Genomic DNA, 117944 nt, shown 5'->3' with positions numbered 1-117944 from the left:
ATAAAATGAAATAGAGTAAGACAGCAAGTAAGTGAACAAAAATATAAAAGAGACAAGGAATGTAAGTTCAAATATAGTATTACCCATTTGGAAATATTTGAACAGAATTTTTTCTAACATGATAGTGGGTGACCTATGATTATAGGTAACCCCATAATCTAATTTAATTTGATACCAGTACAGTATTGAGAAGTATACTGGAAATATATTCACGTCTCATTGTACCAGGGCGGGCCCAACAAAGAAATCACAAAAATTTTGAAAAAAAATGTATTTATTTTTCAACATAATCTCTTTGAAGCTCTATTCACTTTTTCCGGCGACATTCAATAAGTTCGATACCGTTTTTGTAATAAGAACATAGCCATTAACTGCCGACATCAGTTCTTCTAGTTGAAAAATCTTTGACGACTGATCCATCTTTCCAAGTTTGGGAACAGAAAATAATCCGAGGGGGCTAAATCTGGCGAATATGGTGCATGAGACAGCAATTCAAACTTTAATTCGTTCATTTTGTTCATTGGATTTGTGAGTTGGTGCATTGTCTTTGACGAAACAGCATTTTTTTCTTAGCCAGTGCGTCTGTTTTTGGTTGATTTGACTCAAACGTTGCAGTAAGTTCGCATAATACTCGCCGTTGGTAGTTTTAACTCTTTTTAGGATAGTCAATGAAAATTATCCCATGCGCATCCCAAAATATTGGTACCATGACCTTGCCTGCAGGTGAAACAGTCCTCGACTTCTATGGAGCCGATTCTGCCTTTTGATTCCACTGTTTTGATTGTTCTTTTGTCTTGTGTGTAAAGTGATGGACCCATGTTTCATCTATGGTTATGAAACGACGAAAGAATTCTGCTTTCTTGCTGTGAAACTTCGCTAAATACTCAATTGAAACATCTTCACGACACTGTTTTTGCTCGAGTGTGAGCAAACGCGGCACCCATCTTGCACACAGCTTTCTCATGTCCAAATTTTCAGATAATTTACGAAGCACTGCACTTTTTGAAATGCCTACTGAGCCTGCCAGCTCCCGCATTTTCAGTAGACAATCATTCAGTACCGCTTTGTGGATTTTCTTCACCGTTTCTGGAGTCGTTACCTCGTTTGGTCGACCACTGCGATGCTCGTCTTGGCAGCTCGTTACGGCCTCGTTTAAATTCTCCTAACCAGTATTTTACTGTTGTAAACGAACTAGCAGATTCACCAGAGTAGAATCCAGTTCAGATTTCATATTGGATTGGTGAGGCCTTTCAAATAAAGTATTGTACCACATAACAGTGACCAATTTTCTCCATTTTCACAAATTCTCCGAAAATGTTCACTATGGATGGCTGCCAAAAAATACTAAACAACGAAGCGTCTTCAAACTTGAAACATATGCTTTATAAATTGTGTACTTTCTAATACAGTATTATTTTTCAAACAACTACCGCCATCTCTAGGTCTGGCTGGGTACTTCTGGAACCACCCCCGTAACATAGCAACTACAAACAAATATGCTATCTGTTTGAGTACGTTGGTTGTAACATTTAAACATTTAACTAGAATTTAGGTTCTTGAAAACTTTATGTTGATATCGGTATATACAGGGTATAACATAAGTACGATCACCTCCAGCGTTGTTGAGGAGGTGTACCGTTTTTACTTGGAAAAGGTGTGGGAATTAGGTTTTTTCATAGTACCAAAAGTTTACTGTCAAAAAAGTTGGAACACTTGTAAGGTCTATTGTAATCATATTGAAAAGTTTTTGAGACATCCTGAGGTAACTAAACGATTCTTCTATTCAAGGAACTGACTCGGTTATGACTCAATTGGAAACCTGTGACCATCACAAAGCATCAATGAATAAAATCAAATCATGTTAAGAACTGTCCGACAAAATTAGGTTCTAAAGGTGCGTTTACACTTGAGCACGCCCGAACTGATTCACCGCGAATCAGCGTGCGTTCCCCGTTGCACCAATGTTTAGATCATAAACATTGGTGCATAACAATGAATGCAGCAGCTTGGTTTCCTTTGTTCAAAGGAGTACTGAAAAGATGGACCTGGTGTGTTAGTGGTTAGATTGGTGTTCTGTGAAGATGGAGCTAGTGTGCTAGAAGTTGCGTAGGTGTAATGTGGAAATGGTCGAAGGTTATTTAGTGTGGTGGTATTTGTGGAAAAGTTATAAGCAAGACGAACGTTATAACCCATGTCGGCTCTAAATAGCACAGTGTTCATCTCGTGCTCTCCGCTTCTCTTTGTTTTGCATGTCTTACGTCGGAACGAGCCCAGTAAACTTTTCATTTCTTTTTAACTTCTTCAACAGCCAACTGTGGCAGATTCACATTGGGCAGTATCGTTTTTCGACGCCATATTGGCAAGAACACGACGCGCTTATTTACCACCTCACAAACTGGTTCAAAGTGAGCGTTCGCCGGAATATTAATCCCTCCGAAGTGCCGAAAGCCGATGAATCGCGCGCGCGGGTACTCCCGCACGAAACCCACAGTGTGAGCATACGCTCACACCAGTTTACATTTGAGCATACCCGGTGGATCAGTTAGTGCGTGCTCTAGTCTAAACGCACCTTAAGGCCCAGTTAGCTTTCATTGAACTTCAGAAAGTATCACGTCCGTCACGTCCTAACCTCAATAACATTTATGAATGAAATAACATTGATATTTTCTCAGGAGCGTTGTATAAAAATGACAAATACAATTTAACGCTTTCGTAGTTTCCGAACTTTAATCTTTTATGATGCATTATAATTACCCGCCTGCAATCATTAAATTATGTAATATAATGAAACAGACCCACCGAGGCGATCAAACTATTTGAAATTATAAAAACTCTAGCATACTTACTGACCCCGTTTAATTGAGAATGCATCGGTGATTTTACGCAATAATATATATTATGAAAGCATATTTGAACCGAATGATTGTTTATTGACATGAATAAAGCATTTTGAAGAAGGAAATAATTTAAATATCTTTCAAATAACTATGATTTGAAAGTACCAAAGGGAAAAATAGATTAGTCACATCGAATAACATTTAAATGCATTAGATACTTATTTGAAGTCGACGATTTCGTCCATTATACTTTTTAAAGGCCTGTTCAATTTCCGAAAATATTCATTGAAAATTCCATACAGTGAACAAAGATTGTCGTTATTTTATCTACTCAAACTCAACTGAACCTAATCGGTACTTTTTGTTGGTACTTAATGGTCTAGACAGTCTAGACAATCTTTAAGTACGTTCCTAAGAAATGATTATCTTACCATTTGGGTGAAAATTTTCGAATAATTCAATTTTGATGCAAATAACGGTCCTTATGAGTTTCAATAGCCGATTCATTCCAGATATATCAATCTTTGAAAATACAAATTACCCGAAGAGTTATTACTACAATAAATGTTGAACGAAAGTAATTTTTTGTGGAGGAAAATAAGTTTTTTATCCACCTTTTTTGGATATTTTCACCTTCCACAGTCTGAAAAATATGAAAATTATAATGCAGAACTTTATACAGGTGTATCTGTATCTGATAGAGCAGGGAGGGTGAGTGTAAGCCCACAGCGCTTAGGCCACATGTGGCCTAAGTTGTGCTTCTAGGTCATCGTCCATCCTGTCCTTTCCAGGAAGGTGGACAGGTTACTGGGAGACATCTCCTTTATATCGGCAGGTGTAGGCCTCCGGGAACTCGCACAGGACATGCCTGACAGTCTCATCTTCCTGTTCACACATCCTGCATAGCCCCATATTATGGAGGTGTTTCCTTAGTTGACAGTGGCCAGTCAGAAATCCTACTGTTAGGCGTACATTTTTCCTGGACATTGCCAGATATTTCTTCGGCACCAGGTTCCCAGGGTTGCCCAAGGTGATCTTGGCAAGATTACATCCTTTGATTCCATCCCATCTCTTTAAGGATTGAACATGGGTGTAAGTTGAATCAGGTTCAAATCTCCTACTGGTGTAACATTTGACTAGCTCCGCAATTGTCGAAGTCATCAGGCCGTAGGTGCCACTGGGTCCTAAAATTCTTAGTCCAGCTGGTTCTTTGGCTAAAGAGTCAGCAATGCGATTACCTTTACTCCTGTCGTGCCATTTAACCCACCTCAGGATAATGTTATTATCTACCGAGGCTTTGGCTAAATCTTGGTGACACTCTAATACCAGTCCTGAGGTTATACGTTGTCTGTTCAAGGCTAAAAGGGATTGTGTGAGTCAGTGCAGATTGTTATGTTTTTGCCAGAAATTCCTTTCCTGGTTATTTCTTTTGTGGCGATTGAGATACCAGCCAGTTCTGTTTGGACCACGCTGGTATTTCTTCCCATTTCCCACTTAATTCTTAGGCTTAGTGATCTGGAGTACACTCCACACCCTGAGCTTTCCTTGGTTTTTGAGCCGTCTTCATAAATCCGTATTGCATCTGTATTATCTGACTCTATTGTAGGGTTTATTAAACACAAACCTGGGTTCAATTGCATCGTTTGTTGCCTGCAGCAGAGGTTGCGCAGTAAGCGCTTCCCGCCATAGGCCCAGCCTTAATTGACCCATTCCTACTTCGAGGTTTACACCAGCCTTGCGCAATCGTACCATGGCCATTAATGCAACCTTCTTAACGTACATATCCAGAGGCGTCAGACCCGTGATTAATTCCATTGCCGCGGTTGGTGTTATTCTCATGGCTCCTGTGATGTTTAAACAAGCCAGTCGCTGTATTTGATATAATTTTTGGATGCCTGTTGCTTGTAGAACTTTCGGTCCCCATGCAATGTCTCCATACGTTAACACAGGTGCAGTGTAGATCCAGGTGACCACACGGGGTGAAAGACCCCATGCGCGTCCCACTGTCCTCCGACATTGCTCGTAAGCCACGTATGCTCTTTTTGCTCTACTCTGTAGATGAGAGTTCCATGTTAGCTTCCTGTCGAAGATAGTACCAAGGTATTTTACCTCTAGAAGTTTAGTTTGCTTTTGAAGATTTCGGGAGGTTTTAAGCCGTTAAACTTCTTTTCCTGGTGAAAAGGACCATCTCAGTCTTCTTAGGATTGATCGACACTGAGTGTTCCTTAACCCATGTTTCTATTAATTTGAGCCCATTCTGCACTCTATCGCACAGTGTGTTTACAAATTTGCCGGTCTGCAAGATAACTATGTCATCTGCGTATGCAATTGTGTAGAATCCATTTTTGTTAAGGTGATTAATTAGAGTATCCAGAACTGTGTTCCAGAGAAGGGGTGATAAGACCCCTCCCTGTGGACATCCCCTCATGACCAGTCCTTTCACTGTAATGTCTTCTACAATTATACTTATTGCTCTACTAGAGAGCATCTTGAGTATCCATTCTCCTACTACCAGGGGTACATTCCTGGAGTGTAGTTGCTGAGTAATTGTTGGAAAGGTTGTTTTATCAAACGCTCCCTCGATATCTATGAATATACCCAGGGTACTTTTTGTTGGTACTTAATGGTCTAGAAGTCTAGACAAATCCAATTTTGATGCAAATAACGGTCCTTATGAGTTTCAATAGCCGATTCATTCCTGATATATCAATCTTTGAAAATACAAATTACCCAAAGAGTTATTACTACAATAAATGTTGAACGAAAGTAATTTTTTGTGGAGGAAAATAAGTTTTTTACCGACCTTTTTTTGGATATTTCCACCTTCCACAATCTGAAAAATATGAAAATTATAATGCAGAACTTTATACAGGTGTAGAAGGGGCAAACTTTTTAGTTGATCCCAATAAGTTACTGCGTAACATCAAAGTATTTTTTACAAAAAAAAGTTCTATGTATCAGTAACTCGTATTCAATACTTCTGTCTATCAAAAAATAGCTAAGAAATGATACAATGCTTATCTTTACTTCAAGAGGAAGATCAGTTTGATCTTCCTCTTGAAGTTGATCACTTGGTGATTGAAACACGTGTCGATGTGTTAAAATAACGGTTTAGTGTTGGGGAAAAAACTCCAGTGATATTCAAAGCCAATTTAGAACAAAAAATTGCATTTTTTTTCTTAGGTCCGTGACTTTTCGGTCCTAGTGTTACATCGCGAATTGGTAAGTCACAAAAATGATTATAGCTTGATGTCGACCACAGAGTACAATAACGTAGTTTCAAATCCCGACATATTTGCAAATTCGATATTGTCCCAATTACGGATTCTAGAAGTTTACAAAATCAGCAGAATACTCCCGCTGGATTCAACATCAAAATTGGATACAAAGATCGATGAAGACAGTGCTGATGTTGACCAGACACACTTATAGACATAGCGGCTGAAATCAAACATCATGTATTTGCTATACATGGTTAATCTCATGATAACATATGTTTCTTTAGTTTGGTGACCACCAAATATTAGGCAAATAAGCAATCGCTATTAAAAAACTAGACAGGGTGCATATAATTGCTGGTTTGGAAATGAGAGGGTCCCATGTTTGAAGATACGTCCTTTACATTCAAGAAGAAAGGGATACAAGGGATCAGGCAAAACAGAAATTACGAAATATAGAGGAAAGAACATTCAACATTTCCAACACAAACTTCAAGTTAAAAACCGTAGAAGGTGGGTGATAAACAGTCATCTCGAGTTCGGCAAAAACATCTGGTATACAGACTTTTTGAAAAAACTGAACATGGGAGGGAAACTGGAGTATAGCAGGAGCATATCAGTAGTCTTTATAGTAGCCACCTACACTTCTGGAAGGTAGCATTGATTTGAAACAATGAAATGAGAATCATTCATATTACAGCAGGCAACCAGGCTGCACTGGGGGCATTGATGAATGACATCAAGACTGGTTTGGTAATACTGCGAAGAAATAATGGAACTGCCGCATAGAAATATATCAATACCATACTAGGGGTCAGGATATTCAGGAATCACAGGCAACGATAAAACTGGTAATAGGGGAGCCTAAGCGGGGATTTCGTGATTTACTAAAGCGCGGCAGATTAATATACAGGGGGATACCTTGTACCCGATTAGGTACCTCAAGTACCTGCACTGGGGGCATTGATGAATGACATCGAGACTGGTTTGGTAATACTGCGAAGAAATGATGGAACTGCCGCACAGAAATATATCAATTGCATACTAGGGGTCAGGATATTCAGGAATCACAGGCAACGATAAAACTGGTAATAGGGGAGCCTAAGCGGGGATTTCGTGATTTACTAAAGCGCGGCAGATTAATATACAGGGGGATACATTGTACCCGGTTAAGTACCTCAACCAAATATGAGCCACATATATAAGGCCGCCTGTGAGGGATAAAGGATCAGATTAGTAAAAAAAAATTGATCATCAGAAATTCTCGAGCGCGTCAGATTAAGGTAGGGTGAGTTAATTACCTGCTAAAAAGTGTATATTCCAGTAATTTGAGAGTGACGTAAAGAAAGGGGAGGGCAGCAAAGTTGTAAAAAAATAACGTCATTTCGACATTCTCGAGCGTAGCTAATGTTTTTTTTATTTTGAAGAAAATATTTCAAGGATAACGAAAAATATATATTCTGAGGATTTCCGCAAGCCGAAATAACAAAAATTTGTCGATACAGTTTAATGCGTGCAGCTGTGTGATACCTATATTTCCCTCTCCGAGTTTCTATTCCTCTATTCTCTATTCACTTTTTCTCTATCTACTACTCTCTCACTCCGTCCCCACTCTGAATTCTGTTGCCATGACGCCATCACAGCTGATCATAGAGACTCGTTCGTGATGAAGATGATGATTAATTAATCAATTAATTGATGAATGTAGCCGTTACAAATAAAAGTGGTAAAAATCATAGACAGTTTAATTTCTCTTTTCTTCATTAATTAATCAATTGATTTTAAAAAATTGAATTTTTTTGAGCATTTTAAAAAAATTATTTTCTTATAAATACAAGTATTCTACTTAAAAAACATACACTTATTTATTTGCATGCTATTTCCTGAGCTTTTCAATTAATTAAGTTCAATGAATTGAAAAAAAAAATTAAAAAATATTGTTTTTGTCAGATTAAACGAATGCCTCTAGATAATCGTCAGATTATGAGACATCACATAAAGATGAACCATATATATCTTAATCTGACGCGCTTGAGTATTTCAAAATGGCGAATTTTTTTTGCACATTATAATAATGGCCGCGAGTTTGCGTCAGATCGAAATCGTCAGATTTTATTGAATGAGAGGTTTTTTTTGTTGCACTCAACACCCCTTTAGAAAATCTGACGCGCTCGATTAAATTTTTTTTCTTCTCACTTTTAACCCTTACGTACAACCACCCACATCATGCAAATGATCAGATTAACATACTAACATTATTAAAAATACGTAGGACATTGATGCTATCAATATCTGACGCGCTCGAGCATGTCCATGCAACAGTATTTTTTTACATATTTGAAAATCTATAGCCGCTTCCCCCGCCGATGAAAAGGTATATATTATATAACATTTTTTTCTTCTTATCATCTAAGCTTTGCAACCTAATGTGTCTCAATGACGCTCGAGTAAATCCCCATTTTGCATTGTGGGCTATCCTGCTATGGTCAGTGTGACAGGACGGATCATGTATTGTTTATATGGGGATACTTCCAGATGTAAGCATCCCAAAATTAATGGTGCGGGACCAGATCAGGAAATCGGTTACTGAGGAAGGAATATAAAGAACACTTGGTAATATTTAGGAAATCTTTAAAGGCATCATCTGAGAATGGAATGGAATAACTGCTGCTTCAACAAAGCAAATCTTCGATTCGGATCGGCTCAAAATAATTAAAGGCTAGTCACTAGATAGACACTGTAGTTTCAGAGGACACTCGAATAAAATAGGACTCTGAAACGAAGACCTTAGCTGCAGACAGTGCTCCAAAGGGATATAGAACTCGAATGTGAATGTGTGACACTACATTGCAAGAGGCAAGCAATTGTTGATTGCTGGACTCGGTGTCATGCAAAGATGATTAAAAAAACGCAACTTTCAGTGTTTTCCGAAGACTTGGAAGAAATGGACGAGTCGGACAGCTCCTAAGTAACGATACACTATTTCTCGATGGAGCTAAGCCACAACTATGTAAGAAAAGCTGGATCTCTTGTTCATCTTTGGTAATGAACATCAAAACGATAGTCTTCTCCAGCTTAGATCACGGTTTGTAATATTTGTAAGGTATTTTGTTTCATTTTTAGAAATCTGCTAAGCTCTCCAAGCAGCGAATATATGGCTTTGAAAAGCTGAAGAACTCTCTAAAGATCGATCTCAGTGGATTATAAAATTAGGAACAATTGCAGCAGGATCAATTTCTGCTGTTTGTTGTAATCCAAACTAAAGTAGATATATATGTCCGAACTATTTTTATACCGAATACAACTTCTGACCTTCAGCTATCTATGGGTGTCAAATAGGATTCATCCGTTCCTTGGCGATAGGGAGTCAAAATTTGGATGACTCAACTAATTAACGATGCTAACTTATATCATTAAGTTTCTACATTTGAAACGTATATGAAAGAGAAACGTGGAAGCAGTTTTTTTTTCCATTTTCAGGACCTTTCTTGTGTCTAATGAAGCGTACTTTGTGATCGGATATGCATTTCACGATGAGAGTTTTCTCCATCGTCGGTGGGCGGTTTGTCACGAAATCCTTTTACGGACCTTTTTAACGGTCGGTAAGCACGAGCTTCGAAAGTAACCGTCATCAGCGAATTCCTAATCGAATGGCGGACGAGAGAATGTGGTCAAGTCGTGACTCGATGTCGAGATAACTTTGCTCATTCTTGCCTAGTATTTATATTCAGAAGACATTGACTCATTTTCGGCTCGGCCTAGTTACAGAATGGCATTGTTTTGCGTGGAATTAATGGTAAGATCATGAACTTATTTGAAGTGCCAGTTGGAATTCAAAAAGTGCCAGGACTAGCCGTGGCGTGGTATAATAGTACAGTTGGATTAGTTGCAAACCCGGAAATCTGAAATGAAATAAATATAGTTTAAAAACTAAAAAAAACACGGTTTTAAAGAACATCGAACTAAAAAGTTGAAAATATTTTTTTTTAATTTTAAAACAATGACGAACCAAAAATACTAGTATTAGTATTTTTCGTTATATTAGTATTACAAATAAGACAGCAGGCACGCGTGTTAATAGAAAAAAATACTTTTTTCAAATAAAGAAATACATGTAAAGTGAGTTCGAATTATATGAAGGAGGTTGCGTACAGTGCCATCTGCCCGCGAATAGATCAAGCAATAATGTCGATAATTCTGTCAAATACAAATCCCGAGCATTCAAACAGAAATAAATATGAAATGAAGGAGAGTTATGAACAAACGAACGACTGCCGCAGACAGATAGGGACAGAAAGTTTTCTGTAAATATTGCGTGAACTGTTCTATGTATAAAATGTATTATACAGGGTGTCGTTATGTTTTAGTTTCCAAAGCATATTCGGAAAACTGTGAGCGATATTTCCCCTAGTGTCGATGTTGCGAACTAGAAACAGGTACATTGTGTATCTTGGTAGTTATTAAGAAGTAATTGATTATTCAAGTGAATGGGCGAGATTAATCAAAATGAATCTGAGCGATTCAGAGGAATTGAAACCATCAGTACAAGTCCCTCAATGTGACTTGTGGACAACAACAATTCTGTTGAAAATTAGGAAAATTTTCTTCACTATTTCAGCCATTTTATATTGTTGGAAAAACGCCACGAACCGGTTTCCGTTTACACAAAACTGCAATTCCTACTTCAACCTTACTCACCTGAAATTCTATCAATTAATTGCCAACAAGGTAAAGTTATTTTGGTATAAAAGGACCAAATTCAAAAATCAAAGTGAAGTACGAAAAAATGAATACAAATCAACGTAAAACATCGGAAATAAAGTTTCAGAAATTCAAATTAGTTTCAAAAAATCGGAAGAGCTTGTTTCATTCCTGCGAAAAATTAAAAGCACCGTTGAAAATCCACATAGCTCGAAAAATATATTCACGAAGAAAAAATACAATAAAAAAGTTGAGCTTTCTTAAAAGAGAGGCTCTAACAAACTGGTTTGCAGATATAATTGTGTTTTGTGTTTTGCAATTTCGCCACCGTGGCGCAGGTATTTAATTGAATTTTCGATAGTAGCCTATACACGGTGATGCAAAACTGAAGCATTTTTGCACAATATTGAATATATACTTCTGAATTCACGCATTATGTATATCTTCCTTTCTTCCTTACGCCTAATAATAACAATCAAGCCGCCAAAACTGCCCACTAATCAAGATGATCGTATGTACACTGTGTATGTAAGTTGGGTACTCGGGATTTGATGAAGTGGTCGAAGGCCGTTTTTCCCTGGTCCTGATTGGTGAAGGTTCTACCGGTGAAAAGTTATCAAAGTTCTTGGTTGTTGGTAGCTGGCGAGAGCTCTGGGGAGTATGGTGGGTGAGGTAGAACTTCGACGCTTAACTTGTTTAATTTAAGGACAGTGACACGTGCAGACGGGCGTTGTCATGGAGCAGGATCAGACCTCTTCTGTTGGACGCAACTTTCGTTACATTTTGTCGATGATATGGCTCGGCTGCAGAAAGTTATGCTGGAGCCGCTGACCACCATACAGTAATGGTCTTTTGTCGGTGTGTTTTCGTCTTAGAAGTGCTTAGGTGACTCATCAGTGTTCAACCACTGTTCTGAACGTCTTCTGTTGTCGTAGATGACCCACTTTTCATCACACGTGACGATCCATAAAGGTGTCGTTTTCGTTGCGGAAAAACAAAGAAAATCAGACTTTGAGACTTGACATTTTCTGTCGATTGTTCAAATCGTGATTTACCCACTTTTTGTGTTGCTTGACCTTACCAATACGTTTTAAAATCGCATGGGAACTGACGACCAGCTCTTCCGCCATACCAGGCACCGTTTGTGATGGGTCAGTTTCTACCAGGTTCCTCAAATCCTCGTTCTGGTTTCGTTGTAGGTCGACCACTCAGGGGCTCATCTTAGTGGCTTTATCCGGAACGAAATTTCACAAACCAACGTCGAATAGACTATCATTGCCAAAGGCCTTCAATTTGAATTCATAGAGAAAAATTGGCCGTAGATTGCTTAACGATATTATATAGTAATAAGCTGAAAAGAGACAAATTAAAATTCGGAAAAAATGAATAGCATCAATGTATAGAGTACAAAACTCTATATCGACCAGTAGACACCACGACACAGTAGAATACATATTTATTGAGATATGGAGCTCAAAAAAACGCATTGAAACGCACTGGTAAAAAAATTTCCACCGGTACCGGTGGCAATTTAATTACCGCCCATATTAGCGAGAAATTACTTTCTTGTGTGATCTCACATTCCATGCGGAATATTATTTTGTAATTCTACCTCGAAGACAAGTGTGGACTTTTCAGTGTAATTTTTCATTTTGAGTGTACTTTTGTGTTGAAATAAAACTTTATAGGGTAAATTTGCGATATAAATTTATATCGAGATATTACACTCTTCACAGAATTTTACAGTAGAATTTTACACTTTTATATAATTTCACAGTGGAATTCTATAGTCTGATAAAATTTCACATTGTAATTTTTCATTTACGGGTTATATTACCTTGGGATATTCCGTTGTAAGAAGGTCCGTATTCAGAGTAGTTTTGAATACACTAAATATACCTATATATACCTCAATCGGATGTTGACTCTTGACTCTTAAGTGACCATTTTTCCTCATAATTTAGATAATTGAATGCACAAGACATATTACACATTGATAAAATATGTATATACAAAATAAGTTCATATACATTCTTGAAATTAAATTCTACAAAACATTTTTTTTTTCATTTTCAAAAAAGTCAAATAACAGTACAAAATAAAAAAACCATTCTTCAAATTAAAACATTTTTTTCTTGCTCATGGTGGTATTATCCTGAAAAAAAAAAACTACTACTAGTTTGAATTCAATATTAATATTTCTCAAAAATTTTTGATACATATTCAACCGTTTAAATAAAAAATTAGATTTTTCCAAATGTTTTCCAACATTTTCTGAAATATAGCAAATATAGCTATAATGATATGGTATGAAGTGGTGATGAAATGTTTTGTTCACCTCTTCAACAGAAACAAAAATGTCCTAAAGTGTTTCTCGATTCCTTCAATTTTGAGTTCCAACTTGCCTCCCATCGCAAAAATGTTTTCAAGTTCAATAATAAGAATCACAAATCCTCAAATTCATCCAAAATTATGAGAGATACGAATAAAACGTTCATATATTTTTTAGGTGAATAAAATTACGATTTAACATTGTCCGATATTTGCAATCACCAATACGAAACTTTATTCCTCATCGAAATTCATTTTTAAAATGGATCGTGCATACGGCGTCACTGATGAGTCACGCCACTGCTATCGAGTATATCTCTTTTTCTCAATACCATTCAGTAATTATCACAAACATTTTCAAATATATGTTCTGTAATTATTTGAAAATCAGTTAAAATATGTTGTTCTATTCCATATAGTATGAAATAATTCGCGATGTGAGGTTAGGATATACTTGTAATAAAAAAAACACTCTATAATGCATAACGAGAAAACTCAATGAATTCATCTGTTTATTGGACTAGTTATTGAAATTTTACAAGGAATGTACTCACCTTCTTTATTTATTTTCACCAACAACAAAAATATTCTAATGCACACGTCAGACAAACCGATGCGCATCTGTAGACAAGAATGAACAATACAATAACCGCTCACAAATACAAGCGTAATTTTACATTCGATAAAGAGATGGCGAAAATTTACATTTCACTAAGAGGGAATACCCATCGTCCAGTAAGTAATTCTCTTCACATGAAATAATACGTTATGATTTCACACATATATTAGATGAATATTTAATTCTCAATGAAAAGTACATTGCCTACTGAAATTACGCTCGGGGATGTGAATTATTCAATAGAGAGAGTATATTTTCAATAAAACTGAAGTAATTTTCTTCGTTCGAAATGAAAATTCCGAGGTAGATTTCAATCATTTTTCCCGGTGCGGACAAACCTTTGGAAACAACCTAATATCATGGTCTATTATTACTGATAGTTGATTAATTTTATTTTATCGTGTAATCAATCTACTTTCTTATGAAATTCTTCGAATTTACACATGACGTTAGTATTGCGGCAAAACTTTTTTACTTCAATAAGGAAGAACACAAACGCCATACGGCTGACGCCAGACGGAGAGACATTTCTGAATTACTTCCTGCTTATGTTACATCTTTCGTCTGACAGTGTCCGAGAATTGGATTCTCCGTTCTTCGTATTATTTTTGAAGAGCTCCAAGAAATGTTTAACGATGGCGTAATTAAAGAAGTCAAGCAGTAACACTTGGTGTTCCTTCTTGACGTTTTGTTTATACATAAATACACATGTAGAATATGTAATACGAGGGTGATCTGAAAAGTTTTGAACCCCAACATGAAGACAGCAGCACTCGTAAATAAAAACTAGTGAATTTCGTTTTTTATCTGTTGACAGTTACTCACCGAAGTTTCAGTCATTTTGGACGCACAGTTGTTATGTAACAGTCGTTTGAGTGGGTTGATGTCAGTGTTTTTATGAAAATGGACAAAATCGAGCATCAAGTTGTCATTAAATATTTGTTTTTGAAAGGCAATACGCCTACGCAAATCAAAGATAAGTTGGATTCTGTGTATGAGGATTCTGCACCCTCATTTACTTCACTGAAATTTTGAGCAGCTAAATTAAAATGTGGCCGTAAGAGTTAAGGAGATGATGAACGTTCGGGACGTCCAAAATCTGTAACAACCGTAGTTCACCAATGGGTGCTAGACGACCGCCGAATCAAAGTGAGAGAGAGAGCAAAGGTTATTAACATGTCAAAATAACGAGTTCGTCACATATTAAATCAACATTTAGGCATGAGATAGTTGTTCGCGCGTTGGGTGCCGAGTTTGCTCACGTTAGGTCAAAAACATGTTCAAATGAACATTTTCCTTCACCGCAATCCGCAAGGGTTTATTTTGGCTCACACCTATTCACACTCGACCAAATAAACCCAGTTTCTTAACGAAGCCGATTAGTTTGTATGGTGAGTGGTATTTCAGGTCAGATGGTAAGAGTACGGCTCTGCCGAACTCTAAAAAACCTGATTCTATCCCCAGCGGGGCAGGCACAAAGTATATGCTCTGCTGTTTCATCGTTAATGAGGTAGTCGGATAGTCGAAGTGCAAGATTCCCACCCTGATACCCGCGACAACCTTCCCATATGAGGGTTTTTGTACGTCAGCTACACCTGACGATGCCTTAGATTTAACCGTGCAGGACTTCTTCGCTTCTGATTTTGGTGTATCACCACTTGAGCGCAAACGTTTGCTAGCCTGCTCATGGGGGGTTTGTTCCTCCACCTGAGACAGACTCTGCCTACGCCGCTTAAGAATTTGGTGTTAGGCGGTTTCATAAGGTACCCCGCTCTTAAGGAGACGACTCAGTTGTTTTCTGGCTGCACCACCAAACTTTTTTTTAGGTTCAGCTATTGGATCAAGAGTTGGAGAGTTGAGAACCTCTCGCTCCTGATCTGAATTTACAGGGAGGTCAGTTGGAGTCATAAGCTCGACATCCATCTCCTCTGTAGACTCAGCGTCAGAAATAATTTTTAAGTTTACTCTGTCCCTAAAAGTCCCACGAGTAGATAGGGAAAGAAGGTCAATCACGGCAGAGCCCCGCATCACCGTGACAAGGCGATGCTACGACGAGAGGGCACCCGATATCTGGAAGGTTCCGTAGATACAGCTGATAGGCTCAGTGTATATCCTCTCGACACGGATATACACAACTTAGGATTAAGCCATCGTTGGGATGCCATTCAGTTAGGGAATAACAAAACCACAAGTGATTCTGTCATTTCCGGGGCTACGTGGAAGCAGGCATCTGATGGCTCAACCCCCACATCTCAAACCAATGCAGCGTGCAGCAAGCCAAAAACAGCATGCACAGTCGATGGTCATCGTCGTTTTAATCAGGCTGGAGCCTTGCTCCCTTACCCTTTGGGCTGGTAGCATTCACAGTGGTTCAGGCAGTCAAATATGAACAAGGACAGCCAACACGCCGTGTTAACTAGTAACAGCCCCATCTAGTGAACAAAGCCCCAAGTAGGAAAGGAACATCTCATGTATACATAGTCTGATACAAATAAAAATACGTTTGAATACTCTATCGAGAATAGATACATATATGAAAAAATAAGCCTGTAATAGGATTTTTTCTGGCCCATATAATTTTTTTCACACAGGCGTTATGATTTTTTTCGGCTCTACGTAGGTTGAATTTAATGGTACATACTCTAGGACTGCCGTAACGAACAATACGTTGCTAGCCTCATTACTTGATTTACGCCATTAAAAATACAGAGTGATCTAATAAACATGTTACATGCCTCATGGGTTTCGAAATGACCCCGTACGGTTCGTAATAACTTTTTCGCGATACTTTTTTATTTTTCTTCGCATGATGATGAAACTGGCGTTCCACACTAATGGTCCACTTGGATTGTTTAGATATCCAGAGTTACGCTACTGAGCGGCGACAGAGGTTCTTTGGGAGTCCGTAATACGACCTCTCGAATACTGATCCACCTGTATGGTTGTATGTATGTGCTTATTGACCGCGAAGGCAATGAACTGCATGATTGTTTATGGCACATCTGACACTGGTCGCGGCCGGTTTTCACGGGGAATATGCATTCGACTCTTTTTATTCGAGATTGGAATGTGTTCATATTATGTTCCGAGAATATTCAGTAGATAGATATAGAGAACATCAGGGATTTCAAGTTGTTCAAAACTTTAAAAATTCCAATGGAAGAATGGCGATCATGTAGTAGTAGTGCTAACATTACAAACCTTCAGTATCCAAGGAGTCTTTCAAAACTCTACGATACTCCTTCCGCTATTTTGAATTTCAATATGATTTTTTTTCGTGTGATCGAAATAACGTTTCATGTTTGACATGCAAGATATTTCTACGTAAATAAATCCATCAGAAAGTCTGGTTTCATAAATCGGACTCAACTTCAAACAATTGTTGATTCTTGTATTGTTTCCTAGAGCCAATAACAATATTTTTTCGAACTTCCAAACATATTCTTCCAACACACCTACTTTATACTCTATGCTGGGTGCCAGAACATTTAGGAGTCTATGAGAATCATAAAGAATAATTTATTTATTTATTTGATCCATACAAACTCATTAGTTTTATTACATGGATTCTCATTATTGAAATTATAGATAATGTGAATGTAACTTGGAAAATATATGTTTTATTTACATAAATACTATCGGAAGTGTTGGGTTATAGATTCAGGTAGATTCGCTTTCAGATCAAGATCTTCAGATGATGTGGTGCTGCAGGTTTTTTCTGCAGCTGAAAAAGCAAATGCGCCACTGGAATCAATAAAGTCGCCTCAGTATATTATTCAATATTGTGTTATAAAATTATTTGTAATGTGGTAAACACCAATCAATACCTGTTATTTCATTAAATTCATTAGCTAACATCATGTTTGCGAGAGGTGCTCTAGTTGTAGATATTGACATAGAAATATTAAACATAGTTGTATGTCGAGTAAGTCGCGAAGGAACATGAAACGGAATCAAGCCTAGGATTTTCAGGGGAATCAATACGATTCTTGATTATTTTATATATGAATATTAGGGATGACAAATTGCGTCTTCGATCTAATGATAATATTTTGAATTCGTTTCTCAATCGAGAATTTCGTATTGAATTGTAATCAGGCCATTCATGACCCTTTTAAAGTGAAGATATCGAAAAAATTAGTTTTGAACCTTTTCGATTTCTTTCAAAGAAGTTTTGTATAGTGAGAAAATATACCTAGGAACTCACACGGGAAACGCTCACAAATGGACCGTACTTGAAAATTATCGAAGAACTCTTTTAGAACAGAGCAGAAACCAGTTCAGAATGATTACAGAGGACACCTCATCACACCTGAACGAAATAGAGATGTGTAATAAAGACCGCTGTGGTTCTCAAAGCCAACATACACCTGCTATAGGGTTTTCTCAAGTCGCATACACATGCGACTAAAAAACTCTACGTGAAAAAGTCTTACGTGGTTACGATATCGGTGGCCAGTTTACTTCACCTCCACGTAAGACCACCATGCTCCCAAATCGTTCCTGCAGGATATCCAATGTAGCATGAACTGCGTGCCATGTAGCGCCGTCATGTTGAAACCACATGTCATTGGTATCCAGATCATCCAACACAGGTCAAAAGACCTATAGCACTTATAGTGCTCACCGTTGACAGTGGTGACCTGGCCAACGTCGTTCTCAAATAAATATGGACCAATGACGCCGCCTGCCCAAAATCCACACCAAACAGTGACTTTTTCGGGATGCATTGGACGCTTTTGGATCTCATGTGGATTGATATCGTTCCGAATTCGATGGGCCTCATTAGGACCAGTTGTCAACTGCTCCTATGGTCATTTACTATCAGTTCCTGAGTCACGACGCAAAATTCCTCAAGTTGTGGTCTGCGAAAGGCAGAACACCCATTTTGATAAAACAATTTTATTATTTGCACGTGTTGTTTAATGATCTATCCGTCCATGACGATTTGGCAAAACAAACTGAATAGTTGACAATTAATTTGACAGATGTAGCTTCAATTGTTATAAATTGTCAAAGTTTGAAAGTCTCTGTTGGAAAACCCTATACTTGTCATGCTTTACTCGAATGTCAGGAATTGGATAACAAGAGGCAAGCAATTTAAGGAACTGGAACTAGAACTAGGTAGGTAGGTAGGTCTAAAGTGAGTGGGTTTATTCGACCCTTCACCGCAACACCTATTCACACTCGGCCTAATAAACCCAGCTTCTTAACGAAGCCGATTAGTTTGTATGGTAACAGGTCAGATGGTAAGAGTACGGCTCTGCCAAACTCTAAGAAACTGATTCTGTCCCCAGCGGGGCTGGCACAAAGTATATGTTCTGCTGTTTCAATATTTTCCATACAGAGGCGACACACACTGTCTTCCGACAGTCCAAGTCTCTGCATATCATGATTCAAATGACAGTGACCTGTAAGAAGGTCTGTTAGACATCGTAGTTCATCCCTACTGTAGTCCAACAACTGTTTGGTATCAAGCTTCGAAGGGTGAATAAACGCCTTGGAGTGAGCCAATCCTGGAAAATTTCTGCCAGAAGTCCATAAATTTTCTTGCCATCCAGATGTTGAGCCTGGGTTCAATGTTTGTTTGGCAAAGTCTAAAGCGATGTCAATGACAGGTTCTGGTCCGAGGGTCCTGCTGCTTGCAGGACCCTCCTTTGCAACGGAGTCAGCAGCTTCATTAACTTCCAGGCCAGTATGGCCAGGAATCCAGACCAGAGACAATCTGTTTAGTTTTCATATCGAGGAGAGTCGTTTTTGGCAATTTGCTACCAATTTAGACGTTGCTCGGTAGGAACCAAGAGTTACCAACGCCGCTTGACTGTCCGAGAATATTTTTATTGACTTGTGTATGAGGTTGGATTCTTCCAATCTCTCCGCACACAATTCAATTAGCATAAATTTCCGCTTGAAATACAGTCGCATAGGTTCCTAGGCAGGTAAATATCTCTGTCCTGGGTCTGCGACTAAAAACCCCTGCACCAGAACCGGAAGGTGTTGTTGATCCATCTGTGAACCAACAACTGTCTGCTCTTGATATTTCCTTCTCCCGGAGGATCCAGTCCTCTCTACTCGAGAATAGTACATTATAAGGCAGTTCGTAGTTGACAGTTGGAGGCACAAAGTCAGAGGTTATTTCCAGAATGCTGTGATTTCCAGTGTCAACCAACAGTCTGTTGCACTCTGCATTAAATTGATTTGTGCAATTGACAATGTGCACAAGTCTGTATGCAGTCCATCTAGCCTTTCTCTCCAGAAAAATGTGGAGAGGAGGTAGATCTAGAATGACCTCCATGGCCGCTAACGGTGTGGTACCGATGGCACCACTGATAGTCAGACAAGCCTGTCTCTGTAAATTAGAGAGCTTCGCTTGAGCCGTTTTCTGTAAAGCCTTCGGCCACCAGGCGATTGCACCATAAGTAATCATTGGTCTGACAATCATCACATAAATCCAATGGATTTGTTTGGGACCTAGACCCAAGTTTTACCACAAATCCTTCGACATGTCCACAGAGTCAGTCTGGCTTTGTGTAAAACTTTTTTCAAGTGAGAGTTTCAGGTGAGTCTTTTATCAAGGATAATGCGAAGATATTTCACCTCCGTTCCAAATGGAATGACCTCACCATTGAGGGAAAGTGGCGTTAGCTCGTCCAATTTTCTCCTCTTGATGAACTGGGTTAACACTGTTTTGCTGGGGTTGACAGACATCTGCTCGATCAAGCACCAACTGTGAACAACGTCCAACGTGCTTTGGAGGATATTACAAGCTACTCTTCCCGATGTGGACTTTGCCAGGATGACAAGGTCATCTGCATAAGCTTGCAGATCAACTTTTCTTCTGTCGAGGGCGTCAAGCAGACTATCCCAGCCCCCACCTTGAGAGCAGCCCCTGGTGACCCTGAACCTAATGGCCTCGCCATGAAGAGTCGTAGTTGCAGCTCTGTTTAACCAGCATGACATAGATCCAGCCAGTTATGGTCGATTCTATACCCTTCCTAGCCAGAGAAAATCCTATAGATTCATGTAGTGCATTGTCAAATGCTCCTTCGATATCAAGAAATACAGCAACCGGAAATTAACTAGAACTAAGTTCAAACATCAAAGAACTTGCAACTTCAGAGCAAACAACATTTTCCTATCATCGGATTTTGGAACAATAATAGCTGTTTTCAAAATGCATAAATGTCTTTCGTGTTCTGCAATATATATGTTTTATGCAGGTTTTTCTCTCAATCAAGACTTGGGATCTTGTGTACAAAGTATCATTTCTTCGATTCACTTCGTCTCTTTCAAAGATTTACGATGATATTCCTCATGATATTCTAATGGTTATTGAATTATCTAATGAATGATACACTTTGTGAATGAGTGTCAGTAAATTCGCAAGTAAACACCACTAAATCAGGACAATCATTCTTGCGTGTACTTAACATTCATTAAACATTTTTTTTTAGAAATTCGAAAGGATAGTCGTAATCAGACACTATCTGGCGATAGAGGCGATAGATACGGAGTGATTGCTCCTCGGGCGGTCGTTGAACTGTTTTTTATTAACGCATCATTACGCATGTGATATTTTACTACGATTGAATGGTACAAACGTATTTCCGTTATGCGATATCAAGTGCTACGAGGTTGTTACGGAATTGAAAATATTGATTTCTTGTTTCTCTATTTTTTCAGAAGGAAAATATATATGAATGCCTGCTAAAATTATATAAAAAGTATCGCAACTGAAGATTTCAACTACTTCTGGGAATGAAAGGTTTTTGGCTTTCTACTCTCTAAATAATGTGGGAAATTAGATTATGCATATAGAATTGAATTATGTATAGAACATACTTTCTGATACAAACGGGATGAAAAATCCCACCTGTTACGACTACTTCTTATGAATACTGATTTATTCGAAAAATCATTTTATCCCATTCAGTTTGTACTCCAAACTTTCCTTATGGAACTGAATCAGATATCATTCATAGTATTCCTAAACAATGTAATATGATATGAAGAAGTTGCCACATGAAATTTCACCTACATACATGAAACACTATCTTCCTCAATGGTGGAAGTTTCGGAATAATAAACTGGTTCTATAACCCCATCAGCACCGGTATGGATAACAAGATGACGGACTTCAAGGTTTCGTAATACGACTAATACCTATTTTGAAAACACCCATTCCTACATAATTAACACACTCTACTTTATATTAGACTTTGCTTTTGTTGAATTTAACTTTGTTTTTCCTCATATTATAAATAATTTTTTGGATGATTCAAAATAGACATCCACTCCTTGTAAACCGACTGACAGTTAGGGCCGTACTTGCCTAGTCGCCCCATTTTTAACAATGCGTTCAACATATAAGTAATACTTTGAAATGCCTATTTGTGCAAGAAGTTTTCATTTAAAGGATTTTAGGATCTGCAGCAATCCCCCTTGCAATTCTAATTTAGTCTTAAATCTTGTAGACTCCAGGTTACTGATGATAACAATATCGAATGACATATTTCTCAATATGAATTATGACATTGTCAAAAACATGTGACACTTCAGATGTAATAATCACAAAAATACAGTGTGTAACAACGAAAACTTAACAGAGCCGTTTTTTAATATAAAAAGTAAGATTTTTAAAAAAACCTCGGACACGTCGATTTCTAATTGAAGGGGGACACCTTTCAGAATAATCAGATTTTTTGTAGTACGCACCCCCTCGGAGGGGGTGCGTACTACATGCACTCTTATTTAGATAGGGAAAGTAGATCGAGTGGCATCTTGTTTTAAAGGTCTTTCGAATACATTTACATCTTTGTTAAAAGAACATTTTTGTAACGATTAGTTTTCGAGATAATTTGAATAATTTGAGATACTTTAAAATTTTTATTGAGTTCAACTCTTTTTAAAATAAATCAAATTGTTTTTAAGATACAATTTACGTTCAGAACTTTCATAAAAAAAGAAATTTTTGCTTTTTATGACAACCTCCTAATACGTGTCCATTTGATTTCGTAAAAAGAATTATTTGTTTATTACGAGGAGATTTTGACGTGGATATTTTATGCTTCTGATAAAAAAGTGAATCATACTAAAAACTTACCTACACAACGAATACAACCTGCTGATTTCCTTGAATGCTGATGACTCAGAAAAGTTTACAAAACTGTTTTAGGGTTAATAAATCCCAATAATTGTTTTTAAAGCACACACAAAGAAAGTAACACCTAATAAGGGTAACTCACATAAGAAATTCAGAGTAAATGTTCAAAATGTGTTCCATTTTGCTCCATGCAACATTAAACATTTTGTTCGAATTTTGCTCTTACATTATTCAACATCTCAGGAGTTATAGCTCGGCATTCATCAATAATTCTACGACGTAATTCATCCAAATTGGCTGGCTGTGTAGCATACACTTTAGACTTTAAATATCCCCACAAAACGTAGTCCAGTGGTGTTAAATCTGGTGATCGTGCTGGCCATTCCATTGGACCTCTTCTGCCAATCCATTATTCTTCAAAATGATTATTCAAAAAATTTCGAACCTGCTGGGCATAATGGGGTGGTGCACCGTCTTGAAAATGGATAAATTCATCTTGCCATCTTGGATCCTGTTCAATTATTTCAAGGTTGTATTGCCTCTTCGAGAAGTTGTAAATAAGAATCACCGGTTAAATTTCCATCAATGAAAAATGGACCTATAATATATGATTGCCTAATATTCCGGCCCAGACATTCAACTTTTGGGGGTGTATGTATTTCTGCGTATTGTCTTGGGTTTTCGTCCGACCAATAAAGGCAATTGTGACGGTTCACGCAACCATTTAAAAACAATTAGCTTTCGTCCGAAAAACAGATGTTATAAAGCAGCTCGGGATTTTGCATTAATCTCTCACTCATGCCCTCACAAAACTCCTGTCTGGTCAAAATCATCCTCATTGAGTTCATGAACAAGTTTAATTTTGTAAGGATGTGAGGATGCGCTCATATGGCTTATTCCGGCCATTGCTGACAAACCTCTGGTACTTAACCTGGGATTGGCGGTGACTTGACCAATCACTCCAATCGCATTATCGTCATTCACTACCTTTCTCTGAACATTTTTTTTTCTTATTTAAAACCGAACCTGTCTCCCTGAATTTTGTGACCAAATCCAGAACGTGATTTCTGCTTAGGTGTTTAGCAGGGTTTTGCTGCTAAATAAAATTGATATTCTATTAGCATTTTGGTCGTTGCCAAAAAATAAAGCAATAACTGAAACCCTTTCAGCAGTAGTGTAAGGCATTTTTAAATAAATAATACACGACCCGTTTAAACAAAACAATCGAACGATGTAGTAATGAAAACTGGAAGAAGAGGAGTGAGTATTGATTTTAAAAAAGGGATTTTATTTAACAAAAAACTGATAAGAATAACTGCTCGATTTTTTTTTTATTTAGACATACAAGTTACCGAGTAGTCTGTCTAATGTATTATCAACTTCAAATTATCTCGAAAACTAATCGTTACAAAAATTTTCTTTTAACAAAGTTGTAAAGGTATTCGAAAGACCTTTGAAACAAGGTGCCACTCGACCTACTTTCCCTATCTAAATAAGGGTCGTCGGACGCACAAGTCTGAGGGGGTGCGTACTACAAAAAATCTGATTAGTCTGAAAGGTGTCCCCCTTTAATTAGAAATCGACGTGTCCGAGCTTTTTTAAAAATCTTACTTTTTATATTCAAAAACGGCTCTGTTAAGTTTTCGTTGTTACACACCGTATAATAATAACGTTTATTTCCTATAATTATAAATACATTGAAGAGATCCAGCGTAGCTAAACGTCAAAATAAACGAGAAAGATCAAAAACGTTTTCAGGAATTTTTCTATGAGTAGATATACATATTTCGTCCAATTCACGTTTCATAAAAAGCTCTTTTTCCTACAATATGACGGAAAAGCAAGTATTATGAAAGAATAAAAATTATTACATACATAATATTATGTTATATATTAATAATAATAATAATATGTATTCAAGGATAAGCCAATGCATGGAGTCTTCTTCAGTAACATTGGAGACTTTGGCTTATCAAAGCGCCTGACGTTCGCTTTTCTCAGGTCGAGTGGGTTGAAGTCGGAAACTGAGGGGTTCATCGTGGCTTGCCAGGATGGTGTCTTCAACACCTTAGTCTACCGCAGTCGCGTGATGGGTATAGAGGTTCCTGACACAAGGTGCAGGGCCTGCCGCGAGGCGCCCGAGACCCTAATGCACTTGCTATCAGCATGTCCAGCATATGCGGTCTCAGTCTATATCCATCGTCATAACGCGGCTCTAAGAGTGCTATATTACCAGCTACGACACTATTACGGTATTGACGAGACACCGGTGTTGCCCTACGCTCCGGGGAATATTGAATCCGTTGTGGGGAACGAGAAGTGATGAACTTATTGGAACTATTCGTTCCCCACCCTCAGGCTCATACAAGCTAATAAGCCTGATGTAGTCCTTCTCGACCACCAGAGCAAAACGATATTTGTCTTGGAGTTTTCAACCCCTGGCGAGACGAATATAGATAGATAGATAGATATATTTATTTGATCATGTTATGTATAAAATACATTTATGACAAGTCAGACAAATCTATAAAATAAAATAAACAGTAAACATTTGTAACAAGTGTACAGGGTATATTAACATATTAAAATCAAGTGTGGAGGTTCGGCGAGCATCTTCCTTGCGTCAAAAGTGTGTCTACGCACATCTTCTAAATATTCTGAAGTGGAATAAAAACAGTTTTTTTTAAATATTTTTTTTATAACTTTTTCAAAACAAAACATATTCTTATTTTTAATATTGGCAGGAAGTGCATTATACAATTTAAAATCGTAGGAGTTTTTTGTGATTTCATCAGCCTGAAACGTTGGGGTCTAATAAAATTGCTGTTACGTGTATCATGATCGTATAAACTGGATTGCTTGGGAAACAAGGGGGCTCTTTCGTGAATATCTAATAAGCTTGAGTAAACATACAAAGAAGGCACCGACATAATTTCATGAGTAATGAATGATTCACGGCAAGAATCCCTAAAACCGATTCCAGCAAGAATTCTCCGAGCTTTTTTCTGTAATATAAAAATGCATTGGGCATCACTAGAATTTCCCCAAAGTAGAATATCGTAAGAAATGTGAGACTGTATGAGCGAGCAAAATACTATTTTCAGCATGGAGAAATTTGTTATTGGTTTCAGCTGTCTAAGTAAAAATAAGGCACTCGATAGCTTACTTTTCAAACTTGAAATGTGGCTTGACCAATTCAGCCTATTGTTCAGAGTAAAACCCAATAATTTGACACACTGGAATTCAGGTAATGGCAGAGCCATAGAAACAATCATGTTTTGTGATTTTTCCTTATTCATCGTGAGTTTGTTGACACTGAACCAGTGCTCCGCTTTTTCTTGTATTTCCATAGACTTATCAACAGAGCTGAATAATTCATAGAAGAGTATATGGCTTCATATAGTTGTAAAAACCATTGATGTACATAACGAACAAAAACGGGCCCAAAACCGATCCCTGCGGTACACCTAGGTCAATCGGCCTCAGCTTAGAAAATGTATTGTTATAAATTCCATTGATTTCCGGACAAGCAATTTTTCAAATATGTAATGATTTTTTATACTTTATCACTTCATCGTCAGAAAAGAGGAGGAAAAACGGATAAAATATCGAGATTTTTTTTTCTCTCCTAACTCCGCAGACTCTATCCAGATCACTCTGTCAAGATGGTTGTTCTGATTATTTATTGGAGTCCTTGGTCGAATGATGTCCTATCTACTCTCGAATCTCAAAATCATACCGGCTTGCCGCACTAAGGCAGACATATGAAAAAAAATAATAATAATATGTATTTATCAACTTCCTTAAGTTTGCTTACAGTAAAACTACATGTACATATAGAAATGAACAGTGAACAAATAAAATACATCTTAGGAGGCAAAATGATCTGTCTGTCTGTAAGGAATGAGAATACTGAAACTGACATTGAATGATATTCATGCATTCAATTAAATGCTATGATATAAATTTAAAATAGCTACATTTGAACAGAATATAAATAAATAAAACCAATCAATGTATTGGAATAAGTACTAGATATAGATAAAAATATGGGTTTGAACTGGACAAATTTGAACAGAATATGAATGATTAAAAATAAGCCAATGTATTGAATGTATACTAAGTATTACAAATTATCATCAAGGAAATGATGTTATTAAGTTAGAATATGTTTTCGTAGACTTCTACAATTTTTTTTTACATTATTTGAAAAAAATTGCGCCCACAACAAAATGAAAATTGCCAGGAGCATTCAAAAATTATCAGAAGAAAACAGTTAATGTGAAACGGAATACCTTCTTGTTCTCACTTCAACGTTGTTCTAATATTAGCAATTGCTCGAATTTTCATATAGATATTATTATAAATAAGAATTTGAATGATGTCAGTACCCATATTCTGTTCGAATTTCTTATTTAATACAATTAAGAATCAAAATGTTCGAACTTTTGTTCTACAGAGAAATATAATAAAGAGGTGTTTCTCATTTATTTACTTACATGGTTGCCGAAAAAATGATGTACACAATAGGTGCGAAAACAGTATTTTTAGATTCATCACGTAAATAACTATTTAGAACCCTTGTGTGCCGGTTTTTGATCAGAGTAATAGTAAATAGTAAAACGTATTTTTTCATAAATGTTAAAATGAGTTCATATTCATTATGTTTCACTGGAAATCTTTACATGGTAATTTCTGCCATTCGCGATTTCTGTAGTTTTTTATGACGAATTATAATCTTCATTACTCCGATTCACTAACCTAGTGGCCGTCATTCAAATTATAGGTAGTGAATTGCCTTCGTGTAGGAGCATTTCAAATTAACATCAATCCAAGTAAAGTCTTCGAGTAGGAGAAATTATAAAAAAAACAAAGTATTCCTTAGTTTTATTGGCTACGTGGGAGAATTAATTAAACATTTTGTTGAGGTATGTCCAGTGTCATTACCCTCTATATCTGAGTTTCGAGTGTGGTGTTATTTGAAAACGAGTTTTAAATTTCCCAATTGAAAGGTATAATTCAGCTTTACAAATATGTTTTTTGTGGTTATCAGTTATCACAGTTTAACGTTGATGAAGTTGAACCAAAATATTCTGACAATAAGTAGCCCAAAAACGTTTTTTCCCGATTCACTTCAGAAACTTAAAATCATTTCCGTTATTCCTCCAGCAATAACAGAGCTTTTTTTCAAAACCTTATTTTACAATCGTGAGGCTCGTTTGTTCAGAGTTTAAATGATTTTATAAGAAAAGGAAGTCGAATCTGGAGGTCTTGGAGGTCACTCAATAGGTTTCCCCCTTCCATTTCAGCGATTATTGAAGTGATCATCTAATCATTGTCTAACAGGATCGTAATAGATCGGTAGAAGGTAATATTGGTCATTTGAAACTGAGTTGGGGTCCAAATCAATTTGATTTTATCGTAGTTTTCAACATAAGAGGTCTGTGAATGTTTGAATTTCGCGGGCCACGTACATTCGATTGGCAATTTTTTTATGTTGGTACACTCGTCTCGAAATATATATCTCAACAAATCTTGTCAGGTTCCGAATTGATTTCATCCAAAAATGTACTTCTAGTATCACAAGATAAAGTAATTCTCATCAATTTCAATTATTCAGATGATAATCTTGATATATTTTCAAAACGTATCTTATTTTCCGAGTGTCTTATGCAAAACGCCGGGTATTGTGCTATAAAATGTATGCGAGAAATTTTGATATTATTTCCCATGGAAAACAAAAGTGAGGTTGTTTCCCACGAATTTGTTGAATAAGTATATAATTACCATTTTTTTATGCAAACACAATCTTGAGTTGTGTAAGAGAATATAAATCAACTAATTATTTCCTCTCATGAACTAGAATTGTTTTCATATTATTGCTCTGAGGTAATTTGTTATCGCAAGGGTTTTTTAATACCATTGAGGCAATTGATTTGTTGACTCGCAATTCAAATAGGCCTCAGTACAGTTTGTCAATTATAGGAAAAAGGGTGAAATTTTTGCGGTCTGCGCGTAACGAAGACCTAGAAAGCATTCGGAGGAACAAAGATGCACATATTGGTGGTTAAAGTCGTCTTTGCTTAGTGTAGATGTACAGTCGTTATTATTCGTTCTGTAAGCTACGTTTACTCCTTCTTTCATCAAAAAACGGGCAATATTCCTGGTTGGTTCACCCAAATATGCCAATGTCCTATAACTGACTGAATAATAATCTAAGTAAATTTATTATAAACAATGAAGACAAAACTTCGGTGTCGGATAGATCAGGAGTATATGAGTATATAAGCTGACTTGTGGCTCTTGTCCAAAACTGTATATTGGCCAAACAGAAAGAATATTTTCCAAAAGAATTAAAGAGAATAGAAGTAGTTCTGTAAATAGAAAGACCAATTCCACATTTAGCAGAAGGACATGAGTTCAATCATGAATACGATGTGTTACATTTAGAAGAGAAGAGTTTGAAACTCAATCTTCTAGAATGTTTAGAAATCAATAGATTCAGGAATTCAGGTAATTTACTGAATGATCAATTAGAATTGAATAACTCTCCGTTACTAAATATGTTTTCAAATGTGGAAAATGGAACATAAGCTTAGGTAATTTAATTAATTACAAACTTGAGTAAAAAATCATGTACTCCAAATTGTAGAATGAGGTATATACAGTGTGTCTCACTTCTCATTGAAACACCCCCGTATCTTCCATAATATTCGAGGTGGAACGGTGAAACTCTCAGAACTGATGGAAATGCTCAAAATGCACCTACCACCTGAATGGGGTTGGCCAAAGTGATATCAACTGGCCCCCACTCGCGATGGAAAACCCCATTTTTACGGTAAAACACATTAGGGGGCAATATAGGCTCAAAATTTTTTCAGATTCGTGATCAGGACTACCAACTTACTACGAATACACTTTTTTCCTGAAAAAATTTCAGTCCTGAAAAATCCGAATTTGTCTTACTACTTATGGAAACACCCTCGTATCTTCCATAATATTCAAAGTGGAACGATGAAACTCTCAGGACTGATGGAAATGCTCAAAATGCACCTACCACCTGAATGGGGTTGATCAAAGTGATATACACCATCCGCCACACGCGACGGAACACCCATTTTTACGGTAAAACATATTAGGGGGCAAAATAGGCTCAAAATTCCTTCAGATTCGTGATCAGGACTACCAACTTACTACGAATACTTTGTTTTCTGGAAATTAATTGTTTTGTTTTTTAATTGAAAATGTGATTTTGAAAGTAGTACTTCGAAAGAATTTTGAACTACATAACATTTTTCGCCACAAAATATCTTTGTTTTATTTTAAACAATGGGAAAATGAGAAAATGAACTAACATTAACCATCCTAAAACCTCACTAAATACATGTTTCCGTTCCTCTTACAAAATTACCATTTTCTCTCTTATTGAGAAGGAATAACTTTCCTGACAACAAAATAAAAAATAAATTATTTATGTGAAAACAAAAGTCGAGTTTCTCTTAAACAATTTCGTTCATGTTTTGATGTCAAAACCAAAAAAGGAACTACTACAATTATTACGGAAGATATGGGGATGTTTCCATGAGGAGTGAAACAAATACGTAATTTTCAAGACTGAAATTTTTTCAGGTAAAAAGTGTAATCGTAGTAAGTTGGTAGTCCAGATCACGAATCTGAAGAAATTTTGAGTCTATTTTTCCCCCTAATATGTTTTACCGTAAAAATGGGGTGTTCCATCGCGAGTGGCGGATAGTGTATATAACTTTGGCCAACCCCGTTCAGGTGGTAGGTGCATTTTGAGCATTTCCATTACTCCTGAGAGTTTCATCTTTCCACCTCGAATATTATGGAAGATACGGGGGTGTTTCCATTAGAAGTGAAACAAATTCGGATTTTTCAGGACTGAAATTTTTTCAGGAGAAAAGTGTAATCGTAGTAAGTTGGTAGTTCAGATCACGAATCTGAAGGAATTTTGAGCCTATTTTGCCCCCTAATATGTTTTACCGTAAAAATGGAGTGTTCCATCGCGAGTGGCGGACAGTGTATATAACTTTGGCCAACCCCGTTCAGGTGGTAGGTGCATTTTGAGCATTTCCATTAGTCATGAGAGTTTCATCGTTCCACCTCGAATATTATGGAAGATACGGGGGTGTTTCCATAAGAAGTGAAACAAATTCGGATTTTTCAGGACTGAAATTTTTTCAGCGAAAAAGTGTATTCGTAGTAAGTTGGTAGTCATGATCACAAATCTGAAGGAATTTTGAGACTATTTTGCCCCCTAATATGCTTTAGCGTGAAAATGGGATGTTTAATCGCGAATGGCGAACAGTGTATATCACTTTGGTCAACCCCATTCAGGTGGTAGGTGCATTTTGAGCATTTCCATCAGTCCTGAGAGTTTCATTATTCTACCTCGAATATCACGGAAGATACGGGGGTGTTTCCATGAGATGTGAGACACACTGTGTAAATATATAGCATTGAATGTGTAGAATTAGTTATTAAGACACGCCCGAGGAATCCATTGTATGGCGAAACACGTGTTGCGTTTTTGTAAAACTGTCTAGTGAAAATCACACAATAAAGTGTTTTTTGAATACGTTATGAAATCTAATGTTGGTTTCTTTTCCATGAAAAACTGTTCAAAACGTTGAGCATACTCACATCGTTTTTTCCACTTAGTTTCAGAAAACGTACTAAAAAATTCATCGCATAATCTTTCCACGGTCTTTAAGCTAAAATCTACATTTCTTTGTGCAACATATTTCTTTAAAGACGCCCACACTAACTCTATAGGATTTAAGTCAGGGTGGTATGGAGGATACTTTAGAACGAAATACCCATGGGCGCTCATAATTTCATCAATTTTATACATTTTATATCGCGGTTTATGAATTTAAATCAGACTGAACAAATCAATTTTCAACATATTTTCTGTAAAAAGTATATTTCGTTGCCTTAGCCATTCCATCATTTCGATCTTTCTATTACATAAAGTAGGAGACCTGCACATTGTGATAGGGAGCATTGTCTATCACTAAGACACTCTTTGGTGGTAAATTAGAAATAAGCATCTCCTCTAGCCATTTTATATAATTCGTGAAGTTCATCTCGTTATGATAATCACCTGACTTGCGTATTTGATCCAAATTTCAAATAAGCATTTTTCACAAAACTATTTTCACTGCCCGCATTCACTATTATTAGTATTTGCCCTTTTGATACTGGTTTATGTAAAACTTCACTAGTGTTGTCCTTCCAGGTTTTCATGTGTGTATGCGAGGAATGAATATAGGTTTCGTCCATGAAAATTATGGGTCGCTTTTTTTATTGAAATTTGTTCATACTCCGCAAAAAATTTGTTCTTAACTGAACGATATCTGGCTTTTCCATTAATCCCATGTCATGCATAACTGTTCTCAAGCTTTCGTAGAAACCAGCATAGTTATTTTCGAATTTAAATTTATGATGTACCTATGCGCTGAAGAGTTGGAACCTTTTTATCGACAGTATAATAATTAATAATAAATCTTCGAAGCAATCCTTTATCAAAACCATGTAAGTTAGTTTTAGCTGCGGCTTTCTTTCTTTTTATATTTGGTGTTAAAAAAGCAGCGACTTCTCCATTCTCAATCGATTTCATTTTCTTTGAAATTTTTTGTATACTGCTTAAACCTACGCCAGTTGCCATAGCAGTTCTTTCTTGAACTGTTTTAAACTTCTGTGTAGGTTTATTTTCTGCCGCTTGCTTCTCGTTGCATAAAAAAATTACATTGGCTATAACTTCCCTCGTTTGACTTGTCAGCACTTTACGATTTAGGTTTGATTTAAACTCCATCCTGGTCAAGTTACAATACTCAAATTGTACCCTTTACGCTTTATTTTTGCTCGGACTGTACACTTGGTAAACCCGCGATGCTCACTTCACAACAGATATATTCGACTAACTGGGCCCTGGGCGTTTCCACTCCTGTCTTCTGCACACAGCTAAGGCTGTCTCAAATTAAGATTTTAAAACTTTTTCCTATTCTTGACAAACTGTACCAGCAACAACCTCTCCATTCGAGTGAAATTTCTTACCGGTAAGCATTTTTTTGAGGCCTGTGAACAGCCAGTAGTCGCTGGGAGTCAAATCTGGCGAATATGGTATATGCAGAAGCAATTCCAAGCCCATTTAATGCAATTTTACCGTTGTTTTCAGTGATTTGTGACATTGTGCATTGTCTTGATGAAGCAGAACTTTCTTTTTCTTTAAATGGGGTCATTTTTCGACAATTTCGGCATTCAAACGCTCCAATGATGCTATATAATATTCACTGCTGAATGGTATTTCCCTTCTCAGGATAGTCGATGAATATTACACCACGCACATCCTAAAATACCGAGGCCGTAACCTTTCCAGCCGATTGTTGAGCTTTCGGGCGCTTTGGACGAGGTACACCAGTTACTCTCCACTTAACTGAATATCGTTTTGATTCCGGAGTTAAGTGATGGATCCATGTTTCATCCATTGCAAAAATTTAGGTTTTTTATGATCAAACATGGCCAATTACTGCTCAGAATCATCAAGACGTTCTTTTTTTTGTCAACAGGGGGCTAAAGCGGCACCCACTTTGAACAGAGCGTTCTCATAGTCAAATGCTCATGCAATATGAATCCAACACGTTATTTTGATATCTTTACAATGTCAGCTAACTCTCGCAACTTCACTTTCCGATCATTCAAAACGATTTTGATGCTCTGCTGTTTCATCATTTTCCAAACAGAGGCGACACACACTGTCTTCCGACAGTCCAAGTCTCTGCATATGATGATTTAAATGACAGGCCTGTTCGATATCGTAGTCCATCCCAACTGTAGTCCAACATCTTTTTGGTATCAAGCTTCGAAGGGTGAATAAACGCCTTGGAGTGAGCCAATCCTGGAAGATTATGCCAGAAGTCCATACATTTTCTTGCCATCCAGGTGTTCAATCTTTTTTTTGCAAAGCCTAAAGCAATGCCAATGACAGGTTCTGGTCCGATGAAGCTACTTGCAGCACCCTCCTTTGCAAGGGAGTCAGCAGCTTCGTTGCCTTCCAGGTCAGTATGGCCAGGAATCCAGACCAGGGACAATCTGTTAAGTCTTCCTATTGGGAAGAGTCGTTTTGACTTGTGTGTGAGGTTGGATTTATCCAATATCTCCGCACACAATTCAATAGCATAAAATTCCGATTGAAATATAGTCGCATAAGTTCCTAGGCAGGTAAATATCTCTGTCCTGGATCTGTAACTAAAAACACCTGCACCAGAACCGGAAGGTGTTGTTGATCCAGCTGTGAACCAACAACTATCTGCTCTTAATATTTCCTTCTCCCGGAGGATTCAGTCCTCTCTACTCGGGAATGGTACTTTATCATTTCCAGAATGCTGTGACTTCCAGTGTCAACCAACAGTATGTTGCACTCTGCATTAAATTGATTTGTGCAATTGGCAATGTGCACAAGTCTGTATGCAGTCCTTCTAGCCTCTCTTTCCAGAAAAATGTGGAGAGGAGGTAGATCTAGAAGGATCTCCATGGCCGCTGATGGCGTGGTACTGATGGCACCACTGATAGCCAAACAAGCCTGTCTCTGTAAGAAAGAGAGCTTTGCTTGGTCCGTTTTCTGTGAAGCTTTTGGCCACCAGACAATTGCACCATAAGTGATCATTGGTCTGACAATCATCACACAAATCCAGTGGATATGTTTGGGACCTAAACCCCTCAGTTTTTTCACAAAGATATTTCACCTCCGTTCCAAATGGAATGACCACACCATTGAGGAAAAGTGGCGTTAGATCGTCTAATTTTCTCATCTGTGAAGGGGATTAACACAGTTTTGCTGGGGTTGACAGACATCTGCTCCCTCAGGCACCAACTGTGAACAACGTCCAACGCGCTTTGGAGGATATTACAAGCTTCCCTTCCCGACGTGGAGCTTGCCAGGATGACAAGGTCATCTGCATAAGTTTGCAGATCAACTTCTCTTTTGTCGAGGGCATCAAGCAGACTATACATCAGGAGCGACCACAGAAGGGGAGATAGTACCCCATCTTGAGGGCAGCCCCTGGTGAAGGTTAGTACTAACTGAAAAATCGGTGAATGCAATGAGACTAGCGCCATCTATGTGTTAAGCCCGAGACTTTTCAGCCCATGTAGTAGTTCGGTGATACATGTAAAATATCTACACACAGTGTTCTCTTGGAACTGAACAAAGTAAGAAGAAAGCCAGTTACGTGACTTGAGGGTCAGGTTGATTACGACCTCGGCGTCAAATCATGTAACTTCAGTGTCAATTGATTTTTGATAATGGCTTCAAAGGGAAAGCCGAAATGTCGAACCAATGAAAACTACAGACGCGGTTCGGTACTACATCCAGAATGAATAACCGTTGAATTCAGTACATTCCTGAATTGCTATATCAGACACATTGTTTTGATGCAGTTGTAAAAATTGTCTTCAAAATCACTGAATATGACTAGAAATTTTACTGCTAATGATGTTGACATTTCAACACGTTTAAATACAAATTTCAAGTGATTTTTTCGAGCATTTAAGAAAGGAAGCAAATGCAATTCACGGAACGTTATCTAAGAGACTATATTTTTATTTGAAATGCATGTTCATTTTATTTGAAATTCTCTAAGAATTCAACAAAGATGGACACCTACCAAGCTCAAAAATCTAAAAAAATGGGTCCTTCGTGATTGTTACCTCATTTTTAGTAGCGACCAATAGCATACTTGATAAATGCTTGTCACATATACAAAAGGTCGAAAGTAAACAACACTAAAAGCTGACCTGAATAATATGCAATAATATGCAACGGCTACTCGAAAGTGACCTACACTTCGCACCAACAAAAACAAAAAAAAAACACTTCTAATCATTTTTTTAACAGCCCCATCAAATATGTTAACAACATAAATTTCTTTGGCGTAATATTTGCCAAAAAACCTAACTGAAAGTTTGTGAGGATGGATGTATATTTGTGGCTCGTTCACTCCCAAACGACTGAACGGATTTAGATGAAACTTAACATAAATACAGCTTCTGTGTAATTTTGGTCATAATATAACGATAAGCATTAAGTGAATCGAAAAAATTCTTGCTCCCTGAGAGCTATCTTGGCGTGCGCTGCCTATACCGTTAGAGTTACATGCAGATAATGTACCGAAATATTGTTTATCTTGAATAGTTCTAAATAAAAGTCTGCGATAGCAAATATCTACCTCTTATGTGGTAGCCACTATATGCAAAATACTGAGCCATGAATACCATTAAAATGGATACTTTTTTACAGTGCACATTTCAGAATATCTGTCGAATTCTAATAAAAATTGATATAATTGTCGTTTCAAGTATTTAATATAGATACACTTTGTCTTTTACACTAAGTAAATAGGACGAATCGTTTGAAAGTTATCACGATAAGATTAAGTTGACGCAACGCAGAAAGCCATTACGCGTCGCGTCTACTGTAAGACGATGGGGGACGACGCGCGGGGGTAGAGGAGTGGTCTAAGCAATGAAGCGCCATCGCCGAGAACGCGACCCGAACGCAAGCAGACGCGTGAGGGCAGACATCGTTGACGGCTGTGTTAGTTCTGCGAATTTCTTCATATGTAACATAATTCAAATCTCGAAGCTATATTACTCAGTGCAGTTGGCATATTTTTTCAGTAACTGTATTTTTAAAATTACTAGCTGTTGCCGTACAGCCGAAGCTACTGAACCTAGAATCTTGAAATATGCAGGTAGGTTCTTTGTATCGCGAAAATAGCATCAAGAAGGGGAATCAGGAATTTCCACCCTCAAGGGGAAAAATAGGGGTTCAAAGATTTTATTGAATTTCAAAAGTTTTAAAGTTGGAAATCTAAAGTTTTGTGTTAATAAAAATATATTGTAACTATTTGTTTAAAATCGACATTTGGAAAAAAATGGACACTTGTGTTGAATAAGATTTTAGGAATCTTCTTACTTATCTGCAATTACCGGTATAACGTAAAATTACCATAGTCATTATATGATAGTTCTTCCGAATACATCGACGGCTACTTTCATCAATTTTTTTCTTATATTCAATGATGGTATTTCCTTGAAACCTCAGACAAGAGCAACACCTATACTTATCAATCAAAATAAGTCGAAAGCTGCCAAGTCCTTTTTGGGATAGTAAAGGCCACCGTGCCGTTGTAAGTGATTTATTATTTTACATGACCTAAATATCGCAGTTATTAATTCGATTCTTTTCCCAATAATTGATTTGTACCATCAAAATATGTGGCAGGCTTGATAGGAGGATAATACAAATTTAAATGCCGTTATATTTTCTGCAAATTGCAGCGTGGTCATTTTTAATTGATATCAAATCGCGTGACTATTTGTTTTATCAGTTGTTTTAGATGAAGGATGTAATTGAATGTCAGTCTTTGTTTGCAGGCTTCCTCTGCGATGATAAACTGGAGACTTCCGGATTGACTTTGAATAACTTCAAAAATGCATCTCAACGGCGACTCTATGGAATCTCCAGATGAAAGCCGTAAGTAGTTATTTTTTTGCTCCTAACTACAGCATAATACGAGGTTTGTTAAAAAAAAGATAATGTTGAAATCTTGAGAGTGGCATACGGTGATTGTACTCTGAGTCAGAACAGAGTTTACAAGTGGTACAAGCTTTTCACGGAAGGTCGAGAAGATGTGAATGACGACGCCCTGGACGCTCCAGCATATCAACAACCGATAAACATTACTTGTTCGTAATTTTTTGGCCAAAAACAACACCTTAATCATGCCTCAGCTACCATATTCACCAGACTTGGTCCACTGAGATTTTTTCTTGTTCTCAAGATTGAAGGGACCCATGAATGGACGGCGTTTTGTGACGATTGAGCGGATAAAGATCGAACACTGAGAGAGCTCAAGGACATACCAAAAAGTGCATATCAGAACTGATTCAAGGATTGAAAAAAACGCCAGTACAAGTGTTATTATATCTGAAGGGGACCACTTTGAAGGGGACAAACTAGAAATGTATGAATAAATGAATATTTTTGATGAAAAATGAAAATTTACCTCATTTTTTAACAGAGTAGTAGATATGCAGAATTATCATATGGAAGTTCGCAAATACTTCTGGTATACTACATCTAACGGTTTGTAATGCTGATTGTTCTTTTTATCAAATCACGAAGCAACTTCGATTACTACTAGTCCAGAAAATAATATATACAGTGCTTTTGTTTAATGTCCCCCCCCTTTTATTTTTTGAACGGGTCAAATAAAAAAATGAAATTTGGGATAATGAAATTAATGTATGAATACTTTATTTTGAAGTAAAATTGACAGATGAGACTTTCAAGTTGGCGACTGGCGGAACATTTAATAATTTCCTGAAGACAAACACATTAATATCGATATTTATAGAAATATTCCTTTTTATCTGCCATATGGCAATTCCAACAACCCGATATAAGGTTTGTTAAGTTATTTTTTCTTTATAAAAACGAAAAAAAATGACTAGGACAATGAACATCATTGTTCAGTTAGAATATTCTCATTTAGTTTTCGGTTTTACTAGTAGAAAGGTACCACGTCAACAATCTCTAAAATGGTCAATTCGCGCCCATTGGAAGAAAAAATTTAAGCGATTTTTATTTACGGTGCGACGCGTAACTTTCACGAGACCGAAAGGATTTTCAATGAACGTTTTCCGAATCGTCCTGTCTGTAGAAAATATTTGAGGGAACTTGTATCCAAATTCACAACTACCGGTAATGTCCATAACAAAAAGCCCCCAGGTCAATCCATCCATTCCCGAAGAACTGCAAGTGATTGGTGAAATAGTAGTAGATCCTGAACAGTCTACTTTTGAAGAGGAATAGGTATCATCCATACAAAATTAAAATGGTACACCAATTAACTGAAGATGAAGAACAGAATTCTGCGAAATCATGACGGAAACTATTGCAAGGCATCCTACTTATCTCCACAATATTTGTTTTAGTGACGAATGTACATTTTTTTAAACGGCAATGTTCACAGACAAAATTACCTTTATTGGAGTGACACCAACCCTCAAGTTTTCCGGGAAACATATACCCAATATCCACAAAAAATTTAACAGGAGAACTGTATTTGAATATGCTGGAAACTACTATTGACCCTCTCATCACTGAAATCGTCGAAGCGAATCCTAATGAATTCGATATGGATATTGTATTCCAACAAGATGGAGCACCACCACTCCATTGCTACACACAAGTAAGAAACTATTTGGATACTACTTGTCCCGGTCGTTGGATTGACTGTCGAGGTCCGTTAGAATGGCCAGTGAGAAGTATTCGTCGCTTCAAAATGATTGTCACAAGACCCCTTTTCCATTTAATTTTTTTTCTCAGATGGCGACCAGTCGCCATCTTGGAAGTTTCATCTGTCAATTTCACTTCGAAATAAAGTATTCATGCATTAATTTCATTATCCCAAATTTCAATTTTTTGAGCTGATCTGTTCAAAAAATAAAAGGGGAGGGCATTAAAGAAATGCACTGTAGGTATAATCAATTCATACAGAAAGGAATAACAGCTTCTCTGAACATAAATATTACTGGAGTTTTTTCCCAACACCAAATCGTTATTTTTAACACCTCGACACGTGTTTCGATCACCAAGTGATCATTGAAAATTAAAAGAGGAATTTTAATCTTCCTCTTTGAAGATAATCACTTGGTGATCGAAACACGTGTCGAGGTGTTAAAAATAACGATCATTGAAAATTAAAAGGGGAATTTTAATCTTCCTCTTTGAAGATAATCACTTGGTGATCGAAACACGTGTCGAGGTGTTAAAAATAACGATTTGGTGTTGGGGTGAAACTCCAGTAGTATTCATTACTACACCAAAGGTTCCAAACAGTGCATCATAAGTTCTCTGAACATGTCTACAGACCTGGGAAGTTTAAATATTAGCATAATAAAAATTATAAATTCATGAAGTATAACCATATTAAATTATAATAGCGGGGAGTACATCCTCTCCTTATCCCAAATTTATTAGTTTCAATCCTAATATCACAACCTTTGTATGTATTATGTATGTATTCTTTGTCCGGTGAATACCTACCAGCAAGTGAAGATAGAACACAGACACTAAAGCCAAAATTTTCAATTACGCAACAAAACTTCAATTCACAACAATATACGGACGAAGCGACTATTGCATAACATCCGTTATGCAAAGGGAAGCAAATACCATAAAAAAAAGAGAAGAAGAAGAGTCAATAGTTTTGCATTATCTTGGTGGATTGTATGAAACTGACACTGCGTGGGCTCACAGGCATCTTGATATGCAAGAAACTGAAACCGCAGGTAACTAATGTAAATTAATTCTATTCCGTACAAACTGCATCACCAGGCACCTGTCCATGTTACTTATAAAACAATCGATCACAGTAAAGATTCTCTAGACAAGGTCAAACTGTTCATTTTAATTGTCGGCTTTTGTTTTGAAAATCACGTTTCGCGTAGGTTTTTGATTATATAAGAGGAAGCTGGAAGCGAAAAGTATGCCTGAAATAATATTTAAATTCGGAAATTTATGTTTCGCAATGTCTTTTACAGAGTGAGTGTATAATCGAATAAATTAATTTTTGAAACGGACTTCTAATAACTATTTTAATAATAACCTTCAATAATTGTTGAGAAAATATGTCCGAAAGCTATGAAGTCACTTCCTGAATCTAAATGGCTAGGTATTCATTGATTATTATCATTGATCGGATGTGACGTGAATGTAGCAGTGTAAATAATTTCATATTTGAAATATTTTCATCGCCACTGAAAGTATAGTAGGTCTTATGGACACATTGGTCTTTCAGAAATTCGATGCTAATGGTTGCTGATGTATTCAGCACCAAACATGATAAAAATAGCGCTTTCTAGCAGCAAGAAATAATAATAATATTAATATATATTTCACAGAATGCTCTACCTTTGATAAAGAAAACATCAAACATAAAATGAAACAACGTCACAAAATTTCCACATATTAGGTTTATAACTTATCCAGATATTCCTGGAGTGAATGAGGTTATAACTTGATCAAAAGCTCTTTAACACCGGTTTTGAATTTTTTCAGGATCTCTAACATTTTAAGTCTCTGTGGTAATTTATTGAAAAATCTTATAGACGCATAGGATAGATGCCTCTCTGACACTGTCAATTTGTGAGTCGGGAAAAATATATTCATATTGCGCTTAGGATAATTATGACTTGGTATAGCGTCCAAAAATTTACTTTTATTTTTAAATAGGTATACTACACTCTTATAGATATAGATCGCATATACTGTCAAGATATTATTTGTCTTGAAGACATGCCGGGGAAGCATGACTGACGAAAGTTCAGTTTGAAAATAACCCTGATAGTTCTTTTGGATAAGGAATATATCAGAGGTATTACTGCTGCTTCCCCAGAATATTATACCAATTTTAAGTAAAGATTCAAAATTCGCAGAATATAACATTTTCAGTGATTTTTCATTGAGGTAGGAGCCAATAACTCTGATACTGTACCATATTTGATTAAATTTTTTCCCAGATTTGTAGTATGCTTATATCAATGCAAGTGTTTGTTAACATATATACCAAGAAATTTTGTTGAGTTCTGAACTGCAAGTTCATTGTTTGACAGATTAATTGTACTTGGTGTTTCAATTCTTTGCTGTGCCGTTGTAAATAAAATAACATTTGTTTTCTCAACTTCAAGAATCGAGATGTTTTTTGAGAACCAGTGGTTTGCTCTATCTAACAGGTTACTCGACTCTATAATTAAGTTTGGATTGGATTAAGATTGAATTAAGTTGTGACTTGACACCATCAGCATAATTGGTGATTTGAGAAGTTTTACTGTCATTATTTAGGATTTCTAAAATATCGTTCATGAAAATAATAAAAATCATGGGACAGGTTACACCTCCCTGTGGAATGCCCACGGTATTTTCTCGAGCCTCTGGATTGAATATTTTTCCGTGTTTTATGATTTTAGTTTTTTGCATACGGTTTGATAAATGTGATTCAAACCACTTCCAGATATTTCCTCTAATTCCATATATATCTAGTTTTGCCAATAAATTTTTATGATTTAGGCAATCATAAGCTTTTGATAGGTCCAAGAAAATTCCTAAGACTATTTCATTATTTTAAAATGACTGAATAATTTTCTAAGTGAACTGAATTATTGCCGTTTCTACTGATCTTTTTTTTTATATATTCATGTTGAGAAGAACTTAACAGGTTGCACTTTTGTATGGGGTGCGACAGGGTGCTATCACTTTTTTTTTAAATAGAAAGGAAAATCTTGTGATATTTCGAATGAAAGGTATTTCAACTCTCTATACACTTCACTTTTTTGAATTTTAGTCACCGGTTGCGGGGTTATTGATGTTTGAATATGAAACTAGGAATGTTGCAACTCCGCCACTGTATCTCAGATTTTTTTTAATAAAGGAAAGAGAAATGAACCACTAACATTTTTTAATTGACAAGTGTTAATTTCGAAGGCATAAAACGATATTATTTCATTTTAACCTCGTTATTATTTGTCTTATATTAAAAAATCTCCTGAGCAATTGTTCAAAATGTCCTCTTTGAACCCCCTGATAATAAAACAGTCCATTTCCGAACTCATTTCCAACATTTTCGAATGTTTCTGGGGTAATGCTGGCGCAAGTTCGATTCAACATAGCACTAAAGGAAAAATTGAGACGAGTCAAATCCGGTGAGCGAGAAGGCCGTTCCAATGAACCGCGCCTACTATTACGCATGACAACCAATCCCTTACAGGCCTAAAAATATGATAGCACACCATCTTGTTGGAAAATAACTGGATTTTAAAATTCACCTTGATTGTTGGCCACAATTTGAATCCGTGAGTGAATCACGTTTTGAAGAATTTCCAAAAATTAATCACCAGTCAGAGTTTCCTCTAGATATATGGGACCAACAATATGATTTTCCGAAATTCCTAGCCATACATTTATTTTCCCAGGAGTTTGAGTGTGCCCTTTCCGAAAAATAAGTGGGTTCATGTCTGATCAATATAGCACATTTTTGCAGTTGACATTTCTGTTTAGGAAAAAATGCATTCGTCACTAAAATATTTTTTATGCAGTTTCTTTTTTTTTCGAGTACAAAATACAAGCACTTCAGAAAAATCCTTAAAGCACTCTTAGAGCGGTGTCTGTGCGAAAGTATCGATTTACATTGGATTTGAATCGCTGGAGATTGAATCCATTTGGAAAAACGTTCTCAAGAAGTTTATTCCACATAAACGCAGTTCTCCAGATGAAATAGTTCTTAAACAGTGAAGTTCGAGGTGTACTTAGTTGAACCTCAAAACGATGAGCAGCCACAGTCCATCACAAATTTGTTGTTTCAGGCTATCAAGGTTGCACATGATATTCGCGACTCCAATCAGGTGGATGACTCTTTTCTGGATGGAATCCAACAACTTCAGGGTATGTTTGGGGGCAGAGCTCCACACATGAGAACAATACTCCAAAGGAGGTATGATCTGAGCTTTATAAAGCATCAAAAGTTGCTGAGGTGTGTACAGTTTTCTGGTTCGGAACAGTGTTCCAAACTTTTGAGAAGCAGCCTTTGCAATTCCAGCGACATGATTGTGCCAAGACATATTGGTATCCATTTTAAACCCAAACAAACTTATCGAAGCAGAAAGCAATCAATGGTTCTGACATTGACTCACTGCATTCTTCTGTCAGAGTCATGTTCATTCAATTCACGTAATATCTTTAGTTTATATGGGTGAAACGTATGTCTTTTGAGGTATTTCTTGACGGTGGTTGTTGAGACATTAATTCCACGAGCAACTATTGTCGTGGACTGCAGGGAGTTATTCATTACAGACGTAACAATTTCTTTCTGTTTCTCGTCTGAGATAGTTTTTTTCCTGCTCCTGTGGATCCAATTCTTCTTTCAGCTCCTCTAGCTTCCAGTTGTTCTAGTTTTTCAACCAATTGCCTGAGATAGATGGATGTCAAGCTAACACAATACTGTTTACCAGGGTAACAGAGTGGATTCTTTTCTCCATAGTCGATCACAAAAAAACCTAAATTGCATTAAAAACAGAAATGCACTTTTTTATCAGATTCATTATTAGTTCAATATTATTTTGTTACACATATTACCTCTTTCTGATATTTTTTATGATGATCGAAGGAAAGTCCACGGCTAATAGAGAATTTCAAAAAAAAGGTAACAAGTTGCTAACGGCAGTCAATATATTGGGAGAGCAGTGGTCGTGGGTTTTTTATTTTGTGGAACAAGCTTTTTTTGGATGGGGCGCCACTTGATTTTTGATTTTGCTAAAATCAAGAAATAAAAATATGCATAGTCAGAAAATTATTTAATAGTTGCTGCAGACTAAACCAAAATATGGTAGACAAAAAGCGGTTATTGTTTACATTACAAAAAGGATGTGATCCAGTAACACAACAACTGAAATAATACGACGCCGCTGCAGCTGCAATAGGATCTTACAAAACAACGTTATAAAGTAAATTCATATGGCTTTCATTACGTCTACACAAAATAATTATTGAAACGTTGGAAATAATTTTTGAAACGTTACATGCATGTAGGCACAAAAAGGAAACACCAGGTATATAGTTGGTTTCCAAAAATAGGTTGTCTGTGTAGTGGAAATCAACTCCGATGTAAAAATTGGAAATTCCTCACCAAATGAGTCCCTTCTTTTCTGGATGTTATCAGCAACAGGCTGTCTGAGAGGTCGAGTAGATTCTGGATGTAGTCTGGAGGGTTAGAAAACGAAACAGTTCAGTTGTCAGGCGATACTATAAATATCCTGGATTCGAAAGATATATGTCGAACTGGAGCAATTCGACTCTTCCTTTTTTTCAAAACTGGTCGACAGCAAAAGACGGTATTTGGGGATCCAAAAGGTTCCAAACCAGAACAAAAACGTTCGAGATGGTTGGACGACCCACGCTTCTTGGAAAATACCAAAGGCTGTACTTGTCTGTAGCTTAATGGAAACCGGCAGATCTACAGAAAGTGATCTCGGTTGTGATATTGGTTCCAGAAATCAAATGGTTAAAAAACTCACCTCCTCTAAGGGAAAGGCTTCCACTAAAATAATGCCCAACACAAAAATGGTAACTGACGTGACACACTCTACTTTCGTTTCTCAACCGTCACCCAAAATCCTTTCAGGTTGACCTCCGACCAGAAGTATTAACACAAACTCGTCCTTTGCGCCGTGACGTACACGTTGACGAAATTTGGTGTACTCCAATGGCAATACTTCTCCTTTGAATGAAGTATTCATTGAGCATTCCTTCTTTTTGAGAATTTTATTTCATTAATAATAATTAGTTTCTTTTTCTCTTCCCCAGACTACATCAACTATGCAATGAAATACAGTGTTATCGAGAAAATAAAATAGCTGATGTTTACTAGATTGGAACTCTGAAATTGTATACATGTATTTTATGATTTCTACAATTAAATGATACATTTCGTAACAAGTGCTTTGGATTGTTGATAAAAGTCAACTTTTCACGTTACACACATTACGAACTAGAAAAACAGTGCAAATTCAAAAACAGTAAAGGTCGTTGTATAGAGCATTCAAATATCTTTCTTTTGGTAGCGAGTGATGTAACACCATATCAAGAAGTACTAAAAATGAATCCTTTTCATACAAATTTTGTTGGAACAATGATAGAAAAAAATATTGATTCATCTGATTATATTTTTTCCATTTGTATTACGTGGAAAACTTCAAAGGTCGATTTTATTACTCGGACAAATGTTAATTGGCATAGCAAATACTTAATTATTATCCAACCTCGCACTGCATAATAAAGTCACCTTTTCACGTCTGCTGCAAGCAAATAATGTAATTTTTGTTCGAAATGTGAGGCCCGACTCAGCCTGGGATACGTATTGAATAATAATAGAAAATTAATACCGAGCTATATTTAGTGATGATAAAAACAAATTTCAATATTGAACATACATGTCTGTGATGTTCATTGCTATCGATTATGACATCATTATTTTATCATCTGTACTTATGAATGCGAAAGTCATTTAAATACACATTCATCTCTGTTTCTCCGTACTGGTAAGTCCTAGGAAGCTAAAATTTGGTATTTAGGTGCTTCTTAGGTCTTGGAGGTGCACTAAGAAAGCATTTTCGAATATTTCAACTGGGGCGCCCTCCGTAGGGGTAAAAAGGGTGCGTTTACATATGAAAATTACATTTTCTTCACTGTTTTATGCTGTATTATGCTAATAAGAATTTTTTTTAAACATTCCAACTCTCCGGGAAAAGGACGTTCATAAAATAAAGTTACCTTTTCATCACTGTTTTCGGAGGCTGAAATTTTGTATGTAGGTTCGTTTTATATTGTAGATGTGCAATAAGAAAGGATTCCTGAATATTACAACGGAAGCTCTTTCCCTGGAGATAAAAGAGGCGAGTTTAAATATGAAAATCACCTTTTCATCACTTTTTCTCCGTACCGCTATATTTTCGGAGGGGGAAATTTTGTAAGTAGGTTCGTTTTATGTTATAGATGTGCAATAGGAAAGGATTTTTGAACCATTCCCACTGGGGTGCCAGCCGTGGGGAAAAAGGGCGTTCATAAAATGAAGTTACCTTTTCATCACTATATCTCCGTACCGCTATATGACCTTGTCATCCTGGCAAGGTCCACGTCGGGAAGGTTAGCTCGTAATATCCTCCAAAGCGCCTTGGACGTTGTTCACAGTTGGTGCCTGAGGGAGCAGATGTCTGTCAACCCCAGCAAAACTGTGTTAATCCCCTTCACCAAGAGAAGGAAATTGGACGATCTAACGCCACTTTCCCTCAATGGTGTGGTCATTCCATTTGGAACGGAGGTGAAATATCTTGGCATTGTCCTTGATAAAAGACTCACCTGGAACGCTCACTTGGAAAAAAAATTTACACAAAGCCAGACTGTCTCTATGGTCATGTAGAAGGTTTTGTAGTAAAACTTGGGGTTTAGGTCCCAAACAAATCCATTGGATTTATGTGATGATTGTCAGACCAATGATCACGTATGGTGCAATTGCTTGGTGGCCGAAGGCTTTACAGAAAATGGCCCAAGCGAAGCTCTCTGGCTTACAGAGACAGGCTTGTCTGGCTATCAGGGGTGCCATCAGTACCACACCGCCAGCGGCCATGGAGATCCTTCTAGATCTACCTCTTCTCCACATTTTTCTGGAGAGAGAGGCTAGATGGAGTGCATATAGACTTGTGTACATTGCCAATTGCACAAATCAATTCAATGCAGAGTGCAACAAACTCTTGGTTGACACTGGAAGTCACAGCATTCTGAAAATGACCTCCAACTAGGAAATGCCTTATAAAGTACTGTTCCCGAGTAGAGAGGACTGAGTCCTCCGGGAGAAGGAAATGTTAAGAGCAGATAGTTGTTGGAGAGATTGAAAGAATCCAACCTCATACGGAAGTCAATAAAAATATTCTCGGACAGTTAAGCGGCGTTGGAAGCTCTTGGTTCCTACCAAACAACGTCTAAATTGGTAGCAGATTGCCAAAAACGACTCTCCTCGATAGGAAGACTTAACAGATTGTCTCTGGTCTGGATTCCTAGCTATACTAACATGGAAGGCAATGAGGCTGCTGCAAAGGAGGGTGCTGCAAGCAGCTTCATCGGACCAGAACCTGTCATTGGCATCGCTTTAGGCTTTACCAAACAAAGATGGAACACCTGGATGGCAAGAAGATTCATGGACTTCTGACAGAATCTTTCAGGATTGGCTCACTCCAAGACGTTCATTATCCCTTCGAGGCTTTATACCAAACAGTTGATGTACTACAGTAGGGATGAGCTATGATGTCTAACAGGCCTTCTTACAGGCCACTGTCATTTGAATCATCATATGCAGATACTCGGACTGTTGGAAGACAGTTTGTCGCCTCTGTTTGAAAAATGATGAAACAGCAGAGCACATACTTTGTGTCTGCCCCGCTGGGGATCGAATCAGGATTTTAGACTTCGGCAGAGCTGTACTCTTACCATCTGACCTGGAAGACCACTCACCATACAAACTAATCGGCTTCGTTGAGAAGCTGGGTTTATTTGGTCGAGTGTGAATAGGTGTGAGCCACAATAAACTCCTACGGGTTGCGGGTCGAATAGACTCACGCGCTTTGGACCTAACCTAACTTAACCTACTCCATGGGTATAGTGTATTACCAAATTCAATAGAAGTCCATTCATCCACATTGGATTCCACTCGGGCCTTTCCAACGTTCTCCGAACCTGTCTATATCTAACAATATTCTCTTATACTTCGATAAAATTATTTCGGCATCGCTCTGGAAACAAATACCTCTGCTCAAATCGAGGACGATAGATGTAAAAATACTGATTAGTACACCGGCGTCATTTTCTAGAATGACAATCCTTCTGCCCTTTTTCATTTTCCGCAGGATTCACGCTTGGCGGCCGCTTCCGCCGCACCACCGACAACAGACGTAAGACGAAACAAAAACACCTGCTCAAAGGTCCTTTTGTCTGCGCCAAGCTCGCCGGTATCTGATATACTCGATGCACTTGAAGAATCGAAAACAGCAACCGAGTAATTGAAAGTCATTCTTTGTCGAGGAACGAGCCATGACCCACACTACAATACGAACCGGTAAATGCGTATTTAAGATAAGGTACGGCCATAGTCAGAAACTCTGCCTTGTTTTAATGATAGCCAACCAGTGATGCTCCTGAGTTGAAATTATTGTATTGTATTGTATTATTGTATTGTATTTTCAATAAATTAATGGATGTAGCCGTTACTACATGGTAGGAAATCATAATGAAGAAAAGAGAATTGAAACTTTATATGTTTTTTACCATTTTTATTTGTAACTAACGTTACTGCAGTTTCGGCCTATAATAACATTTCCAGTTTAATGTATGACTTTGAAAATGTCCTTATAGGACAAAACTGCAGTAACGTTAGTTACCAATAAAAGTAGTAAAAAACATAGAAAGTTTCATTTTTCTTTTCTTCATTATGAACTCTTTTTCATACCAGATTTAGATATAGGTACTAGATTACTATATTTTTTTAGTTGTAGCATTTGTGACGTCAGTAAGCCAGTAACGTTATGTAAAAATTGACCTTAAGTTGAATGGAAAACTCAATCTTTTGAAATCTATTCAGAACATTCCTGAAAATAAAACATACATAACGAAAATACATTCTCCAACGAAAAGAAACATTCTTTTACTTCATTCACTTATATTCACGTATGAGTTAGAAAATAAAAGACAACTTCCATTTCTTGACGTTTTGGTAATGAGGAGCCAATATGGAGGGCTAAAATACGATGTATTTAGAAAAGAAACAAGCTAGTACAGGTGTATTTCTGACAGTTCACATCACTGTGGACAGCACAAACGTGCTGAGCTGAATTTTCTAGTGCATTCTCTTTTGACTTTTCCTCTCATACATGAGAGGTTCACAAAAGAAAAACGTACAATACAGGAAATAGCAGCCACTAACGGTTTCTTGAGGGTATTGTAGATGATATAATAAAGAAGAAGTTTAGGTTAAGAATGAACGAAAACTCGACTTTAAAAAATACAAAAACCAAGATGAATATATCTCAGTTCCATACCACCGATACACGAAGAACTATGGAAAGATTTTCAAGGAACTAGGTATGAAGGTGGTTTTTAGAACAAGTCATACTACAGAGCCTTTTAGGAAACCCAAAAGACAAAGTCGAGAATTCGGAAAAGTCTGGAATTTACGAAATTAAATGTAAGGACTGCGATGCAAAATATTATGGACAGACAAAAAGATCTATTAAAATAAGATATAAGGAACACTTAACACACTTAACATATGGAAGATATGAAAAATCAGCAGTCGCCCAACATATTTTACAACAAAACCATTCCGTAGAATTCAGTTCATTAATATTAGTTAGACAAGTTAACAACAACAGACATCTAGATGCCTATGAGAGTGTAGAAACAAGTGAACATATGGACACATTGTAAAATTAATTTAAGACTAGTAGGTAAGGCACTATAGTGAAATTAATTGTATATAGCTTATAATATTTTATTTATTAGATTTACCTGACTATTACATAAGGACACATTGTAAAATTAATTTAAGACTAGTAGATAAGGCAATATTGTGAAATTAATTTTATATAGTTTATAATATTTCAATTATTAGATTTACCTGACTATTACATAAGGACAAGACTAGTAGATACGGCAATAATGTGAAATTAATTCGACACTCAAGACGCAGGTACCTAGAACAGGTACCTATGGTATAAATAAGGATAACTTTGTAAGTATGATTTGTATGATCTTCCTCTTGAAGATGATCACTAGGTGATCGAAACACGTATTGAGATGTTGATGTTTGGTGTTGGGAGAAAACTCTAGTAATATTCATTACTATACCAAAGCTTCCAAACAGTGCATCGCAAGTACACATTCTTATACAAATAAAAAATAAGTACTCGAACAAGAATTCAAAAAAAAAAAATAAATAGGTCTTTGCATAAAAAATTAAATATTCATTGACAGTGTAACTATTTTGGGTGGAAATAAACCTTTTTCAATTGTTCATTTCTATGGTCTGCATATTCGGTATATTCTTCTACAATTTTTGTATTACAAATATACAATTATTGTATTTTTGATTAACGGAAAAACAGATTTTTCTTTAAACATGTTTGCCGACACATACTTTTTGGTGGAACAGTAAATTTGCTGTGCATTCTTAATAAAAGCCTTCAAGGGTTCATTTCCTACAATTGATATAGGTTTCCACTGAAAAATGCACAAGTAACCTGTCTAAATTAACTGACTTTGCTAAGATGGCTGGAAGAGTCGATGTTTCAATATTTTTGATGGACCCCTCATCAGCATCACCAACACGCCTTCTCCTAGTCTTCTAATAGATCAGCATTTCCTTTTCTCTACAAAAGTATAATTAATAGTTTATTGTTTGAAGCATAGAATGTCTGCGATATTTCATTAGTTTTGAAATCGAAATATTTTTTTTTATTTTGTTTGGAATCTTAATTATATCTACTTTTAAATAGTTCAAAAAGTTGGTTGTAGCATTCAAACTTCCTTTCATGTTTCAAGTTACATTCTACAGGTGATATTTATCTCGTATTCACACAAATTTCACCAATATCATAGATAGTAACCATTCTGTATACTTTGAAGAAGATATTATATTTGAACAAGAAAGTACTCTTCCACATTATTCAGAAAATGTGCTTGATTATTTGCTGGATAGAACGAAGAGGTGCATCAAAGTGGCCTCGTCAGTCACCCGACTTAATGCCGTCAGATTTTTTTATAGGGGCACATAAAAACTAATTGTTTCGCATTCCATTTGACGTATTGAAAGATCTGTTTAAATCAATCTTAAAAAAGTTGTTGTTAGCATTTCAAATCGAAATATCTCCTGAATGAGAGATCAGATTTTCGAAAATCCAGCAGCTATGAATAGGGAGTGGAAAGCCATTTTGTACTGTTTGAAGGTGATTGACAATGTTTCATGATAAATTTCATTAGTTCGGACATTGGACAATGGACATTAGTTCCGTTGTCTAATAATATAAAAAATGATTTGAAACCCTTAAAAGAACCAATGCAAATTAAAAAAGAATAACTGAAAGTAAAAATTATGTTGAGCAAAAAAACCCTGTAATGAAATTACATTGAAATAAAATACAAGTAAAAAATTGAACAATTAAACAAAAAAAATTAGTATAATATAATATAAAAAAATAATTTTTTATTTTTTGTTTAATTGTTCTATTTTTTACTCGTTATTTTATTTTACTGTAATTTTATTTCAAGGTTTTTTTGCTCAATATAATTGTTACTTTTTTACTATTTAATAATTACTATTTTTTAATTTGTATTGGTTCTTTTAGGAATTTTAAATCATTTTATGTATTATTAGACAACGGAAGTCCGAACTAATGAAATCCATTTTGTGATGGTTACCTACTAGGTCGAAACGATGCTCCCCTCAGAAACAGAATGAAGTGTTTTTTTATTTTTACGAAAAGTTTTTTCTCTGACGGTTTTGCCTTGTGGTACGTTTTCGATGGTCCAGTCTGCAATTTCTGCATATTCAAAATGAGAAAAGTTTTTGGTTAGGTACTCCCTACTTTGAAATCTTTATGATTGCCTCCTAGAGAAACCAGACAACTTCTTATGCATACAGGGTGTTTATTAAACATGTGTCAAAAGTTTAAGAGACTATTCCTTTGGATATTTTGTCCTTCGATGATTTTTGATAACATGTAATGTTTCTCAATTTACAAGATCTATTGAAAATGACTACCACCCGCTCTGATGCAAGAATCAAATCTCCTCCTCATCGACTCCCGATTTCTTTGCCTAGTTGCTGCTAGGATCGTTTCTGATAGCGTTACACCCAGCAAATTGAATGTCTGCAGCCGTTTGTAGTAATCGGAATGTTGTTGATAGGTACCAACGGAATTGTTAGATTTTTTATTACTTGGTAGGTCCAGTGTAGTACGCTATACTTTTATTTCGGCTACGTTATTAATTTTAAAATTATCAAAATTGTTATTGTCGAATTTTTTTTTCGCCCCGTATCTTATAAACAAAGCGGTCTATCAAAAATCATCTAAGGACAAAATATCCTTAGAATAGTCTAGGGAATAGTTCCTTGAATTTTTGCCGCATGTTTAATGAACATCCTGTAGAGCTCTTCTGTTTAGTTAAGAATAAAGTCACATAGTTTTACAAAAACAGTCGAGTCTCTTTGTTTATGTTCAACTTGTGCGATATTTTATTGTTTCACAGAACTCAAGGCATATACCTATATCATTTGTAGAACAGGACATCTATTTTGCCTCGAAATAAATTGAAAGCCGGAAGGAGAGCCACATGCTACCTCATATCCTCCTTTTGAACGTGATGAATTACGAAATGATCGAAACAATAGAGAATGCTGATTTAGTGGAATAAATTTCGCACTTTGATTCATCAGTTCGGAAACCTATTGTCTCTCGAAATATTTGCATTTTGGCGTCATTTCTTTTGTTGAAATGTATCGCTCTTTGTTGAACAAAAATCTTAAGGAATGTTGGCAAACTACTGAACAAAAAAGAAGAAAAGATTATTCAAATTGTTTTAAACGAATTGATTCTTATGTACAGAGAAATGTTTCTCCAGACGAATTTGAGAACTATATTAAGAGTAGTACCGAATATATTTACTTTAAATTTTTTTATCATTGGTAGGCGGTTATAGTCTGTCCAGAAATGAGAGAAACTACAGCAGTAGATCTATATATATTAGAGACATAGGCGTACTGCATACAAATCATTTACTGTCAATGAATTGAATAGATGAATATACAAAATTTATTCGTGAAAAATCTCATTCATAACAAACAAAATAACACATCAACTACGATAAATGTGAATATATGTCCAGTAGTAACCAAGACTTTCTCCAACAAAAAAATAAGTAGTTGGAGGCGATTGGAAAAACATTGTTTTTTGAAGGCGGTATAAATAGATATTTCTTTGAATTTTACCGTCAACAGACACCCTGCACCCATCAATAGGACAGACTTGGCTTTTTCCCTAGGAAGAGAATATAACATTATTTTCTGTTGGGAGTTAAGGCAGTGGTAGGGGTTAGCAGTTTACTTCGAGAGCGCATTGAATAAAAAGCTATACAACATGGACGCTAGTTGTTCGAGAACCGTGTAGTGTCTGTCGGCATTAAATATAAATGAAAAAAAATTGTTATGAATTCAATATTCGCCCGAAATGAAAAGTAAGAAGGAAGTAGTGCAAAAATGCGCGAGTATCACAGGTTTCAATAGATCGCCAATTTTTAGAATTCTTAAGGAACTCAAGGAAAACGACAGCTTTTTGGAGCCGAAAGTATCCACTGGCAGAAAATGTTTGGTTATCGAGAAGTCAAGAATTTTATTAGAACAGTACACTCTTTTTATATAAAAACCGAAATACCTACATTAAATGAAGTTTTGTCAGTTGTTCGTGAAGACAGTTTTTTTTATACATATAATAAGAACTAGATTATGGAAGATAGTACAAGAGCTGAACTTCACTTTTGGAAAACAAGATAGAATAAGCGTGTTAATAGATAAATAAGAGATTGTAGAATGGAGAAGAAACTATTTAAGAAAAATAAAGAAAGCGAGAACACTGGGTACTAATTTTTATTTAAAAAAAAATGGGTCAATGTCATACCGTTTCCAAGGTTTGACAAGACCAGAACATCAATACCCTAAAGTGTGTCTCTCCGTACAGCCACACTATTCTACTTCTTGAAAATGGCTTCAAAGTCGAAGCCGAAACGTCGAACAATGTAAAACTTTGAGCGTGGTTCAACCCGGAATTCAGATGTTCAAATTTGTAACTGCGGAAACCCATTCTATTTGTATACTTATATCTGGTGACGTTTCGAAGACTTCATCCATCTTCATTATCAAACCTACAATCCATTTGATATCATCAGTGTCAATAATAATAACATAAAATTGATGTACATCAAAAGACGAATTATAAGTGAAAATTATAATGTTTTGATTTAAATAGGTTGGATGAAGAAAATTCAAGTTACTGACAAATTCCCCTTTTTTTTCAAAAATATCATTTATCAAATGCAGTTTTTTTTGCCCTTTCTATATTTGTATTTATTTTTAAATTTAATATTCTTATTATTTTATAGATCTGTTGAAGGTAACAATCCTGAATAAAAAACTATTTCAAATAAAAATTATCCTTCTCAAAATAAAATATTGAAACAAAATTAGTTTTCACGATATTCCAATTATTTTCGCATCATACAGAATATATCATTGGAATATATATATATATATATATATATATATATATATATATATATATATATATATATATATATATATATATATATATATTTATACCCCCAGTTCGACGCCTATTGATATGTAATATGATAAACAGTGTCGACCGGCTCTTTTAAAGTTCTTTGTGGCAAGTCACTATTTTAATGGCTCCTTAGCGGCGTCCTCAAGGGGCACAGCGGGTAGAAATATCTCAGTGACTTTGTAGATGAATGGGGAATGTTCCTCAATTTGGGTTATTACAGTAAATGCAAGTTTGAACAAAATAAAGTTGAGTTCAATTCATGAGTTTTTCAAATTCACTTCGAAAAGTATTCAAATTGATGTTTCAAATGTTGGGTTTTAATTTTCAAAGGGATTTGTTTCTAATTCACATATTGGCAACAGCGCCTATATCAAGTTGAAATAATTTATACGTACCTAGATATTCTACTTTAAAAAAGAAAATTATCTTTATAAATCAACAATTAAGGCAAAATATTAATTATAGTTCAATACCACCCCCACAAGCCACATAAACAACAGTTGTTTTGTTATTTATTTACATAGAGGAAGATAGGTTAGGTGCACAAAATGTCATATGTCACAGAATGTCTCGGAACTCGGAACATAAGTAAACAGAACAGCACGCCTCTAAAATATGTCATCTTTGTTTGTCTGATACAGGTAACAGATTCATTGTCCTTTATTAGCTATAACCGATGTTGCCAAATGGTGAAATAGAAACGAATCCTTTTAAATGTTGAATGCATTACTTCATTCCTCTTCTTTAAGTGTTTAAAATGCGTCAGGAGGAAATTCGTCAGGAGGAACATTTCCCTCTTGCTTGAGACAACTATGTTACTTTCTTTGATGTACCGGCATGTTTGTATTCTTGAAATTATTTCACTTCCAGTTAATACCGAATGGACTTTAGATTGATACCCAATGCCTGCGAAGTTCCATCCCCGACTGTTATCCATAACTGTCATGGTCATTTTAACTTCATCGGATTATGAATTACACCATTTCCTGACATGCCAGGTTAGTTGAAATTCAGTGAATATCTTGGTATGAAACTAGGTTCTTTTGTTCAGTCCAGCGTGTCTTTCCATTCAGATGTCTTTAGTTTTATAGCATTTTAATAACCCCCCTTTCTTCGGTACGTAACTTCTTGAACGACAATCCGTTATTTCTTTGTCACGTAACCTCCATGTAGTAGCAGGAAAGTACACATTCTCTGAACTTCAAAGTAAACCGTTTTTTATAGATAGGGGTTGTAATTGAGTTTTGAAAAAATATTGTATATGACAATATTTTATTAAATGTATAATTTTTTCAGGTATTTATTAATATTTACAGTTACCAATGCCAAATATTTGCGAAACCTTCAACTATCCAAACGGACGGGTGTCATTTCCCAAATGTTTTTCAGTGATACCTCTCTATCCAACTCTGCTTTTACTCAAAAATTCACCTTATCAATAAAGTAAATGCTGGAAATATCGACCAACGTTCATGAAATAATACAGGTGTTCCACTGATTCAGCTGAAGAGCGATACGCTTTAGTTTTTGTGTGTCCACAAAAAAATCTGAAGGACTTGAATCGGCTGATGAGGTGGCCACTGAATTAAAATCTTCGTATTATCCATCGCACTTGAAACATATTTATGTACTTACAAACATTTTTTGAGTAATGTAGAAGAGCACACTCTTGTTGAAACACTATTTCTTCTTCAGTGTATGCAGGATTATTTTTTATGAAACTTATTAGTAAGAGCTGAGTCAATAGGATTTTGGAATGAAAAGATAACCTGTTTGTTCAGGAAAAACTGAATTTTCATGTTTCTCAAAAAATATGTATCCATTCAACAATTTTTATTTTGACTCCTTCAAAGTGGTCCCCCTCAGATATAATGCACTTTTTGTTATGTCCTTGAGCTATCTCAGCGATTCGGTTTTTATCTCCTCAATCGTCCCAAAATGTCGTCCTTTCATGGATCTTTTCAATCTTGGGAACAGGAAAAAGTCGTAGGGGGTCAAATCTGGTGAATACGGTGGTCGAGGTATGATTAAGGTGTTGTTTTTGGCCAAAAAGCAATGACGAGTGAGCAAAATGTCGTCCCTTCATGGATCTTTTCAATCTTGGGAATAGGAAAAAGTCGTAGGGGGTCAAATCTGGTGAAGACGGTGGCCGAGGTATGATTACGGTGTTGTTTTTGGCCAAAAAGCAATGACGAGTGAGCAGGTGATTTATGGTGATGCAAACGCCATTAATCGTTTTTCCACAAACTGGACGTTTTCTTCGTATTGCTTTTTGCAAGCAGCGCATAACTTCCAGATAAATCTTCTTATTAACCGTACGACTATGTAGCAAGAATTCCTATCTTTTATTTTCTAATACTACGTAGCCAAGATCTCATTCTGTGTCTCTTCTTATTATCACTCACCATAAATAAAAACGTTAACGACCACTAACTGTTCAACCATAAACCAGTGAGTAAATAAAACAGCATGGTTATAATATACAAAAACAGCCTTATGAGTAAAGATTAGTTGAAAAATAAATCGACGTTTGACATTAATCCCATATTATCTTCGTTCATTATTAATGTTATTTTGTTCTTGTGACCATAATAATAATTTTATTATTAAAGCTTGAAATATCTTTTATTTTTTGATATTACGAACCTAAGCTCTCAGTCTCTGTTTTTTTATTATCACTCACCGTGAATAAAAACATCAGAGACCACCAACTTTTCAACCATGAACCAGTGACGTTAGATTGAGTAAATAAATAAGCATGGTCATGACATACAAGAACAGCCTTATAAGTAAAGAATAGTCGGAAAATATAAAGGGACGTTTGACGTTTTTCCCTTATTTTTTTCGTTTGTTATTGCTATTCTTTTTTCTTGTGTTAATAATAATACTGTTATTATTTAAGTTCAAAGAATCTTTCATTTCCGAATACTTCGAATCTGAGCTCTCCTCATTCTCTGTTTTTATTATCATCACTCACCATAAATAAAAACATCAACATCTCCAACTTTTCAACCATAAACTAGTAATGTTGGACTCAGTAAATAAATCAGCGTGGCCATGATATCGAACGTGCCTTCTGGGTTTATTTCCCCTAAATTATTGATTATATCTCGCGTACAAAGGACGGTGGCGCTACAGCTGTTTCCTACTCACCCCGATCAATCTCCAGTATTCCCGCGAAAACATTTCGTGACGCCGTGATATTTTTTCTCAGTGCTACAACGAAAAAAAACGTGATATTTTCCGGATCTGGCAGAAGTCGATCTTCAAGTGGTTGTCGATGGTTGACTTGAAGTGAAAAATAGCTCCAGAATTAGGTTTCGAAACGTTGACTTTGATTTTACAACTAGTGACATACATAACCTTTTTGAAACACTTTAGAGAAATTTCGAAATAAAGTAAAAGTAATTTATTTCAATACCATGATGAAAATGTGTACGAGTATTTCGTTGAAAATGATATTCTTGATAGCATAATAATATTGCTGATACAACTGATTTGTAGCCGTATTCGAGTTCGCTATTTGAACGGTTTCCGAAGTGTCTAATGTGATCACACGGTTGAGACTTGAAAAATTTTCCGTGAGTCTCAATAATATCAATAATCGAAAATGAAATACTTCCCTCCGTGACCGAGACAAATAATTCAGGATTGTGGTTTGATCCAGAACTCCGTTTCACCAAACATGTCAGCTATCTGAACCAAACTTCTTATAACGTTCTCAAGCAGCTGTTTCCAAATCATGACTTACACTATGCGAGTCACTGATCATGTCAAAAATGTCTCATTGCGACAGTATTTATGGACCTGCTTTAGGACAATCGGATGCTTTTTGACAACAACGTATTCAGAATAGCTGTCTACGTTTCTCGTTTGGTATCCGGAAATATGAACATACTACCATGGGATGGTTAAGAGTTGAGAAAGTTAGAACACTGTATCTATTCACCAACACACATAAAGTTTTGATATCTCGTCAATTTGATTACTTACTGAAGAATATTAGAACCTTCTCAACAATTAATAGTTTCTCCACACGGAACAGTTCAGTTTCAGTCATCCCCATAAACAAATCTTCCATCTTCACCTGCTGCTTCTCGTATAATACACCCAAACATTATAATCAACTACCTTGTGAGATGTTTTCATTGTCTCTGGTCTGGATTCCTGGCCATACTGACCTGGAAGACAATGAGGCTGCTAACTCCCTTGCAAAGGAGGGTGCTGCAAGCAGCTTCATCGGACCATAACCTGTCTTTGGCATCGCTTTAGGCTTTGCCAAACAAAGACTGAACACCTGGATGGCAAGAAGATTTATGAACTTCTGGCAGAATCTTCCAGGATTTGCTCACTCCAAGGCGTTCATTCACCTTTCGGAGCTTGATTCCAAACAGTTGTTGGACCACAGTAGGGATGAACTACCATGCAGAGACTCGGACTTTAGGAAGACAGTGTGTGTCGCATCTGTTTGGAAAATGATGAAACAGCAGAGCACATACTTTGTGCCTGCCCCGCTGGAGACCAAATCAGGTATTTAGAGTTCGGCAGAGCCGTACTCTTACCATCTGACTTGAAAGATCACTCACCATACAAACTAATCGGCTTCGTCAAGAAGCTGGGTTCATACGGTCGAGTTTGAATAGGCGTGAGCCACAATAAACCCTCACGGGTTGCGTTCGAGGGTCGAATAGACCCACTGACTTTGGACTTAACCTAACCCTGTGAGTTTCGTTCTTACACAATTGAGAACTTGGAAAGAAGACAGAAGACTTACTCAACTGTCTAGTTTATTGTCCATCCCCGACTTTGGCAATACAAAAAGGATTTTGTTAATGTTATTTGATTATTGTTTTTCCTAGGTTGACTTGAAAGACAACTTTGGTTCATACTCCTCCTTTACCTTTATACCTTTCACCTTTATACTAAAAGATGCTTTCTTTGTGTCTATGTTTAAATTTTACCTTTTTATGGTGAATAAAAGATGTATTATTATTATTATTATTATCAGCTGGTCCACTATTTTGAACCATCCTAGAATCGTTCGAACTAAAAACCCGAATAGGCTTTTGTCAAAGAGTACATATAAGTTTGTAAGAGACATTAACATGTAAATGTCAAAAACTGATTAGTTTTGAAAACCATGGATCTAGACATTTTTTGTTTTTACTCATTGAACAGGATGCTGTTAAAGCATTTATAAACAATTGTTGATTATTATTTAAAGGTTCCATTAGTTCCATTGATTCACTGGATATCGATATTCGGGATAACCTTTGAAAATAAATTCAAACGTCGAAAAACAGAGATGCTTCAGAAACTATCTCGCTTATACTGTTATTGTCGATTATATTTGCGGTGTAATCAAAACTAATCTGGTCAGCAAACATTTTAATGTGAACAGAACGCTAAATTACCACATCTGCTTTTTACATCACACATAACTAGATACATCGCACTTCGTTTTCGTTCTGTATAAGGTTGTAATAACGATTCAATTACAAAACTGCAACTAGCTAATTAGTGACTATTCCAGTTGTTTCAAAAGTAAAACCACTTTCGTTGACGACATTCTAATACATTGATCTTTGTCGCTCGAGTTTCTTTTCTGTTAATGGACTCGGTAAAAGTGAAAATTGATTTCATTAAAGGATTGAAGGATCATGTTATAGTATCAAGTGAAGTTTAAACGAAAACATTCTGATGTGTTGCTCGTTTAAGGGCGATGTGACAATCGCTCAAAAGATAAGGAGTGCAATAGGGACAGGTAGATTGTTTGATTTATTTTTGCCAACAGTGATGGTTCAATGATGCAATAATTACAGGATCACGTTCGATTACGTTTCGAATGTATTCAAATTTTTCCTCAGAACTCGAAAAAGAGTTTCTTCATGTTGGAAATATAACTATTTCAAAAACATCAAACATATTAGATACATAATAAAACTAAAAAAAACACTAAAATAATACAATTTTGGGTACAACACTACACAAATACACGAAAAAGCGTTATTTCTTTATTTTTATTCGAAAAGTGGCAATGAGACAGTATTTTTCTTTTTCAAATTTTTTTATTTTCCAATGCTGACCCTCCTTATCTTGGACACACATTATAGAATAAAACGATAAGATCCATAAAAAAATCAATGAAGAGATAAAAGTGTTGAAACAAATCTCCACACGATTTTTCATACTCTGTTCACTCGAACTAGGATTAAAATCATAAATGTACACATTGAACTCCTCATAACGGCTCTCCATGAACATTTGAGATAAATGTTAGAGGTTGGAATTTCCATTGTCAAGAGAAAATAATATTGAAAATTAAAGCAATATATGAATGATAATTTGTGTAGTAAATATAATATAATATATCTATCTATACATTAAATTCTCGTGTCGGTGCCATACCCTCAATTTTTACCCTTCTATCCCCATCCCCTATTTTTTGATAGCCATTTTAGTAATCTATTCATTTTAAACCCTGATCATAGATCAGTTATTTTCGTCAGGGGTCTACCGGTGTCACTTCTTACTCAGTAAACAGCACGGAGTAGGGATGAAAACGAAGCCAGTTTCCTGTCTCTCTCAGACAATAAGCCTTCTCTCACTGCCAACACATTTTTTGGCCACTATTATTGTATATTCAATAGAGTTTTTGAACTCATTGAATTTTCCAGGCATGCCACCGCATAATTCGCAACTGAAGATTGGTTCCACCACAGCTGTGCAACGGCACGCGATTAGTCATTAAAAAATAATGAAAAACGTTGTCGAAGCCAACATTTCAAATGCGAGTTCCGAGGCGAAAATATATCAATACCATGAATCCCTAGTAAACCTACAGATGTGCCAATTCATTTTAGACGTGTGCAATTTCCAAATAGATTGGCATTTGCAATCCCAAGGCCAAACAATATCCGTCTGTGGCTTGGATTTGAACACATCATGTTTTTCACAAGGAAAATTTTACGTGGCATGCTTTCGAGTGGGCAAACCATCCAGTTTGTGTGATAGAAATAATGTATGTGGCAAAACAAAGTTTGCGAGTCAGCTAGTAATATAATATAATTTGAAATTCAATTGAATTGAAAAATCGGTCAAATCTCAATAATATACAAACAAAAATACAAATTGAAAAAGAATAATCTATCATCTGTCCAATAATATTGCAAGGATATTCAGATTTATTCATTAAGAATATAAAAATTACTTTTTGTGATATACGTGATTACTATTAGTTAATCTTCAGTCCAATCATAAATGCCTAGTAAGAGCTATTTATTATTTGAAAAACTCCAAAAAACAATTTAGCCAAAAAAGTCAACCCCCCCCTATTTTTGTTATAGGATCAATTTATTGTTTGTTTTACTTTATCATGAAACAGGATAACAGGAATAAACCAATCGGTATCACTTCTGTGCCTTAAATAACTTGAACCATATTTTGTGAAATAAATTTTACATAAGTATATCAAAAAAGTAACTATTTGAGTGAAAATAAATTAGTGCATTTGACTATGAGTGATAGTGCGGATGAGCTGTCAAGATCGGAGGAACTTTCAAGCAACAAAAGTGCTAAAGATTTTGGAAGTCAAGTATTCAGTGATACATATAATGCCTGGCGTAAGTAGATGGTTATCAATTAAAAGGGATATATTTTAAGGCGAGAATAATTTTTGCGAAAGAAAGGTTTTGGTTTTCTGCTTCTTCATCTTTATATAAAAAACTGTGAGAATCTTCCAACGAAAAGAAGAAAGCAAATTATTCCAAATAAATACAAAGATGTGTAGATCATACAAAGAAGTAACTTTCAGACACAAACTGAAAGAAAACCCCTCTCGAAACTGTTACTTTCATATAAACATTGAATTATACGAAAAAAAATAAAACTTTCGAAACAACTACTTTTATATAAACATTAAATTATACAAAAAACACATTTCCTATTTAGTTTATGCTAAAAACATTCGTTTTGGAATTGAATCAGATATCATTAATAGGAATGCTACACAATATAGTTTATGGAACATGAAACACTGTCATCCTCAATGGCGGATATCGATGTTTCGGAATCAGACACTTGTCTTATTGCTTCTTCAGCACCAATCTGGATAACATTATAAGATAAAGCACTCATTTCATTCCTAAACTTACGACCCAATTCTTATAAAATATTATTACTTCCATGACTTCTAAATACATATGAATACACAAACACCAAGAGAAATTCAACAAAAAGGAAGAGAGAACATATCTACCAAAGATCTGGCACAAAGTATTGAAAAGCGTCAAAACAAAGTCAAGTCACCCAAATCGCGCGGAATGTTCGCGCGACCCCGCCATTACCGCGGAAAATCAGCTTCAGTTTCAGTTGATACGTCAAGAACAGTACTTCGACTACGCAACTGAAGGTGACTGCCGCAGTTGCAGTTGAAACGTTTGGGAATTGTGACCAAAAAAGACCACGGCAAAACCCGGAAACCCACCAAAACATGTACACCAGCCGTTAAAGCCTACATTCCTATATCAACCTACTACTTATTAAAGTAATTAAAATATATTAGGAACTAGTTCTATATAGAGAAGAAGGCAGTCATATTTGAATCCGCCAGTCCGCCACTGGTTAATGGTGATAATTTTTTTGGTTGAAAATAAGTAACGAAAGATATACATATCTCCTTAATGCTTATAAGTATTCGTTTATTCCATAGAATTAATTCAATTGCAACGGATGCTCCTGGAGTCGTAGTTCACGACCTTGACATCATTATTATGTGAAGCGAAATTTGATTAATCGACTCAATTCGATTTTGAAATGAATTCGTTTGGTTCAGTGAATTCTTCGACAAAAATGTGAAATTCTTGTGTTTCGAAGCTCAGCATCGCTCAGAAATGAGTCTTTATAAAACTGCCATTCAAAATACCCACTTTATAAATGTTTACAGTAAGTTTATGAATATTACTTTCTAGAAAATAGTTATTGATTACTGAAGTTATTTACAATTCTATGTAGAAGCAGTCTAAATGGGGATCTGCTATGTATCTATCGATCTGTTTGACTTTCAATTTCAAAATCCTGTGACAGATTTTTTGGACTTTGATTATTTTATTGGCTCATTGGCTCATTCTATTTACTGAATGACATATTACGTCACATATCATAGGTTAACACATTCAAAACTTCATAAATCATAACATTAAAGTGACTTTCATAATGTGAAATTTCAAGTGAATAAAATTTGTCATATTAGTTAGATGTTCCAGAGGACTTCCCAGATACCAAGACCTTTCAAAAGCAAGTATCCTTTCATTGACAGTAAGTTACACACCAACATTTTTTAAAGGTTCTATTGGCATATTCCCCCTTTAAATGGTGGGATGGAAAATAACTATGTTCTCTGTTTTGTGTTGGAAAACCATATTGAAACTAATTAATACAGTTTATTGTGTGATTTTCACTATAAAGAGTTTTACAAAAACCGCGACACGTGTTTCGCTACACAATAGCTTCCTCAAGCGTAAACTAAATGTTACTTCTAAATTACATATTATACTCTAACGCTAACCTATTACCTACTCGTGTGCCTTCGTTCTAATGAATGAATCTACCTGTAAAGGTCAGGTATGAATTCATTAACTATATCAATACATTTTTCGAAAGTACCGTAAATATAGGTACTTAACTTTTTTACGTGGAAATGAATATATTCAATAATGGTGAATTATTCAATTCAGTTTGATCGTTCAAGATATATTGAGAGTGTTTGAATTCGTTTATTTCCTTACTCTCCAATAGGTTAAGTTTCAAACCTTTCTTCTGGAAATGGAGGGGCTTGTATTCATGGTTGAACTCATATCCCTCTATGATTAAATGAGTGGCATATGTGGAATTCATTTTTCTTTTCTGAAAATTATTTTTGTGTGCCTTTATGCGGGCTTTGAATGTTCTTCCAGTTTGACCTATATTAAACATCGGACATTACCCACGTGATCATTTATACACTCTCGATTTTTCCGAAACTGACCTTTTATCTTTGTTATTTAATCTGCATGCCTAAGTTGTTGTTGGTTTTGAAAGCAATATTCACTCTCACCTTTGTTTTGCAGAAAATCTGAAATATTTGTAGTGGGTTGACCGTAGTAGGTTAAGGTTCTATACCTTTTATCCTCTTTTTTTCGAAATGCGGGTAAACTTCCTTCAAAGCTTGGGTGTATAACTTTTTTGATAATAATGAATTTCAGACTGATATCATAATCATTGTTGACGGCTATTTGTTTTATTACGTTCAGTTCTTTATTAAAATTCGCCTCTGACAAGGGCACATTTATAAGTCTGTGGATCATACTGTTGAAAGCTGCTACTTTGTGCTGATACAGTAGACCAATTATGAATGATAGTATCTGTATGTGCCGGTTTACGATAAATTGAAAAATTATGTTTGTTAACTTTTGTTATTGTCAAGTCCATTTCTATCTCCATTGAGAATGTGATAGAAGGGCGGAGAGAATTGATGAAATTCAAAAACTAAGTCAACTGTCTGTTCGTTCCTGTGAAACAATATTGTTGAAATTTTGTGGGGGAACATATTCATTAGTATATTTGGTACGGTCTGCTTCATATATGGCCACCAAACATTAGATAGGTATCTTACCATAGGTTCTAACACTATCATGTTTCTCTACAGTAGTGGTAGATTCCATACAGTTGGACTGTATGGAATCTACCACTGTATGGAATGTACCACTGTATGGAACTGCTTTATTTTCACCTCTTTTTCGTTTACGTTCGTTCATTTTCTTTACTGGAGTTATGATCAAAAACGAAACTTCTATAACATACCTAGGGGTTGAAATTGATAGACCCCGTAGAAGGGATGTTCATATTAATAAAGTAATCAAAAAATTTTTATCAAAGTAATCAAAGAACTTTAAATTTTTTATTACGCCCTGGTGGAATCTCACATCTAATATGGCTTATCGGCTTGGGGTGGTGTGTACAGCTGTTATAACGAACCTCTAAACATAATTCAGAAATACATATTTTCTCAACATAATTCAGAGCAGAGACTATATTCAATGTAACATCCATTTGAGATATAAATAAGCTATACTTTCACATGGTTCTTTCTTTGCAACGTAAAAATAAAAGTCAATTATTATTCTCCATGAAACATGATCATCATACAAGTTTGTAATAGAGAAAACTGCTAAAGCAGTAGGCAAAATATCATTTTACTTCACTGTTCCCAAACTCTATTCACATGTTCCTCAATCTATCAGTAATATTAATCATATTTATTTACTTTAAAATTAATCTGTGGCTTAAAACTCTATCCAGAAGTAACAGTCAAAAACTCAATAATAGGGGAGAGTTGGATAATATCGCGCGGCCGATAATTCCGCGCATCAGCATATGTCAAAAAATATCCAATAGTGCGATTCAGAGCGCAAACATCGAAGTCCGACACAAGGGACCAAGATTAGATCCTGGCAGGACTCCTCTAGTGGCTAAGTATATATTCGAAGAGAAGCCATGGTAAAATACATATTGATTGCGTTCGCGAAGACAAGATTCCAAAAGTTGGCAATAAACTTTATTGAAAACCATGCAAAAGAAATTACCGAATGAGTAACCTACGGCTGATCCTATCGAATGCTTGCCCCCTACACTCTAACGATTCACACAAATATTGATCAAAAACAGCTGGATTTACTACGCTATACCGTGTATAGCGACCTCCCATGCTCCTCACGGGTGTAGTGCTGATACTGAATATGAATTCACACACCGGAAATTCAAGGGCATGGAGTAAAAGTGATGAAAAGGAAACTTCATTCTATGAACGCGCCTTTTTCCTGGTGGCTAGCTGTCCAGTTGGAATATTCAAAAATTCTTTCTTATTGCATATTTACAATATAAAACGAAACCACATACAAAATTTCAGCCCTCGAAAATATAGCGGTACGGGGAAACTTTTATGAACGCTCCATTTACCCCGCGGCTGGCTTCCCATCTGTATCTGTTGAGTAGGGATGGTGAGTGTAGACCGACAGCACTTAGGGCACATGTGGCCCATTGTACATCCTCCAAAAAAGTTGTCCTCCTCGGTCATCGTCCATTCTGTCCTTTCCAGGAAGAAGGACAGGTCACTAAGGGACATCTCCTTTATATCGGCAGGTGATGGCCAAGACTCGCCGAACACACACTCTCTTTGGCAACTTCGAGGTGTCTCACGGCGGACTTCGTGAAGGTTTTGGAAGGTGCAGCGACATTACTGTTGTTGCGCGGCTTCTTCAACCTTCTTGGGATTCCCTCCGTTGAGGTGCTCAAGTAAGGGCGCTTTCGTGCAGGGGCAGCCAATACAATACAATACTTCATTTTTCCTGAGACTTTTTTACAAGCATGGAAATCGTCATACACACAGTAAAGATCAAGTGATAAAATATGGAACATACATAAAAACAAATTAAATAAATCAATAGTAGATGTAGGAGATAATTATATGAAACAATTAAAAAAAAACATAGTATGAACAGAATATTAACAAGCAAACAATCGTGATGTCAAGCAGCCAAATCAGTTTGAAAATATTCATCAAGTGAATAAAAGGCATTTTTGTAGATAATATTTTTTATCGCTATTTTTGAAATTAATGGTATTTGAAATTTTCTTAATGAACGTTGGAAGATTAAATATTTTTATAGACATAACATGAGGTCCGTTTGATAGAGATGTTAATTTGTGTACAGGAACTATCAGATTATAATTTTGCCTGAGAGTATAACCAGCAGCTATGCGGATAGTATCCCTTTGTTGAAACTCATGGTAATGATTCTTAATGTAAGTGACACAATTTAAAATATACATGGATATCACAGTTAAAATTTGTAACTCAGTAAATGACTGCTTACAAGAATCACCATATTTTTTAAAACACATGGTTCTTAGTATCTTTTTTTGAGCAATCAACAGATCATTCAATTTGCTGCTGTTACCGTAGCAGACTAAGCAATAATTTAGACTTGAGTGAACATAGGCATAGTAGTAACTTAATAAAATATTTATAGGGACAGAATTTCTGAGATTCCAAGTGACGAAACAATGCTTGGATAATTTTATAGAAATAGAGTCAATATGATCATTCCAGGATAATTGGGAGTTAATGTTCAACCCTAAGAATTTGACTGATTTTTTCTGCACAATAGATTTAGTATTAGCTCTAACTAATATACTGCAGTTCATTTCTCTAAGCGAGAAAACAATGGTATTAGATTTATTGCTATTTAGTACGAGGCCGTTTCTGGCGCAGTAATCCAGCATATTAGCAACTGCAATATCTTTCTGGTCAGATAACCCTTCACAAGAAGAAAAACTCAATAAGAAGGACGTATCATCAGCAAACTGTACAGTACAATGTTGTTGATTAATGTTAGAGATGTCGTTGACGAATAAGAGAAAGGGGGTAGGACCCAGGACACTACCTTGGAGAACACCTGTTAATATGTTACGATTTTCAGAATGATATATTCCAGATTTGAGCCTAACCTTAACAGATTGTGATCTGCCAGTCAGATAAGTCTTATTCCATTTTAGACTTTGGCCGCGAATTCCATTATCATGAGGTTTATCGAGGAGAAGTTGATGGTTGATGGTATCAAATGCACGTGACAAATCAAATAGAATACTGATCGATTTTTCGCCATTTTCAAATTTGGATAAAACATGATTGACCAAAGAAAGAGTAGTATCTTGGGTGGATAAACCAGATTGGAATCCATATTGGCTCTTTGCGAGTAGGTTATACTTTTTACAGAAGGATACAAGTCTGATGAGATAGGATTTTTCGAAAATTTTTGAAAATGAAGACAGGAATGCAATACCTCTGTAGTTGGAGATCAAGTGCTTATCATTTTCCTTGTGAACAGGAACAACAATAGCATGTTTAAGACACGAGGGAAATGAACCCTCAAGGAAAGAGAGATTAAGTAGGTTGTAAGTGGTTCAATGATTAGTTCAGCAACATACAACAATACTCTACCTGGTAATTCATCAATGTCACTAGAGTTCTTAGACGATATGGACTTGATGATATCAAGAAGTTCAGTTTCGTCTAAAGGATGCAGAAAAAAAGAGTTTGTTTTTATATCGTGATGATGTTCACCAGCAGGTTCAGAATCATTGATTAGAGAATTTACAGAGTCAATGAAATCATTAAAGACTTGATGAATAACAGGACCACCATGAACCCGAGTTCCATCATCAGTTTCAAAATAATTCGGAAAACAATTGCTCATATTATTGGATGTTATATTCTGTTTAATTATATTCCAGGCAACTTTAGATTTGTTATCAGCTTCAAGGAATTTGTAACTGAAATACTCTTTTTTTGAATGGTCAATTTTTTTTTATGATTCCTCAACATAACTTTGTACTGCTGAATAACGATTTCATCACATTGAGTTCTGTTCAGATTGAAAACATCACGAAGAAGTATACCGTCATTGATGATTTCCTTGGTGATCAAAGGTTGCCTTTAGGAAGGTGGGTATTGCAAGGTGGAGCTCTTGGCGCCCGCCGCAGGAAGTAGCCTTGCTGTTGGAGGTGGAGTGGGGGAGGAGGAGGGTGCACTTATAGTTGCTGCCACTCCTGCTTCTATCGCTCTTTTTCTCCTTTTGGCCTCAGCACCACAAATGCGCTTACGCCTTGGCCTTTGTATTATATCACGAGGTGATCTGCCATGTCTAGCCTCAATCCGAGCGGTAGATTGGGGTGGACATTCCTGTTCATCCCCAGCCACCGCCATAGATTGAGGTGAGCATTTTTGTCCAGCCTCGGGATTGGTTTTTGTTTCTGTTTTTGTATTTGTTCCATTCATGTGTGTTCTCACGAGTAGCAGGGGAAGAGTGTGTCACTATGGCAGAGCGCGGTTTTACCAGAGGAAGGCTGATTAAAATGAGGTTTCGTCCGTTTCCCCAAGGGGATCGTTCGTAACCGCATATCACCCTGCGGTCATTCAGCTGTCGGCACGATTCCTTACACCTTAGCTTGGGTAGGCTCATCCACGGTGGCATGTGTCGCAAAGGGTGTTTAGGAGGTTTGGTTCCTCCCCCCACCCTACTTATTTCTGCCACTGACCAGGTGTCCGGCGACCCCGTCCGAAAGGCCACATTGGCTTTCCGGAAAGGGATCCCAGTCCCCTGGCCGTTCCCCTATCCGCCACCTGGGGACGCGCCCGAAAAGTAGCCCAACCCAGGGGGGCTGGCTCCCAATTTGAAATATTCGAATATCCTTTTTTATTGCAATCTACAACATGAAACGAACCTACATACAAAATTTCAGGCACTAAAAATATAGCGGAGAAACAGTGATGAAGAGGCAATTTTCATATGTGAACGCCACCACTTCACCCCCACGGGGGGATCTCCAGTCGGAAAATTTGAAAATCTTTTCTTGGTGCGTATTTGAGACCTAAGACGCATCTATATACCAAATTTTAGCTTCATAGGACTTACCAGTACGGAGAAACAGAGACGAATGAGTGAACGCATACTTCTCCTAATGTATCACAAGAAATAAAATAATTTGCTTAAAATAGAAAATTAATTCTAGTTAAACTACTGAATATTATCATCACGGATTATAGTTTATTATTATAACTGTATATTTTGCTGAAGGCTGGTCGCGCAAATAACTAACAAAATAAATACTTCTATACTGGCATAATTAGTGAAATTAACCAGTACCTACTTCCAATGGCGTATCTAAGGGGGTAATTGCGTCAATAATCCTCCCAAGAATAAAAAAAGACAATAGAAAAAAAAATACATGCGTGCAACGGATACATAGTTTTCAGAACCGACGTGACGCCTGAACAAAATAGTTTGATGATAGATTGATCGAGATCAACATTGAAATTTACTTAACGACGATATTTCGTCACATTCTTCATTTTATTTATGTTTAACAGCCTTCACATTTGAAGGAATGATAAAACGTGGATTTTTGTAAAATTTCAGTACGCGGAATCATTAATCGAATATCTTTCTTTGTTTCAGATGAAATGCTCGAAGCCGAAAACCGCGGAGTTAGCGGCCGCGTCGCCGACCTCGAGCGCAAGGTTCTCGAGCAGAGCGACGAGCTGGTATGCCTCAAGGCTACTCTAGCCGAGGCGCTGCGACGGCTCAGCACGCTCGAGGGCCTAAGGACTAGTCAGATCCCGTCGACGCCGACGACGCCCATCAGGATAAATGGAGTTTCGAGAGGCGAGTTCAAACAACGGCACGTCAGTTATTCTGCTTCGAAGGTGGAGAGCACCCGACGGGTGTTCACTGGGTCGTCTCTACCGCAGAGGAGGGCGGTTCATTATCAGTCGACAGGTGTGTATGTATTTTTAATGGGCGAGTTTGTGTGTAGTGGAGAAGCGTTTGGAGAGCAAAATGAAATTTAACAAACTAGTTATTGCTTCAAGAAGCAAAAACAGGAAAAGGAACTTCACGGCGCCTTCTCATATTCGAAGGAAACTTATGTCAGCCTCTTTGTCTAAGGAGCTCAGGCAGAAATACAATCTGGGCACCATGCCCATACGATGAAGTACAGATTGTGAGGGGACATTGCAAAGGACAACAAGTGGAAAAAGTTGTTCAAAAAATTCGTTATCTATATTGAGAGAATTCAACGAGAAAAGGCAAATGGTGCCAGTGTATATGTGGGGGGAATTCACCCTTCAAAGGTGGTAATTGTTAAACTCAAAATGGACAAAGGTAGAAAAAAGATTATTGATCGTAGAGCCAAGGGGCGATTGGCTGCTCTTGGAAAGGACAAAGGCAAATACACAGAAGAATCTGCCGCTTCCGCTGTGGAAACATCTTAGTATAGCCTTATTTTATACCTAATAAACTATTAAGAAACTATTAAGAGAAACCTCAATTCCTGGAAAAAATGTCACCATCTCCAGTACAGTGAGAAGTGTTAGAATTTTTTCTTCTGAGGGTATTTTTCCAATGAGGAATTCTCAAAGAAGTTGTCCTTTTTGAAAACGGCAGAGATCTAACATCACAAGTGGTTGATTGGCATCGAAAACATTAGAAAATGGAATAATTGATGGGAGCATGTGGGATACCAAACTAAAGAGCAACTTTGTCGGTTTTATTCACTCATATAGTCGATATCCAGTGAGTAAAGAGTATAAAGAACCAATGCTTTTTCTTTGCGCCGTGAGTTATGAAGGACTTGGGAAAATTCCGCTATCTGTTAATGGGCAACTAGGTAGGTAGGTCTGAAGTGAGTGGGTCTATTCGACCCTCCACTGCAACCCATAAGGGTTTATTGTGGCTCACACCTGCCAAATAAACCCAGCTTCTTAACGAAGCCGATTAGTTTATATGGTGTGTGGTCTTTCAGGTCAGATGGTGAGAGTACAGATCTGCCGAACTCAAAGAACCTGATTCGGTCCCCAGTGGGGCAGGCACAAAGTATATGCTCTGCAGTTTCATCATTTTCCAGACAGAGGCGACACACACTGTTTTCCGACAGTCCAAGTCTCTGCATGTGATGATTCAAATGACAGTGACCTGTAAGAAGGCCTGTTTGACATCGTAGTTCATCCCTACTGTAGTCCAACAACTGTTTGGTATCAAGCTTCGAAGGGTGAATAAACGCCTTAGAGTGGGCCAATCCTGGAAGATTCTGCCAGAAATCCATAACTCTTCTTGCCATCCAGGTGTTAAGTGTTTGTTTGGCAAAGCCCGAAGCGATGCCAATGACAGGTTCTGGTCCAATGAAGCCGCTTGCAGCATCCTCCTTTGCAAGAGAGTCAGCAGCTTCATTGCCTTCCAGGCCAATATGGCCAGGAATCTAAACCAGGGACAATCTGTTTAGTCTTCCTATCGAGGAGAGTATTTTTTGGTAGTTTGCTACCAATTTGGACGTTGCTCGGTGGGAGTCAAGAGCTTCCAACGCCGCTTGACTGTCCGAAAATATTTTTATTGACTTGTGAGTGAGGTTGGATTTATCCAATCTCTGCGCACATAATTCAATAGCGTAAATTTCCGCTTGAAATACAGTCGCATAAGTTCCTAGGCAGGTAGATATCTCTGTCCTGGGTCTGCGACTGAAAACACCTGCACCAGAACCGGAAGGTGTTTTTGATCCTTCTGAGAACCAACAACTATCTGCTCTTAATATTTCCTTCTCCCGCTGGATCCAGTCCTCTCTACTTGGGAATAGTTCTTTATAAGGCAGTTCGTAGTTGACAGTTGGAGGCATAAAGTTAGAGGTCATTTCCAGAATGCTGTGACTTCCAATGTCAACCAACAGTGTGTTGCACTCTGCATTGAATCTCCATGGCCGCTGACGGTGTGGTACTGATGGCACCACTGATAGCCAAACAAGCCTGTCTCTGTAAGTCAGAGAGCTTCGCTTGGGCCGTTTTCTGTAAAGCCTTCGGCCACCAAGCAATTGCACCATACGTGATCATTGGTCTGACAGTCATCACATAAATCCAATGGGTTTGTTTGGGACCTAAACCCCAAGTTTTACCACAAATCCTTCGACATGTCCATAGAGACAGTCTGGATTTGTGTAAAACTTTTTCCAAGTGATCGTTCCAGGTGAGTCTTTTATCAAGGACAATGCCAAGATATTTCACCTCCGTTCCAAATGGAATGACCACACCATTGAGGGAAAGTGACGTTAACTCATACTCCATATCTCCCATGAGTCTTCTGAACACTCTCAGTAAACCTGCCAATGTTGCTTGATACTGCCTCAGTAGACCTTTTGGTCACATTTTTTCTTCGCGCATGCGCCAGCACAGCTTAGCACCACAGTAGAATAATACAACCAGTAGTCTCTCCACGTAATTCGCCCGCGTTGCCGGGTACCTTCAACCGCTCTTAGGATGAGATCCTCATCCAACGCGTTCAGTGCTGTAGTATCGAAGGATTTGACGGTACCAGATTAGTTATAATAAACGGTCGGAAATTGATATTGTGTTTAGTTTATTCGCTGTTGTTATTATTTGTTTTAGTTTTTGTAGTTGGTTATGAGTAATTTACAATAATATAACCTTAAATTTCCTTATAATAACCTTAAATTTCGTTTTTATATGAGCGCACGCCTATGGTAAAAGAACGAAATTGGCTCCACACTTCGTTTCGAGGTCACCGAGAACTTTGTGAATGTATGAATGAAAGTAGTGGGAGTGGACTTACTGGTTGATTTTCACTATGTTAGCACGTAGTAATTTTTTAAACAACGTGTTGAAATGTCACATGATTTTATACACGCCAAATCAAATTGTACCGCTATTCAAAAGATTCATCGCGACAGTGTCTGTAAAGAAAGGATTTGTTCCTTCTTCTTCAATAGTAAACGAAATATAAAAAAGTTTTTATAATGGTTTTTTTTTTCAAGAAGACCTAAGAACAAAATAGTGTGCCGCTGTCAATATATTAGTTTGTCTCAAAAATTTTGTTCGTTTCAATGTCATGTGTTTTGTAGCTCCATAGCTCAATACATTTTTTTTTTCAAGGACAAAAAACCAGCACTACAGAAAAATCCTTAAGGCGCTCTCAGAGCGGTACCTGTGCGAAAGTAGCGATTTGCATTGGATTTGAATCGCTGGAGATTGAATCCATTTGGAAAAACGTTCTCAGGAAGTTTATTTCACAATAACGCACTTCTCCAGATGAAAGAGTTCCTAAGCAGTGAAGTTCGAGGAGTACTGAGTTGAACCTCAAAATCATGAGCAGCCACAGTCCGTGGCGTATCTCTGATATGTACCGCTCTTGATGGAATCAAATGTGCCAAGTTACTCGAACACATATATATATATATATATATATATATATATATATATATATATATATATAAGAGAGACAAATCTCCAACGTTTCTTCGATGTTCCAGACTATCAAGTTTGTAAGTGATGTTCGTGTCGCCAATCAAACAGGCTCTTTTCCGGATGGAATCCAGCAACTTCAGGGTATGTTTGGGGGCAGAGCTCCATACATGAGAACAATACTCCAAAGAAGGTCTGATCTGAGCTTTATAAAGCATCAAAAGTTGCTGAGGTATGTACAGTTTTCTGGTTCGGAACAGTGTTCCAAGCTTTTGAGAAGAAGCCTTTATAATTCCAGCGACATGATTGTGCCAAGACATTGGTGTCCATTTTAACCCTCAACAAACTTATCAAAGCAGAAAGGGGAATTGTCTGTCCTGATATTATTATATCCGGTTCAGAAGCACAAGTTGGTGGATCTTCAGAGCTGAAACAAACATCTAGCCAGGGGAAATTTCGGATATAGTCTTGAAGATCATCCCATTCAGCTGATCTCTAGGTAATGTCAAACTTAGATTGTTCTCCAACATTCATCGGTAATTCACACAACACTGAAATGAGTTTTGGTCAGAAGATCCCAATGGAGACCTAACGATGACTGCGTAAATTTCTGGATTGGTTGTTAGGTATAGATCCAGAAGACTACCATATTCTTCATCACGGTCAGGAATCCTGGTTGGCTCATTTATAATCTAAGTAAGTCCGCAGCTTATTGCAAAATCCTCAAATTCTTGACCTTGTTCGTCGTTGATATTTGAAAATTTGAGCCATTCGATAAAAAGGACATTAAAGTCGCCGAATATGGGATGATTGATTTGCAAAAAGTCAATTGTGTTTGCAAGTGAAGAGAATAATAGTACACTATATTGTGTATCGCTAGGTGGTCGATAAACGCAGCATATGAATTTGGTGATCTTCTGTGATATTATTTTGAACCACATAACATCAAAGTTACGGGGTTCCAGCATTTTCTCTCGTTGACAAAGAGAGATCGCTTCTGATAAAAAGAGGTATTCCAAAGTTACGTCTGAATCGGGAGTGGAAATCATAGCCTGGATAAAGAATATTGATGGGGTTTGTCAAAGCACTGACTTTGGTTCCTGTGAGTGCAAGAATATGAAGAGTATTTGATTGCAGATGTTGGTGTACTGAGTTTATATTTGAGTTGAGTCCTCTGATGTTGCAGAAATGGATTTTGAAGTTGCTAGTGGGCCTCTTAGCAACTGCAGTTACCATGCTATTTCCCTGTGGACTGATGTTAGGAAGACCCTGCTGACTGGTTTTCGAATAACTTCTGCAGGATGATGCCCTCGTGTGTCGTGGTAAATTCTGATCGATAGAGAATTTCGTACTTTATACAATAATGCTGTTCCTTCTTCTCCAAATTCTCATGCTTTGCCTCATTTCAGTTCATTACTATACGATGTCGGTTGGCGACTTTCGGCCAGTTTTTCTTTACGTATTCAAATTGAACCAGAACGCCGCCGAAACAGACCGAAAAATTAGCCAGGCACTTGGCAATGATGGTGTTAATGAACGCACTATTCGACGCTGGTTTGCGAAATTTCGTTTCGGATGGCGCTTATTTCGATTGAATTGAATGGGTATTCCTTGAAATATTATAGTTTAAAGTTAACTCATAAAGACGGATACAACTTTTGAAACAACCTAATAGTAAATATGTATAAGAATCCGATATTCAAACTAGTTTCTTGAGATCAGTAGAACAAGACTTTGAATTATTAAAAGTGTCATTCGCCACAGCTATAAATAATCAAAATGGCGAAATTAACCGTTTCAAATACCTGTGAAGTATTTAATAGGTTCACAAATTTTGTAAAAACCTAGTTTCGCAGCAAAGTCCTTCGATTTCTAACGGTTAAGAATAATGATTTGAATGTTCAATTGGTGTTTTTGAGTATGTCTCAGTCACACATTTGCATTTGATATGCTTATTTTGATATTTGAATTCAACTTGCAACTAATTGTAAGCATTTACCGTTGTTCAAATTACTGGTCGAAAACAATTAACAGAATGTTACATGTCAAAATTATTTTATTTTGTATGCCGGTTTTATTTGTACATGGGACAAGATTTGAGCTAAAAACCATCGCAATGCCTTGAACCTTCTAATATCCAATTCTTCTGCAAAACCTTTTACGGTCATCAAATGCTATCGCTTTGGTACATGTCCATGAAATAATATATCCCAGCTCGGTTATATTTTATTACAGGGGCATGGTGTAAAATATTCAGGAGTTTGTAGATTTCTGTCATATTTCTTCTGGAGGGTGACTGATGATGATCATATAACACCGAAGTATATGTTCGATGGAAAATGAACATGTTCGGCAGAAACATCTGGTATACAAACGGGTTGAAAATGGTACGGGAGCTGGGATTTACTGTGCGGGGAGAAATCTTCAATCTTACCCACTCGGTTAGTTCAAATCAGTCTTCCAGACTGAATGCGCAAGAAACATCAATTTGAGGCATTCACGAAATGTGCGGAGCACTGACGAACCCAGAAGACACATTTAGACTGGTCTTGAAATACCGTGAAACTGGCGGACAGGAATAGGTTGATTATACAATACTGGGTGCCAGAACACCCAGGAATCGTAGGCAATTATCAAGCTGATGAATGTGCCTGTCATGCATATTCAACTCCGTATGGTGGTCCAGAAGTACGCGGCCGAACAAAGAAAACACAAAATAAAAAAAAATGTATTTTAGGTTTTCCCCGTGGCTTGACCAATAATTGACTACACTGAATAATCAAATTTAAGTTTATTGTGCTTTGAATACAACAGACACTTCAACTAAACCCTTGCGTACCGCACTGTAACGTCCACTTGACTGTGTCGATATCCTCGTGACTAGCCCTTGAATATTGTAATCGTATGCCGTAGAAATTTCACCGAAGTTCCGTCGAAATCGGTAGCATTATTCTCGCTGCTTATATAGTGGCGGGGAATCATCGTACTTTGGCGCGCTCTTCGCTGCTTTACGTTTGGTTCATGGTTACCAGTGGCGGCCGGCGTTATTTTCTTTCGAGCATGATTTACAACAGTATTCATTTCTTAACATAATCTCCTTATATACATTTTTTTCCAGCGACGTTCAATTAGTTCGATACCGTTTTGTTTATAATAAGAACTGTATTGCTCCTCAAAATAGCTGTTTATTGCCGACATCACTTCTTCTTTGACCACTGAGCAATTTTGCAAGTTTGGGAACAGAGAATAATCCGAGGGGGCTAAATCTGGCGCATAGGGTGCATGAGGTAGTAATTCAAACTTCAATTCCAGTTCAGTTTGGCTAAGTCCTTTCAAATAAAAGTTTTGTACCAAATAACTATGACCAATTTTCTCCATTTTCACAAATTCACCGCAAACTTTGGCTATTTATGGCTGCCAAACAAATATTAAACAGCGCATCGTCTTCAAACTTGAAACATATGCTTTATAGATTGTGTACTTTCTAATACAGTGATTTTCTTCAAACAACTACCGCCATCTCTAAGTCAGGCCAGGTAGTTCTGGGACAACCGTAAGTCATGAACCAGCTTGGAGGTACCAAAGTCTTTGGCACGGAACCGGATCAGAACTGGAAAAACTGAACCGAGAACAGACACGGGAAAACATTTATGAAGGAAAGAGAAGAGAACTGAAGAACTGCCATAAAAACAGGGATCGGCTCAGAACAATTACAGGGCTACTTACTGGATACTGTCCATTGAGAGAACACCTGAACAAAATAAGGCTGTACAACGGATATGTGACGCATTGAATCACATGAGGCAAACAATTTATGAAAAACCCAAATTATGTCTAGAAGAATATGACATATATCTACCAAGGACCTTTACAAACTAGTAAAAAGCACAAGATTGTTGGATGGGGATGGGTTTTTACGGATATTTGGGGAAATGAGCGAGTCAGACGGCTCCCAAGTTGTTAAAAAAAGAATTGTCCAATGTATAAAATATTTTACTAATAGATCCATCCTTTGCATGTCGTTATCAAAAGGAGGGGTTGAAAGATCCATCGTAGTCTATATCTGGTTCATTATACTCGCGAACTTTGTCTGGTTGATTTTTTTTCAATCCCGGGATTTGTATATTATATGCTTTTTCCTGCTAATAATCTCTCCCGTTATGCATGCCTACAGTTCAGTGGTGTCGCCCCAGATAATAGTCATTCGAATCAGTTTTAATTGTAACCAGACAAATAACAAAAGTGAATTGTGAAGGGTTTCAGACTCCTCAGTCTTAGATCGTTAATAACTCAAATGTTCAGTTTGAATATATATTTAGAAAATCATATTAATTTTATCTGTTTTTCATTTCAGGAAGCCTCCACAGCGACAGTCAAAGTTCAAGTAGTGTAAGTCCAATCCCTTCTCCTTCTCCGAGAGCTACGCCACTGCCATTGAACGGTAGAAGGACTGTAAATAGTAACGCCTCCAGCCCCACGATACCTAACGGATCGGCTCTACATAAAAGGTGGAGCTCTACAGGGGATTTCAATCAAGTGGGCCAAAATGGAATGCAGTCGAAGTAAGTAAACAAACTTCAAACCAGACAATATACATCAGGAAAAATAATTTTATACCGGGTCAAATGATACTGCCACCCTGAAATCACAAATAATCCTTTAAGGTTCTCAGGAACAACGGAAATCAATATGAATTCTTTCGTGCTTCAATATAAACAGATATGACACTAGAAAGTCGTTATATTTAAAGTTTTTCTTATAGCAGCCCTTGGTGACCAAACACATGTGAAGAAGGTGAAATATGGGTTTATTCATTCACAACATGTCTATGATAGTGATGATCAGTGCAAAAAATTAACAGTGTACGATGAAATTGAGTAATTATTGTTATTTTGAATACACCAACCCGTTACTTTGTGAAAAGCAATAACACTAATCATAATAATGATTACAAGTCTTCACAATATAGACTTTATTTCCAATACGCGTTTTACTATTAGGTGGGCTGAAAATTTCGAAGACTAACATACAGATGGCGCTACTAGTATCAAATCCATATGATTTTTAGTTAATCCTAACCTTCAAAAGACACGTGTACAATTTTCACAGCTGTCGGACTATCAGTTTGTGGGATAGAACATTTTGAGTGAAGCACTTTTGTAAGTTTAAAGAAAATGGATTGAAATGAATTTCTTGTGTTAATATAACATTGCTTTTTGGCGATAAAAATGCTCTTGGACTTTGCCCCAGGAAAATCAACCGTTGAGAAGTGGATTGCTAAGTTTAAACGAGAAGAAATGAGCATCGAGGAAGATGCACACAGTGGACTTCCCAAAGAGACTATTACAGACGAAAACATAAAAAAAGTCAACAAAATTTTACACAGCGTTATTGGAGCGTTTGAAAGGAGGCCCCTATTTGAAGAAAAATAAAGTGCTGTTTCATCAAGACAATGTACCGTGTCACAAATATGAAAACGATGGCAAAATTGCTTGAACTGGGCTTCAAATTGCTTTCGCATCCACCGTATTTTCCAGATCTGGCCCCAGCGACTTTTTTCTATTCTCAGACCTCAAGAGAAAGCTCGCTGGAAAGAAATTCTGCACTGATTAAGAGGTTATCGTTGAAACTGATACTTATTTTGAAGCTAAAGACAAATCGTAGTATAAAAATCGTATCGAAACATTGTTTGACCGCTGTAATCCTTGTATCGCCCTCTAAGGCAACTATATTGAATACAAAAAAATCAAATTTCACCAAAAAAATGTTTTTCTATGTTAGCGTACGAACTTTTCAGCCGAACTGTACATAGTAATCCAACTGAGGAAGCTTCTTTGTAGTGAAACACGTATTGGAATAAAAGTCTGTAATGTGAAAATTTGTAAACTTAATCATGAATACTTCGAATTAATAAATGACAAGACAAAAAATTATTTTTATTTGATTGAGTGGCTGTTGAATATTTCATAGTCTTGTGACGAACTCATGATAAAACTCACCCAGGAATCTATATTATCATTTGTCTTATTATTTTTCATTTATTTTTTTTTTTCTTATAGGTTCACAGCGAAATCATTCCTTAATTTATACACGAAGTTGAATAACACCTCCCAGCCGAATTATAAGCATGGGTATGTTTTTATTTTGTTTTATTTTATATTTTATTTTTTATTTGAACTCTTGATTTCCAAATTTAGTATTTTGAGAGCGCTATTTCCATTCTGTCTTAGTCTTTTTATTCTTCGACTGTATTGAAATTTGATTTAGCACCATTAGAATCAAATAATTGTGTTCGTTTCTAAAATAATAGTTAAGTTTTGAAGTATTTGATATGAGTATACATTTAATTCCAGAATCATCAAACTTAGTATAACACACAAATTAAGGAATAACCCGAAAAAAATACCTGTGACATTGGCATATTTTCTCTCCTCAAACTTGTTGACAAGCTTATTAGTAATTTGAATAAGTGGTACATTTATTAAATAACGACATTATTCACTGGCGAGTGGCAAAATTGCAATTTAAAAAAAAACTATAACTGTTCTCAACTACTCCACTCTCTTTTATCCGTTCCACTCACAAATGTCTACCCTAAACTGATTGCTTTCGAAAAGTCTGTCGTAATTTATAAGGTAATGGAAAAATCTAGATCATCATCTATTCTCAGTCCAATCCAGCATTTCTTGAATAATGTATTCGCCGTTTACCATTTCCTCAGAAACACCTCGAAGAACATTGAAAAGTTATACATTCTTTCCACTGCAAGAGCCACACCTGCACACTGACTTATTCATAACAATTTTATCGGATATATTTGTTTTTTTTGTCAATATATGAACTATTATGATGATTTGCGAAACAAGAGCTCTGCTCTTATCGCCAAACGTGAATAAAGTTATTATTATTATTATATTTATAGTGTTAAATAATTTAAATTCTTTTTTTTTCTCAACTTGTTCCTAACTAATGAAGTACATATAATTATTCCTTGCCATTTATGTTTGCTCTTCTTCATCATTACCTCAACATTCTTGTCTACCAAATTCACAACGTAAATATTATTGTATCTTTGTGCTTCCTTCAATAACTCAAAATGCAACTTAAGGATTCCTATTTCATTCACACTTTAAAATTATTCAACTATCTTATATTCGATACTCTTCATCGAACTAATTTTTAACTGGATCTGATAATGGTCAAGATAAACATTCCAATGCATTCGTCAGTGTCTTTCGCGATTTTCGCTAGCCTAGTGTGCGAGCTAGGGGCTAACGAGGTCTTACCTTTTAACGTGTGATTCCTAACACGAGACATTGTGCCAGTGGCTCCCAGTGGACGTACACTTGACAGCGAAATTTCTAGATCACTCGAAAGTGTTCGAGAACATTCCATACGATTCCAGAATAGTCTTGAACCTTCGGGAACATTCTGTAACATCCCAGATCATGGTGGAATGATCAAGGGAATAATAAGTTGTTGTAGCCCTCTATTCCCCATCTATGGAAATGTTCAAGGATTTCGGAAAACATTCCTCAACATTTCAGAAGATTCTGGAACGTTTGATAAGTATCTGGAACATTCGGCATCATCCTGAAATATGCCAGATCACTGTGGGATGATCAGAAAATACAGAAACATTCTGGAGTGTTGTGGAATGTTCGGAAATATTCTGGAACGTTCCGGAGCATTCTAGAAGTTTCGAATGCTGTGGAATGTTCTGGAACATTCTGAACCATTTGAAGCTTTTTACATACCTCTACCCATTGGCAGAGGTATATAAAACCAGATCCATCGACATTTTAAGTTTATCCTTTTATTCCAACTTCTGAACAATCTCTTATCAACTTCCTATGAGAAACGGGATACTCCAACTAGTAGGTAACTAATAACAAAATGACCTTTGATAAAATTTACTCATATGAGAGTATGTTCACAACTATCAATTTCAGAAAAAAAATGCTACCTTAACTTTCAAACAAAACCAACGATGTTGCAACCTTTCTTCATTACGCCTCTCGCATCGGTTTGTCAGCCCGCCTAAATTTATTTTCTCCCGCGATGATTATAATTTTACGGTAACTCGTGAGATATTATTTAGAGTTTTATGGTGCAAAGGGCCAATATAATATGTTGGCTATGAATGTATCGTTCTCACTTTTATCAAAATATGTGGGTGAAATATTCAAGTCGAACGATTTCGTTTAACAATTTGAATCACTTTCAATTTTCATTCTCAGGCAGTTCCATTTGAAGAACGTAATTCATCAATTCATTGTTTGAAAGTAACAATATATTCTATTCTTCATATTTATTTTAAGAACATTTTTCAAAGAATTGCTTCAGTATGGAATGGATATCTCGAAATTATCTTAAAATCAATTATTCAAATACAATGTTAATATTTAGAGCTAGAAACCAACCTGTAGAGGGCTCACGAGGTTTGCTGTAGTTCTTGTGTGAATTTGTAAAAATCTTTTCGACATTCAACATTTTCAAGAATTTTATATCCTAACGAATATCATCCAATCAAAACCTGAGCACCCTGTAGATATCGGCTAATTTGTAGTGTGGTTTTGAAACTGGTTTCCTTGCATCTTGTCCCAACCACGTTATGCCTGCGAAAATGACTAATTTTAAAAATGCATTCAGTTATAGTCATGACGTATTCTTCTCCGGTTGTACAAATTGAACTCGAATTGCCTTGACATTCGAGCAAAGAGCGAAAAGTTTTTGATGAACACGGTGTCGGTTTAGAATTACTCGCGATCTGTGAACATGCGATGTGTCGTGACGAAGCGGTACGGCTTCCAAATTGAATAACATTTGAGTGTATGACTATGTGCAAGAAGCAATATTGAGGACATAGTAACCATTAGTTTGATTCAGTTACCGGGTGTTCCAAATTGGAAATGTCATTTCATTAAAGCAGAATTAACATTTTAAAAGATGTAGGTATAACAATTATTATAATCATTTCTGCTTTTTGGTAATCAATTAACACTGAATTACTCATGAAAGGATACCTCAACCGACCAGTAATGAGTAAAAGGCACCTTCACATAATATTTTTTATTGTTTCGTCTTTGTTTTTTGTTACTAATGCAGATGTCGCTAGCGGTCAAACTGTCACCTACGGATGCGTATGTTAACATAATCCGTCTCATCAAAATGTTCGAAGCTTTCTCAATTTTTCTTGCGAATGCCACAGAAAACCACAGTATTTCGCTAAAGATGAGACAAAAAAAAGTGAAAATAAAACAAAAACTCTAATTGATCAGATAAACACAATATACAGGGAGATGGTGACGGAACTGAGGGCCTGGAACGAAAATGATGATAAAATATTCACTAAAGTTAAAAATTGAACATTTTTCACATAGGTACGTAAGGAAAATTTTAATCGGTGCTGTGTTTATATGATTAGCAAGAACATAAGCGGCCAGAGCCGGGAAGGATTTCTATCGATGGTGACGCTAAACGGCTGATCGGAATAACTGAATATGAAACATGGAATAAGTTTATTGTTTCGCTGTTTTTTATATATTGAGTTGTTGAATTGTGAATTTGTGAAAGTTATGTTTCTGGTGCAATTATTGGAGACACCAGAAACTAATTGATAAGTTAAATAAATTACTGTTGCTCATTGGAATCACAACAAACCACAGCAGTATATGAAAACAGCTGGCAGGAGTTTTTTTTGTTTTTCACCATCAGTTAACATGACCGGTAGACGTCGTATCGGAGGTGGCGAGCAGGGTAACCGCCCAGGGCCACGCTCTTAAGCTGGGGCCGCACTGCAGGAAGGTTGGTAGTATGGTCGATGGTAGACAGCTGCCTGGCGAACATCCTGCTATTTATAAATGTGAGTAACAGAACGACGGTAGCCGCAGTGGCCCCCCACTACCATCTAACCTCCAGAAACCATCCGAAGGTACGCCAGGCGTCTATCCAACCTAATCAGTCGTGTTTGATATTCCAGCCGGGTAGCCTAGCTATGGAGGAAAGCGTAATAAATTATGTGTATAAAAGGAGGGCAATTTGGGACCCAGCAGATCCATTAAGGAAAAATTTGCACTTCTGGAAAAAGAAATCGGCTCCGATGAATATCCGGATTTGTGTTTCTTCAAGAGTTTACTTCCATATATGCGGGAATTAAGCCCGGGCCATAGTCTGAGTCTGTGGGAAAATTCAAGACCTTATGAAAATAGAAATTTGTCTGTGGAAGCCCCTCAATTTGGCCACGAGTATGATAGTCGTACCCAGTACTCATCATTGTCAAATTCAACTGATGTTTTATGCTTTTCGATGGAACAACAATCATTAAATTCGTATGGTGGAACATCTACATCTCAATAGCAAGATCCTTTTTTTTTTCATAATTTTCTTTAACGTTTATGTTCTAATGTTTAGTTTCAATGATTTTGTTTATTTATTAGAGAGGCATGATTGTTACTTTTCCGCTGTCAGTTAGATACTGGCTTCATTTCACTGCGTCCAGGATGCATTGCCCATCCACCTTTACCATTCACTCTCCAAGCGACCATCTAGCATCCTTCAGTGCGGCCCCTCACAGGGGCCCCGCGCAAAAACCTGAGTAGAAAAAAATTGGTGTCTAAAACTTCTTAAGATATTAATTGAAACAATAATAAAATAAGTATGTTTCGAAAAGTAATATATGTAACCATACCAATAATCTCGTTCGTGATGAATTACATGGAAGAGCAGATGCATGTTAACTGTTGAATTATATTTCATATTGTACAATACCATCATTACATACAAACTGAATCTCTTCCTAACTGCATGAACAAAATGTAATATATTTTTGTGATTTTATTTTAATCATTATATTTCATATTTTCATTAGGGGAATCTTCTTAATGTGTGTCAACTCTTATCATTTATTCTACTTGCCAATTATATGAATAAATCGACGATATTATCTCAGTGCTGAAATACATAATAAAAAAAGTTTAATCGCCAAATGTACCCCACCATAGGAGTAGTCCTGAGAATTATTGCCATAAAACCTGTATTCGGGAAGTTTTCGGAGTTGAAAATTAATGAAACATTTTAAAAAAATTCGATACCAAAGATCGACTTCCAGTACTTGATATAGTAGTTTGTTACTAAAATTGAATATTTAATATAAATTCGAAATGAGAGTTATACTACAGCTGCAGCAATTATGAAATCTCATTTCACCTCGCATGGTCCATTTTTAGTGTCTGTGCAGCGGTGTCAGCAGGAAACAACTGACTCTGCCGACTTAAAATTTTGAAAGTCGTTAAATCTGGTAACCGTGGAAACCGGTGAGGCCATCCACACACGATAAAACATCCTCAATTGAAAATAAATTATAACTCATTCATTGGATTATAACGCTTCAATTGGGGATTTTAGTCTCAGTGAAAGTGAAGAATATTACTGGAGTTTTTTTCCCAGCGCCAAACCGTTATTTCAACACCTCGACACGTGTTTCGAGCACCAAGTGATCATTTTCAAGAGGAAGATTAAACTGAAGAAAAACAGTTGAAATAACGGTATGGTGTTGGGATAAAACTGCAGTAATATACATTACTACACCAAAGGTTCCAAACAGCGCATCACAAGTATTCGATGAAAGTCACCAAGTCTTTTTCATGCGTAGGTACATCTTCAAGACATTCATTTACCTTACTTTTTTCAATACTAAATACTTGCCACTTTAGTTTTCGAACTCCAATTTATTTATTTATTTATGAATTGATTATCTTCCCAAAAATACCTAGTTTCGATTGACATACTTTTCGCAATAGACAAGGGCCTCATAAAAAATCTGCCGCCCGCAGTTGGTAAGGTTGCCACCGCACTTCCTGGTAACCGAAATCAGCCCTGTTTCGCTAAGATTAACAAGTTTTTTTTGTTTTCATTTCATATTAGGTTTTGCTCCTAATGGTGTTGGTAGATAGTAGGAAGACTTGGACTTCCATCAATGACAATTTTGGAATCATGAAGACCTATACATTAAATTTAATCCGTTAGTTATAAATAGAAGGACGGTAACCAGTTAGGTTAGTCTGAGTGGTTCCTTCTTCTCAATCAATCGACGCTGTGGTTCGAGCCCGATGGCCGCACTTTGAAAGTGAAAGACTTCGGTAATCCTTAGCTCGCACAAGTTTCGACTTCTGAGGGTTGTCGTTCGTAAGGAGGTGACAGCTGGTTAACGAAAAACATTTTTTTTATAGATCTGCTACGAAAGTATTACAAAGGAGTAGTAAAGCGGCTAGTGAATTTATATTGAGTCATTTCAAAAGTTTTGTCTGTTCTACTATCATGCGTTTTTGTAACTCCAAATCTAAATGAATGTTTATTTTACTGTCTTGTGATATATACTGATCGATAGAAAATTTTGTACTATATAATCATGATGCTCTTCATTTTTATTTATTTGAATTTTTTGCATCTTCACAACTTATTGCTATATGATGTCTTTAAGCGATTTTCGGCCAATTTTTCTCTACGAGTTCGAATTGAACCAGAACGCTGCCGAAAAATTAACCAGTCATTTGGCAATGATAGTGTAGATAAACGCATTGTTCGACGTTGGTTTGCGAAATTTCGTTCCGGAAATTTTAGACTCGAAGGTGATCCCCGAAGTGGTCAACCTACAGTAATCCAGGACGAGGATTTGAGGATGCTGGTGGAGGCTGATCCATCACAAACAGTGCGAGGGATGGCGGAAGAAGTGGGCGTCTGCTCCCACGCGTTTTTTTTCTTTAAGGACAAAACACAAGCACTACAGGAAAATCCTTAAGGCGTTCTTGAAGCGGTGCCAGTGCAAAAATAGCAACCACAGTCTGTCGCGTATTTCTGATATGTACCGCTCTTGGTGGAATCAAATGTGCCAAGTCACTTGAACGATTCCCGTGAAAGTATCTATAGAAGGGAGATAAATCTCCAACCTTTCTTCGATGTTCCGGACTATCAAGATTGCAAGTGATGTTCTCGTCTCCAATAAGACTGATGGCTCTTTTCTGGTTGGAATCCAGCAGTTTCAGGGTATGTCAGGGTATGTTTGGGGGTGGAGTTCCATACATGAGAACAATAAATACTCCAAAGAAGGTCTGATCTGAAGTTTATGAAGTATCCAAAGTTGCGGAGGTGTGTAGGTACCTACAGTTTTCTGGTTCGGAACAGTTTTCCAAGCTTTTGAGAAGAAGCTTTTGCAATTCCAGCGACGACATGACTGTGCCAAGTCATGTTGGTGTCCATTTTAACATATTAGAAAGGTCAAAAACTCAAAAAGTGGGTGCCCCACGATTTGACTGATCGGCAGAAACTGTCACGTTTCGAGGTCTGTTCTTCGATTTTGCGCAACCAAAACGATCCATTTTGGATCTGATCGTCACGTGCGTTGAAAAGTGGATCCTCTGCAACAGGAGACGTTCAGGCGAAAACCCGCCAGAAAAGACCATGATTACTGTATGATCAGCGGCTGGTGTGATTCGCACTATATAACTTTCTGCAACCGAGCCAAACCATCACAGGAGAGTTCTATTGTGAGGAAATCGACCAAAATGTACTGAAAATTGCATCAGCCGCAGCCGACACTGCACGTTTCACAAATTACCGCCTGAAAATTAAACGAATTGAGCATCAAAGTTCTGTCTAATCCACCATACTCCCCAGACCTATCGCCAACAGAGTATCATCTTTTCAACCACTTCGATAACTTCCTCACTCAGGACTAGTCGAAAACGGCCTTCGTTGATTTCATCGAATTCCGAGCAGCCAATTTTTATGCTGACGGAATTAATCGACTTTTGTTACGTTGGCAAAAGTAAACTTACTAAAATGACGCCTAATTATTATAAATGAATTGAAGTATTCACTCAGATATTACAGTTTAAAGTAGACTCATTAAAACGGACAAAACTTTTGAAACAATTAATAGTATTCTGCTAAGGTAACAACAATGCCATAATTCTTAAAAAAACGCGAGGACGCGGTCCAAACAAAACGGAATTCCGCATGCCGCAATGTAATGTGGCAATACCGCGATTCGACGTAGTAATACGGTATTTCCTTTTCCATCGTCCTCGGGATAAAACCATTACCATTGTGATCGTGTTCAACCACTTGTGACTTCTGCCTGTATCAACGGAACAGTAATTCAGTTTCGACTGTGATTTTTGTTACTCAACGTACAATTTTGTGTAGCCTTAACCAGAAGAAGCCCGATCATGTAAGATACATGCAGGTTCTTTCTCCTCCTTCATATATTGATTTTGTTTTTTTTTCTAAAGAATTTTAATTGAAAATAGGTACAGGAAATTAAGTTCCGGTGTTTTGCTTTCGAATCGGTTTTCAAAACAATAGTGTTTTTTTTATTTGTTTCCGAGGCTGATAAGCTGCGATTAAAAAATTCATTGTTTAAAAATAGATGGAATTTGCTGAATACTGATTTCTCGACCTTGTTGAAAAGATTGTTTTAGATAATAATTATCAGAGATTTCAGGTTTTATCATTGAATAATGTACGGTGTTATCCAGAAGTAGGTCTCATGAAAATTTCAATGGGGCTTTCATTAGCGGTTTATAATAATCAGATTGAATGCAAAATTGATATTTTGTGAATCTTTATTTAGGATTTCAATTGAAATATTTTCAAGTTGTTTTTTCAAGCGGCATAACGGAGGTTCGGTATATATAATTATTTTCTTTATTGCATTTTAAACCTCGCTGTATTCTATGGTATTTTCACATTTCTTGGCAAATTTAAGAATAACTTCATTCAATGACTAACTGTACTTAAATTTGATCTATTTGAGCTTTTAACAATTGTTGAATCCAACGAGTGATAAATTAATTCGAAAGTGCGGAATTTACTTTTCAATAATGTTTCGCACCGACTCAGATTGCTATATCCAGTAAATCTACGCCACCCATGTGACGATTATATGTAGACGTGTAGACCCACAGCACTTAGGCCACATGTGACCCATTGTACATCCTCCCGAGGAATTGTCCTCCTAGGTCATCGTCCATCCTGTCCTTTCCAGGAGGGTGGACAGGTCACTAGGAGACATCTCCTTTATATTGGCAGGTGTAGGCCAAGACTCGCCGACTCTCTTTGACAACCTTGAGGTGTCTCACGGTAGCCTCCGCGAAGGTTTTAGAAGGTGCAGCGGCATTACTGTCGTTGCGCGGCTCCTTCAACCTTCTTGGGGTTCCCTCCGTGTAGGTGCACAAGTGAGGGAGCTTTCCTGAGGGGGCAGCCGGTTCCTTGCCGTCATTCAAGGGGGAGCTCTTGGCGCCCGCCGCAGGAAGTGCCCTTGCTGTTGGAGGTGGAGTGTTTGGTCACCTCTGGCAGAGCCCCGCATTACCAGAGGTAGGCTGATTACAATGAGGTTTCGCCCAGTCTCCATTCAGCTGTCGGCACGATTCCTTACACCTTAGCTTGGGTAGGCTAGTCCACGGTGGCTGTTTTGCAAAGGCTTTTGGGGAGTTTTAGTTCCCCTCACCATACTTATTTTTGCCACTGACCACAAGTCCGGCTACCCCGTCCGTAAGGCCACATTGGCTTCCCGGACAGGGCCTCCAGTTCCCTGGCCGTTCCCCTATCCGCCACCTGGGAACGCGCCCGATGGGTAGCCCAACCCACGGGGGCTATTTGGATTATACCTAGAAAATATATTACATTTTTTGATATAGGGATAGAGGTATAGTAATTGTCAAAATATGTTCTGTGAAATTTGGAATATACTATTCAGTTGGACACTGAGGATTGCCTTGGAAAACAAAAAAAAAAAACACTTTTTAAGTTTTTTTTCTTATTTTTCAACGTGTGCTTTCTTTTGATAATTATACATTTCCAACACAATTTCACACATCATACTAGTTCTATAAAACGTAACGACAATTATTAAATAAATTGTTACAGAATTCATTTTTGGCGTTATGATCACAGAACACAGAGTCGTGTTACACGTTACACTCGCCATTGTCACCTATTACACCCTATTGGAAGGTAATGACCAATAACGATACGGTTGCGGTTTAAAATATATAATTTTCCGTCTCACTTTAATACATGTACTACTTTGTTTATTTCCACAAATAGATACAATTGGTTAGCGAGAATACATAATAAACGTGTAAATTTTGTAAGCCCAGGTCCACATTCTCCTTTATTGGTCTGCATTTTCTTCAAGGATTCCATCAATATTTTTCTGTTATTTTTCACCTTTCTCCTTCGAATTTCTTTTCAAAAAAACTACTTGCCACCGTGATAGTCAATATCCCGGATTTTCCCTAAGGGTAGGAACTCGTTTCTCTTTAATATGAAAATTAATTATGCATCTGCGTAAAATTACCAAATCAGCATCTTCCATCACAATTTTGGAATGCTACCAGTCCCTCCAATTCAACATGTGTTGGGAAAAGGGTGCAAGCTATTTGTATACTTATTCACTATTTATCTAGGTTTGTTAAGAATTTGACAGAATAATGTTACTTAGGATTCTTTTATTTGTTTTTAGTGGTTGACCCAAACGCATGCGAACTAACAAGTGCCCTGTATATTGACCTACTTTTTCGAATATCCAACATTCTATATTTTTAATGAAAGCTTCAACCACATCATGCTTAAAGTTGCGTGCAGCAGTTCAGAATATTGAATAGTTAATGGAGTAGCTAATCAAATATACATAAACTCTTTTTACCTGTTGTGTACACATTGGTGATTAAGAATTCACCTATTATTTGTATTGACGAATGATAAAGTTCCATAATTGACCTGTGCTAAGGATTAACGAGTTCTTACCTTTTAATGGGTGATTCCTAGCATGGGTGAGGATATTGGACCGATATCCGCTCAAGAATCGATCTCCCCTCAAGAATCGATCTCCCTTCCAAAAAATATCCTCATCTGACGAATGTTTCTCTCAAATTACGATCGAGGTGAAAAAAGTCTCAATTCAAATAGGAATTACAAAAAAAATACAAAAGGAAAGCAACACTCAACCATTAACTGTAAAATATAAGAATTATATAATATTAGTAATTTTTAAATGTAAGAAAAAATATAATAAATAAGGCATAATAGTTGATTTCTCAATTTCACAATAATAATATATTTCCATCTCTTCTTAACAACTAATTCCAACATATTTTTGCTTTGTCAAATCAATTTTTTCATTCAAGTGAATGCGGTTGACAATGTTTGCCTAAACATATTGTTGTAAATCATGCCCGAAAGAAAATAAAGCCGGCCGCCGCTGGTAGCCATATACCAGGCGTGACGTGGCTAAGAGCGCGCGAGTGTACGATGATTTCCCGCCACTCGAGAAGCAGCGAGAATAATGCTACCGACTTCGACAGAACTTTGGCGAAATTTCTACGACATTCGATTACGATATTTATAGGCTAGCCACGAGGATATCGACACAGTTAAGTGGACGTTACAAGTTTGGTAATTCAGTGTAGTCAATTATTGGTAAAATTATTAACAGAGTTGAAAATAGAATACTCTTATAATGGAAGGCCAAAAGTTGAAACTAATTATGAAACTGAAACAAATAGTAGTAGTGAATGTAATATTAAAAACAAGGAAATTTAAAAAAGAAAGGCATTTATAAGTTATTCATGATGTTTCGTTATAATCATTTCAATATGATACAACGCTATGTTTTCGAACCCAGAGCGCTTTAAGGATTTTCATGCAGGGCTTGTGCGTAACATAAAGATTTTTTTGTAGAAAGCATATAGGGATTACTGTATCAGCATGCTATCCGGTAAACGCAATTTTTATCATTATTTTTAATCGAGTTTGGTCGTTTGGTTCCAAACTCTTCAGGAAGAGTTTGGGACATTTGTATAGATCAACAAAACAAGAAGTACTTAGCAATTTCGACGTAGGAAGGGTTGAGATGATATCAACAAAGGAGAAGAATCTTGGACATAACAACCCACTCCAGTAGAGTAAAAATTGGACATGAGCTGACAGGATATATATGCTCACGAAGAGAAATCTTGTATTTCGCCTTAACGGAATGAGTTGTGAATACTAACAAAAATCGAAACTTAGTCAAAAACTCAGTTCGAACTAACTCATTTGAGTATCTGAAAATTTTTCAACAATGAAAGTCCTGAACTCGTAACATTTTCTACATTCTGTATATTATTCTGAACATTAATTTATAATAATTTGATTGTTCATAAGTTACTGATTATTTTCATTGTTGAATACATGTGTTTTGGAAAAAATTACACTGTTCATAGTTGAGTAATTCCCAAATACGATGAAGATATTGAACAAGAGCGATAATGATACAGTGGACTGTATTCATTTACAATAATGGTTTGACATTACCAACACATGATAATGTGAACACTTGCCAGTGTTTGTGGTCAGAGTGTTTTTGGGAGAACCACAAAATATCAAGATCTTGCATGACACGTGAATATTGAAACCGATTGTATAATAATCCTGAGTTTTATAGGTATACTTTACCTCAAAGATAAGGACAGCCAGTATGTGAAAATGGGAAACATTGAGAGATTCAAAGTCACCTAAATTATTAAAACGTTGCCTTCAAATGATGTTTTGAAACTTAGAAAATTCCGATAAATAGAGAAGATATTAGAAAATGACCAAAATTCGACAATTTTGTTGCATTTTTTTCTAGTGTTATTTAAGAAGATATTAAAAAGGAAACTCTAATTTTTTAATGATGATTTTACAAAATTCCACGAGACGCACCAAATATTTGTGTTGAATTTTATTCTATAATTCACCAGTAATTTTGTTTATTTAGGACAAAAGACGCCACGTATAATGAAGAAGACAAGACGCTCAAGATGTTCCTCAGGGGGAGGCCCATCATTCTGTACGCCCCCACCGATCTGGGAGAAAACTACGAGATCACCAAAGTATGTACAGCCCCTTCCCGCAGACTGAAACTCGACTGGGTATACGGGTATCGAGGTAGAGACTGCAGGTCCAACCTATACTTTCTGCCTACGGGGGAGATGATTTACTTCGTTGCTGGCGTCGTGGTTTTGTACAATGTAGAAGACCAGAATCAGAGGCATTATGTGGAACATACTGATGACGTTAAGAGGTAAGGTTTTTGTGTAATCCAAAGTTTCCCCCGTCATATAGTTATTGTATCTTTTTCTGTCCTTGTTACTTTAGTTATTTCAGAAACTTGTTTCTAAATTAGAAATTATTTTAAATACCTTTTTGTTTTTCGTACACATAATGTGGTATCCTCTTTTTTTTCAGTTTAGCTATCCACCCTAACAAAATGTTGATTGCCACAGGTCAATGTGCTGGTCACGATAGAAGAGACGCAAGGGTAATGATCTTGAATAAAAACCTAAACCTATTCGATAATTTGATTTCTTTTTATAGCCTCACATTAGAGTATGGAATTCCGTATCGCTACATACCCAAGCTGTCATAGGAATGAATGACTTCGATGTGTCTGTATGCTGTTTGTCATTTAGTAAAGCTGATGGAGGATCCCTATTATTAGCTATCGATGAAGCCACTGACCACAATATTTCTGTGTGGGATTGGCAGAAAGGAGATAATGGTTACAAAATTACGGAAACTAAGGTAACAATTTATTTTGTGAAATACAAAATTTTCTGGCTCATTATACACAACCAAACTTGTATGAAATCATTCGGTATTCAGTATCGCACTTTTTTGATGGAAGACACTTAGTGTACTGGTTTGAATTACATATTTTTATTCAACCGTGACAAATAATCGATTGTGGTATCTGCAACATGAAATGCAGTTCGGCAGGACGGTTTTGTATGCCGCCAAGTTTTTAGAAGAAATCCGGCAGTTTCCTATCCTGAAACAACGTCTGGAAGTTGCAGGTGTGCTTCAATTAAAACAATATGCAGAAGACTTTGTGGTCGATGTTTATATAGTGGAAGACAATTTAGGGTTGCAGAGTAATAAGAAAACGAATCTAAGAACTAAAGGAAGGCAAGTTAGATTTTGAACCAGTAGATGTGTTTCAAAATACAAAAGACGCAATATTCTGGGCAAATGCTCGTTTACTAGCCATGCAACAAACTTTTACTGGTAGAAGGTATGGAAATTTTGAGTGTGACCCATAGTTAGGCTGTGAAGAAGCGAATTAGGAAAAAATTCTATATTCATGTAGGATAACGTCCCTCCCCCAAACTTGCTTAGAAATGCCTTCAAGCAGAATGAGTGTCCATTTTGGATAGGCCTCCATTCTCACCAGATGTGAGTCCATAAAAAATGCATTGAATTAGTTTTAAAAGGGACTATAGCTTAGATTCAGGAAATACCGGGTCACTGATTTAGGCTACATTGGAGGAATAGGAGACTAACCATCATGAATTGAATGAATATTAAACCTTATATAAAATAGTTAATTTTCCAGTATATTCATGTTGTGAAACATATTTGGTGGTTCCACATATTTTTGGTTGTGTGTATTCAACTTTAGATCAAGATGATTCGAGGCATTAGATAACAATGGCCAAGTTGATGTTGTATACACGGACTTCTCTAAAGCATTTGATAAAATTGATCATGGTATCTTGCTCAATAAACTGATGAGTTTCGGTTTTTCGAATACTGCCTGTCTGCTGATGCAATCCTATCTGACATGTAGAAAACAATTCGTGTCGTATAACGGTTATAAATCTAGAACATATATAGCTTCTTTTGGTGTACCTCAGGGCTCCAACCTAGGTCCTCTTTTGTTTTTATTGTTTATTAATGACTTATGTGAAAGTTTAGCTTGTGAGCGGTTATGCTTCGCGGATGACTTGAAATTATTTTCTATAATTAAGGAAGTAGGTGATTGTGTAAATCTTCAATCTCAATTAGAATTTATTGTTGCTTGTTATAGCAATAATAAATTGAAAGTCAATGTGGAGAAATGTAAAGTAGTGAGTTATAGTCGAAGAAAAGAGGTTTATACATTCCCGTATGTAATACAGGATTCAGATCTGCTGAGATGTAATGAGATCAAAGACCTAGGGGTAATATTCGATCATAAATTAGTAGACATATTTCACAAAAAGTTTCAGAATCTCTCAGAGCTTATGGTTTCATTGTTAGAAATTGCAGAAAATTTCATAATATCAAAGCCATGAAGCTGTTGTATTTCACCTACGTACGTTCGACAATAGAATATGCAAGTATCGTCTGGAGTCCATTCTATCTGTTTAAATCTGTTTTTCCGTTAATCAGCTATCGCCCCCATACGAACGACAACTCTCAGAAGTTGAGAAACTTGTGCGAGCTAAGGACTAACGAGGTCTTACCTTTTAACGTGTGATTCCTAACATAACCATTGAAAGAGTTGAAAGAAAGTTTTGTAAATTTATAATTTTCAGAATAGATGGTTCTTACCCTGAGAGAGGTATCAGTAATGATGTCATATATGAACGTTTGGAACTTTTTAGTTTAGAGCATCGCAGAAAATGTGCGTCGCTCATATTTTTATTCAAGTTAGTGAATGAAAGAGTTGACTGTCCTGAAATTCTTGAACAAATTAACTTCAATGTACCCAGCTTCATGACCTCAATCCATTTTTAGATCTCTCAGAGCAAGAACTAACATTATGCTCAATTCCCCAATATATGTTATATGCACAAATTTCAATATCATTTGTGCCCATGGTGATTTATTCTTCACTAACCTTCATAACATTATTAGAATTGCTAAGGTGTACTTGAAGTAGGTAATTAGAATTATTTTTTTTTTGTTCATTTTATTTTTCGTTTATGGTATTGTGAATAAAATTTTATATTGTCCTGTTAATGAGTAACTGTTGGACAATCAAGCTATTATTATTATTATTATTATGTAACTATGTAACAAATGCTGAGGAGATCAAACTAACAATTAGAAGTTTCAAAAATAAAAAAACGTCAGGGATAGACTGTCAATCGATAGAAATTTTTGAAAATTTACCTGGCAACGCTTTGGAGGTCTTAGCCACTCTTATAAATCACTCATTTTCAACAGGAAATTTCCCTCATTTTCTCAAAACGGCGGTAGTCATACCGCTATCCAAAGGAGGAGATCAAAGAGACCCAAGTAATTTGAGACCAATTTGTTTAATTCCTACCCTGGCCAAAATAATTGAAAAATTAGTCAAGTATAGAATAATAGAATTTTTAGAGGCCAACAAAATAATTAGTGATCATCAATTTGGTTTTCAACAAAAAAAGGGCACAAATGATGCGATTTTTAATTTTTTAGAAATGGCCTATAAAAACATAAATGATGGGGAAGCTCTGGTTGCGGTATTCTGTGATTTGTCGAAAGCTTTTGACTGCGTCAATCATGGAATACTGCTACAGAAGCTTCATCATTATGGATTTAAAGGCATGGAATATAATTGGATGTGCTCTTATCTAGCAGGAAGAAGTCAATTTGTCAGGACATCGACACACTCTTCTATACTAGATATCAAGTGTGGAGTACCCCAAGGATCAATCTTGGGCCCTATCCTTTTCCTCCTCTACATAAATGATCTGGCATACATAAATATCAAGGGAAGGTTCACAATGTTTGCCGACGACACCACAATTCTGTGGCATGAAAAGAATATAAACACCCTGCAGAGCAATGTGGAGGGTGATCTCAAGACAGTAAAACAGTGGTGTGATGATAATCTTTTAGCATTCAACACAAAAAAAACCAAAGTAGTCACTTTCAAGTGTACCCTAGCAGAACTATTTCTAGGGGAAACCATGATTGAAGATAACCCATCTACGAAATTCTTGGGGCTTCAAATAGATGGTAGACTAAAATTTGAGGACCACATAACAAACCTTAAAAAAAAAATTGCCTCAGGATGTTATGCTCTCAGAGTGGTTTCAAATGAATTGGGATTCCAGGCGGCCAAATGTGCATACTATGCATTGGTAGATGCACATTTGAGATACGGAATAGCGTTCTGGGGAGCATGCACATCCCAGTTATTCGATTCTATCTTTGTAATACAAAAAAGGGCAGTTAGATACATTTGCAAAGCCCAATGGACAGAATCTTGTAGGCCGTTATTCAAAAAGACTAAAATATTAACCCTGACGTCGATATTCATTCTAGAAACAGCAAGCCTAATATACAAAAACAAGTTCAAATATACTGAAGGTAACATAGCATATGATACACGACAGGTTGATCAGCTTAGAACTACAAAACCAAACTCGACTTTAATAAAAAATTCCGTTATTTACAATGGTTTAAAAATATTCAACAAGGTACCTTTGTCCATAAGAGTATCTGAAAGTTATGAAATATTCAGGAAAAACCTAAAAAATCATCTCATCGACAAGGTTTATTATAACTTGACAGAATATTACGATGATTAACTAAACTCATGACGAAATAATTTTATTTATACAAATTTTAATTCTATTGACAACTTTATTTATACAACATTAATTTTATTTATACAATATTAATTTTATCTATACAAGTGTAACTCTAATTTTAATCTTATTTTAATTTTAATTTAATTTTATCTTACAATTTTAATTTTTTAAGACAATTTTATTTATACATAAAAACTTAATTTATACATATTTATAAGATACTCTCTCCCTCATCTATGATCTGAACTTAGTATTATTTACATTGTAACTTAGTGTTTAATAAGTACCTGCCAATGGAAAAAAGCTTATTCCCTATTTCATATATTGCATCTATCGTATGGTAACACGCATTAGAGTTACAAAGTGTTTGTCAACAAGATGTTAGTTCTTAAGACATTAAACGATATTAAATAAATATTAAATAAAATAAATATTATAATTGCACAAAGGTATTATATAAAAAAAACACTGTCTATGAAATACATTCAATTTTCATTGTGGCCATCTATAGCAACCTACTGTTTAATGTAAATTAATGTCATAATAGTTTTCATAACTTTTTTCTCTTAATTTTTCAGTGCTCCGTTGACACCATCGTTTCAGCAGAATTCCATCCATTGGATCGCAACACTATTGTCACCTGTGGCAAATCTCATATAGGATTCTGGTCATTAGACCCCAATGGTACATTGTACAAGCGAATGGGAATTTTTGAAACTCGCGAGAAGCCTAAATATGTCACGTGCATCGACTTTTTACAGACAGGAGAGACTATCACTGGAGATTCGAATGGAAATCTAGCTGTTTGGGGTAGGGGTACAAACACCATTTGCAAATTTGTGAAGAACGTACACGAAGGATCCATATTTTCCATTTGTGTGCTGAAAGATGGAAGTGTGGTGACGGGAGGAGGTAAAGATGGAAGAATTGTGCAGTTTGGCTCTAATCTTAGTTCAACCGGAGTTTTTAGTCAGGTAAGTCATTGATGTATATCATCTTTAAATCATACAATGGGTAGGGTTCAACAACTCAGACTACGGACGAAGAGTCTTAGACTTCAGCACGAATATATTTCCTAATTTGGAACAATTACAAATAAACAGCAAATATTCATTCTTGTCACGGGTATTAATGATAAAATATATTCTAAAAGGCGTCGATGAACTACTGAAACACATCTAACTTTAGCGGCTGGCACAAAATGGATACAGCTGAAGAATTTATCGCACTTCAGGGACGGGTATATCAACATAACGAAAAAAAATTGACTTTCCGCCCCTCCATACCCGTGAAATTTGAAAATTCTCTCTGGTAAAGGGACATATTATTCATCTGACCTACTGTAGGAATGAAGTAATGATATGAATATAAGAGAAATATTTCACAACAATAGTGTTTATTGTATCTAAAAAAAAATATCAAATTGAAATAAAATGAATATAACTATTATGCTAGGTATAAAGATCAAGTGTTAATAAAAACAAAGGTCAATAAAACAAATTAAACATTTGTTTCATTCTATAGGATGTCACTTCCCAAGAATAAAAAACATGACAACAGCTGCTTTGAATGGAATAAGTTTATTATCTTTCTTCTCAAATGAATGGAGCTTTTTTATGTTCCATACAACTACAACTACAAAATAATAGCTCATCAGCAAAGAGAATCAAATGTTTTGAATGAAATGTGAAAAAAATTTCATAGTTTTCATACCTGTACATGCAAAAAAATTCCAATGACTTGAAGTCGAAGTTAATGTTTTGAAAGAAAATCAAGCTATTACAAAGGCAACCAACCAAACAAGAAAATATATTGAGAATAATGAGGCATTAATCGTACTTGACTACATTCAAAAGAATGAATTTTGATAAATAGACAAATGATCATGTGAATATTAATGTGAATGAACTTTTTCAAAATAATAGATTATGCTTCCATAAAATATAAACGAATGACACATTTTAATTTTTTTACCATTTTATAATATAACGACCTTCAGAAATTGCAAATGATGGCGTGAGAATAGATAGATATAATGCAATAGTGAAACTCCAATGATGCAAACATTTAATATTGATATGAGAAAAAGTATGACTTCGTTATTGTTGATGAAGCTTAAATTACACTTAATTTCCATTTTATCGTGGAAGTAGAAACTAATGTTTATATGAAATAGTTGTTTCGAGAGGGCTTTTTCTTTTAATTTGTGTCTGAAATTTACTTCTTTGCGTGATCTAGGTACACATCTTTGTAAAAAGTTTATTGTGAAATTAATTGCTTCCTTCCTTTTTTTGAAAGATTCCCATTTTTTTGTATGAAGATGGAGAAATAGAAAGCCAAAATCTTTCTCTCCCAAAAATTAATCTCTCCTAAAAATATACCCATTTCAATTTAGTATGTTAATATTTCATTAATTAATGCCTATTTTCTCTGGTTTCATTTTTATACATTTATCAGTTTTGTAAAATAGTATTTTCTTATTAAATGGGCTTTTTACATGTATGAATTTGATTATTACATTGGACTAACTGTAGGCTTATTTTTTTCAAACGTTTATTCAAATACTGAGATACACACAGACACATTTCAATTCAAATTGTCGAAAAGTAGATTATTGAAATGGCACCTTTCTATGATGGTATGCTGTCTGTAGACTTTTTCATAATGCGTTTATCCCTCTACATCTTTGAGACGTTATATTTACAAAATACTGCAACATTTCTTCATGAATAATATTTGTATGTGTTTGTTGCAATGTATGTTCAAATCATTTCTGCAAAAAAAATTACCTTTATAATTATTTTCAAAATGTTTTGGAGGTTTTCTGAAACGTTAATCAAAATCGGAGAGTTGACCTTATTCTTTATCTTTATAATTGGAAAGTACCGATACAAGATGTTTAAAAACTGCGTGAACATAGAATCTAGCGTTTGAAAATACTGAACGCTATTGATATTTATTCGTTACCAAACCATATTTATATTCCAACATTGAATTTCAACTTTTTAATTTCACTGAAATTTCATTTCACCAAAAAAATAAACTCCAAACAATCAAGTTCTCTCAATTTTCTCATCTTTTCATTTTTAGATTGAAGGTCACTACGGAGGCATTCGAGTTGTCTCTGAAGGTAGTGGTTCTCAGCTTCTGGTAGGTACCACTCGTAACTGTATCTTGAACGGTACCTTCGAACTGGGATTCCAACCCATCATTCTAGGGCACACAGACGAACTTTGGGGATTGGCATCTCATCCGAATGTACCTCAGTTTGCAACTGCTGGTTTTGACAAGGTACTTCAACTGTGGGATTCGATGTCGCATAGCATTTTGTGGAGTAAAGATATCGGGGTGAGTTTTGTTTTTGACCGATTATTATCTTCTATATCATTTTTGCAGACTTTATATTTATGTAGAACCTTTTGATTGATAACTTCTTTATTTCAAATGCTCGTTGAATTTAGAGAGATTTAATAAATATTGGTAAGATAATGAATATTTCAAAATAAATATTGGTAAGATAATGAATATTTCAAAATAAAATCTTAAAATATCTCTCCCAACCACCTACCGTAGGTTCTGGTAAATGCCTGCCAGAAAACACCTACTTCCCCGGCTAATACCACGCTGGATATTGAATTATATCCGACATACATTTGTGCAAGATACCTCACAGATGTTTCTCGTTCATCCAGCAGCAGGACCGTGTTGAAATCATCAGGTATTACCTCTCATCAGTGCAGGAAAGATCGGACCCAAACAGCAAAGTGCCTGCGACTTGATAATTTCAACGTGGCTTCATCTAAGAGAAAGATTTTTGACAGCCATGTATTTGAATTTTTGTGGCAACAATTCTTGGTTAACTAGTTTTATAATCCCTGGATATATGTATAAACATGTAAGGTTTTTCGGGATAATGATGAATACAAACATAAAATTCTCAAACACTCCACATAGAGAATATCCATGGCAAGATCTAGAATTTTCCAGGCGACAAAATTCTAAACTTAAAGTAGGGGATGAACTGTAATGAAGGACTATAAATATCCTGTCTGACAAAAAATGTATTCATTTGATTCGCTATATCGAATGTCACTTGTCAATTTTTGAAACTGATATTGATTTGTAATTTTTCAGGAACCAGCTCAAAGCGTTGCATATTCCCCAGATGGTGGATGTGTTCTGGTCGGTTGTCTAACTGGTAAATGGATGATCTTCGATGCTCAAACCCGTGAGCTTCTAGCTCAACACACTGATGGCAACGAGCCTATTCAAGTCATCAGTTTTTCCCCGGATGGGTCATTAGTAGCGCTGGGATCGCGTGATAATCAAATCTACATTTATCAAGTGTCAGAAGATGGTACTAAATACGGCAGAGTTGGCAGATGTACAGTGAGTAGTGAAATCTCAAACCTAAGTTAGAACCACTCGATCACTTTCCTAACAAGTCTGTGCCAAACTCTTATTTATTATTATTTACTGCTAATTGCGACGTAGAATATGCTGACCTGTTTATTTGATTATCATTATAAAATGTACTTTTTTACAGGGTCATTCAAGTTTCATTACTCATTTGGATTGGGCTAGCGACAGTCAAACTTTGAGGAGTAACTCTGGCGATTATGAGTTGTTATTTTGTAAGTATTTTACTTGTCTAGGGCCTATTTATACATCTTTGTCATTACCTTTGTCTTCATTTTAGCCTTAAGAGAAAGAAGTTCAATGTTCATTTGCCCTTAAAAGTATTTATACAAAGATTCATGTCCTTGTTTAAGTTGTGACCTTGAATGTCCCGAATTTCAACTTTTGAGCCAATATGGCATTGTCAATATGGCCACAAACAGATATTTTCTTCTTCAACTAATCCAGTTGAAAGCCCTACAACTACAAATAACGCTTGGTGGGTTGATTACATTCCAACTAGTAACACTGCATGTGACATGTCACTAGTCTTAATTCTTAGGATTGAAAGTATGCTGAATGAATTGATCAGTCTTCTCAAGATGATAAGAGTCTAAAATTACTAATTCTTATTTATTTTAGTTATTCTCTACTTATATCGATAAGTTTGTTAATCATAGTGTTGAAGAAGTGAAGTGGAATCTCTCCACCTCAAATTGAAAACACATTTTGTCACAGTCAAGTGTAGGATTATCAGTCATTAATCATATAGCAACATGCATAATTTGGGGACAAACAAGTCAACGGGTACATATCAAAAAATTGTGACAAAAATTCTATTTGAAATTGATAAAAAATTATATAGTTTCAATTATTCTAACTTGGTTGATAGGAATATGTTATTATTGTTATTTTTTACAAAAATAGAATATAAATTGTTTAAAAACAATACAATTGATATGAATCAATTACGTTTTTGTAAATAAAATTAGAAAAACCGATCTTCAAAATGTAATTACCTGAATCAGTTGAGAGCTTTTCTCACAGTTCTTCTCTCCAAGCTTTGTCTGATCTGTCGAGTCAAGCTATTCATTAATCCAGTATTTTATACATATGTTTAAGTGCTTATTTCATTGATGCAACTGCAAAATATTCTAACAACTAGACAGATGCCTATTATATAAAAATTCAAGCTAGTAAATCACAAAAGGCTGTTTCTCGTCTCTGTATACATTTTCATGTGGTTTGTATACAGTTGTCAAAACAATAAATATGAATTTGAAATGAAAATATACTTCCACAGGATGACATTTCGGAAACTATCTCGGAACTTCTTTTTAAAGCTGAGAAAAAATATCGACAATTATACATGAAATGTATAAAATGTCAGTTCAATATATAGAAATTGAATTAGAGTTTTGACACTGGTGGGATGTGGAAGATTTCACTTGTTATGAAATTTTCCTAGATACAATTCACAGGATTGCTACACAATATAGTTTATGAATGATGTAAAATTTCACTTATGGAATATTGTCATCCTCAGTGGCGGACATCTGATGTTTCGGAATAAGACACTTGGCCTTATTGCCTCTTCAGCGTCAATCTGGATAACATTACAACTCGAAGCACTTCATTCATTAAATTGAGACTATATGTCACGAATGAATTAAATCTACTGATGCCATTAATGACAACAGCTTAATGACATTCATTCACTTATTTGATCAATCCCAGCCATAAGAATCTTGTCAAATTTGAAAGCAATATATGTTTAGGAAAGATTAATTTTCTGAGAAAGAGAGGTTTTGGCTTTCTACTTTTTCATCTCATTCAAATTTGTAACACTATAATTTCTATGTGGAACACTACTCATAAATGGTAAACCTCATCCATCATCGATAGTAGCCACAGAAAATTTTATTATTAAGGAAAATAGAAGTTTCTACCCACCCCATTCATAACTATTTCATTAATTCCAGGGAATGCAGGAACGTGTCGTCAGATTCCGCAGAGTAGTATAGTACGAGATGTTGAGTGGGCCACTAACAATTGCACTATCACCTTCACAACTGTTGGAATTTGGCCAGAGACAGCAGATGGAACAGACGTAAACTATTGTGACCGTAGCCACAGTTCGGAATTGATGGTCACTGGAGATGATTTTGGACGGGTCAAGCTATATAATTACCCAGTTTCGCAGACCAAGGTATATTACTGTTTTATGTTGGAGTTATGTATTATGACATCAAAACGATGTTCTGTCTTCAGTGTTCAAGTAATTTGCAAACAGACAAATTATTTAAGGTGTTTTCAATTGATAGATGTTCGATATTTCACAAAACAGGTCCTCGGGTATTTTGAAGATAAAAAATATAAGCAAGTCGATATGATCAATTCAGTTATACTTTGAAGAAGTATCTAATAAAATATTTATCTGCGAATCTTATTGTTTCAGATACTACTTAATTTCTACTTTTATTTTTCAGTCCTTGTGCCATAGCTACGGTGGACATAGCAGTCATGTCACGGCTGTCAATTTCTTACATGATGATACAAGGGTAGTATCAATTGGGGGTAAAGACACTGCCGTTCTTCAATGGACAGTCTCCTAGGACCAATTCCCAAACCGTCCAAGAGTATTATGAGATTTTTAGATGTGTTGTTAAACTAGATGCAAGGCAATGACTATTAAAGACAAATGTTTTGGATGTTATTCAGTTGTTATTTATAGAGCCATGTATCTGGTTAAATTGGTGGCCTTTGACTAACTTCAGTACTTTTTTGAGAACAGTTCAAAGTTTTACTCTTCTGGCACTTTTGGAAGTTTCTTAGGTTGTAATTTTTGTGCCACATTCCTCTGGAATATTTATTTTGTATTTAGGATTTCCAGTTTGATCCTATTCCATATTTTTTTATTAGTGGTTTCCACACAATTTACGAGATTTCTCGGATATTTTATCTTATATATTTGTATATGTGTGATAATAAACTATTATATGATATGTTAGTTTTAATTCACCTTTGCTTTTGTTGGATTCAGAAAGCCACTTTATCCATGAACTAAATAATAAAATAGGGTGAACAAATTCTGCTGTTATTTTTGGCATTTGTAGGTTTTCACTCCCCTAGACATTTTAAAATTAATTGAAAATAAAAAGCAAATTACTCAATTTGCCGAAAATGTTTCTACATTTGAATAAATATTCAGAAAGAAATTAAACCGACTTCAGTAGCACTTCGAAAAACAAAAATATATGGATTGAAAGGGGATAAATTAAAAAAAGGTTTTTTGTTTTCCACTTCAGTGTTGGATAGATCAAGAGTATATAACTAACTGACTTGTGGTTCTTGCCCAAAACTTTATATGGGTCAAACGAGGAAAACCTTTTCCCAAAGAATAAAATCACCGATTCCACATTTGCAAATCATCTTTTAGCAGAGGGACATGAATTTAACCACGACTATGACGTATTACAATTGGAAGAGGTAGGTTTGAAACTCAAATCTTTTGGAATTGAAAGATTTAAAAATTTGCAAAATTTAACTGTTTAAAAAAAAATCAGTTTTTCCGTTAATCTGCTGTCGCCCCCATACGAACGACAACTCGCAGAAGTTGAGAAACTTGTGCGAGCTAAGGACTAACGAGGTCTTACCTTTTAACGTGTGATTCCTAACACGGTTGCAGAATCATCCCAGCTTCTACCAGATAAATTCTCTCGAGAAAAATATCCAGTCAAGGCGGGGATCGAACCCACGGCCTTCCGATCGTGAGTCGGGCGCACTACCACCGCGGCCAATTCCACAACTGAATGACAAAATAAAATTGAGTTCTTTTCTTTTGTTGAATCTGTTTTCTGATGTGGAAATTGGTAATTTTTTTATTTTTTATTTTTGGTCCTCATTTGCCAGTTTTGTTCAAGATGAAGATTTTAAATAATTTTCAGCTTCGAAAAATGTACAGAAGTTGAACTCAGAATCAATAGTCATGTTATCTTTTTAGAAAGACCAGGGAATTAAGGTATAACATTGAAGGATACTTGATGATTCTCTCAACCTGCACATTTTCTGACAGAGTCCGCACAAATTTTTCCATATTTTTTTCAATAAATATTTGATGTGATTCTGTGAGTTGACGTAACTTTTTTGTTCTTGAACGGATTTAAATAAATCAAACAAAAAAAGTAAAGTGAAGCTCATCACAACACATTAGCGAAAACCGCACCAAAACCTGCTTTTGAGATTTGCCACTCAAATGCACAGACAAACGATAAACAGGTGTTATGTTTTTCCTCGTGGATTGACCAATAATTGACTACACTGAATAATCAAATTTAACTTTAAATACAACTAAACTTCAACTATTATTTGAATGTCAATCGCCTTACTAAATCACTTCACATACCGCACTGTAACGTCCAGCACTTGACTGTCTCGATATCCTCGTGGATAGCCTTTAAATATCGTAATCGAATGCCATAGAAATTTCGCAGAAGTTCTGTCGAAGTCGGTAGCATGCATTATTCTCGCTGCTTCTAGAGTGGTGGGGAATCATCATACATTCACGCGCTCTTATCTACGTCACGTTTGGTTTATGGTTACCAGCGGCGGCCGGCGTTATTTTCTTTCGGGAATGATTTACAACACAGGCAATGATCAGTTATACTTTTATTGTATGTATGTATTCATGATGTGGCTTGAGATGGTGAAACATTTAAATGAATACTTTTAAAATTATGTAATTATAAGTAAACATGTAACTGATAATTATTACAAGGAGTCTAGCACTTCTTAAATTTGTTTAATTTGATATTTTGATTCACCTTGCTCACTTTTCTTCTGTTAGACAAAATGAAACTCTTCAGTGGAAACAATAGGTAAAATGTTTTAATCAGCATTACTTTGCAAAACCTAATTCCATTATGACACTGCTAACATTTTTCAATAGTTTCAACAATTGTTTGATAGTTTTTGGTGAGCACTTCATTATTCAAGCATACAGTACCACCTCCTCTCACTTCTTGGTGAGCCTACAAAAAAAAAGAATCTATGTAATTCAATACTCGTCTATAAATTATGCAAAAAATCAGATCATTAGTGTTGGAATGAGATGAGGTAAGTGAATTGAATGTATGATTGATGATACTATCCATAATCTGTTTTACTGAATTATACTGCCTGCTTCAAACAACCTGTACAATACTAGAAAACTAGATTCTCGTAAACTCACTGCTCTGTTTATGTCTCCAATGCAAGTCCAATATTTTTTGGATGAGGTAGATGTAACTGACCATTTCGAATGATCATGTGTTGCTTTGAAAGAAACTTCTGCCACTGGGATATTTATGGATTCAACATTATTCACCCTGAAATGGAGTAAGTGATAGTATCTTTGAATAAAATCAATGATTACCCAATTATGCTGATTATTTTCAGTCAAGTTACTAGATACCCGTTCTGAAATCAAAAGAAATGCCCATTTTAATGATTGACAGCAGACATTTAAATATTTGACAAGACAAAAGAGATATGGACACTTCTAGTGTTTTGGCTCGTCCTTTGACAATATTAATAAATATTTGCATCAAAACTAGTAGGTACCATCCCAGATCTATGGAAATTATCTAAAGTTCGACCAATTTATAAAAAAAGTTTTATAATAATTATTTTATTTCTTTAGGACAACCTAATATACATACATTATTTTAAAAATATAGAAATGAATGACATATATAACAAAAATGATGATATGATAGAAGAAAAAAAAATTAAAGTCATTTTTCAATGATTCCAGAATGGTTTTAACATAAGGATATTCATAATAAATATATTACCAAACAAAAAAAAATTCCAGGATGATGATGATGATGACCTGAAATTATATTGTGAGATCAATGGCATCGAGGACTGTCTTCAACTCTCCCTCAATCTGAAACGTGTTGAACATTGGTGTTTTCGCAATAATCTTCATTTAAACGCGAGTAAATGTAATGTAATGACGTACACACTAAAAAATCGTCCATTTTCATATCAATATTCAATAAACGACATTCCACTTCAACGGCCTCTGATATTCACCAATCTAGGTGTTAGCTTCGACACAAAACTTTCCTTCGTACCACACATTGGAGCCATTCTGTCTGCTGCAAACAGAACATATGGATTTATTGCACGAATCTCCAGAGATTTCGCGAATCCATCTACATCGAAAATCTTATACTATGCTTTCGTCAGATCAAAATTAGAAAATGCATCCATAATCTGGAATCCATCTCATCAGTTGTATATACAGAGAAAATTGAATCAGTACAACGTCGTTTCCTAAAACTTCTCTATAGATCAGACATTATCTATCCACCAATTGGATTTCTACATGATGCATTGTTAGCTAGACATGTTATAAATAGCTTGAGTTGCCGTCCTGATTGTCACTCCACGATTTTTCTTTTTAAACTGATTAATAATTCAATTATTGACCCACATATTCTGCAAAAACTGAATTTCAATGTACCTAGACCAACCTCTACAATGGTTAATCCAACACCATATACAAATATTCTGAAACGTTCACCTCCATCACCTGCATAACAAGTGTGTTGTCAGCTCGACATTTTTTACTGTTTCATCTCTGAGATTAGGTGTTTTTACTTCAGCTAATTCTATATGTATTGTTTTATCTTATAACTTATTGTAATTATTTTGTATTGTAATTTGACTTATATCCCTGTTCTATAGTTGGGTGTAACCTGTTACTACACACTTAGGCTAAATCCACCTCTCCCATTCAAGTCATCAAAACCTGAACATTTTTGAATTTCAAAACAGTTCCATAGATTAATTTGATGTTTTTCTGTTCTGGAAAGTTCACTGTTTTTTGTTGCGGAAGGCGTCCTCACCAGCATGGACTACACTTCCTTGGCTAATACCACGATGGACATTGAATTATATCCAACAGACTTCTGTGTAAGATACCTTACATAGATGTTTCTGGTTCATTCAGCAGCAGGACCACTCTGAAATCAATCGAGTGAATCACCCAAAGACCGTTTTCTTGCATAAATGTCTCTCGCATATAATTCAATGTCCATCGTAGTACTAGTTTTGGAAAGTAGTTGTAGGAGGTTGTAGTACTGTGTATGTACATTGGGAGAGATAACATGTTTTGAGATTTCATTTCTATACGAAAATATATATCTCCTACATACCGTCTTCAGACTTCTTAAATGTCTTGCACAGCCAACAATATACCATCAAGATGAAATCCACAGATCAAGGAAAGATTATCTTGGTGACGATTAGCAGAAAATTGTATAACCTCAGCCCATCTGAAAGGATACTGATGAATCAAAAGACAAAAATGCCTTAAAGAAAATAATGCCGGCCGCCGCTGATAGTCATAAATCAATTGTGACGTTGCCAAAACCGCGCCCAGCCCCACCGACGTTTCGCAGCTGTTCGATGTTCGCACCGTTTCGATGAAATTCTGCCGAATTATATATGAACGGCGAGATAATTCGTTCACCATATATAAACGCTACCTACGAGCATATCGAGATAGTATAATGAAGTCAAGTTCAGTGGACAGTTCGGTACAGAGCGATCTAATAAGGTGATAGACATTTGAATAATAGCTGGAGTTTTAGTTGAAGTGGTTGTTGTGTTAACAGTGAAATAAAGTTAAGTTTGATTATTGTACAGTGTGGTCAATTATTGGTGAACCCACGGGGAAAAACGTAACAATATTTTCCAGACCAATCATTAGGTTTCTCTACTAGACCTTAGTAATATTCTTACTTTCATGCACTGCAAGTAAAAACCTCGAGGAAACCTGGACCTTAAATCTCTAGGAAATGAAAAATCCGAAAAAATTCACAATAAAGAAAAATTGAGTGTATTTAAAGGGAAGTTACAGGTGACCAAACCTCCAGTAGAAAAAATTATAATGGTAATCAGTCTACCAACATTTTTACCCTTTGGAGGCCCATTCACTTTTCAAAAAAATATTTCCAAATATTTTTTTCACTTACTTAAACAATTTTTTACAATCAGATGGTAACCTTCCTGGTCCATTCGGCCACGTTTCCACAACTAAATCGCTTTCTAAGTAAGGTGCAACTAAATCCTCGTACAAGTCTTTGCAGAATTGTTTTGATTTTGCGAACGAAGTGAACTGGACACCACTTTTGGAATAGAGATTGGTTATGTGGTACCAAGGAGCACTGTCTACGGTGACATTAGCTGCAGCCTTAGCTAAGTTAGGTACAAGTGATTTCAAGTTGGACGGCACATTTTCACCGTAAATTTCTGGCTGGTTGTATTGAAGTTGAATACCTTATCACAAGAAAAACGATATAGTTAGTTTCCTGATCCTGTTGACGGCAACTTGGTTAGTGAAAAGCATGTGGAGAAGAGAGTTATGGTTCTAGTGTCTTCACATTAGTATAAGTGTTTTAAGAATTGATGATAAGTACCGATGAAATGGAAGAATCCACTACTTGAAAGCAATCGTTGAAAAACAGGTACTTAAGAATTATAATTGCTCCGAGAATTTTCTCAAATTTAAACAAATGTCGACAAAAAATAAAAATGTAAAGGCATATTTGGGATACCCTCTGGAGTCTTCCATTTTCCTCATGACAAAGAACAAACAGTCTATATCTGAAGTTGTCCTGATTTTTGGATTCACTTAGAACCCACCTGCTTGAACTTCAAGAAAGAAAAAAATGCACGACATATTCATTATTTAATAAATTAATCAAAATTAATAAATATCAAAAGTCCACTATATATTTCGCTGATGACAGGACAACCTTGTCTAATTCTAATGCACATCTTCACCAGGTATGTTACGTGGTTTTCATATGACTGTGGGAATCGGACTTTGAAAGGTTAAAATAAACCTCAATATGATAAAATAAGTAATCAGTTTTTTGTTCATTACAAATTTTCTGAATGTACCGTTTCAAAATAATTCGTCATTCAAATCATAATATTCATATGTTACATAAATATCTCCGACACTATTAAATTGCAATAAAATGAGTTATTGCCTTTATTGTTCAATATGGAAAATATTCGGCGCTTAATTGGTTATATTACATAATGTATTGGATTCATTCTATGCCAGAGGTTCCAGTTGTACCTTTCAATACCTAATAATCTAAATTTATGACGTGTTTCTTAGACTTGACTATCACTAAAATCCATGATAAACATAATTTTGTAATTTTCTCCAAACCATTTTATACAGACATAATACATAATCGACACATCCATATCAGCATAAAGCGGCAATATTAAATATATGCTTCGCAAACTATTGAATACTCCACTTTCAGGAAGAAATTTACAAAGAGAACAGAGTTTAATTAAATAAATTACACTCAACAACGGTTACAAAGTAGACACTACCAACGTCATTCTGAATAAAATAATGTTTTATTGTTATTGTTTTATTTAACAATTGAATATACCTCAGAAAATTCATAGATTCTAAATGTTTTTCATTAATATCGATTTCTGTAACCTTTTCGTTATCAATTCAAATATTGGGACAAACTTGAATAAAACATTGGCTCCAAGCAAAAGAACAGATCAATGAGATACTCAAAAACAATAATTATTTTCCATCATATCTACTATTATGGATTTATACACGTGAAAAGAGTTTTATTTTAGAAAACTATGGGATGATATTTTTATTCGAAATACTGTCGAATTAATCGAATTATAGTATTTTGAAATCAGTTTTGGCTTCCAAAATATATCTACAGAGTCAGTTCGTCATAGATTTTGTGCGAATGTGGGGCTTTGGATCACAACATGCAATTTATGGACAACCGAAATTATTCCCAGAAGAATATGGTATATGTCCAACAAGAAATCTGTACAGACTCAAGAGTGTTGGAATGGGTATCATGAAAAGCGGCGAGAAAACGTCCATTGAGCTGCAGTCTTTTTCGGAGACTTGGAAGAAATGGATAAGTCTGAAAAAAATGGGTTATCAATCTAAAATCAAAAACGTCTGAAAATTTATTTGATGGGAGTATAAAGTTTTTTTTTAACTTTGGGGAGTGAAAACTCAGGAATAACTCGTCAACATCACCAAATAATATTCAGACAATACAAATATTACGACTTGAATGCCGAATTTTTGGGATACGGTAACTTCCACGAAGTTATAATAAAAAAACAATTTTATAATACTAGTCACTAATACTGTACTCATAGTTTCGGAGATTTTGATTTTTTTCAAACTCTGAGATCAAACAAAAATACCCCAACCGGATTCATTTCTACTTTTCAGGAGTTGTCATTTACAATAAAATGAAAATTTTATAATAAATTCAAAAGGTTGCATTTTTATCGTATCATCTTTGATAACTTTCATATACCAACATTTGTTTCACATCTAACTGCAATGCCCAAGCATTTTTTATGTGGATATGAATTAATTGTGCACTCCGACCTGGAAAAAAATCGTGGTTTCAATATTTCCTTCAGTGAGGTGGAGAATAATATTTCAACACTGTAACCCAATGTGATTCCCCGACCACCTAAATATACCATAATATACCTTATACTATTCGAAAAGCAGAAACAATGGCCATTGTAGCTCTCAAAATTGGATTGTACGTGGACTGTTCGCGGGCTACGTAATTTCGATTAGTGACTTTATTATGTTGGTAAACTCGTCTCGAATATATGTTCACAGTTTCAGCTGTTTAGCATGTTTAGTTTGTTGGCGAGAGACATAAAAGTTGGAAGTGTTTTGTACGTTCGGAAATTTTTTGCTATTGAAAAAAATGAGTCGGAGAATTTGCATCAAGTTTTGTGTGTAAAATTAAATTGGGTGCTCAAAAACACTTGAAATGTTGACAGTGGCATACGGTGATTATACTCTAGAACCAGAGATATTCACAAGTAGTACAAGGTTTTTACAGAAGGTCGAGAATATATCAATGACGACGCTCGCCCTGGATGCTTCATCACATCAACAACTGATGAAAATGTTGAGAAAGTGCAGAAAATTGTTATGGAGAATCGTCGAATCACTAATAAAGAAGCTGCTGAAGATGTCAACTTATCGGATGGCATGCCATACAATTTTTTCGGAAATTTTGGGCCTGAAGCAAATGGCAGCGAAGTTCGTTTCAAAATTACTGAGTTTTGACCAAAAAAACCGTGGGGCATGAGCATTGCTCAGGAATTGTTGAATGACATCAACGGCGACCCAGATTTTCTTAAAGGGTCATGACTGGTGACGAATCATGGGTAAATGCTTATGACATCAAAACCAAAGTCCAATCGTTCCAATGGAAGAGTCCAGGAGAGCCAAGATCAAAAAATACACCCCAATTTCGATCAAATGCCAAGGCTTTCTTCAATGGTTTCTTCGACTACCGTGGCGTAATGCATCAGGAGTTCTTGTCACATGGTCGTACGGTCAATAAGGAGTATTATCTTGAAGTTAAGTGTCTCTTGCGAGGAGCAACATAAAGATAAATATTTTTTGAGAAAAATTAAAATTAATCTAATTATTTTTATCAGACAGCGTATATACATGATACATACCTACTTTGTTCAAATTTTTCAAATCCATCGATATGCAGAGAAAACTTTGACCGTAAACAACTCCATTCTCAGGGTAGGCATAACTAGATCCCATTTCAGGAAAATTGGGAACTGAATGCACCACCCAAAATCCTCCAGTCATATCAGCCATAACTACCCCTTTGGTATGACCTTTGTTAGAATTTTTGTTTTCATTTGGTGGTTCATCGTTGTAAAGGATATATAATACATCATTCTATAAATAATCACGAAAGATATTTTCAACAAAGACTCAACTTTTTCTGATCAAATTATCAAACAATGTATTCTTCATAAACGTTAGAGTGGTATATAAAGTCCAAAACATAATACTCACATTCAATAATTATAATGGTATACGAGGAACGTTAAAACAATAAATTTTATCCAAGTGTATTAGTACCCTTATTTGTATGCTTCGAATAATTTTTCAAAACTGTATAAAACTCACCTTACTAGAATATAAGTTCTGCAGTGTATTTCCAATAATAGAATTGGTATTATTAATCGATTTATTTGAAATTTGCCAAGATCCATAATGATTCGAAGCCAAATATATGTAAGCAGAGCCCTGCTCGATTAAAAGATTTTGTTGTTTCAATTTTGGAATTTTATAGAGTACATACCTGAAAGGAAGGAATATGAAGCTCTATTGGAAGCTTATTTTTCAGAGTGTTTAATAAATCGTAACTTCTCCCAGTGATTCTTTTTTGCCTACTAAGTAATATAATTTTTCGTTTGGCCATTTATTCTCTTGAGTACTTAAATGTTAATGTTCATCCAACTAGTAGTGAAAGAACTGTTAAACTCTATAGGTTCCAACTTTCTGGTCCCTCAGGGGGTCCAGTTAGAGAAGAAACAATTATTATAATGAGTGAATAAAAAATTGTTTCAATATTTACCAGTCTACTGGATTGTTCTCTTCATCTCTACATTGAAGAGCATTCGAGTTATGCACATAACAAAAGAATGCCAATACACTTATTAGCATATTATTCATGTTTTAGATTTTTATTATTTCAGTTCTGTTAAAACTCCCAGCTGCCACAGTTATATGACTAATATATCAGTTCCGCCCAACCAATTTCCTGCTTTACTGGAATTTCATTTGTTTATTAAGATGAAGATAAATAGAATTGAGCTACACCATATCTGGCCTTGAACTATTTGCTTATTTAGATTAGTTCATTATCCTGTCATCTCAATTGCAGAGTAGATCATTCAGTAATGTAAATAAATTGTGAGTGACATATAACTCCGGGGACACACAATTTACTAGAACAAAATAAGTAGTTCACACCCTGGCTCATAATAGTATTGTGATTACTCAAATTACATGAAATATTTTTAATGGGTTGGGAAAAAATGTCTCACTATTATGAGTGGAAATAGTTTTTAGCATTCCAAAGTTACACACAGAAGCCTCTAGTATTTAAATTATAAAATAATTTGATATGCAGTAACCAAAAAAATGTAGCATCTTATCTTGAAAACTGTTGAATCAACACATTTTTCATACAAGTACACGTACGCAAGCACACCACTGACGAGACCCGAGGAGTAAGCAGAGTGAGACCCCGGCGTCAAGTCACAAAGCCCTTAAAGCGTGTCACAACCTCAGGAGTAGGCAGATTGAGACTTTAGTGTATTCATGTCTTATTGAAAATGGCTTCAGAGTCAAAACGTCGAACAACTAAAAACACTACACGCGTTTCAATCCGCGCGGATTGTTAAACTTCACATTTCTATTAGTTTATTTCATGTGAACTGTACTGCATAATTTTATGAATGAAAAATAAATTAATATACTCAGAGGTTGATCACTCACATTTGATTGACTTATTACAAAGAGAATGCAATACAGAATTTTGATAGTTTGGTCAGTTTTTAATCTCACTGTAAGTAGAGTTTTCAAAAAACATGTTAGATTATGATAATCGGTTTTCGCTAATGAAAAGATATCTTGAAAATAATCGCTACTTCTAGAAAATTGGCAAAGTACAACTCAGAACAATAATTATCACTCTTATCTGAATTGATAATAAAAAAAAATAAAAGAAACCTGGTTTTGGGAAAAAACTCCAGTAAAATTCTAAAAACTATAGCAAAACCTTCAAGCCTCTGAGGGAAGGACGTCATCTCCAGATCCAGATTGGTGCTGATGAGGCAATAAGACAAATGTCTCATTCCGAAACGTTGAAGTCCACCCTTGAGGATAACAGAGTTCCACAAAAGTGAAATTTTGAATTGTAACTCTTAAATATACTATATTGTGTAGATTTCTTATGAATGAATGTACACCTAATTCAACTTCATAATGAATTATACAAATGGTGTCAGATTCAATTCCATAACGAACGTTTGGAGTACAAACTGAATAGAAAAAAGTTTTTATATAAAAGTAGTTGTTTTGAGAGGGCTTTTCTTCCAGTTTGTGTCTGAAAGTAACTTCAATGCATGATCTACACATCTTTGTAAAGAGTTTATTTTGAGAGCAATTGCTTTCTTCTTTCCTTTGGAAGTTTTTCACACTCTTTTGTAAAGAGGTATAAACATTCGAAGGAAACAATCATTCAAAAACTTTTCCAAAAACTTCTCTTAAAAATATACCCCTTTCAATTTGAAGTTGCAATAACATAGTAAGATACATACTGCATGTGAATTTTGATTTCACCTATTATTGAACCCGTCTATTGAGTGTAAAGAAAGATAGTGCGACTACTGGTGGATTAAAAATAACTTTCTCGGTAAATTGCAGCTGGTAAATTTGCCAGTATTCTTATACACCAGTGGTCCAATAATACCATGCTCTTTGGACCCGTTCTTGTCTTTCAAACAGGTCCAACAGCAATATGTAAACAGATACCAAGTATAATACTACAGCCAAGCCATAGGATATATTATATATGGTGTTGTGTAGCTCAATTATCATGATTTAATTGATAACTGTTTGCTAAATTTCAACATTGAAATTCCTGAATATTTTATAAGTCCTTCCAAGTACCATATAAATACCTCCCAATTTGGAAAAACCTTATAGGAATATGAATAAGGAATGTTACCAGGTTATAATTAATATCTAAGCTTTATTTACATCATTCTGACATCCATGACTTATTTTGAACTGGGATAGTAAGGGGTATCCGAAGAAGGCTGCGGGCATCTGTATTTCAACATTTCTATTTCCGCTTCAAAATAACTGGTCTTGTCATAACTGAAATATTCAGGATTTTTGTATCCAGAATTCTTCGCAGCTCCAGGGCCTACTGGACCTGCGGGAACCTTGAAAAATAAGGCAATAAATGAAAAGAGTGATTTGGATTATTTCAAGAATACTACTTTGAGGCAGGCTTCAGAAAGACCTGGTACGTTTGGTAATGCAGGCGTTTCTTTAGAGATACTCTTTGGAGTATATATAATTTTTCCCAGAGTAAAATTACGTTTCAAAGAAGAAAAATGTCTGATCCTCTTCAAATTACTCAATATATTTTTTCCTGTTGCCATTGTTGACGTTAGGTTAATAGCGAAATTGAGTCTCTTTGTTACTAGACTGAAATGCTGAAACGACTGAAAGTGACGATTTGAAGACAACAGATTTTTTAAATTATGTAATGATATATTTCAGATTGATTCAGGATGAATATGAATGCTTCCTCGAGTTATGACAGTAAAGTCATTGTCTGTCTGAGTTAAGTGAGTTACGATCATAGATCACAGAACACTCAGTTGTTAATTATTCTGTGATTCTGATATTTAACTTTTTTCTGTAATCTGTGATCACGATTGAACATAATCACAGCATAGGTAGCCAGCATATGCTGTGACCATGCTGATTGTTACCTATGCTGTGACATAATCGACTTCACTGATATTTCATTAGTGGTGGGTGATGGGACAGTATTCCGTAA

The 117944-nt window shown here is 36.0% G+C and overlaps 2 protein-coding genes, 1 long non-coding RNA gene and 1 pseudogene across 3 annotated transcripts; 2 read left to right on the top strand and 2 right to left on the bottom strand.

Moving 5' to 3' along the window:
* Nucleotides 1-44772: 44772 nt before the first annotated feature.
* LOC141485785 (uncharacterized) lies at nucleotides 44773-45428 on the bottom strand. The gene is made up of 2 exons (XR_012467453.1): nucleotides 44968-45428; nucleotides 44773-44906 (listed from the first exon to the last, which is right to left on the bottom strand). It is a non-coding gene; the product is annotated as an uncharacterized lncRNA (long non-coding RNA).
* Nucleotides 45429-60310: 14882 nt separating this feature from the next.
* On the top strand, nucleotides 60311-105449 carry LOC111517659 (echinoderm microtubule-associated protein-like 2). Its single transcript, XM_023173869.2, has 14 exons — nucleotides 60311-60595; nucleotides 62298-62453; nucleotides 70887-71207; nucleotides 79026-79233; nucleotides 80731-80802; nucleotides 93474-93779; nucleotides 93944-94016; nucleotides 94073-94279; nucleotides 98625-99020; nucleotides 101137-101394; nucleotides 102181-102435; nucleotides 102593-102680; nucleotides 104427-104653; nucleotides 104934-105449. The coding sequence occupies exons 1-14, from the start codon at nucleotides 60532-60534 to the stop codon at nucleotides 105057-105059; spliced, it is 2757 nt and encodes a 918-aa protein (XP_023029637.2). The 5' UTR covers nucleotides 60311-60531; the 3' UTR covers nucleotides 105060-105449.
* Nucleotides 71216-71739, top strand: LOC111517689 (large ribosomal subunit protein uL24-like; annotated as a pseudogene).
* Nucleotides 104427-117119, bottom strand: DNaseII (Deoxyribonuclease II). The gene is made up of 6 exons (XM_023173858.2): nucleotides 114939-117119; nucleotides 114488-114662; nucleotides 114019-114253; nucleotides 110472-110775; nucleotides 107675-107810; nucleotides 104427-107474 (listed from the first exon to the last, which is right to left on the bottom strand). The coding sequence occupies exons 1-6, from the start codon at nucleotides 115034-115036 to the stop codon at nucleotides 107376-107378; spliced, it is 1047 nt and encodes a 348-aa protein (XP_023029626.2). The 5' UTR covers nucleotides 115037-117119; the 3' UTR covers nucleotides 104427-107375.
* Nucleotides 117120-117944: the final 825 nt, after the last annotated feature.

The sequence above is a fragment of the Leptinotarsa decemlineata genome, unplaced genomic scaffold (genome assembly GCF_025532065.1).
Source record: "Leptinotarsa decemlineata unplaced genomic scaffold, Ldec_3_MD MMD2_tig00026336_RagTag_RagTag, whole genome shotgun sequence".
In the NCBI taxonomy this organism is placed as follows: domain Eukaryota; kingdom Metazoa; phylum Arthropoda; class Insecta; order Coleoptera; family Chrysomelidae; genus Leptinotarsa; species Leptinotarsa decemlineata.
Note: the sequence above shows the minus strand (reverse complement) of the source record. Positions and strands in the feature narration are given on the sequence as shown.

What these genes read in the sequence shown, in the direction of transcription:
- LOC111517659 (XM_023173869.2), top strand. Translation starts at nt 60,532, where the DNA reads ATGTGTTGCTCGTTTAAGGGCGATGTGACAATCGCTCAAAAGATAAGG. An exon ending in GCAGAGTTGGCAGATGTACA is followed by an intron (nt 102,436 to 102,592) that starts GTGAGTAGTGAA and finishes ACTTTTTTACAG; the next exon opens with GGTCATTCAAGTTTCATTAC. An exon ending in CGATTATGAGTTGTTATTTT is followed by an intron (nt 102,681 to 104,426) that starts GTAAGTATTTTA and finishes CATTAATTCCAG; the next exon opens with GGAATGCAGGAACGTGTCGT.
- DNaseII (XM_023173858.2), bottom strand. Translation starts at nt 115,036, where the DNA reads ATGAATAATATGCTAATAAGTGTATTGGCATTCTTTTGTTATGTGCAT. An exon ending in GAGAACAATCCAGTAGACTG is followed by an intron (nt 114,663 to 114,938) that starts GTAAATATTGAA and finishes CCTTCCTTTCAG; the next exon opens with GTATGTACTCTATAAAATTC. An exon ending in AGAACTTATATTCTAGTAAG is followed by an intron (nt 114,254 to 114,487) that starts GTGAGTTTTATA and finishes GATTATTTATAG; the next exon opens with AATGATGTATTATATATCCT.